A 126,128-nucleotide genomic window follows, 5' to 3' on the forward strand; every position below is an offset into this window, starting at 1 on the left:
TGCATAATTTCTGGGAAGAAAGAATTTGAAAATTTTGCTGAGCTTGAGCCCAGATTTAGAGTGATCAAATATATGAGGAGAATGAAAAAATCTTGAAGTAATTGTTACTGAAATTGGGAGAGTCAGCTGACTAGGAAACATAGTTTGTGGAGCAGTGTGGAGAATCAGATGAAGTTTGCTATCACGGATTGACAGTTGTTTTCTCTGGCACCGATTAGCCTCCTGAGGACAAACATCGAAGAAGGTGTGAGTGGAAAGGCTGCGAGTCTGGGAAGAAAGGGGGTGTGTCAGGAGGAAGCACAAAGGCAGAGGGGGCTTTAGGGTACTGGCAGGGACATTTTTATGGAAGGCCATAGAGGCAAAGTTAGGGAGACATGGAAATACAGTCAGAAGGAAGATGGGTGGGTGGTGGAAAAGCTGTCAGCCATGGGGAGTAATTCAGTGGACTAGCTGTGAGGATGCATAGGACATTGGACTGTGTGCGTACCCAGAGGGAAGACTCAGGATGGGTGGGTGCAGAGGAGGGAGAAAGAGTTTAATGGAGATAGAAAAGCCAAAGAGAAGTGAAGAGAGGATTCTGGACAAGCCACTCATGTGGATGCAGAGTCATGCAGGAAAATGGCAGGGCCCACACACACTATATGTATATGCACACACACACACATACTATATATATGTGTGTGTGTGTTTATATACACACATACAAACATGCACACTGTATGTATATACGCATACTATATAAACACACAGGCACACATTATATGTATATGTGTGCATATACACACACACTACATGTATATATATAAACATTATGGACATCCGTATATACACACACTATAAATATATATATGCATATACACACACATACTATATTCACACTATATTCACACACTATATATATATACACACATTATACACATTATGTATATACACACCCTCTCAAAGATACATAATATGGAGAGAATATATGTGTGTGTGTATGTGTGTTTATATATGTGTATATATATATGAAAGAGAATGAAAAAGGAAATGGATTTGCTTAATTATACAGGGCTGTCTCCCAGGATTATGGACGCTGAGAAGCCCAAGACAGCCAGTGCTGTAGTTCCAGGCTGAGCCCTGAGCCCTACCTACGTCCTGAGAACCACTAGAGCTGATGTTGTCAGTTCTAGTTGGAATCTCAGTCTGAAGGCCGGAGAAGCCCAAGGGCCCTGCTTACAGTTAAGCAAAGAGGAAGGGTTCTTTCTCACTCAGCCCCTTTTTTGTATTTAGGCCTCCAACAGGTTGGATGAGTGCTGTCGAGTGAGGAGGGAAGCCTGCTTAATTTGTCTGCTGACTCATCCAGGAACACCCTGATGGATACCCTAGAAGTAATGTTTAACCAAATGTCTGGGCACCACATGGCCTGGTGAAGAATTACACATAGGGTCTTGATGTGTTCCTATTTGATCTCAATTATAAAGTGAAAGGATGAACCAGCTTATTTCCAAAGGTTCTTCTAATTTTACCTTTTATGTTTTAAAGAAGGATTCCAGGTCCTTAAGGGGGGAAAGAAACATATTCAGATTCCTCTTAACTGAGTATAACTTAGAAATAGCCCCGATGGATCACAGATTATAGACTTAGAACCTAATGATTCTTCTTACAATCTTACACTTATACTTTTTATCTGCCTTCGTTTTTGGCTTCTCCCCCTGTAACCATAAGGAATCTGATGGAGCAACTTTGGCAGTGCAGCCACAGAACCTCTCAGTTGTAAAGGCACTGTTCCAACATGTTCCTGGACAGCAGGCCCTGGTTCTGGGGTTGTCAAAGCTCTACCTTCACTGACTATGGGCTGAATAACACCCTGACTCTGCACAGTCATCACTTAGTTCAGCAGTTCTCAACCTGTGGGTCATGATCCCTGTGGGGGTCAAACAACCCTTTCACAGGGGTCGCCTAAATACATCCTGCATATCTGGTATTTACATTACGATTCATAACAGTAGCAAAATTATAGTTATAAAGTAGCAATGAAAATAATTTTATGGTTGGGGGTCACCACAACATGAGGAACTGTATGAAAGGGTCGCAACATTAGGAAGGTTTTGTCAAGATGTATAGGAAGCCAGTTTCAGCTGGTGACAAGAGAAGAAGGGAGAGGAAAACTCCAGGCAAAGGGCTGCCGCAACAACGTTCTGTGTACTAGATGGATGACAAAGAGCAGAAACATATTCCTCAGAACCCTGAAGGCTGGGAAGTCCAAGGTCAAGGCAGATTCGGGGGGGGCCCATGTTTTGGCTCACAGATGGTGCTTGCTTGCTCTGGCAGACTTCCTCGTGCCTCTTTCATGAGGGTGTTTTTTGGAGTCCTGTTAGGAATACCAGCAGGGGACAGGCCTGCTGATTCATAGGTTAGATCCCGGTTCAGCTTTATGATTTTCCAAAGTGATTCTATCAATTTCAGGTTATATTTTTATTACTGATCATCCCAGAGACTTTGCCTCCCAAAGGCCCTACCTCTAGAAATCATTGTGTTAAGGGTAAGGATTTCAACAATGAGTTTCAGGGGGACACAAATATTGATGTCACAGTGGTAATCAAGGCTGACACTGGTACTTTAGCTGACTCCTGGTAGTGTGGAGTGAGGGGCCCCAGGCACACTTAGATTACATTCATTTTCTATTGTGAAACAGACCATACCTCCCAAGGGTGTACAAAATGTTTATGAGCAGCTTAAAAAGAATAAAGTATAATTTTGTTCATAAAACAAGCACTCCAGATCTTATCTCACCAGCAGGGTTGAAATGAGACCATTACCAGTTCTTTGAAGAGTCCTGGGGGAGCCTCCTCAAATGCACCCACCTCTCATTCCTCATGGGTAACTAACTACCTTGGCTTTCATTATAGGTCTACCTTGCATATAGCCATCCCCAAATAATACTTTGTATCGCACATTTTTAAAGTTTATGTAAACGGAACATATTCTTCTTTGAATTGTTTTTGTCCCCTTTGCCCTTGCACTCTTTGAGATGTATTCACGTTCTTGGGTATGCCGCAGTCCATGTTCACTGGTGTCTAGTGCTCAATGACGTGAGTACAGCACAATTTATGGATGCGTTCTGCCTTTGGTGGACATGTGGTTTGCATCCAGGTTTTTTCTCTTATGAACAGTGCTGCTGCAATATGTGTGTATCTCCTACATCAAGAGATTTCAGGTTATATACTTGGGGACAGGATTTCTGAGCCATAGTTTATATTCCTGTTCACCTTTGGCAGGGTATGCTTTATTGCTTTCCAAAGTGATGCTATCAATTTCGGGAGACATTTTCATTACTGATAATATCAGACAGTCTGCAAACCTGTGGGAAGAGGTATTACCCAGTAAGCCCCCTAGAGATAGCCACAATGCAGGAAATGCGTGGAGACTCCAGGCCAGTGAAATTTTGGTCAGATATTTTCCTCTTTGTTTCCTTTCTTCCTCCCTTAACTCCCATTCTCAGGTAGGAAATATCTCCTATCACGTGAATGTGTTCAGAAGGCTTCCAGAAAGCTGAAAATATCAGAAAACAGAAGATTCAAAATTAGAGGCAGAAAAGAAGGGGCATTCCCTAGGCTGTGTAGCTTTTGAGGGTCTGGAATGTGCATCAAGCAATGGATGGGAAGGGGTTGGCTTGCAAATATTTGCTCAGAATTACTGGTCCCAAAGTTGAAATGCTTTTTGTTGCTAGGAATTCTCTTGGTCACAGGAGAACTGATTGTAAGAACTGCATATTTCCTAATCTTTTGTCTGGAAGGGACATGGAAATTTGGATATATCTTTGCCTGAAATTCTTATGATTTGACACTCAGGCCATCCTTTTTGTAGTGTTTTCGGGAATAATTGCCTGGCATCTACCTGTCCCTGTCCTTTTTCATACTCAAGGGTCAGCCATGAGCCATTCCCACTAAAAAAAAGAACCTCTAAACCTCATAAAAAACCCTGAAAAGGAAATATTATTCCAATATTAGAGGTGAAAAAACTGAGGCTCAAACAAGTGCGTAACTTACCCCAAATGACATTGCTTCCAGGTGGCTGACTCCAGAGACAAAGCCCCACCTGTCTAGTTTTATCTATGCTTTTTCTCCCCGTATCTCTATCCTTCATATTGTCATTTACAATCTTGTGACCCTTAACAAGTGACTTACCCTGTCAGCTTTAGATTAAGATAGAACAGTCCATATCAGTTTAATAATCACTTATTTAAAAATGCAATTCGCTAGATGGACTGGTTTACATTCTAGTAGGAGCAACATTGTGGGCCTGTGAGGGTCTTTCCCCTTGCTGTTGTTATATTGTCGTTGTTATTATTTTTATATTTGTGCCCTAAATCTTAGCTCACGGCCTCTGGCTCAGCGTGTGAGTTTAGCTGGTTCTACAGTTAGTGCGTGCCTGCATTTAGGCAGGTCTTGGCTGTGAGCTTGCTTTGGTGCATGCATTATTGGTTATCTGTTCTTTTGCTTTCATCCTGATTTGCTGATGGAGAGTGGATTTCCTCTCATAATGGACAGACGGATTTTTGGTGGAGACTTTCCCAGGATTTGCCGTTACCGACCCACTACATACTCTGGCTCTGACACGCGTCTCAGAAAGCAGTGAGGCTTGGCGGCACAACAAGCATGCTGGGATTCTGCACCCAGGGGACGCTGCTATCACTGCCTCCCAGGCTCTTTACCTCTCCAGTCATACCTCAGCCTGCTAACAGGAGAGTCAGAATCAGACAGCAGGCATCGTTCCAATGCGGGAGACATAATAAAATCAGTTTCTAGTTTGGTGTAGCTTGGGAAGATCTGTTGCCCCCACCTAGAACACACCTGGACAATACATTATTCAGACCCTTCTCCTACACAACTATCTTGCTGTCTCCCAGGCCATTCCCACCTCGCCTGTTCCCTCCTACTCTGCTGGGCTGAGGAGAGAGGATAGTGCTAGATCTCCAGGGGGCCGCCGGTCCATGGGCGATGTACCATCTGTGATCTGAGGAGCTGATCTCTCTTGGATCAAAAATTCTTTACTCTCAAAACAGAAAACTGAAATAAAAGGAGAGTCTAAGCTCATCTAATGAAGGTCATGTCAGATAAAAATATTAGGGTCCTTAAGTTCCAGTTCCTTTTTGCAGCTGTTTGCCCTGTAACCCTGTATCCTCTGCTTTAGTAAACAGGGGGATGAATTTCAAAGAATAATGCAAATTATAGAGGATGATGATAAGAAGAGGCCAGAAGTTTTTCATAGTCTAAAATAGGGACCAGAAAACTTTTTTTGTGAAGCATTACACTGAATATTTTAGGCTTTGTGGATCCTTCTGTCTCTGGAATATTATTCTTTGTTTTGATTTACAATTCTTTAAAAATATAAAAACAGTTGTCAGCTTGGGATCCTTACCAAACTGGGTCATAGCTTGAATTTGGCCCGTAGTTTTCCAGCTCCACTTCTGCAAGCTTGTTCTTAATTTTAAAGTGACAAAATACCAATTAAAAAAAAAGAAAAATTTCAAGTGGTTTAATATGGTAAGAATTGGGAGGAAGCAATGAACAGAAATATAATATCAGGACCAAGGATGAGTAATTAGGAAAGAATTTCTGGAAAACAACATGAGCAAAGAAAAGGAAAGGAAAAGAAAGACCGAGATTGTTTTAGAAAATTATCAAAAAGAATTAAAGATGTGAGAAAGCAGTAGGGGTACGGGATGAGGACTGAATAGACTGTCCTAAACAATGTGGGGAACCCAGGAAAGCAGAGCAAATGAGATAGATCTTCTCCTGAGACTAGTTAGTGGCAAATACACACCACTCCTGGATTTGCATGGGGATTTGAGAAGAAATTTACTCCCATTTTGCGGCTTACAACTGTGGTTCCCTTTGAATCTATGAGGGCAATCACAGACTTCACTGCCACCTCCCAGTACTGTGGTTTAGTGCCTGTGTAACCAGATTTTATGTTTGAAACAAACAAAAAGCAAAGGAGGAAAAGTGAAATCTACTTTTTTGCAGATTAGCAAGGGTGGGCGGGAAGGTCAGACGTCACTAGTTGTGAGGAGCTTTCTGTGGACTGGGATGCAGATGTTATAATATCAGCTAGGTAAGTTTCATCCAAAGTAGAAATCTTTTTTTTTTTTTTCCTCAGATAACTGTTGGAAAATATTTGAAGTAGAAAAAGAAGAAACTCTGAGAGGTCATAGAGGAAAGACAGAAACGAATCTCAATTATAAGGCCAGAGCAGAAAAACAGGCTAGTTTTCGCTGAAAGATAGTTGGAAACAAACAGTGAGACTAAACACTCTTGAAATACTGGCTATCACAAGAAAGGGCTCATTTTCCCAGGATTATGAAAGAACGTGGAAACAAGGAGTCAGGATGCCTTGGCTCAGTCTTTAGCTCTCTTCTTATGAGCCTGGTGGTGTCAGGAACGTAACTTAGTTTATTCAATTCTCGTTTTCTTCAACAAAGAAATGCAGAGTGTATGTTTTCCTACTTCTTAATGGCAGTTTTATTTTATATTAAAGGTTTTCTAAGCTATAAATAACTATAATGACAGATGTTTTGCTACTTTAGTATTTTATGAAGGTGAATTGACATCACTTGTACGTAACAGGCAGCTACCTGTGTACTGTGATGTGAGGGGTTTCCAAAGGATTAATTGCCTGTCAAATTTCTCCTAAATTGGACATGATAAAATGATTAAATCATTTTCATGGGGTCCAAAGTTTCTATGGCCCTTGGGATAATTAATTTAAAAACATTAAGACGGAAATGTTATCAAAGACAGGGTTTAACTCAACTGTGGTCATTGTAGCTCTTGACTACTATGGTCCCCTGGCAATGTCTGGAGAGAATGGAGCAGAATTGCGACTACATCAAAGAGCCCAAACAGCTTGGGCTCAGCATAAAAGCACTAAATGCCTATCAAGAGAACCCTTGAAGGCAGCAAAGCATAACAGTGAGAGGACAGGCCTTCTGCAAATGACTTATGATGTTGACTTAGGCTGGTTTGTCCTGCCTAGATCTATGGTTTTTGAGAGATGGCAGCCCGTAATCTTTGTTCTTTCCAATTCCTTCTTAGTGCCATTTTTTTTTCCCCCTGAGCATGGCTCTCAGGACAGTGCTCTGACTAATCCTCTTAGAACTATTATGGCCCAAACAGCTGACATTACTCCAGCAAATCTTGATCCCCTTGCAGGGGCCACTTTTTCTGGAGCCCCTTGCATCTAGTTTGGGACTGGAAGCCTGTGGCCTGGGAGGGGATGTGTTGTGTGTTTCTCATAGGCTGAGGTGGTTAAAAGGCAAATGTGCTTTCTCTGCTCGCTCTCTTTTTTTTCCGTCAGCTGACTGATGTTGATGCCAGAGGCAATGTTGGCAACCAAGTCTTGAAGATAGACAGCCGCACATAAGGAAGGAGACTGTGCATCTGAGTCACTGCTTGGAAAGGAGCCACTGGACCAGGGACACTCACAGCCACCTGGAATGTGAGCTCAAATTTCATTGTTTATTTTAGTACAAGCCACTGGGATTTTTGGCTGATGTCGCAACTGGTGTCACTTGGATTGATGCAGCTACTGATACTAGTAAATTTTCTGAGATGATTCTGTTCTCTGCAGACTGTGGTTTGCTAGCCTTTTTCCCTGAGCTGGTGTCCTTACCCTTTACCTTCTCCTCACCCCACCCCCAGATTCTTTCTGCTTTCCCTGCAATCATGTCTTCAAGTGAATAATGAAATCAACAGAGAGCAAAGAGAACAGAGGAGCAATGATTGTTTCATTTATTAATTTTTTTTGTTGGTTGTTTGTTTGATTTGGCCACATGGTTGGCAGGCAGGAGCTGGGTGGAAGTCAAGGGCAGATGTGTATGGGCACTGGGCTTACTTTCCTGTGCTGGACTTGAAAAAGGCATGAACAGTGAAGGCCTTCAGTTGCAATGATGTGATTTTAAATTGAGAGCCAAGAGGAAGAGTGTTTTGTCACTACTTTGCATCCATGAAATTTGTTTCTTTTTCATATTTTACTTTCCAATTGGCAGAGCATCCTTGGAATATAGGATCTGTCAGTGGAGCACCTTGCAGTTATTATGTGGTCTGTAAAATTGGCACCAGAAAACGTACAGAGTTGTTTCTACCTCAAACCAAGATGTGTGCCGAGGTTTAGATGCTTGGATAGGAGAGAAAACTGAAATCCCAGGTGTTGAAGGAGGATAAAGTTACAAATTAAGTAAGCAAGCAACAAAAAATCTAGAAAATGTGCACAAGGGAAGGTGCTTACAAATGCATACTGAGCTGGTTTCTGAGATCTTACAGTTTTCTCATTTACATAAATTGTGTTTGCAGGCCCACTTGCAATATGATCAAGCAGAGTTTGCACTTATACCAGTAGTCGCAGTGTGTTACTTGAGTAGTATTGGATAAGACTACGGTTTCTAAACAAGAAAATTACTCCACTGTCACCTAGGGATTAAGTGGCTTACCTGGAACTGAAAATGTGGTTTGAGAGCTGTCTTAGTAGTCCCCATTGCCATTTTATACAGGCAGTAGAGAATCTCACTTGTTTGTTTGGAATAATTCTTTAACTCTCAGGGAAAGAGTTTGCTGTGGTGTGTTGGATTCTGGCCCAGAACTTCTGTATTTGAATCCTGACTCTGGCCTCTTACTATCTCTAAGATCTTGGGTAAGTTCCAAAATTTCTCTCTGCCTCAGTTTCTTCGTTGGTAAAATTATTCATAGGACTTACTGCACAGAGTCATCAGAGGGATTCAGTGAGCTAACAGAAATAAATGGTTAGAACACTAATTGCTACCTGAGAGTCAGTTGTTGCTAGTGTTGTTTGCCTGATGTGGGGTAAACGCATTTCCTACTCTTTGAGCTGATCGTGCCCTCAGATGTTTTACAGTTGGGATGCAGGTTCCCCCAGCCTTCTGTCCCCCTTCTGGACGTCCAAAACCAAACTGCCACTCTCCAAACAGTCACAGCAGGGCTCCTTTTCTCTTAAGCTGTAGCTCTTTCCCTTTACCTTTTCTCCATTGATTCTTTCCACCTTCCCTGCAGTCAAGTCTTTTCCAATGGCAATTTTATACATGTGAATCCAATCTTCTAGATATGGTTCAAGAGTTATAACAATGAAGGACTTTTTAAAATTGATGTAGGAATACTTAATGCTTAACATTTTTCATAGCCAGCTCTGTGGCAGGCGAAGACACTTTAGTTTAGGAGCAAAAGACAGAACAATAGCTGTGATAATGACAGAGGCAATCACAAAAGGGCGAGGAAGCAAGCTGTCCTTGGATCCTTGTGCAAGACAAATTGCACATGTCCTGTCTGCCCAACGGAAAGCTGTAAAAAATTAACTGAATGGCGTATCTCTTAGATAACGTAACTATACAGTAAAAAGCAATAATTTCAAGTGCCTTTTGCACAGAGGATTCCACCTGTACATCTTTTGGTGGCATATTTTCTAAGAACAAAAATAACTCCAAGAAAATCTTTAATTGAACTCAATAGTTTTTTTGTTGACATTGCAATTTTGAAAATATTTTATGTATGTTGTAGAATAAAGCAAATAAAGAAGTTAATAACATTAGAATCCGAGGTTTTCAATATTTGAGGAGAAACTAACGTAAAAATAAAGAAGTTAAAGAGGGCGAAGAGCCATATAATACCAAATCTGAATCTGATTTGAAAATATCAATATGAAGATATGATTATGTATAATAAATGTATACATAATCTATATAATATACATCACAGGTTATATAATATAATTTAGCTTTCATTTATATATAATCTATAAGTCTGTCTTTTATTCTGTGTGTGTTTGTGTTTATGCAGAGAAAGAGAGAGAGAGACAGAATAACAAGGGGAGAGAGAGAGAATGATTTGTCAATGAAACAGCTTAGAAACTATTTTGCTATTGATTAGTATGATGTAAACACTCCAATTTGTACAAATAATCAACACACTGAAATTGGCATAAATGTATTTATGACCTATGTGCAAAAGACTTAATAAAAAAAAACTAAAAAAAAAAAAATAGAAAACATTTTGCTGCAGTAGCATTGAACACACTCCACATTCGGGTATTGTTTTTAGAACACCGTTCTCACTAAAAGGAACTAGGGCTCCTTACAGAACTTGCTAATACTAGGTTTGAGACATGGAAAAATGCAGGCGAGCTTAAGATCACTTATTGTATCAAGAAATTGTATCGAGGAAATGTTGGAAGCTAGCTGGGGTCCTGTCAAAAAGATCCACTTTGAAGGAGCTCTCGCTGGCCCCATTTGAGACCAGAGCATACCAGAAAGAATAATGTTTGCGACTGGTCATATCAACAACAATGTCTGAAACCATAAAGACACTCAGAAGAAAAAGGAAAAGGAAGACAGAGAAAGAGGAAGTACAAACGTACCTGTCACAGTAAAGGTTGTTAGTACCCTACCTCCTTACTCTGAAAATTAGTAGTTGAAGGAACCCGTTAAGCATTACCCTGCTTATATTTGTCAAGACAAGTGGGTTGTGCCTGGGTAACAAATAACTCAGAATCTTAGTGGCTTAAAGCCTAAGAGTTTATTTTTCTTTTTCACCGCATGTCTCTCTGGACTGGCAGGGGTGTGGAGTCACATCAGCCTCCCTTAGGGATGGAAAGTGACTGAGACACAGTAAGTTTAAATGCTGCTGGTCACCATGACAATGGAAAGGAAGGTGCTGGAAAATATGCCACATGCCTGCTCATATTCCATTGTCCCAAGCAGGTTATTCAACCATGCCCAAATTTGGGAAATACTTCCCTCCTCTTCCCCATAGGCAAAGTATACTCTTCCACTGATTGTGTGACTTGCTTCGACCAATGCAGTGTAGGTGGCAGTGACAGCATGCAGACCCCAAGCAAAGACTTTAGGAAGCATCTCATGTTTTTACTCTTTCTTTTTCACTTCTAACATCCAGAAAAAAGGAGTCTTCGCTTCTTTATTCAGAGTTCCGGTGTGAGAGACATGTGATGTCTAACTAGGACTTGTCGGGGAGCGATAGCTGGGTCTTCCCAAATCACGGGCCGGCGAGCAAGAAATGAGTGTTGTTATCTGCCAGGATGATTTTGGATTGTTTGTTATTGAAGCAAAAGCTGCCTAACTTACTCATTATGTACTTAGAAGGGGGGAAAAAAACCCCCTTTCAGAAATTGGTGAATACCCCAAATGACTACTACATTGCTGTTTAAAGGAAGAACTGATATAAGCATTGCAGAAAATTTTCAGTTAATAAGTGTAGAAGGAATGACACCAGGAGAAATCCCCATTCCTCCATCCCGAAATGATAGATTCAGGCAAGATTTATCAAAGAATTTTTTGAACCATTAAGAGAAGATTGTTAGGCAACAGAATATTTGGATGAGGCCTAAGCACCACTGAATAGATTATTTGTTCTTTAAAAAGGGCTGAAAAAAAAATAAAAAAGGGCTGAGTGTTCTTTAAAACAAAATTATCATCCTCAAAGTATGCCTCACTGACAGTGGACAGCTGGACATTGTGTGTATCCTAATGTGATACGAAATGAAGTAACAGCCTTTGAAACACCCTGATCTGAAATGTTTCATCTGTGTTTAATCAAGACCTCAGTTCAGATTCCCAATGTATAAGGAATTCAGGAGACATAGGTTTGCGTTACACAATACAGGGAAAAACAACAAATTAAGAATGTGGTAATTTATAAGGCTAATGTTTGAGACTCTTTAAAATGTCCATTTTAAAATGCCATGGGGATTTAAAAAAAAATGTTGTGTTTTGTTCTATTCTGGTTTAAAATTAATAAAAGAGATACATTTAAACAACGAAATTCAGTACATAAACTTTGATTGGATTCTAGTTTGAAAGAGCTGACACAAAAGCTTTAGTTGTTCAGTTTGGAAAATTTTAGTGTGGCCTGGGTGTTGGATAATAGCAGCGTATTTTTGATGATATTTCTGGGTATGATAAAGGTATCAAGGCTATGTAAGAGATCTTTCTTAGTGTCGGATATGTAGGCTGATGTATTTAATGCCTAAAAATCATATCTAACCCAGTTTTAAATGGTTTAGTAATAGATTTATACACATACCCACAGATTATTTGCAGTTAAGGCCAAAAGTGAAGTTTCTTGAGTCTAAGCGAGGGGTATATAAACGTCTATTATCTTATTCTTTCAAATTTAATTTTGACTTTTTGGTAGTAAAAAGTTGGAAATAAAATGAAGCAGGGCTTTGCATGGGGCAGGGAGGAGGGTGTGTGTGTGAAGCTCAAACCTGTGCTGGAAATGCCAGCCTCACCCAGAAGTCTAACAAGATAAATAAGGCCTCGGTGGGTTTTCTTTTCCTGCTTTTGAGTCATTTTATTTCAAAAGTTCTGATCCTGAAAGGTTGCTCTTAACCTTCTTTGTCCTTCATGTTTTTCCCTCTTACTAACACCCATCTACTGACTTATGGAGGGTGATCAATAATCACACTTTATATGACTTAGGGGCCACCTGAAGGAGCCATATCTTACTGGATAGCCTGGTGCTTCTCAGGTTTATTAAAAACAGGTATATACAAAATGCATTTGTTAAACTTGATGTATTATTATCTTTCCTACCTTCTCAATTTTGCCCAGTAGGAGGAGACATGTCTCCCTCCTGAGGTCAAGTTCACCTTTGCTCCAGAGCCCATCCTTTTCTGATGCCTCCAGGATCCTGATCTGAGGCAGGTTCACCTTTGCTCCAGAGCCCATCCTTTTCTGATGCCTCCAGGATCCTGATCTGATCTTCTTTTTGCCTCACTTTTTGTGTAATTTCTGTTGAGTCTTGGCCTTCAGCCTCTCTCTCTCAGACACAGACACATCTATCACCTCCATTTTAAAAATAATTTCCTTTTTTTTTTTTTTTTTTTTTTTTGTAGAGACAGAGTCTCACTGTACCACCCTCAGGTAGAGTGCCATGATGTCACATGGCTCACAGCAACCTCTAACTCTTGGGCCTACGTGATTCTCTTGCCTCAGCCTCCCAAGCAGCTGGGACCACAGGCGCCTGCCATAATGCCCGGCCATGCCTGTGTTGCAGTTTGGCGAGGGCTGGGTTTGAACCCGCCACCCTCAGCATATGGGGCCGGCGCCCTACTCACTGAGCCACAGGCGTTTTCTGCTACCTACCCAGCCTTCCAAGAAACACTGGCCTATTTCATTCCTTCACTTGACAGCTACATTTCTGTTAGCTACAGTTTATACAAGCTACTGCCATTTTCTGGCCACTCATTCATTATTCTCATGAATTTCTGAAAAAAAAAAAAAACTCTTACTAAGGTGGCAAAAAGGGCGACTTGATAATCAAATCCAATTTTCTGTTTTCTGTACTTGTTTATCGTTTTTTGCAAACTTTTCTTTTTAAAACATTCAATACCTCTTCCTTCTTGAATATTCTCTCTCTAGTGTCCAGGGGACTTTCCTACAGCTTTGAAACACCTGCCAGTGACTTCAGGAGACTGGAGTTGCACAGGTCTTCCGAGCAGGACTGGTCACTTTGCTGGACCCTTTCCTGTCAAACCCAAGGTCACAGTGGTTCTGTCAACTCAGGTTGCTGCCTTCTTTCAGGCTCAATTTCCCTCCTTCATCTGAAACCCTTTGTGCTCATGTGTTTTGTTTTGTTTTTCCTTGTTTTTGTTTTGTTGCCTTATCATTGGACTCCTTCTCAGCAAGAGTGTCTTATCCTGATCATCTGTCTAGTGGGATATTTTCTTAGCTTTGACTTGAATTCCTTCCTTTTTACTGTCTCATGTCCACTACTCTAAGTTGTAAACTTCTTTGAAACACAGGAAACAAAATAAAGAAAGAACCCTTTGCTTTCATTTTCCTACATTCCAAACCTAACATTCCAAACCTATTTGACAGAAATCTCAAGTTAATAGGAGAAAAACTGTTAAAACTTGTCTGGAAGAGGAAACAGTAGGCATTTGATGGGAGGAGCCTTAAAGTCCTGTAATAATTGTGACCTCTCTTTCCCAGGGCATTAGCACCCAAGTGAACAACAAGAGCTAGTCAAGTTTCTGAGTGAAACTAGCCAGTAGCACTTTTTTCTTGTTGTCTTTGAAAACCTTTTATCATATCTCACCACTAATTAATGAAGACCTTTATCTGACATATGTCTCTACCCTATCAAGACAGAATAGTCACCCCTGAAGCTCTTGACATAAGGACTAGACCGCAGTGGAAAGATTCCATTAAGGTAAGTCCCGGAGGAAGTTTTCTAGAAAAAGTTCTGGGAACCAGTTGTAATCAGAAAATTGAAAGGAAATAGCAGCTATAGGTTTCTATGTTGGAAAGAGGCACAAGTAATGACTGTATTTGAGAAAAGGAAAAGCTGTAGGCAGTCTGATTTTAACCTTCAGTTAACTGAAGGAGTAGAAGTCATCTTTTATTCCACCACAGCTGACACTTTAACAAAAGAAAGTGGATTTATCTGCAGCAGGAATTAGGATGCATTGTTCAGGGCTTTGATCCAGACTAAATCTAACAGGAATTCTGATATTCTAGGTGGTTTGTCTGAAGGTGTCTTATTGACATAAATTTATATTTAGAAAAGGTCTTTTTTATTTCTGGCTGAAGGAGTGAGAAACTTCGGGGGTGGAGGCAGTTCCTAGATAAAAGACAAGAACAATGGTGTGACAAAATGCCTATCACATAATGTTGAGTTGAAAGTATCAGAGTACAAAGCTGTATTCTGTATACAGTATTATTTTTTATTGCAAAGTGTTATGGGGTACAGATATTTTTTGGTTACCTGGATCACTTTTATAATGCTTGAGTCATAGTTATAATTGTTTCTGTCACCCAGATAGTGTTCATTGTACCCTATACATGGGGTTTTCGCCCATTTCCTCTTCTTTCCTCCCTTGGGTAGATTTCCAATGAATTTTATTTAGCTCTATGCACATATATGCTCCTTGGTTAATTCCACTTTAATGGTGACTGTGTGCAGTGTTTTTTGTTTTTTTTTATTCTTTAGATACTTCACTTAGGATAATGTCTCCAGTTCCATGCAAATCATTGCAAAAAGCATTAATTATATAGTATTCTTGCTGTTAAAAAAATTCTAGCAGATGAACTCTCATTCCATTAACTCCATACTCAAGAAGTATGGCTTTAAAATTTTTCTATTACATTTTAATAGGTGCCTATTAGATGCCAGAAAATTTATTCCAGTTCATTTAAGATTGGACTTCACTTTTCTCATAGCCACGGCTAAATTCCTAATGTTTAAGGTACAAATAGATTTGTATGATAACTATTTTTTTGAAATTTGTTGAGACATCTTTTATAGACCTATTGAATATAGAATAAATATTTCTGAGTATTCCATTAGATCAAAGTTGTTAATTGTATTGTTAAACTCTACTACATTTTCCATAAAATTTTGCAGGTGCTTGAAGTATAATTTATTGAAAGAAGTGCACTATAATCTCTCACTCTCATGGTGGATTCGTCAATTTATTCCTGGAAGTCTATCAATTTTTTTCGTATCAGTTGAGTCTATTTACTGAGGTGTATACATGTTTGGAATTGTTATATTGCCTTGGTGACTTTAACATTTAATCATTGCATAGAAGCTCTCCTTAATGATGCTATTTGTCTTGAAGTCTTGTTTGATTAATATTAATTGAGCTGTCTTTTGGAGAGCATTTGGCTGATGCATCTCTTCCCATTCTTTCCTTTTCAACAATTCAGTATTTTCATGTTTTAGGTGTGTGTTTTGTAAATAGCATAGGAACTGGAGTGCATCTTAATCCAATCCGATATTCTTTTTTAACTGACAAGTTTAATTTATATGTATCAGGATAATTGATATATTTGGATTTGCTGTTACCGTCTCATTTATTTTCCTATTATACTTCTTTTACTATTTGCTTTCTTCTTTTACAAAAATCTTTTTAGGATCAATCTTTAAATATATTTCCCTTTGATCTTTGTTTCATGAATACTACATTATGAATTCTGTGGAGACAAGTCTTTTTCTTAAATTCCAGGTAATTGCTTCCAGATGTAGCTTTTTTGTATAAATATTTAAGAGCAAGTTTTCTTTCTCTTTTTTAATTATAGTGAAACCACATAAAATTAACCATTTTATAATGAGCAATTCTGTGGCGTTTATACATTCATGATGTGCAACCACCTCTACCTACTTTTAAAATATAACAAGGTCTTTTTAGCTTTATTCTGTAATGGATTTTATTAGGCCCCATGCCAGGATGTTTTAACCTTCTTGACAAAGAAGCATCCAGCATCTTCCAAAAGGTATGTAAACTGTCCTCGGCCCATCCAGTTTGCTAGTGGAATAATTATCAGTGTACCAATCCTCCCCAATCTTGCAATGGTGGTTGTTGTGAGTTGTCTCTAACTAGTGTGGCTTTGTGTAATTGGGACAAATCAACCTTGTCATACTGTTTATTGCAGTTGTAAAATACTACATTATAATAAAATCATCCCCAATAATGGTTGTTATTAAAGCGGTACCTACCTCTACCCCCATAGGTGTGTGTTATAGTGAGGATGTGTGAATGCCTAGCTGGTCAATGGGAAGGGATATGGCAGGATCCGACATCCCCAATCTCTACCCCGAACTCTTCCCTGATGTGTTCTAGACATTGTAGTTTTTGAATCTTTGTAGAAGGGAGGAAGATGTGAATAGATAACATTTGAACCACTGAGTGAAGGGTTTGATCTTGGTTGTCGGCTTGATGCAAACTCCATTTCTCTAATCTGGGGTGGGGGACAGGAAATGAGGGAAGGAGACAAGGTCTTTCTGACTTTATTATTTCAGGCAAATAAATTTTTGGTAGCAGAGTTTATTAAGCTTGCTAATGATTCTTTTTGAATCATTTTCATCAGCTTCTTACACTCTAGGAATAGGTTGACTGGTGAAATATATATATATTTTTTTGGCAAATCTTTACATTTATCTTACTGCTGGTCAGGATGCAGTAACTAGGCTACATTTTAAACTGAAAATCTGCATAATTTTTAAAATGGCATTTTGAGGTCTGTAGACCCTAATATACCAAGGACGTGGTAAGAGGGCTTAAAGAGACATCAAATTTAGACCTTTCATTCACAAATGGTGTTTCTAATATAAAATAATTTTTTTTAGCAAATCAGTCTATGGTAATTTACCTGCATTCCCAAAAGTTTAATGACAGCTCAGGTTCTTGTTCTCAGAATAAGACACTGTAGGATGCCTCCTGAGACAAGTTTTATGTGGAATTAGGACCACGGTCTTGGTCTCAGCCACCTTCCCAGAGATCGGGAAAGAGGCCAAAGGGAAGACTCCGAGCTTTGCTTTAGCCTCTGTCCTGCAAGCTGGCCCCTGATAGCCATCTTCCAGGGCTTAACAAAGTTACCTGTCCTCCTAGGAGAACAAGTGCCTTACAGCCCTCGAGCACTCTTTTTTTTCTTTCCTCCTTTTTTTTTTTTTCTTTTCAGGGGTGAAACAAAGTTTATTAACAATAAAAAAGGTAGGCTTACAGAGTAAAGAAGCCTACAAAGTAGGAAACACTCCTCATAGTTAGCAATGGGTTCCCATTGCCAGGGCAATTAGGCAAAGAGGCCAAGCACTCTTTTCTTCACAACCACTGCATAACAATTCCCTTCCTTTTTTTCTCCATTTAAAACAGCAGATCTCAGTGAATTGACTGAGTCTTTGGCAGTCTCTTAAAGGAAAATTGGTAAAGCACTGAGAAAAGCATCAGCTCAAATGACCCAAATTCAATTTCTAGTTCCATTATTTATAAGCTCAATTGTTTTATTTTACTTCATTCATTTTTTCATTGACCTTATTACCACTTGACACTTATTTTTATTTGTTTGTTCCTCTAGAATACAAGTTCCATTCAGGCATGGAGTTTGTTTGCTTTTTTTGAACTATATTTCCATTGTCTGGTACATAGCCTGATACACTGTCATAAATATTTATTACATTAGGATTATTTCCTCTCATATATTTTTCTTGGGTTATTATAAGTAATTCTTAAGCAAGCATCTTTTGGTTTTTAATGTATATAGCTAATGTGGACATCTCTTAAACTATTTCATAAAGGTCATCCCTTAAGGGTAATTATTAAGTTGAAGTTGAAACTACTTTTTATGACTCTTAATGTCTATTAAAAATTGCTTTCCAAGATATCCTGCAAATTATCAGAGTCACTAGCACATTTTTTTTTCTTTTTGAAACAAAGTGTCACTCTGTTGCCCAGGCTAGAGTGCTGTGGTGTCAGCCTAGTTCAAGCAACCTCAAACTCTCAGGCTCAAGCAATCCTCCTGCCCCAGCCTCCCAAGTAGCTGGGAATACAGGTACCTGCCACAACAACTGGCTAGTTTTTCTATTTTTAGTAGAGAGAGCTCAAGAGATCCTCCTGCTTCGTTCTCCCAGACAACTAAGATTACAGGTGTGAGCCACTGCGCTCGGCCCATATTGTGGTTTTTAAGTTTGGTAATTTAATAGGTGTACAATAGTAGCAATAATTGAATTAATTTCAATTTCTTTGCTAATGTTTTCCAATGGCATTTCTGTAATTCATCACAGAGAAGGAGGAATAGTTTCCAATCCTCTACACTTAATTACTTGAGGAACTTTAGATATTATGGATCTTTATGTCTGAAAGACGTGTGAGTATTAAGTAAAGCTGTTCACTGGCATCTGGTTGAAGAGAAAAAAATAAAACAGGACTTGCCCACACTGTTTTCTCACTTTTCTGTGTGGTCTTTTGTGGATCTCATCTTTCTTCTGAGCTTAGGTGAGTTTGTTGCTCAGGTCTGAGTATGGAGAACTTTTTTTGGTTTTTCTTTTCACCACACACACAAAGTTCCTAACCAGTTCTGGAGGAGAGAAAAGGACAAGGGTGTTTTCTGGAGACATGGGAGCACTCCCTGAGCAGGTAGGCCTGCTGCCATGTGTATCGGGTGAAGGAGGAGTGCAGGGGGAGCTGTGGTGTCATGATTGGTCTTCCATGGAAGTAACAGACTGGAGTGAACAGCAAGCAAACATTGGCTTTAACCAACATGTGGTCAGATGTTTTATTTTTCTTATGTCTGATAGTCAACCACCCAGGAAGGTAGAGCATCTTTGAAACGCTATGTGGGACTGAGGATGCTTCCGTCCTCTCCCTCATATGCGGGGTGTGCTTGACACCTGTGACCTCTGAATTCCAACAGAGCGTCCTCTTTGAGGCAGTCGGAGTAGAAAGGCAGGGTCTGTGCCTCCACTTCCTCCCTTCCAAGCTTACCTGTAAGGGATACCCCATGCCCTTGCCTTATGCTGTGCCACATGGCTGTCTTTCAGGAAGGCTGGGGAATGTCAGGGATGCTGTTTCATTTTTCTCTTTTCTTTGGTTGTAAAATTAAGACTGTGTAGGATGTTTTAGAAAGGAACAGGGAAGATGTAATATTGAGTTGTATTCAGTGGCACTGAGCTGACACAGAATGCATTCAGGACTGTGAATTTACCAGCCCATGGTCCTCATCACTATGGAGGTTTGAGGTGGAAAGCAGGGTCTAGAATAAACATTAAAATGCAACAGGTGTCAGAGATGATGAAAATGTTTGGGGTATAAGCAATAGTGATGGCTATACAGTACTGTGACTATATTTAATGTTCTTTAATTGTATACTTACCAATGACTAAACTAATAAATATTATGTTAAATATATTTTATGATAGTTAAAAAAAATAAGATTCCCTATGCCTGTCCTTGGTTACCCTTCCACTTCCTCTTCTGGAGAGCTGAAGAATATTCTCTTCTTTGATGTTAACTGTAGGCTACCAGCTCACCTTCCTGCTTGGAGAACAGTCACATTGACCGAATGTATCAAGCACAGTCTGCTCCACCCTCATCTCAAGAAAATGGGGCACCAACCTGTACGTGTACAAATTTAGGGAAATTGTACTGGTAGAAAGAATAGAGGCTTTTGGACTCCAGGTTGTCTGAAGCATCAAATTTTTTATGTTTTGCTTAAAAAAAAAAACAAACTAAACTCTACCCAGTTTCAACCTTAGAGGACGGTGCTTCCTTATATATATCCCTTTCTTGAGGATTTTTCTGCCTGGCCATTTAGTGTGATTTCTGAGTATAGGATGAAACTGCTCCAGGTGTGATTTCATGTTTGCTTCAAAGTAAAAGCCAGAGGCCAGACAGTATCTTATCAATAGGGTCACAAACCTCCTGGAGTCATATTACTCCAGTGTAATAATTAGTAATGCCTCTTTTACTCTTAAATGTGTTTCAGTTTGGACAACAAGTTACATGGCCTTTCTACCTTTAAGGTCCTCCATGATCTGCCCACGCCCCTCCCAACATACTTCTCTGACTTTGTTTCCTATTATTATCCATCTTCTTGATCTGCTGTGACCATAAGGGGCTCCCAAGGTTCCTTAAACAATTGGTGTGCTCCTGCCCCAGACTTGCCACATGTGTTGTTTTCTCTTTCTGGAAAGCTCTTCCCCAGATATCTGCATAATCAATTCCTTTGTGTCTTTACCTTCTCAAAGAGGCAAGTCTGACCACCCAGATAAAATTGTATCACCTGCTACCCTCACTGTCCTGATCCCTCCTGTAATCCTCTCCAGTGTTTTTTTTTTTAGTAGCATGCTATACCACACATACATATATGCACACACATGTGCATATACATACACACACCTATATTTGTTGAATGAATGAGTAGAGTAAAAGAATGAATAAAAACTTACCTGATTTATGTGGCCCATTTTCTCAAAGCCGTGTCAGGTGACTGCCAGCTAGAGAGATAAGGTCTTGCCTTATCTTGCCTGGATCATGATGATTTACTATTAGAAGTTATCTCTAAGCTGAATGTCTTTTGCATTTTCTTTCCCAAAGGAGTATTGGAATGTTTTACAGCACAGGATTTGAGTACTCTATCACAGACCAATGTAGGGGAAATTTATGATAGGTGTGTCTTTAGGGTCCCTAGAAATAATCCCATAGAAGCAACTCTATGTTTTATCTGGGAGGAAAGCTAACCTGGCAGTGGTGGTTCAGAAAGTACAAGGGATTCACGTTGACCCAGTACGACGTAGTTTACAGAGCTCTCCCTATTCTGCAAGCTAATTTAATCCTCACCAGAGCACTTTCTATCGTCCTTATTAAACTGATGAGGAAGCCCCCAAAGACACTAATGCCTTTCTGAAAGGTATGAGGCCGATTGTGGCAGAGCGCCTCTCACTTCAGCTTCGGTGCCACACTCTTACTAATACTCCTTTCTACCTTGTATCACAATGCTCCTTTTTGACATTTTGCGACCCCCTTCCACTTTCTTGCTGTTCCCACAACCATGACGACTACAAACATAAAAATAAACACATAATGAGCAGGCCATGTGTCATGAAACATTCATGCATTACATGCATTCTGTGTAATTCACTTATACCTCACACCAACTCCATGTAGCAGGAACTATTATAAACCCATTTTTAATAAAACGCAGCTTGAAAGTGATAAAAATGGAGTTGGAACACATGTAGTTCAAATTCCAGAAGACATTGTCCAATGGAAATATGTGAGCACATGTGTAACTTTAAATTTTCTGACAACTATATCAAAAAAGTAAAAAGATATAAATAAAGTCAATTTAATAATACTACATATGTCTGATTAAACCCAGTAATCAACTATCATCTCAGTATGTAATCACCATAAAAATTATTAATAAAATGTTTTATATTTTTTTACTACGTCTTTGAAGTCTGGTATGTATTACTGTGAAAGCATGCATCACTTAGGGTGATAAATTTTAATCAGAAATATTTAACTTGTATTTAGATTTTATAAAATATAGTTGAAAAAGTCAGTTTACACATTCAAGTTATTTTAATCAAATTTGTTTTTCTGTAACTTCATTCAATATGAGTTTTAAATTAAAATTAAAATCAAACACAGTGTCAACTTCGGTCACTCAGCTGCACATTTAGAATGCTTAGGGGCCATGTGTGGCTTATCGTGGCTGCTATGGGCACGGTGGCTCCAGACCTCATGTCAGAGACCTTAGCCCCAGGTGGCTTCAGTAGCTGGGAGGAAGCTTTCTTGTCATTGTGACTCTGCCCCCCATTGCATTTTTCCTGGAATAGTCTCTTTTCATCTTCCGTTCATGGTTTTTTTTTCAGATTTTCTGACATTCAGCCAAATACTATTGGCACTTCATCTTCAAATTCAGCATTAACGTTCAAATACCTCAGTTTACAAGGACCCTCCCCCAACTTGGGGAAAAGTGAAAAATCTTATAAAACAAAAAGAACATGTAAGTTTTCAGTGTTAAGCTCTGTTTGTTAGATAAGAAAATTCAGGATGAGTTAGTGCTACTAGTCCTATGGGAAAATAATAGCTAGACAGATTTATGCCAAACCCCATTGCTTAATGAGGTTCCAAAATAGCTCCTGCAATTATTTTTGAAATCCTCTCACATCCTCCTTTTGTTGGTATGGGCGAATTTGGGAGAGGGAAATAATTTGTCAGAAATTGAAAGGAGAAATCTATCCCTAGAATTTCCCTTTTTGCTTCAGACTTTTTCTTTGGGGGAGGCTACTGAAGAGAAAGCAAGAAGAAAGGAGAGATGTGTAAGAAAACTGAGAAAGGAACAATTCGGGAGTGAATTTTTCTACTTTTGCATTCTGGCCAGTGGTAAGCACCAACTTAAATATAGAGACAGTGATTCCTTCAGGCACCGTACTCACATGAGGCAGGTCCAGACCCAAAAGTCATGGATTGAGGACAACCAAAACCTTTCTCCATCTTCCTAGTTCTAATTCTGTCCTCAGAGAGGTGGGTAGAGATGGCTATTTCTCTAATTTGACAGGTTTCTCCAGAGCAGGTTTTGCTGTAGCGGCTGACCATCTCCCAGTGATTGTTGTGAACCGGTACCAACATAGTAGACCAGGAAGAGAAACCTGGAAATGGTGGGAAATCTCAGCGATATAATTCGATTTATCTCTGATGAACACAAGGCAAGCACATACTTCTTGCTCTGTGTGTAGGTGAGACAGCCCAGGACAGCTGAATACATTCCAGCCTGGGCAAGGGCAGATCTGAAAGTCGAGTGGAGACAGATCCAGCGACAGTGATCTCATCCCTGTGCAGTGCCTTTCAGATTTCACAAAGATGTTCACTTGTCATTCCACTTGAGCTTTCCCCAAAGGACATAGATGAGATGTAATAAACCTGCTGTTATGGATGAAGACACCAAGATTCCTGGGATTCTAGGCAGTGCCTTTGGGTCTCAGGGCCAACTAGTCACAGAGCCAAGAACCAGGGCTTTGACTGCAGTCCCCTCTCCACTAAGCCATGCTTTCCTCTGTAGGTAAAATGTATGACAAAGATCAGACGTATCCAGATTCATTGTTGTAGAGGAACATTCTAGACCCCTAGAAACATACAGGAGCTTAGGTTTGGAATGAATCTTCTAGTCACTTCTCTGCTTATTCCTGCTTCTACCTTTTGTAATAGGAACATCTAGACTTTCAAGTTCTGTCCACCTGGCTCATTGTCACTCTTCTTCCTGATTTCACATGTTTTTTTTTTCTGTTTTCCTCCCGCCTACCCTCTGTCCTGCCATTTCTTCTTTCCTCCCTCAAATATTCCTTAAATATATTTGATATATAAGCATGACAATGAGTATCAGGGAATTGAAGATTTAAAGAAAACATCGTAGTGTTTTTCAGGAAAAAAATGAGCCAAGTGAATTAAAATAAAGTTGCAGTAGAGAGAAACAGCAGTGTCACAAAGGAGAGTGTGTTTTATAGGGGAAGGTGGTGAATGTCTGGGAAAGTCTTCATTTATGTAGAGAGTCTAAAGAGCAGGGTCTGGAGGGCTGGGTGGGAGCATCCCAGGCATTGTAAGGGAGAGAGAAGGCAGCCCATGTTTCTGTGAAGAGATCACCTTGCATGACGATCTGACAAGGTTTTGTCTACCTGTTCACTTTCTACCTATTGTTGGCCTGCCTTCTGCATTCCTAATTTGATGGCCAACCATGGAGCCCTGTTTGAAGCACTGTGATTCCCATAGTAGAGGCTAAAATGAGAGAATGTGGCTGGCAGTAATAATGACAATTTGCTCTTATTTTTTAAGCCCAAAGGAGGCAGTTATGAAAGCCAATGTGCAAATGTGAACACTGGTGGGGGTATTGCTTGAGGCCAGGAGGTTTCCTTGCTGCGCCTGAAATCTGTCTCCCTTATCTCAGCCTCTCTCTTGTTTCTAGGGGCCTGGCAGGCCCAAAGGCTAAGATTAAGTGTTCCTCCGGCTTTTGCTGGGAATGTGGGAGGATCCCAGGGCTGCAGGGAGTCCTCTGCCAAGGAGAGTCAGTGTAACACATTCCAGCCAGAACATTTGAATACTTGGCTGCTAACCTGAGCTGGCACCAGCTCCCCAGATGTGTTTGCACATCTCAATGCATTCTCAATGCAAACAGGTGACTTGAAAAAAGAAAAGTTCTCTGAGACAGGCGCAGAGTGGTATGATAGCTCTAATGGTCTTTGAGAGCAAAAATCTTATAAAGCAGATCTATAATAACCTTCTGCAATGTGTCTGAGTTGTATACATCAAAGGGGCGCGTCAGAGTCTCACTTCCAGGTGTTCTCATCTGCATTGCCCATTACCTCTAGCCCACTTGTCCATCAGGTCCTAGGCCACTCCCAGGATCTTGTCTTTTTTGAACCATAAATGTTTCACATTTTACTCTGATTATGTCTTACCTCTCTGTGCCTCCAATGTCACTATTCGTTCCTGCCCTTTGTCTCCTCCTGCCCCATGCAGATCTGGTTTTACTGCTTTTTTTCTGTTAAATTAGGATTACATTATTCAGGACTGCAATCACCCTTCCCCGTATCATTAATTCTATGGCTTGACCATTTTTTCTGTCGGGAGACCCCCACTGTCTGCATTTTCGGAAACTCCTCCTGCTCCAGAGCATTGGTGGGAAAAAAATCACACAACCATGAAGTTTTTGTCACTATCTATTCAAGACTCTTAAATTCAATTCATCCTGAGTTTTCAGCAAACTGAAGTAGCCTCTTGGTGACATGCTATGTATGTCCTCCATAGCACTCCTCCCCATCAGAAATCATCCCAGGAGCTTGCTGATTTATAATCGCTCTCTGCGGGGGCCCTCTCAGAAACGGGCTTTGTTTCTATTACTTGCTCCTGTATCTCTGGCAGCTGGTACACCTGGGAGCTGCTGAGAAGATGTTTGTTAAACGAGAAAGTCTCAATTTGTTTAACTAGAGTTTTATTAACGCTATGAAGTTTTCTCTAATTCCTGTCTCCCATCCAGTCTGAGTTAGAGGTTTTCCCTTTAGCGTTCCATGTTTCTCCACCATAGCATTATTCACATTGTATTCTCCCTGCCTGTGTACTAAACAACCTTTATCTTTCTCTAGGTCAGCAAAACCCAATAGAACTTTTCACAGCTCTGAAAATATTCTATGTCAGTGTTTGTTCGATACAGTTGCCACTAGACACATGTGACTATCAAATGATTGAATGTGGCTGGTGTGAAATTTTAATTTTAATTGATTTTAAATTTAAATAGCCACACATGATAGTGGCAAATGTATTGGAGAACATGTGTGACTCTAGTTTTTCAGCTCTATGAACGACAGACTACGTCTGTTTGTTTTCCGTTGTATTTCTCAGGGCCAGCACAGCGCCTGGTGTATGATGGACACCCAATACAAACAAAATTGGGCATGCAATTCACAGATTGTGTGTCTCTTAGAGGCTGATCTTTATTGTGGTGATATGAGGATTGAATGTGAGAAAATTCTGTTTCTAAAGGATTTGGATATTTGCTCTTGATAAGTTTCAGAGATTTAAATTATTATTGGGTATATGAAAGGAATTCATATGTGAGCTAGCAATAGCTAATATGCTTACAGTATCTGAATTCGTGGTAGAAATCGCTTATTCTGCCTCTTCTCTGAACTATACCATGGACAGTTTTTAAAATGTATCTTTGTAAATTGAAGATCTAAAAAGCGAGAAAAATGAAAGAGATCCTTCCTGGGAATGTAACACACTCTCAGAGTGGAGTGGGTAGCTATTTCATCTTTGTGACTGAGTGGGTGTAGTGCCTGCAATTTAAAAACTTGATTGGTCAATTTGGTGATGTGGGCTAACACTTTACAATTTGTACTGTGTTAACAGTCACTAGCCTAAGTATCCGTGTCCACTAAGTATGTGGTCCTCACAATCACTTCATGAGTTAGGTACTGCTATATCTCCATTTGACGGACATGGAAATTTAAACATAGAAGGGCAGGTTACTCAGCTAACTCAGTCAACTGGAGAAATGGGGATTTGAACCCAGGCATTCTGGTTCCAAAGTCCCTTCTCATTTTATTTCTTGTCCGTCATATAATCACGTGTACTGTCTCTCTATACTTAGCATAACTCTACACTTATTTGCTGTGTCTGAGAAGTTGTGTGTGTCTGTGTATGATGGCAATTTCCTGAAGGTGGTGGTTCGGGGCTGCAGGCTGGGAGGTGAGGGGACAGGAAGGTTGAAAGAGTGGGATGAGGCAGCTGTATTCTAGGGAAAAAGAATTCATCTTGGAATTTGAAGCTTCTGCTTCCCCACTTGGGAAATTTGTGGAAATGTTACCTCATTTGGTTAATAAAATTTCATCAGATATACATGTGAAAGGGCTTTATAAAAGATAAAGGGCTTTATCCTAAGTAGGGGTTGTGTAGGAATCTTATATATTTGTACAGTGGCCATAAAGAAATATTAAGACTCAAAAACTGCAGTTACAGGACCTAGTGATATGCCTGAGACTGGGGGAGCGATCTCACTTTTCTGTCTCCTGCAGTTCAAAGATTCATCCTCCTGTGTGGTAAGAGAGGGGCCTGGGTGCTGCCCCTCCGCCTGCCATTATTCTGTCTTACAATCCCTGACTTTCTGTGCCTTGAAGTTAACTAAATCTCAGAGCAACCCAATGTCTAGGAAATCACCTAGATCAGTGTCCCCAGCCTTTTTGGCCCTAGGGAGTGGTTTCATGGAAGACGATTTTTCCACAGATGGGTGGATGGGGAACTCAGGCGATGGTGCGAGCAATGGGGAGCGACTGTAAATACAGAAGTATCACTAGCTTAGCTGCCACTCATCTCCGCTGTGCTCTCCAGTTCCTAACAGGCCATATGCTGGAAGCTGTTACGCACCAGGGACTGGTTCCATGGAAAACAATTTTTCCGAAAATGGGGCAGGGTGTGTGTGGATGGGGACAGGATGGGAGTCAGAGCTCAGGTGATGGTGTGCCCAGTTTACAGGTAGGGGATTGCCAGCAGCAGACCTAGATCACAACCAGGTGATAGACTTGAGGATAAGGGGATGACGAGAGTACTTTTTCTTTTTTCTTTTTTGGTCACTAAAGGCCAATTCAGTCCATTTATAACCCTCCACCACCAGGAAATGCACATCACCCCCAAGCCTGGAGCCAGCCCAGATTATACCTCTGCTCTCTGGGCTGCTGACACCGAGGAATAGTTACAAGTTATTCTCCTTGGTTGGTTCCAGCTCTGATTCTTTACTGAAAGGCCATCGTGTGTCTGCCAGGGAGTACTGCTTGCTCTTCTGGCTGTGATCATATCTCAGGGAAGAAGTAGCAGGCCACAGAAACTATGCAAAATTTAGGCAGTTTTAGTCTTAAAAAGAAATCATTTTAAAATGTCTTTTGAAGCTAGAAAAAGATACTGTGGCTATATAGCATCAACATCCATCAACATTTTAAAGTAAACATAGCTATTTATTTATTAAATCCTAGATTATTGGTCCCCTGGTGTACATGGTACAGCCATACTGGTTAAGCCCAGACTGTGAGCTGGCCATTGTGCTGAGTGATATTCACACATTATCCTAGTTTTCTTCACAACATTCCTGCCAGGTAGGCATTTGATCTTTATTTTACAAACAGGAGTCAGAGAAGCCAAATAACATGCCCAAGGTCGACTAGCTAGTGTATGGAAGAACTCAGATTTGTAGATGTTTACACCAAGTTGTGTCTTGAAGGACAAATGAGAAGGCTTGGGCTAATGATCAGGGGATGCTCTTTCACCGTGCAGTGACACTGTGGGTGAAAAGCCTCAGACTTACAAGGTATGTTCCAAAGAAAGTTTATGTCAAGTTAGGAGCCAGTATCCTTCTCTTTGACAGTGGGGCCTTTCTAGAGTCCAGAGCTTTTTTTCCAAGACAGCTTACAATCTGGCTTATGGTAACAGGGGGAGATTTTATAAAAATGGATATGAGATGTGATGTCTCAGATTTTATTGATGTTTCATGTCTGAGACCCTCATCCAATTCCACACTCTCTGCAATTTCTTCCCAATTTGCTCCCCTCCTTTCACCATAACGGCCCTGAAGTGAAAACAAATGTCTGGAGTCATCAATATAAAGTATTGAATCAAGATTTTAATGCTTTCCTTTTCAATGTTCTTATCTCCTTCTTAGGCAATCTAGATAGAACAAAATGTATAGCACTGTGCAATTAAACGATTCAAATTTTAGAAGTTTCTAACCATTTCAAATTTCTGGACCTCCATGATGATATCATTTAAGAGTAGGTTTTTTCCCTTCAAGGCAAGTGTAGTACCTTAAAGTTGATCTCAAGTTATGTGAATGTTCCATATCAGACTGTCAACAGCTACCTTTCAACAAAAGAGTACAGAGGATAGTGGAGAGTATTCTAGAATAGAGGTAACAGAGGGAGTTACTGTGCAAATTAGAAGCCCTGTAGGCTGGGAAGGCAGACGCAAGGCCTGAATGGTCTGCCTCTGCCTCCTTCCTGAGTCCTCTGCACAGGCTGAGAATTCACAGCTCAGGTGCATTTTCACAGTGTCACAAAACACCTCATGAAACCACTAGCAATTGATTAGAGCTGACATTTATAACAACAACTATTCTCCAGCCATGCCTTATTTTTTTTTTCCTGCCTTGGGGAAATGATTGAATTTTATAAATCCCATAGGATACAAATAAAAAGAGAGAAGAGGACATATTTAAAAGTTTTTTCCTCTTTGATTTAGACTGACTATAAGCCTAGCACATAGGACACGTATAAAGAGTATAACCACTCTTCCCATAATTACATTAACTTATGGACAGCAATGTAAATGATCTGGAAGGGTTTTCCCAGAGAGTTGGTCCTAGAGTGCTCTGGATGGTGGGAGTATGAGTATCGTTCTTCTCCTTCTACTTTTATTTGGCCACATTTTCTGATATTTTTCAGTAGTGATTTAAATTGCTTTTGTAACAACACCACAAACAAAAAGAAACCATCTTAATAAAAGAAATGATGATTTTTTTTTTTTATATTCAGTTGTTTTACCTTTTTTGCTAACATAAGCAGCCTAGAATAATAATAACTGGCTGAAAGTAGATTAGATACACAAAGCGAAAGGTAAAAGAATATCCTGAATTTGGAAAATTGATTTTAAAAATGTAAACCTGCATAAGTAGTTGCAAAAGAGCTTCCTGATGTGCCAAGTTACTGTGAGTAAGAAGCATTCACTGGGAACATTTGATTGCTTAAAATGGTTGACTAGTGTGTAGATACGCAGACTGTAGGTACACATCTAAGATGTGAATGTGTCAGAGTACAGAAAGTAGCTATGTAGCTCCTGTCCCATTTATGAAATATTCTCATTACTCTGAACGCCCATGTGTCTTCCAGCCCCATCTACTTTGCACTCCCCTGAATTCAGTAACTACTGAGTTTTGTATGTTATCCTTCTGCTTTTAAGTTTCATATCAATAAATAATATATTATTTAATTTTTACATACTTTTATACTTTAAATGCATTGGAATAACACTCATGTTATTGTTGTAATTGCAGTTTATTTTTACAGCTGTGTTAATATTCGCTGCTTGAATCAACATGAATTTGCCACAATTTATTTGCCCATTTTACAGTTTGGCCTTCCTCCTCCTCCTCCCTCCTCTTTTTTGGTTTTAATAAACAAGACTGTGCACCTTCAAAATTTAGAGATAATGCCATATTATGATCCAAACAAATTGTATCTCCCTGTACAACCAGCAGTAAATAAGATTTCCCATTGGTTGATCTGTAGCAAATGTTAAATCTAATTTTTCTCCCAGAACCCGGTGTGTTCTGGCTATTATCACTCCACTCACTCTCAGGAAATTGAAACACCTTTTAATATTATACAGCTGGGACAGGGAATTGAAGTAGCATGCTAGACCTGGCAGCGTTATACAAAGGGCGCCAAAACATGTATGCACAGTTTAAGAAAGGAAAAACTGTATTAAATTTATAATACTCAAGTCATATTTGACTTCTGCAATTATAAGAGGTTCTCAATGTGAATTGCGTTCATCTTTTATTATTGATATACAGTCAGTATTACGATTTTAATACAGATTTTTTCCTTTCTTAGTATGTGTACACATTTGGGGGACACACTCTGTATATTCAGTCACTAATAGTTTTTTCCATCAGTGTCATGAAGGTATGTGTATGCGTGTTAATGTTCTTTCAGTTTTATTTGTGCAGAAACAGATTGATATGTGCTAGGGTATCAGGCTCTGGAAGCGAATTACCAGGGATTGAATCCTGACTCCTGTACTTCTGTCTTTGTAACTTCAGGCAAGTAACCTATCCCATCTACACCTTGGTTTCTCTACCTAAACATAGCACAACGATTATTTTTATCCCAAGGGTTGTGATTGGGCCTGGAGAATACTGAGGATGCAGACTGTCTCCTCCTCAGCTGCTTGATGGGGGCTGTCTGGGTTCCTCGCCCCATCCCCTCCTTTGCATGTTCTCCCCCTTTCCTCAGAAGACCAGAACTTTAGCCTGCTTCACTCTGGGGGGCTGGGCAGTGAATAGGGCCAGTCTGTAGTCTGTGTAATGGTGGGGGTATGTCCTCTGGGTTTAACTTATGTCTACTTAGGGCTAAAATTATATGCTATCAGAACCTCCTGCTGCATGTATGTTCATGAAATTTAGGTCACATTCTGCATATGCATAGTGACACAACTATTTTCAGATTGCGCAAAATGGTGAACCTTTTCCTGAGTCATTTTGGTGATTATTTTCTTAGTTTTGCATGTTCAGATAATATTTTTGCATTTTACTATTAAAGCTGTGTTGGGATGCATAGTCTTTTATTTGAATCTGAATTCATTTCTTTTTCTTTGAATTTTGCATTAATATGAGGGTACATCCCGTTAGGTTACATTTGTAAGGTAAAGTCCGAGTTGCAGCTGTGACCTTCACCCAGGACATGTGCCATGTATCTGCACATTGTACGTGTTAGGTGGGGTCTTACCAACCCCCCTTCCCTTTCCTGAATTTAATCGAGTCTTTCTCTCATATTTTTATTTCCTAGAGTAAGCATCAGGAACTGGAATTGCTAGGATATAAGTCTTTGCTCTATCTTTAATTCACTACAAGATCACTGACCTAAGGATTTCAGTTTGGTTTAGTTTGAACACTAGACCTGATAATGGTGGTCACTGTCTGCGTGTCCTTTGACAGTCAGCCTCTCTGCTTCCTCCTGCCCTGCCGCACTGCATGACTCCAGAGGACACTGTCTACTTCCATTTTGTGCATCCCATGTGTCCTTAAAGCCCCCTTCATGCTGAAGTATTTTTATATAGGTGATGTCAGTTTAAATGTCTACATTCTAAAGAGGGCCTTTTTAAAAAAGAGGGACAAGGCCACCATGTTGCCTTGGCAATTGCTGGTGTTTTGCCACCCCACACCCTCACATCATTTGCTCACACTTAATTCACACTTCGGCCTCCTGAGTTACTTTCCAAGGGGCTCCAGAAAGGGCAACCTGAGAGGTAGATGTTGGTCTGGTTCCCCTGGTTCATCCTGTTCTACAGATTGCTCTCCATACAGAGACAATGAGGAGATATGTCATCACTGTGCTTTGTAAGTATATGACTTTATTCACTGTCATCAGCTGCATGCTGTCCAACCCCAAGCATATAGGATAGTCTTGTAACTTGTGACTCTTCAGCCATCATGGGCATTTCTTATCTTCCTTACTGATAGGAGTAGTTGAAAGGGTCTGGCCTCCTAATGAGCAGAAGGAAAGGCAGAGCCCACAGAGCACATCGGGACCAGAGTGTGGTTGTGGACAGACTCCACCCAGCTTTTCACGGTGGTCATAAAGCCACACATGGCATTGAAGGATTAATCTGATTGACGAAAAGCTTTTCTGTCCTCTGTGCTTGTGAGACCATGAATGCCCAAATGTAGAACATTTAATTTTAATCCCATCATTTTTTTCTAGCTAAATTATTTAAGTTATTTTATTAAGTCATTTTTAAAGTTTTTTTATTAATTACTTTTTCCATTCTCAGGACCATACAAGCCAAATTCTGTACGTTTAACATTAGGATTGAGAGTGTCATGGAGCGGTGACATCCCACTTATAGCTTTTATGCTTGTATTTCCATTTGAATAAGAGCCTAAAAGGGAAGAGAGGTCATAGGAAGTTACTGAGGAAGAAGTACACCAGGAGGGCGCTAAAAACTAGGGGCTATTTGGATTTGAGTCTTTGAGACTGAAATACTTCAAGGTAGTGTAGTTAATTCCAGGTTTGTTTTGTTTTTAGTGAAAGTTTTTAGCATCAACTTGAAAGGGAATTTTACCCCAAAGAGGAATTAAAAATTACCATCCCGATGGTGTCCTAGAGTCACATGCTTTCCACACATCTGATGCTGACATCGAGGTAAAGATCTGTGTTTTCAGTCACTGGGTCAGAAGACTAGATGAGCTACTTAAGGTAAAAACAAAATGAACCATCTCCCACACACAACCTTGTAGAAAAGGAAGCAAGAATTTTCACTACGAGAATTTAAGGTGAAATTTTGGATTTGGTCTGAAGTGGCCAAAAAAAGCATCTGATTTAACACCATTGTTTAATGATTTACAAAAAAAGCAAAAATTAAAGGGCAGGGAATTTACATGTCACATATGACAATTACAATGACAAAGTTATGAAATGTGAAGTGATCACACACTTCTACAAGAAGGACTGAGTCACTGACTCTTAATTCATGCATTTTTGTTTAACCTTCTGGTATATTTTGAATGCTTTTCTGATATGTATCTTTACGCTTCACTCTCAATTTATTTAAGGTGATAGTGTTTGTGAATGTGACTGGAGTTAAGAGTTGAGTATTGCTGTAGATTGGGTGCAAGATATAGACCCTGGGGTTTGCCTGCAGATTTATTGGAGGGTGGTCTAAAGGACAGAGAAGTGGGTTGAGCTAAGGGAGAAGTTGTAGTGGTGGCTGTAGCCAACTCCCCTGGAAACTCTAGCACTATGATGGCCTCCAGTTGTCCCTAAGTGAGATAAGAAAGCTGTGACCTTGAACTTCCCCCAGACTAATCCCTGGCTTCAGGTTTTCTGCAGGATGGTGGGAACCTTTAGCAAGGCTGCTCCTTCAGTGTAGGGAATTCCCAGAGACAAACTCAGCTCTCAGCAGCAACACTCTGGCAGCTGGGGAGTAGGGCAATGAGTGTGTCAGTTGCGGGTCTGAGGGATGTAGTGGTTACTGAAAGTGAACAGGTACTGAACTAAAAATATTAATATAATAGATAAAGAAGAGATGAAAGAACAGTGATTTAGGGCAAACCTAGAAGAATAAATGTATAGTCGGAAACTATTTGTATATTCTTGTCATCTTGTGATTCTTGGTTTCAGGGGAAAATGTCCTTGTGCAGCCACTTTTGTTTAGGCTGGTACATAATCGAAGGAATTAGGCAGAGTGATCCTGTGATTTGTTTTGTTTTGTTTTGCACTCAGCTATCCTGAGAATAAAAGAATGAAAGTAGGAAAAGAACGTTTTAAGGAAGAGTCAGATAGTGGGACTGAGCAGGTGGTGGGCTGAGCACACACGGATCTCTGTGAGTAAGACACCTGCTCTATATCCACCTCCTGTGCTTCTGTGTGCCGATCCACATTGGTTTCGTTTCCTGTTGGCTGTAGGTTGAACTTCCTCATGTAGTCACCAGGAGGTAGTGTTGTATATTTAATAGGGCATGGGACAGCTTCACCCAAAGTTCAAATTCTATTTTTATTGTTCATCAACTATATGATCTTGGGCCATTCACAGAACACTGGTAAGCCTCTATTGCTTCATCTATACAATGGGAGTAGTAATAGTAGTTACTTTGCAGGGTTTTTAGGAATATAAAAATGAAATATTAATAATACCTGTAAGCACCTAGCTCAGCGGCTCAGAGATAGTCACCATGCCAGAAATGGTGTGCCAAAAAGCGATTTCCATCTCATACAAATGGCCATCCTGAATCAAGTTCTTTTAAGAAGGATTCTGTTTTTCTTTGAATTAAGAATGAAGAAAGGAGGAGATAGGTTTGGAGATAGATGAAGCCAAAGTGTAAAACACAGACAATGTGTAAAACCAGCTGCTCTGAGCTGTTGTCTTAATCTACTTTCTGTTGCTTATAACAGAATCCCTGAAACTGGATAGTTTGTAAAGAAATAAAATTTCCTCCAGTTCTGGAGGCTTGATGTCCAAACTCAAGGGAACACATCCGGTGAGGCCTTCCTGCTGGTGGGGATTTGGCAGGGCCCCAAGACTGCACAGGATATCACATGATAGAGTCTTAGCAGTGTGTCACTCAAGTCTCTCTCTCTCTTCTTATAAAGCCGCCAGTCCCACTCCTGTGATAACCTATTAATCCATTAACTCACTAATCCATGAATAGATTGAGCCACTCAGGAAGGCCAAGGTCCAATAACCCAATCACCACTTAAAGGTCCCATCTCTCAGTACTGCCATATTGGGGATTTAATTTCAGCATAAGAGAGAATAAATATTAAAACCATAGAAGCTATAAATATGGAAGAAACAAGCTATAGTTGCTTTTTTAGACACCATAGTTTCATACACGTTGAAACTTTGAAGGAACATCATTTGCTTCCATGGAGGTACATGTTCTGCTATTTTAACTGGGAAAACCAGGCTGAAGGTCATGGCCTTAACATGGTGAACCCATAATCATGAGCCCAAACTGGCTCATGTGCTCATGAGGCTCCTAGTACCTAGCATATCTTTGTTTCATGTTCTAAGGCATGTTCCTTTCGTTTTTAATTTCCTATTTTTTTTTTTTTTTTTTTTTTTTGAGACAGAGTCTCACTCTCTTGCCCTAGCTAGAGGGCAGTGGTATGATCATAGCTGACTGTAGCCTCAAATTCCTGGGCTCAAGTGATCCTCCTGACTCAGCCTCTTGAGTTCCTGGAACTACAGATGTGCACCCCTATACCTAATTTTTTATCTTTCATATAGATAAAGCGTCACTGCATTGTTCAGGCTGGTCTTGAACTCCTTGCTTCAAGTGATTTTCCCTGTTTGGGCTCCCAAAGTTCAGGGATTATAGGCCTGAGCCACTTTACCTGGCTGTTCCATTACTGAAAAAACATCCTGGGCACATTTTCAGGAAGATGTAGGACTCAGGTGTCTGAAACACAACTTTTATTTCTCATGTACACCCACATCGAAGCCAGTCCTGTCACCCGTGGACCTCAGCTAAGGCTGATGACTTCAAAGTAATCCCATGCCTCATACGTGCCTTTTCTCCCTCTTTCTGCCCATCTGATGTCCCAGTTAGGGGGCCTGCCTTAACACAGGTGCATTCATTCTTCCTATTGTTGTGTAATTGCCCCTCATCTACTTTGGTAAATGAAAAATAGGAAAGAAGTAGGAGTAAACAGGAAATTTTCTAGTCGTGCAGAAAACTTAAGGGATGGACCACCTTGGCAACGCGGAATCTATGCACCTGTGCTACTTATCATTACTAAATTCAAAAATAGGCTTGCCAGAATGAAGGAACAGCCTGGAGATGCGTTTTACAATACCCAACTAGCATGATAGATGACTGTCGTTAAAATCTTAAATAAGCGATTCATATGAATTTTGGAATATCAATACCAAAAGTACCCTTCTGCTCCTCTTGTTCTTGCCTTTAGATTCACTTCTGCAGTTCACCATAAGGGTGAGAATTCTTTCAGCCAGACTTCCCATCAAAATTTAAAGGTTACATTAATCTCAGGCCTGGTGATCCTTTTATTTTTTATCACAGTTTCACCTGCATTCATCCCTCCCATCGCCCCTGACTCATCCTTGTCACTAATGTTGTTGATATGAATGACAAGGAGTAGACACAGGGTTCTAGAAGAGGAGATAATTGCAGACTGAGGTTTGGAGCCTGGGCCAGTGGGAGAGCTGTGGTTCTATGAACAGTAACAGAGAAGTCAGGATGAGAATGTTCTTGGAATCCTCTGGAACAGTAACTGGGAAGTCAAGATGAGAAGGTTCTTAGAATCCTCTGGCAATTTTGGATATGTTGAGGTTGAGTTTTCCATCATACTTCTAGATAGAAATTGAAGCATGATGCTTCAAATGCAGAGCTAGAGTTTTAGGGTGACACATTTGATTTGGGTTTGGAATTAGTCTATACATGCAGCACATGAGAATTGCATATTTAACATATATCCCAGTCCCTCTCGTAATTATTTTTTCTTTTGTCTTTAAACAAATAGATGTATTTTCTGCCCCTAAAGGAGTTTATATTTCCATGAAGAAGGCAAACAAGACATTTGGTCTCATGAAACAGCATATTGAAGCTATATTATTAATAATGGACAGTGTTTGTTGAGGATTTTCTTTCAGTTAGTTTGTTGAGTGTTTTTAAGTGAATAATCTCTTAATTTTCACAACACCTCTGTACCTTGGGTACTATCAGCCTTCAATACATAAAGAGACTTGCCCAAGGTCACACAAGTTGGTAGAGCAGGGACGTTAACTTCCTGTGAATGGTGACAGAGCCCCTGTACATCTTTGCACTCTGCTGCTGTGATGAGAAGTCCTGGGTGATGAATATTAGGAGTGCTTAACCCTGATTGGACCCGCAGGGATTTGAAAAGAACTTTGAAGAAAGTGAAATATCAAGAGAGATCCGTGGGTGCATGGGAATTAACCAAATGAGGGTGGAGAAGAACTAGGCATGTCAGGGTGGCCTGGAGCTCAGTGTTTGGGGGTGGGGAGATGGGGGAGGGCCTGACCCTGGCACACTCTGATGAGATGGCCAACAGGAGAACAGTGAGATGGTCACAACCACAAAGCACCCCTATTCACCAGGGGGAAAAGAAGGGTACACTGACAGTGTGCACAAAGGTGTGAGGGTCAGAAGCTGGAAAAGCTTTAGGATCTACTCCCAGGCTGTTATTTTTGCCTCACCCTTGCTGCCTTGTTACTTCCTCTTCATTTCACACAGTGAGAGAAAACCAAACCAGGTTAAAAATCTTAGAGTTATGGGCAAAATATGGAACTAACAAGAAACTGTCAGTTTGATGTTTCCTAGATCTGAACCAGAATTTGCGGTACTTGCCTGTCTTTCTCCCCGCCCCCCACCGGTTCTATTGAAGTATAATTGACAGACAAAAATTGCATATATTTATGGTGTACAATGTGATGCTCTGATATGTGTGTGTGCTGTAAAATGATTACCATACTAATGAACATATCCATTAACTCACAGAGTTGCGTGTGTGTGGTGAGGACATTTAAGACCTGTCTTAGCAGTGTTTGAGTACACACTACCTTACTGGGCCCCATCCTCCTCGAAACACTCTCTACCTTGCCTTCCAGGACCCCATCTGTTCTGGCTTTTTTCCTCTATATCCCTGACCTTTCTTGGTAGGTCTCCTTGCTGACTCTTCCTCTTTTGCCCAACCACTTGCCACCTGAGCTGTCATGTGGCTTCGAGGCCTGCCTTCTTCTCATGCAATCTGCCTTCTCCTGACAACAGTCTCACTGTGTCCTGCAGCATCAGTTGCCATCTATATTCTGATGCCATCCACATTATCGTCTGGAGTCCTGACCTTTTCTCTGGGCTCCAGGCTCATATATTCAATTATAATATCTTGCCCATTTGCATATCTCATGGGCACCTCAAACCCAGCACTTCCAGCACTAAACACATGCCATCCTCACCTCTTAGACCCCTCCTCCTCTGACGCTCCTTTGTCTCCGTAGTGGTGCCATCACTCACTATCCTAAGTCAGAAATCTGGGAGTGATTCTTGACTCTTTCCTCTCTTGAATGGGTTTTTGTGGACACATGTCACATTTGTGGCTTCCCGGCTTTTTTAAGTAATTCACATGTAACAATTCCCACAGCACCAGGTCAGAAAGCAGAAGTCAAATTCTCAGTTTCTCTTGCAGCCAAGAGGGACACGGGTGACCTAGAATTGCCCTTCTAGATGCTTCCGAGGGTGGCATGATTTGAGAGCTGTCCACATGAGAACCTGGCCCTACCTGGAGCCTCCATCTTGCTGATAGGGCTGGCTTCAGATGTGTCTGTGTTTGGGGCAATGGCAGCACTTGCAAAGTAGAATTTCTGACTAGTGGCATCTGTACCATGGATTTAGTGATTGCAAACTCATCAGGTCTTGAAATCCTGTGTTTGGTGGCAGAAGCAGAGAACTTAGAACAGTTTTGCTGCCTAGTTTGGGGGTGTGCATATTATGGGTGGCAAGGAGGGGATGTGGAAAACCTGGTGAGGTTTTTTTTGTGTGTGAGTTTAGAGTTGACTTTTTTCTTTCAGCCTTTCTACTGCTCTTCCAGGGACTAATATTTTTTAAATAAAGCTTCTTTCTTCTTCAACGAGCCACAGTAGATCCTGCTGTTTTCAGGAAGAATCTAGTGCAATTCAAGACTGTTGCTTCCTCTAGTGGAAAGTCTGGCTGTGCTTTGAGCCATGTCAGAAGCAGGGAAGGACATGGTAGCTGAGAGATGGGTAGGGGTTGGCAAGGACGGCCCTGCCTCTTCAGGGTTGATTTGTTCCATTTGTACTCCTAAAACAGGGTTACTGTATATTCAGTATGTGAATTGTATCCAAATATTCCAGAAAGGCAGGGCAGAGTGATGGAAAAAGAATGGGCATTTTAGCAGAAAATAATTGGGTTTAAGTTCTGACTCCAGCCCTCTTTAGCAAGGTATCCCTGGGCAAGTGACTCACCCTTTCTGAATCCCAATTCCAGTTTATGGGGTATAGTTATTACATTTGCCACACACCAGAGTTATCGTGCAATGGGCATGAGGTAACCTGTGAAAGGATCTCATGCATGGTGGCTGAGTGACGAAGACGAGCTCTCTGCCCCACAGCCAGCCAGGGCCTCTAGAAATGGATCAAGTCCTGACTAGGTGGAAATGACCCACATGGACTATTCTCCTCCATTGTCCTGGGATTCTACTTTTTTCATCATCACATATTAAAACTTGGATTCTTTGTAGGAGGATCAGCTCAAGTGTCATTTTCTTCTCCTAGTGGATCTTTCCCAAATTCACGTAGCTGGAAGTAATTAGATTTTTTTGGAATATTATTATATTTTCATGTAATTCATATTTGGATTAATGTTATAAAATATAGATCCTTAAGATGATAGAGGAGGAAAATATTCTAATGAGCAGCTAGTAGAGGTCTTTATGCTTTCAACTTAGTATTTGTTGTCATCAAATTAACATATTAATATAGATTAAATTTCAAACAGTATTACAAGGAAACAAGGATGATAGTAGAGACTAGTTGCCTGCCCCATCTTATCCCATTCCCAAACCCCACTCACCAGAGGCAAATAATTTTATCTTTTTCTAACAATATGTTATAGTCTCCAGTTCTTGTTTTAGTTGCCCCAGTATCTATAGATTTTCTTCAATAGATGAAAATTTAGTTTCTTACTTGTCACTTTTATTAACATTGTGAGTGCCCCACATCTCACAAATACATGTGATTTCCTCTTCACATTTTCCAAGCACAGATTTTTCGTAATTTTTGGCATTTTACATTACCATAACTATGCAAATAAAACTCACCATTAAGCCATGTCCTATGTTTACGTTTCCTTCCTTACACATCCTTAAACTTCTTCTGAAGTCAATGACACTTCTTTAATAGTTTGTTCAATGCTTATGTGCTTATCACTAATTCTTTCAAAACTACCAAAATAGTGAAATTTTTCTCAAAACAAATTCAGATAATTTCTCAGTAACCACCACCAACCCTGTAATTCTACCCCCCTCACCCCCATACACACACACACACACACACACGGTCTTTTTCCCCTAGAACTATTCTTTACTAAGTTTTCTGTTCTGCTTCAATTTGGACACGTTGCACCACTGTCATCCTGCAGTGTTGTGAATGGAATGATTTTGTCTCCCCAAAACTTACATGCTGAAATGCTAAGGCCTAATGTGATGATAGGAGGTGAGGCATCTGGAAAGTGATCAGATAATAAGGGTGTAGCTCTCATGAATGAAATTAGTACCCTTATGAAATGGACCCTGGTGAGTTCTCTCCTCCCTCCTGCTGTGTGAGGACATAGCAAAAGCACAGCTGTCTCTGTACTGGGAAGCAAGCCCTCAGCAGACACTGAGTCTGCTGGATCCTTGATCTATGAGAAATAAAATTGTTTATACATTTTTGTTTATAAGGCACCCAGTCTATGGTGTTTTTGTTACAGAAGCCCAAACTGACTAGGACATGGGGATTGCTGAGTAGTTTTATTCCTTCTTTACATTTACAAGTCATTAGTTATCATCTGGTGGAGAGCATTAGGCTGAACTTTGTTTTCCTTCAAATGCTAAGCAGATATTTTCCTCTCATTCTGTTTTCTAGGGCTGTTGTCAAGACTGCCAGTGCCATTCTATTCCTGAACCTTAGATGTGATCTGTTCAGGGAAATTTTAGGATCTTCTTTCTCTTCCTGTTTTGGTATTTTAAAATTATGTGCCTGGGTGGTCATGGTGGCACACACCTGTAATCCTAGCATTCTGAGAGGCCAAGGTGGGTGAATTACTTGAGCTCAGGAATTCAAGACCAGCCTGACCAAGAGTGAGATCCCCATCTCTATGAAAAATAGAAAAACAAGCCAGGCCTGGTGGCAGGTGCCTGTAGTTCCTGCTACTCAGGACTACAGTTACTTCGGGACAACAAAACAATTGTTCAAGCCCAAGAGTTTGAGGCTGCTGTGAGCTATGACACCATGGCATTCAACCAAGGGTGACACAGTGACACTCTGTCTCAAAAAAAAAAAAGATGTGCCTGAAAAAGAATAAATATCTAAAATTAATCATCTAAGCTTCTGTATAAGAAAACTAGAAAAAGAAGAGCAAATAAAATCCAAAGTAGGTAGAAGAAAATAATGAAAATTAGAGCAGAAATTAATAACATTGACAAAATTGAAAAATCAAACAATTCTGGCAAATTAAAAATTGACAAATTAACAAGTGGGGCCAAGGCCATTCTACTTCCTCCCCAGCTTCCTGGGAGCTGCATTTCATGTCCCCAGGGACTTTGCTGGGAAGGGATCTTAAGCATCTCGATCTCATGGCAAAGGCTGCAATAGTGTTAAAGAAGGTACAGCTCTGGAAGAATTAGTTACTTTTCAAATTACTATTCTAAAACTGTTTATCTCTTTTGGACGAAGTCTTATGCCAGAGACTTTAGCTGCACTCTGGATGTGTTACCAAGGTCAGGATTATCCGTGGATGCTCTTTCAGGAAAGAGGAGTGGTCTGACTCTGAAATCAATCCTCAAGAACCTGAGAAGGCTCTGGATTCTGATTTCTGCAACACCAATATTGTGAATCAAATTATTCTGCAGTCAGAGGGACTCTGTGAAGCATTCTCCAAGTCAACTATGACGAGTGAGATCCTACAGATTATCATGTCTCTTGACAAGCTTTGTTTCAGTATATCTACTGTTGGAAATGCAGGAAGCTCTTACCTTGACTGTTTCAAAAATTCTGATTTGATGGAAGTATTTCATTATAACCAGGCTCATGGCAACAGATACAAGATTTCCTTACTGAGACCCTTTATGAAGACATTATTCCTACCTTGTATGTTATCTATTTAGAGAGATAATTGAAGATTCCTCTTATTACAGGTTTTGATTGGAAATGAAAATAGATAAATATACTTTGTGGCATGAAGCTGCTTCCGTGATGAAGTCCCTAGATCTGAGCTGAGTGTGACAACTCACTGTGATATTCAGGTGTGCATTCATGATAGCTTAGGTTCTCATGAGGGCAGGACTCTTTGTACTCTTTTACTGGATTTTCAATAGAGACAAACCATGGAGAAGACAATAGCAAGGTCCCTGTCCTCCAATAGTTGCTATGTATTTTTTTAAGAAATGTTTTCATGTGGTAATAAATTATCTGACATTTGACTGTCCTGTGGTTTTGTCTATTGAATTCATGGTAATCATTGTGAGCCAAGATAAATACATTTTATGTACTCTTTTATTAAATAAAACATTTCAAAAGTCTAAAGATTTAAAGTTTGATGAAGACATATCTGAAATGTTCTTTTATGTATGTACTGTTAGAAAAAGCAAAGACATGAGCATTGCTTATTAGCCTTAATTCCAGAGACTAGATCTTAAAGTAGCAGTTAGAAAAGTGTGCTCAGACCAACAGCAGCAGAATCACCTGGGAACTCATCGGAAATTCTGGGAATAAGGCCAGCAATCTGTATTTTCACAAGCTTTCCTTAGAAAATTCTGATGTATACTAAAGTTGGGGAACCACTGTTTAAACGAATACTATTTTAAAAAGATACAGCATTTAATTGTATCAAGGTGATTACTTGGCAGAAGTTCTAGAATGAGACATCACCAAATGAGTCTGAACAATTCTTTTCATGATTTTTTTTAAGTATACGTTTTGAAGAAATATATAAATGGGGTATAAAACAGTCTCAGAGTTACAGATTTTCTCCTTGTCAAAACTGTTCAATGCAGTAATTACTGCAATAACTATTAGATGCTTTCCATTTGCCTATAAGAATTTCAAGGTATAGAACCCGGTTATTAAGTGTTTTTATACATCCCCAAGTAGTTGTCACTAAAATAATTTTTGTGGCATGTAAATATTTTTGTGTTCAGTAGAGAAAATCAGTGAAACCAAAAGCTGTTCTTTGAAAAGATCAATAAAATTGATAAGCCTCTAGCTAATAAAAAAGAAAGAGGACACAAATTATTAATGTCAGAAATGAGTCTAGGCCTGGTGGCTCATGCCTATAATCTCAGCAATTTGGGAGGCTGGAAGAGGTAGAAGAATACCTTGAGGCTAGGAGTTCCAGATAAGCCTGAGCAAAATAGGTTTACCCCATCTCTACAATAAATAAGAAAATTAGTTGAGCATACATCAGTAGTCCATCCACTTGGGAAGCGGAGGTAGAAAGATTGCTTGAGCCCAGGAGATCAAGGCTACCATGACCTATGATCACACTGCTGCACTCCATCCAGAGAAAAAGAACAAACTAGAACAAACCCTGTCTCAAAAAAGAAAAAAAAAAATAAGGGAAGAAAGAATGGAAGAGAAGATGCCACCAAGATCCCATGGACATTAAATGGATAATAAAAGAATATTATGTGGGGTCCTACTCAAAGGAGTAGGGTGCCAGCCCCATATACCGGAGGTGGTGGGTTCAAACCCAGCCATGGCCAAAAAAAAAAAAAAAAAACTGCAAAAAGAATATTATGAACAATTGTGTGCCCACAAATTTGATAACATTGATAAAATGTAAAAAAGACACTATCTGCTGAAACTCATACAAGAAGAAATAGACAATGTGAATAGACCTCTATCAACCAAAGATATTAGAGCAATAATTAATAATCTTCCCAAATAGAAAACTCTAGGCTCATACAGGTTCACTGGTGAATTCCATCAAACTTTTAAGGAATAAATTATACCAATTTTCTGTGATATCATTTAGGAGATAGAATAGATGAAATATTTCATAATTCATTTTATGAGGCCAGTATGATGCCATTACCCAAAGCAGACTAAGATATTATAGGAAAAGGACACTACATACCAATATCTGTCATAAATATAGATGCAACAATCCTCAACAAAGTATTACCAAATCAAAGCCAACAGTATATAAAAAGAATTGCACACCATTACTAGGTGGGGTTTATCCAGGTATTCAAGGGTGATTCAACCTCAGAACATCAGTTAATGTAACCTCTCACATCAACAGGCTAAAGAAGATCACATAAATACAGTTGATACAGAAAAGCCATTTGACAAAATCTAATAGTCATTCATAGTAACTCTCAGCAAACTAGGAATAGAGGAAAACTTTCTTGAAGCGGTAATGAATGTCTACAAAAAGCCTACAGCTGACATCATACTTAATGATGAAAAACTCAAACCTTGCTCACTAAGATCAGGTACAAGGCAAGGAAGTCTCATCTCTTCTTTTCAACATGGTACTGGAAGTCCTAGCTAATACAACAACATGAGAAAAGGTAATAAAATATACAGAGATTGAAAAGGAAGAAATAACACTGTCTTTCTGCACAGATAACATGATCATCTATGTAGAGTATATGAAAAAAATCAACAAAAAGCTCCTGGATCTAATAAGTGATTACAGCAAGGTTGAAAGATTCAAGATTAATATGCAAAAGTCAATTGCTTTCTTAAAACCGACAACAAACTAGTTAAACTTGAAATGAAAAACATAATATTATTTATATTAGCATCCCCCCAAATAAAGTACTCAGGTATAAATCTAACAAAATATGTCTAATATTTATATGAGAAAGAGAATAAAGCTATGATGAAAGAAGTTTAAAAACTAAGAGATATTCCATGTTTATGGATAGGAAGACTCAATATTATTAAGATGTCATTTCATTCCAACTATATGCATTCAGTGTAATCAAATTCCCAACAAGTTATTATGCAGATATTTACAAATTTGTTCTAAATTTTATATGACGAGGCCAAAGACCCAGAGTAGCCGATACAATTGAAGGAAAAGATTGACACTACCCAAATTCAGGACTTAGTATAAAGCAACACTAACCAAGACAGTGTGATATTGGCAGAAGACTATACAAGCAAATCAGTGGGACAGGATAGAGAGACCAGAAGTAGATCCACATAAACACAGTCAAATGATCTTCGACAAAGGAATAAAGGCAATACAGTGGAGAAAAGATACTTTTATCAACAAATAGTGATGGACAACTGGACGTCCACATACAAAAAAAGAATGAATTTAGACACAGACTTTCTATACTTTACACAAATTAAATCTTAATAGATCACAGATCTAGATGAAAAACTATAAAACTCTTTGAAAATATTAATAATGTAGGTGGGAACCTAGATGACCTTGGATATGGTGATGACTTTTTAGTTACAACACCAAAGATATGATCTATGAAATAAAGAATTGATAAACTATACTCATTCAAATGAAAAAAAAACAAACAAACTCTGCTTTATCAAAGATACTGTCAGGAAAATAGACAAGCCACAGATGAGAAGAAAATATTTGCAAAACAGATCTGATAAAATACTAGTATCTAAAATATACACAGAACTCTTAAAATTCAACAATAAGAAAACCAAGAACCTTATTAAAAATGGGCCAAATAGCTTTATAGATACCCCACCAAAAATATATATACAAATGACAAATAAATATATATAAGTAATGCTTCTTATCATATATAACCACAGAAATGATCTTTTTTTTAATGATTTTTTTTGTTATTGTTGGGGATTCATTGAGGGTACAATAAGCCAGGTTACACTGATTGCATTTGTTAGGTAAAGTCTCTCTTGCAATCATGTCTTGCCCCCAGAAGGTGTGGCACGCACCAAGGCCCCACCCCTCTCCCTCCTTCCCTCTCTGCTTTTCCTCCCCCCGCCATGACCTTAATTTTTTTAAATGAGATATCTCTTCACGTGTAGCTGGTCAGAATCCAGAACACTGACATCAACACATTCTGGCAAAGATGTGGAGCAGCCGGTGCTGTCGTTCATTGCTGGTGGGGATGCAAAATGTTACAGCCTTCAGGAGATTTTGGTGGTTTCTGAAAAAGCTATAAGTAAGCGTGCTTGCTGTACTATACAGCAATTGCAGCCTTGGTATCTACCTAAAGAATGTGAAAATGTAACATCCTCACAAAAACCTGCACATGGATGTTTACAGCAGCTTTATTTGTAATTGTCAAAACTTGGGAGTAATAAGAATGTTCTTCAGGGTGGCGCCTGTGGCTCAGCGGGTAGGGCGCCGGTCCCATATGCCGGAGGTGGCGGGTTCAAACCCAGCCCCGGCCAAATTAAAAAAAAAAAAAAAAAAAAAAAGAATGTTCTTCAGTAGGCGAATGGTTAAACTGTGGTAAATTCAGGCAGTGAATATTTATTCAGTACTAAAAAGAAATGAGCTATGACGCCATGAAAAATCATGGAAGACCATTAAATACACAGGGTGGCCATAAAGTTTGTGTGGAAATTGCATGGTTATCAAAACACACAAAGGAACATTATTTAGAGGTTTTTCTGTGTGTGCAAATTGCACACGAACTTTATAGCCATCCTGTGTGTCTACGTGCACACACACACACGTCAGTATACATTTGTACATACCCATAAAATGTACACCATGAACCCCGAACCCTAACGTAAGCTTTGAACTCTGGCTGAGAATGAGATGTTAGTGTAGGTTCATCAGTTGTAAAAAATGTTCCACTCTGGTGAGAATGTGAAGACAGAGAAGCACCGTACTTGAGCTCAGTTTTGCTCTGAACCTTAAATTGCTTTAAAAACTGAAGTTTACTAAAAGATAAAACTGAAGAAACCAGTTCAAGAAATGGTGTGCCTTGGTGCATGTTGCCCCCTCATTCATCAAGTACTATTTTTTGATAACTTTCCTTCCTTTCTTTTCTTACTTGGCTCTTGCTCGAACACTGATTAGCTGGTTATTATTCATCCTGGCATAAACCTTTATACTTCGTATCTTTTGCTCCTATTTTTCCATCTCATTGTTTGCTAGGCATTCTTTTTTTTTTTTTTTGTAGAGACAGAGTCTCACTTTATGGCCCTCGGTAGAGTGCCATGGCATCACACAGCTCACAGCAACCTCCAACTCCTGGGCTTAGGCGATTCTCTTGCCTCAGCCTCCCAAGTAGCTGGGACTACAGGCGCCCGCCACAACGCCCGGCTATTTTTTGGTTGCAGTTTGGCCGGGGCCAGGTTTGAACCCGCCACCCTCGGCATATGGGGCCAGCGCCCTGCTTTTTTTGAAAGAGCTCTTTGGCATTACCCTGTACCACTCTGTTAACTTAATTTTTTTCTGCTATCACATTGAGCAACTATATCTCTAAAATCCCTTCTGTTAATATGTTTGTTTTCACATTTATCAGCCCTGTTTTGTGTTTAATTGATGCATATCTCTCTTATGCCCATCAAGACATGTTTTCTTCTACCCTCTGCTTTATCTGTATTTCTTCTAAGTTCCTTTTTCTGTTTTGTTTTTCTGACTTTTAAGGTAGAAGCTTTTCTGAATGTGATTTGTACCTGACTACTCCTATTTAAGAAAGCAAAGAGCATACATGCACACAAGCTGATCTGAATTCATTGTGTGTGGATCTGGTGTTTTTATAGGTTAGTTACATTCAAGGATCAACAGGAAAGGACCTGAACCTTTTTGCCAGGGAAACCAAAATGTCAGTAGCTATCAGATTTCTTCCCCTCTTGACCACTTGACATGGTAAATGCTCTAGTTTTCTGCTGTTAACATAAACCTGGCTGCCAGTACTCTCATGATTCAGGGGAAAAGGGCTTTGGGATGTCACTTTTCTCCACACAGACAGTGAGTTAAAGCATCTTTTCCAGCATGTTGTCTGTCTTTTATACTTTTGCGCCCCATTTTCCCCCTGTCGGGTAACTCTCTGATTAAATCATGTGGGAACATAAAGCAGGTAAGTGAGTACTCATCTTGCTGCCTGGGGCCCAGGAGTGGATGTGTCCCCCATTCAGGGAATGTGATCCTGCCCAGCTTTGCCACTGGCGCTCCTTTCATGCAAATCACTGAGCCCCTCTGGGCCTGTGTAGTGGGAACATAATTAGTTCTTGTTGAGGCCTCCTCAAGAGGGGGCTTTCTCTCATGCATAAGTCGGTTACCCTGCTTGTATCCACTTTCCATTTTTCAATATGTGCTAATTCTTTTTTTTTTTTTTTTTGTAGAGACAGAGTCTCACTTTATCACCCTCGGTAGAGTGCTGTGGCATCACACAGCTCACAGCAACCTCCAACTCCTGGGCTGAAGCGCCTCAGCCTCCCGAGTAGCTGGGACTATGGCGCCCACCACAACGCCCAGCTAATATATGTGTTAATTCTTATATTTTGTTGTTGCCTCCTCGGTGCTCTTTAGCCTGTGTATTTCACTCATTCATTTCACAGATATTTTCTGAGCACCTTCCAGGTGCCCAGTGCTGATGAGGTGAAGTGGATACAGGGAGAAGATGGAAATTCCTGCTCTCGTGGGGTTTACACTTTAGGAGCAGGAGTCGAAGAAAAACAAAAAAGTAAACTGTGCACTGTGTCAGCTGGTGGTCTCAAGACTCTGTAGGACAGATAGAGAATGTGCTGGTCAGAGAAGCCTCTCTGAGTAGGAGCTGTCTGCACTGACACAGGCAGAAGTGGAGAGCGCGCCTCGGAGCAGGTGAAGGAGGGCCCACAGCCCATGGCTGAGTTCCTGAGTGTGTTCTGAGCTCCTCTGCTCCCAGGGCATCTGGAGCTCATTTTAATTGTGACACTTCCCATCATGTGGTGCTGTAACTATTAAATTACATGTTTACTTCCACATCTTGGCAGAGCCACTCGACATCTGGAGCTTTGTCTTATTGACTTGCATATTGCCAGAATCTAATACATCACATTAGGTGTTCAGCTCGTAATTGTTGATTCAAAGAATGACAGATGAGATGCTCAAGTAAGGCTGGAAGGAGCCCCCCAAGCTCTGAAGTTGGGGTCGGGGACTGTCTGTGTATCTGCTTTTGGATCCCCTCTGAGATGGGTGTGCCTGTTAACACCAGAAGAAGGTCATCCTCCAGATCCTTCAGGCACAAAGCATATCAGTAAGTCATCTGCTGTCATGTTGTACACTGACTCACTTCCGTCTTTAACTCAGTGTGACTATGTAGAGTGAATCACCAGAACAAGGTCATCCCCCAGGCCCCTTAGTCACAAAGTATCTCAATAAATCATCTGCTGTCATTTTCTTGTTTACAGCTTCCTGGTCACTTCCTTCTTTAAATCAATGTGACTGTGTGGCATGAATCACATACAAGTTTCTACATGACTTTTCTCCCATGGGAGAAACAAAACTGTGAGAGGGAAGCAATGCAAGCTCCGGTTGTTATTTCTACTGGCCTCGGGGCCTGAGGCCAAAGGGAGTTGTTTCTTGGAAGTCTCTGTGAGGCTTTCCAGATGTGCCAGAGCCTATGTAGCTTTCCATGTCAGTCGGGTTATTTGGACATGCCCCACCCTGCCTCACTCCACCTCAAGCATCCCTGCTGTTTAAGGTCCCTGGGGAGAAGGCGGCAGGCACATGTTTGCTGATCACTCCGTGATGGATCTGAGCCCCATGGAGGGGCTGGGTTAGAGAGGAGAGAAGGAACATGGTTTCTCCACAGAAAAACAAGACAGATGAAAGACATGGTGTGCTCTTCACTCCTCTGAGGACTTACAGCTGAGCAAATGCACATCAGCTCTGCAAAGATGGGTTTACGTCTCTTCTACTCACTTTGGCCATGTCCCCTGGGTCTCTGATCTGGTGTTGTTCCTCTAAAGCGTCATCGCCATGGGGATTTCCCTACCAGCCTATTTTTAAGACTGACCTTTGTGCCACATTTCCGAGGCAGGGTCCCCCCAGTTACCTTCCAAGACCGTGACCCAGTTTAGTTAATGTAAGCCCCACACAGCATTTGGGAATATAGTAACAGAGAATGCTTCTCCTCACACAGTAAAGGGCCTCATTTCCTGGCCCCAGGCCCACCCATGATGCCCTGGTCTAGCCCCCAGGGGTCCTCTGGTGTAATTTCAAGATCACATCGTTTCTCCATCTTACCTTGTCCTCATCCTCATCATGGTGGTCTCATCCCTCTGGGAAAGTCACGCCCTCAAACCTGGCATGTCCACCTTCCTTGTAAGGTTCGTAATTTATCTTTGATAAAACATTTTTTAAAAGATATACGCTGACTTTCTCATCTCAATCTGAAATCTGGGTCACCTCTTCCCAACCCAAGTAAAACTGTCACTTGTCACAAAACATCGCTGCTAGATATTTGCTTCTATCACTCTGTATACTGACACCTAACTTGGACTGAATAATAACACTTCACAGTTACTCTAAGTTCTAGACTCGCATGGGATCATCTCATTCTAACAGGAACCCTTTAATGTGGATGGTAACATTTTCCCCATTTTCAGTTGAGGATATGGGCGCTTTCAAAGGTTGTAATTTACCGGATGTCAGACAGCTAGTAAATAGCAGAGTCAGGATTTGAGTCTGTGTCTGTCTGGCAGTAGAGCTGTCAGCCTTAGGCAGCAAGTTAACACAATTTGAATTCCTTGAGGAATTCAGAAATTCCGGAGTGAGGAAGGCCACCACCATTCCTACATAGCGGATGCCACACAGGAGAGAGGTTAGCTGTGCTTCCTTAATTTCACAGGGCATGTCCCACGGAGAAATTAAGGCTTCACTTGCTGAGGCAATTTTCCTTTTGTTCTTCCATGTCACTGATTTTTCCCTCTCCTGGATAATTCTCATTTACATAAAACGTCTGTAATCTCTCCTATGTTAGAAAAGCAAGCAAACAAAAAGACCTTCTCTCAGCCCCATATCCGCTTTCAGCTCCCATCACATTTCTTGGGCCTTACACAGCAAAAAGGTTGGTCTTACTTGATCCTCCCTTTTCTGTCCACACACTCCAGTTAAACTTTCTTCTGCACTGTCCTTCACCAAAACTGCTATCGTCACTGTCACCAGCAACTCCACAAGGCTCATCCTATGCCATTTCTGCAGTTCTCAGCCTACCTAGTATATTAAAAACATGGCACAGTTGATACATTTATCTCCTTAAGAATTATCTTCTCCCAGCTTCTAGAACTCTGCTCTTCCTGGTTTTCTTCCTAACTGACCAGAGCTCCCTTTTCCGCTTCTCCACCATTACCTCTGCTATTTCCATCCTCTGTTGGTTCATTTCATCTAAGATTGACCCTTCTTGTGGGTGCCTTCATTGAGGAGCTTTGCTAGATCAATCATTCCTTTATTCTGTTTTACTTCAGGACTTCCTCTTTTTGCTCCAAGGATTTCTCCTGACATTGTTTTACTCTAAAAATGGAGATGGGAATCATTATTTCTGCAACTTGCTGACCCCTCCCCACCATGCTAAACGTCTAATTTGAGGAATCCTTACCTCACATTTCTGAAATCTATAATGTACATGGGTTTACTCAGTCTAAGGGTGAAATGAATTAGGACTTAAGGAGAGGAAATAATTCACAGGTGATGGTGAAGTGAGGCATGAGGTGAGCAAGTCCTTTCTTTTTAAGTATCAGATTTGGAGTTTGAGAAGCTTTGTCTAAGAGAAGAAACTCCTGTGCACCCAAATAAATGTTCCTATATTCAAGAAATGTTTAAGGTATCTTCTTATGAATTTCAGGGGGGAAAATATAAAGAATTGCTAATATTCAAGAAAGTTAATGTAGGAAATAAATGCTTACTGTCTTGGCCTCTCCCTTTCTCTGCTAATGACAAATGATTGGCTGTTCTGAAGGGTTATAATGTCAAAAATTAGTGAAATAAGTTCACCTTGGAATTCTTGTTTGGTGATCACCAGCTGACAAACCAAAGATGTGATTTCTTTGGGAACAGATATCTATGTCCTGCAGAAGGCTTAGAATATGGCAAGTTAGTGCTTCTTAGCTTTATGCTGGTAATTTAAGTGTTGTGTGATTGTGTAATTGCAAAATATGAGGGCTGTCCAGAAAGTGTCCAGACATTGCTAATATAATTTTTTCTAGTACATGGGTGGATGCTTTTCCAGACAGCCCTCACATATTGAGATAGCTAAAATAAAAATACTTTAAAATTAAAGATGGTAAAAAATAATAACTTATAGCACAACTCCTTGAGATAAACTCCACGAGTGATCTGGTGTCAGCTTACTTCAGAAGTTCACAAAAAGTCACTTACTTTGAGTTTCCCTGCAGCACACCATGTTTTGCTTCTTCCTAGAACCTAGGTTAGTTGATGCAATGGAAGAAAAGGATGTTGGATCACTTCCTCCGGAGATAGACGTTTCTATGTTCCTTACCTTGAATACCTTGACATAAAGCCCTTGAATTTTAACATGTCTTCTCAACCTGTCTCTTTTTTGAAATGATTTTTAAGTAGAGGTGTGAGTTGTGCATAATGATTTGTTCTTGATTTTGTCTCTGGTCTTCAGGCTTAGAAATCCCTGTTGGACAATAACATACAGTGAGGAGATTTATTTTTTCCAGGTTAAGCAACTCTGGCCCTTAATTAATCAAAGGAAATGGATTCGATAGAGCTGAGAAAGTTGAAATGCCTAGGGCTAGCAGCCTAGAGAGTTGATTCAATGAATATTTATTGAACAAATGTTTATTGAATACCTGTTGTGTTCCAGATACTATTCTAGGAGGTAGAAGTACAGCAATGAACAACCACGTCCTTGCCCACAGGCATTTCCATTCCAGTTAAGACTACTAAAAAATAAATAAGCAGCAATAGTGTATATACTGTAATGCTATGTAGATAAATGCCAGGAAGAAAAGAAGACCGTGTACGGTAATAAAGAGGAATAAATTACCTGCTATTTTACAAAATGCGCCCAGCGAAGGTTGAGCTGAAAAGGGGACAACTGAGCAGAAGTCAATAGGTTGGGGCCCAAGCTGTACAGAAATTCAGGGTGAAGAGAGAGAAACGACTTAAGAAAAGCAAATAATAGGCGTTATATTGGAATTTTAAGAGTTTTAGATACTTGGGGAGTAGGTACCTTCCCAATCATAGTCAAAATATCAGTCTGTAAAACAAACAAAAACCCAACAGACAATTATCCCACTCTGAAGAAAGAACAGAGGGCCTGGATTCAGAACACCTGCCTTCAGGCCTCTGCATTGCCTTTCACTAGCTCTGTGGCCTCAGGTAAGTTATCCACATCTAATACCTCATTTAACCTGTAATCACTGGGAGATTATAATAAATAGTCTGGTGTGGAAACTGGTGTGTCAGGCACACCATGCTCAGTCTTTACACCTGGAGGCAGGTCTAATCGTGAATAATGATCAGTAGTGAATAACGATCTTCACTATTCAGAGGTAATTATGTGCTCCTGATCAATTAATTTCCCTTCCACCTTCAAGGCACCCTGTACAAGCACTTTGTAAAGTCTAAGATGTTACCTGGTACTCAGCTATGACACAGGGTACTGTTGCTGAACTATGGAGTTCATCTGCCTGTCACGCAAGCCCATCAACAGAGAAGGGGATGAGAGATCAACAACTTCACTTTATTTACAGAATGCCAGTAATTCCAGAGAACAGTGAGGATATATCCTCAAAGAGCTGCTCCACTCTCCTGTTTCCCTTTGCCAGCTGTATACTTTCACAAAAGGGGCTAACACTGGCAATGTTATCAATCACCACAACATACATTAGACAGATCCCCTTCCCCCATAGGTTTCAAGCTTATGAAACATCTTTCTGTTTTCAAAAGTGGCTATATCCTCAAATCATTTCTACTCTGGACTAAATTCATAGAGTCAACACTTTACACTCTCCCTGGTGCCCATAGTTCCTGGGTCCTTGCCTAGCACCTTGGGCCCTGGTGCTTCTGGTCTTCTAACTTTATCTAAGGTCTTGTAAGAGAATAAACAAGTCCAGGTGGCAGCACATGGGCCCACCCAGCCCTGCCAAGGCCTGTCCAGCAGTGCCCTGTATTTAATGGCTAGTTTGAGTAACAGTGGCCGCCATCACCCCAGCACAGCACTTACCCAGTGTGTGTCACTTATGGTCATGAAACCACCAAACAGACCTCAATACATTTTCTCTGGGTATAAGCTATCCTTTAACAAGTAAACAGATTTTATGGTGTAAGATACAAATTTTACATTTATAAGATCAAAACAAAATTTTAGAGAAATAGCTCAGTCTTAATTTTTTATATGTAAAATGTGATTGAAATGTGACTGTTATTATATTAAAGGGGTTATAGGAAGATTAGTTTCTTATATCGACAAATAGAAAGCATGCCAACTGGACTGTTAATCACTAAGTGACATAGCAAATGTCACTTTCCTTCCTTAGTAGGACTAGGACAATTGGGTGGCTTTGTTATTCTAAGTATTTCAAATGAATTCAATATTTTGAAAATGGCATTGATAATAGTTCCAGTTTTCACTTTATTAACTCTACATGTGTAAATATAGTTGCTCCAGTCCTTATTTGCCTATACAAATTATAAAGCCATATTAATAGCAAAAATTTAGAATTTATTCACATTGACTTTACTGATGGGGTATTCAAACTCCCCTGAAATTCACGGTTATTTTCAGATCATAAACATTCTCCTTTTGTTCTTAGGCTTACTTCTCCCACCTTCTATGTCACTATTCCAGAAGTCATGAATTACTCGTAACATCAAACTAGTAATTAACTTCTTTTATGTTTATTGGATATTTGAATAAATTGCTCTTTCATAACTTCTTCCTATTTTTCAGAAAGATGGTTGTTTTCTTCCTATTGATTCACATTTTTCTATCTAGTATGAAAGGACAACCAGTTGTAAACATTGCAGATAGCGTCTCAGTTTTTGCTTCTTATTTTCACTGTTTCACTCTATGTGTTTGTGTACGTGTCCTGTAAGAAAATCTTAGAATGTGCATCCAATCAGATTTAACACAATTTTTCTCTCTGGATTTTCCTTTTTATGTCTTTTTAAGAAACCGTACTTAAAAAAGAAAAGCATATAATAGGCATTAATAGTGCCTATTAGTTCAGGTAATTAGTTCTCCTGCATTTTTTTTAACATCTTTATGATTACTATTTAGATATTTAACACAGCTAGATAGACATTTTGTATATGATGACAGATAAAGATCCAATATTATTTTTTATAAATGTTTTCACTTGTCTGTTTTCATAGCTGGCCATCCTTTCCTTGTAGTTTATATTGCCTCTTTAATTTATATGTAGTTCTGTTTCCACACTCTGTTGATTTCTCTCTATGCCACTATCATATTGTTATAATTATACATTTATTATATATTAATATTAAACATTAATACATAATAGGGATTGTGATTTCTAACAACCATTTTCAACTTGTTTTGTTTCTGTCTTTACTTTTTTTTACTTAGGTTATAGGATCACCCTGATAAATTCTTTTTTTTTTTTTTTTTTTTTATTGTTGGGGATTCATTGAGGGTACAATAAGCCAGTTACACTGATTGCAATTGTTAGGTAAAGTCCCTCTTGCAATCATGTTTTGCCCCCATAAAGTGTGACACACACTAAGGCCCCACCCCCCTCCCTCCATCCCTCTTTCTGCTTCCCCCCCCCATAACCTTAATTGTCCTCATATCAAGATTGAGTACATAGGATTCATGCTTCTCCATTCTTGTGATGCTTTACTAAGAATAATGTCTTCCACTTCCATCCAGGTTAATACGAAGGATGTAAAGTCTCCATTTTTTTAAATGGCTGAATAGTATTCCATGGTATACATACACCACAGCTTGTTAATCCATTCCTGGGTTGGTGGGCATTTAGGCTCTTTCCACATTTTGGCGATTGTAAATTGAGCTGCAATAAACAGTCTAGTACAAGTGTCCTTATGATAAAAGGATTTTTTCCCTTCTGGGTAGATGCCCAGTAATGGGATTGCAGGATCGAATGGGAGGTCTAGGTTGAGTGCTTTGAGGTTTCTCCATACTTCCTTCCAGAAAGGTTGTACTAGTTTGCAGTCCCACCAGCAGTGTAAAAGTGTTCCCTTCTCTCCACATCCATGCCAGCACCTGCAGTTTTGAGATTTTGTGATGTGGGCCATTCTCACTGGGGTTAGATGATATCTCAGGGATGTTTTGATTTGCATTTCTCTAATATATAGAGATGATGAACATTTTTTCATGTGTTTGTTAGCCATTTGTCTGTCGTCTTTAGAGAAAGTTCTATTCATGTCTCTTGCCCATTGATATACAGGATTGTTGGCTTTTTTCATGTGGATTAATTTGAGTTCTCTATAGATCCTGGTTATCAAGCTTTTGTCTGATTGAAAATATGCAAATATCCTTTCCCATTGTGTGGGTTGTCTCTTTGCTTTGGTTATTGTCTCCTTAGCTGTACAGAAGCTTTTCAGTTTAATGAAGTCCCATTTGTTTACTTTTGCTGTTGTTGCAATTGCCGTGGCAGTCTTCTTCATGAAGTCTTCCCCCAGGCCAATATCTTCCAGTGTTGTTCCTATGCTTTCTTTGAGTATTTTTATTGTTTCATGCCTTAAATTTAAGTCCTTTATCCATCTTGAGTCAATTTTTGTGAGTGGGGAAAGGTGTGGGTCCAGTTTCAGTCTTTTACATGTAGACATCCAGTTCTCCCAACACCATTTATTGAATAGGGAGTCTTTCCCCCAAGGTAAGTTCTTGTTTGGTTTATCGAAGATTAGGTGGTTGTAAGATGTTAGTTTCATTTCTTGGTTTTCAATTCAATTCCAAGTGTCTATGTCTCTGTTTTTGTGCCAGTACCATGCTGTCTTGAGCACTATGGCTTTGTAGTACAGACTAAAATCTGGTATGCTGATGCCCCCAGCTTTATTTTTGTTACTAAGAACTGCCTTAGCTATACGGGGTTTTTTCCGGTTCCATACAAAACGCAGAATCATTTTTTCCAAATCTTGAAAGTATGATGTAGGTACTTTGATAGGAATGGCATTGAATAGGTAGATTGCTTTGGGAAGTATAGACATCTTAACAATGTTGATTCTTCCAATCCATGAGCATGGTATGTTCTTCCATTTGTTAATATCCTCTGCTATTTCCTTTCTGAGGAGTTCATAGTTTTCTTTATAGAGGTCCTTCACCTCCTTCGTTAGGTATATTCCTAGGTATTTCATTTTCTTTGAAACTATGGTGAAGGGAGTTGTGTCCTTAATTAGCTTCTCATCTTGACTGTTATTGGTGTATACAAAGGCTACTGACTTGTGGACATTGATTTTATATCCTGAAACATTACTGTATTTTTTGATGACTTCTAGGAGTCTTGTGGTTGAGTCTTTGGGGTTCTCTAAGTATAAGATCATGTCGTCAGCAAAGAGGGAGAGTTTGACCTCCTCTGCTCCCATTTGGATTCCTTTGATTTCCTTGTTTTGCCTAATTGTATTGGCTAGAACTTCCAGCACTATGTTGAATAGTAAAGGTGACAGAGGACAACCTTGTCTGGTTCCAGTTCTAAGAGGAAAAGCTTTCAGTTTTACTCCATTCAGTAAAATCTTGGCTGTGGGTTTGTCATAGATAGCTTCAATCAGTTTTAGAAATGTGCCACCTATGCCTATACTCTTCAGTGTTCTAATTAGAAAAGGATGCTGGATTTTATCAAATGCTTTTTCTGCATCTATTGAGAGGATCATGTGATCTTTATTTTTGCCTCTGTTAATATGGTGGATAACGTTTATGGACTTGCGTATGTTAAACCAGCCTTGCATCTCTGGGATGAAGCCTACTTGATCACGATGAATGACTTTTTTGATGATAAGCTGTAATCTATTGGCTAGGATTTTGTTGAGAATTTTTCCGTCTATATTCATGAGTGAGATTGGTCTGAAATTCTCCTTTTTGTTTGGGTCTTTTCCTGGTTTTGGTATCAGGGTGATGTTTGCTTCATAGAATGTGTTGGGGAAGATTCCTTCTTCCTCAGTTTTTTGGAATAATTTCTGCAGTACAGGAATAAGCTCTTCCTTGAAGGTTTGATAGAATTCTGGAGTGAAGCCATCTGGACCAGGGCATTTTTTAGTTGGAAGCTTTTTTATTGTTTCTTTGATCTCAGTGCTTGAAATTGGTCTGTTCAGGAGGTCTATTTCTTCCTGGCTAAGTCTAGGGAGAGGGTGTGATTCCAAATATTGATCCATTTCCTTCACATTGTCAAATTTCTGGGCATAGAGTTTCTGGTAGTATTCAGAGATGATCTCTTGTATCTCTGTGGGATCAGTTGTTATTTCCCCTTTATCGTTTCTGATTGAGGTTACTAGAGATTTTACTTTTTTATTTCTAGTTAGTCTGGCCAATGGTTTATCTATTTTATTTATTTTTTCAAAAAACCAACTCCTTCTTTCATTAATTTTCTGAATGATTCTTTTGTTTTCAATTTCATTGATCTCTGATTTTATTTTGGAGATTTCTTTTCTTCTACTGAGTTTAGGCTTAGATTGTTCTTCTTTTTCCAATTCCATAAGATCTCTTGTGAGATTGTTGATGTGCTCTCTTTCTGTTTTTCGAATATAGGCATCTAAAGCGATGAATTTTCCTCTCAAAACTGCTTTTGCAGTATCCCACAGGTTTTGGTAGCTTGTGTCTTCATTGTTGTTATGCTCAAGGAAGTTAATGATTTCCTGTTTTATTTCTTCCTGCACCCATCTGTTATTCAACAGAAGATTGTTTAATTTCCATGCCTTTGGGTGGGGTCGAGCATTTTTGTTAGAGTTGAGTTCCACCTTTAGTGCCTTATGGTCTGAAAAGATACAAGGTAAAATTTCAATTCTTTTGATTCTGTTGATATTTGTTTTGTGTCCCAGGATATGATCAATTTTGGAGAATGTTCCATGGGGTGATGAGAAGAATGTATATTCTTTGTCTTTGGGGTGGAGTGTTCTATATGCGTCTATCAAGCATAGTTGGTCTAAGGTCTCATTTAAATCTCTTATATCTTTGTTTAATTTCTGTTTAGAGGATCTGTCCAGCTCTGTAAGAGGTGTGTTAAAGTCCCCTGTTATGATGGTATTATCAGATATCATATTGCTCAGACTGAGTAAGGTCTGCTTCAAGAATCTGGGAGCATTTAAATTGGGTGCATAAATATTTAGAATTGAAATGTCTTCTTGTTGTAGTTTTCCCTTGACCAATATAAAGTGACCATCTTTGTCTTTTTTGACTTTAGTTGCTTTAAATCCACACGTATCGGAAAATAAGATTGCAACTCCTCTTTTCTTCTGAATTCCATTTGCCTGAAAAATTGTCTTCCAACCCTTGACTCGGAGCTTTAATTTGTCTTTTGAAGCCAGGTGTGTTTCTTGCAGACAGCAAATTGATGGCTTGTGTTTTTTTAATCCAGTCAGCCAATCTATGTCTCTTCAGTGGGGAATTCAAGCCATTAACATTTATGGAGATAATTGATAAGTGTGGTAGTATTCTATTCATCTTATTTGGTGAGAGTCCATTGCTTAGTTTTATCTTTTGCATCAGTGTGGAGGTTAGGTTCTGTCCTTTGATTTCTGAGTTCTTACTTTGCTGCTGATCCATTGTGGTGGTCAGTGTGCAGAACAGGTTGAAGTATTTCCTGTAGAGCTGGTCTTGTTGTGGCGAATTTCCTCAATGTTTGTATATCCGTAAATGATTTGATTTCTCCGTCAATTTTGAAGCTTAGCTTAGCAGGGTACAGAATTCTGGGCTGAAAATTGTTCTGTTTAAGTAGATTAAAGGTAGATGACCATTGTCTTCTTGCTTGGAAAGTTTCATTAGAGAAGTCTGCGGTCACTCTGATGGATTTGCCCCTGTAGGTCAACTGGCGCTTACTCCTGGCAGCTTGCAGAATCTTTTCTTTTGTCTTGACTTTGGACAGGTTCATCACAATGTGTCTTGGAGAAGCTCGGTTAGAGTTGAGGCGACCTGGGGTCCGATATCCCTCTGAAAGCAGTGTGTCAGAATCTTTGGTGATGTTTGGGAAATTTTCTTTTATAATATTCTCTAGTATGGCTTCCATTCCTCTGGGGCATTCTTCTTCCCCTTCTGGAATTCCTATAACTCGTATGTTGGAACGCTTCATAAAGTCCCATAATTCTGACAGTGAACGTTCTGCTTTCTCTCTCTTCTTTTCTGCCTCTTTTACTACCTGAGTTATCTCAAAAACTTTGTCTTCTACCTCTGAAATTCTTTCTTCTGCATGGTCTAACCTGTTGCTGATACTTTCCATTGCATCTTTAAGTTCCCTGATTGACTGTTTCATTTCCTTCAGCTCTGCTATATCCTTTTTATATTCTTCATATCGTTCATCTCTGATTTGATTCTGTTTTTGGATTTCCTTTTGGTTATTTTCCACTTTATTAGCAGTTTCCTTCATTGTTTCCATCATTTCTTTCATTGTTTTCAACATGTGTATTCTAAATTCCCTTTCTGTCATTCCTAACATTTCTTTATAGGTGGAATCCTCTGCAGTAGCTACCTCATGGTCCCTTGGAGGGGTTGTTCTGGACTGGTTCTTCATGTTGCCTGGAGTTTTCTGCTGATTCTTCCGCATGAGTGATTTCTTTGATCTGTTTCCTTGCCCTAATTTTCCTTTCACTTCCTCTTGCTCTTTAAGTTTTTGTGCCTGTGGACTAAGGGTTACAGGACGAGAAGGGTGAGAAGGTTGAGGAGCAAAAAAGGGATGAAAGAAAGGAGGACCGAGTGATAAGAAAAAAAAGAAAGATAGAGAAAGGAGAGGGGGTGGGGATAAGGAATATTGACAAAAAGAAGAGAGGCACAGAAAGAGGGAGACAGGGCAATATCGGTGTACAGTAGGGTACTTTGACACAACCTTAAAAAACCCCACCTTCTGGGACTGCCCAGTTGGGTGGTTCACTTGAGGTCAGCAGCTCTTTGCTAACCTGATCAGACACAGTACCCCACCTCCACCAAGTAGAGAGGAAAGACAAAAATGCTATAAATCAAACCAAAACAAGCAAACAGAAAACTTTACGGGGATACAATTGGGTGAAAAACCAAATGATAGTGGTAGAAACACTAGCAAAAATGAAGTTGTAGTTATTAAAAAAGGCAGCAATGGGAAATTATAATTAAACTAGAAAAGTTGAGAAAGAAAAAGGGATCTGTATGGAAAAGATTGAAATTAAAAAACAGAAGAACATCAACAACGTCAAAATAAACAAACAAAAAAAAAACAACCAAACGAAAAAAAAGAAAAAATACACAACCAAAAACAAAGCAGTTTGTATATGTTATTGAATATAGTCTGGGCAACACGTGGTCTTCTGGGGTATGAGATGTTAGTCACAGTTCTGATACGACTGGAGCCTGCTGATTTCTCAACCCCCAGCAGGTAGACACCCTAAATCTCTCTTCAGCCCACTTAAAAGGCACTTTGAACTTGTAAACTTGCTGAGCAGAAGCTTTCCCAGCTTTCTCGCTGGAATCACTGCTGAAGTGGCTATCCACTTACCCAGTGTGCCAACACTGGTCTCACTCTGCCCCTGAGGGTTAGGGCTGCAAGGCGGCTCAGACCCCACCCTTAGGCTACTTGGTTGCTGGGTTACAACCTCCCACCCGTTTCTAGCTCTGCGACCCTGAGGGCGGAGCTTGCCGGGGCAGATCACTGACAATGGTTCCGTATGACCCACCGCCAAACACTATTAGCTCCGTCTGGCTCAGCGGCACAGACTGGGGCCCTAAACAAGGGCCAAAGTTCTCCGCACTCCCGCTCAGGCCTTCCCCAGGGCAGTTCAACTCAGTGCCAAGCCCAAGGACATCAAAACAGTTCACAGGTAAGGCGTTTCTGGTTTGCAGTCTTGCTGCTACTGAACTTACAGTTGTGGGCGGGTTTAGATGGATTGAACACAGGTGACCACTTGCCGGTTTTCCACTGTTTTAGTCCTCCTCTTGGGGTCCAGAAGTCTCTCGCTGACTCCCTGTATCCTCATAGGAGTGATGATAGGCAGTTCCCACCAGCCAGAGATGCCTGGAATCCTATCTCCCCAGACTCACGGTGCCCAGATGCAAGGAAGCTGTTACTCGGCTGCCATCTTGCTCCGCCCCCCCCACCCTGATAAATTCTATAGAAAGCCCTTTGAGATTTTGCCTGGAGTTTATGGATTAATATATCAAAGTTGTCACTTTCATTTTATTGAATCTTTTAATTTAAAAATCACATATATACTTAATTAGGGCTTTTATGTATTCCAATAAAGTTTTAAAATGTTCTATTTAAAGTCCTTAAATTATCTTTTATTAGATGTTCTTAAATACTTTGTAGTTTCATTGTTATTGGAAAGTGTATTTTTTATTCAATACTCTCTTCTCTTGGAGTGTTACTGAAATAAAGAAATGGCTTTTATATACAGTCTTATGTTTAGAAACATTATTGAATTATTTTTAATATTTGCCATATTGGTTTGGATATTATACATAGATGTATTGGCAACAAGATGGAGAAATAGATTAATGGGCAGAATAAAAACTCGAGAATAGGCCCACTAAGATTGGAAAACGAATTTTCAACAAAGGCACAAAAGCAAGTCTTTGAAAAACAATAGTCTTTTTAATGTACGATTCTGGGAAAAGGCACATGTTTGTGGAAAAAAAGAAGTGCATTATACATCCCACCACACACAAAATAATGTAAAATAAATCATAGAACTTAAAATGTACAAAAATGAAACTATAAAATTTCTAGAGGATAACATAGGAGAAAATCTTGAGATTGGAAAAGATTTCTTAAATATGACATCAAAAGCATGTCCATGAAGGAACAAACTGATTAATTATACTTCATTAGGTGTTGTATATGCCAAAAAATGATCCAATTATATGCTTCAAGTGTATGCACTGTGTTGTATTTGTGTCCCAATCACTCTGTCTAAAGATAACAAGAGAATCTGTCCTGTTCTCTGAGAATTCCAGAGGCATTGCATACCCTATGAAGACACGCTTACCAAGAGCAGTGACCATCTTCATAAAAGGGTCTTGCTTCTATTTCATTGAAATCTCTTCCATTGTACTGAAAACATTTTGTTTACCTTCCCTTTAAATTAACAACTCATTTTGTTTTATTTGGTTTTTAATCTTGTATGTTTTGATTTCTTGTAGGCTGATCCCAAAGTTGTGAGATGGAGAATCAATATAAGGCGATCCTGTTGCTGAAAGGCTTGGATCTCATTACCCATGAGGAACTGGATAGGTTTAAGTTCTTTGTTCCAGATGAGTTCAGTATGCCTGGGGGCAAACTAGAAACTTCAAGCAGGACAGAGGTAGCTAACTGGATGATTCAAAATGCTGGTGTGGTGCCCACGGTGATGAAGACCATTTGTATTTTGCAGAAGTTGAATTACATGAATGGGGCAAAATGTCTTCAGGAAGAGAAGGAGAAAGGTAATGTGAGAAGACGGAACCTGCCCAGTGCTTGTCTCTGCCCAGCCTGGGCCTTTCCCTTCCTGACATCAGTGGGATAAGGCCCCCAGTGCTTCTTGTTGGAATTTGTTTGCTAACTTAGTGCACCTGCCTCTCTGTTCTCTTCTTTGGAGAATCACTTCTAGAAAGTCTGTTAGAAATTCCTCAGATCCATTCCGGTGTTGGTTTTCCATCTCTCGTTCCAGGCCTTGGGGCTACCACTTACGATATCCTCTTTCCACTTTGCCCATTTTTGCCTCCAGTCTACTTGCAGTAAACATGGACAGAGATTTTCAATGTTAATTTCTCAAAACCCCATTTACACAGTAGGTATTTCTCTCACATTTTATCGAAGCCTTGAAAATGACATAATCATAGCACTGGACAATCGAAATTGGGATGTCAGGGACCTTTGCTATTTCACTCAGTCTATCCATTCCTCTTCTTTCTCCAGGAGACAGTCCTCTCTAATTAAGGTATTCTCTCTCCTGCTCTCTCTCCAACACAAGTGGCAATATAAATTACCCATCACACACAGACTATTTTTTACATTATTCAGTAAATCACTGATCATCTCTCTCTAAAGTATCTACATTGGATTTTAATTCCTGAGTTTGTTTCCTGAGAGCATTAGATATCTTTAAATGACTAAAAAATAGCAAGGGAGCATTTCACTCAATGACTCTCCCAAATGCAACAGTTTTACGACTTAAGTACAACTCCATCTGACCACAAAAGTTACAACAGCTTTTTTTAATTTGAGAGACAAGCTATCACTCCTCTGTCATGTCTGGGCTAGAGTACAGTGGCATCATCATAGCTCACTGTAACCTCAAACTCCTGGGTTGGGCTCAAGTGAGCCTCCTGCCTCAGGCTCCTCAGCAGCTGGGACTACAGGCATGCACTAGCATGCAAGGTTGATTTTTCTATGCTTTGTAGAGACTGGATCTCGCTCTTGCTCAGTCTGGTCTCAAGTCTTGGCCTCTCAAAGTGCTGGAATTACAGGTGTGAGCCTTATACCTGGAGCAAAAACAACTTTTTAAGTAGTGTTTGTGTGTGTGCGCGTGAGGACTCAATGCATGCAACACCAATGACATGGTTTCTTATGCATTATTTCTTTGAAGGCTAAATGAGACCATGTAAGGATGATATAAACAGCATAATTCTATACAGACATAAGCAGCTGGATAGTATCGAAGGCACTGTAGAGAAAAGACTGGTTGTACCATGCATTTTATTTTACCAGAGTATCTGATTAGAAGGTGTAGTAGTTCACAGCTATGGCCATCAGGTGGCAGCAACTACACATAATTGGGTCCCAGTAACCAACTGCCCTGTTTTTCTGATCTGGGACAAGAGACAGGAATCCAGAAGTTGTTGGCAAACATAGATGGAAGATATTTACCTCTTATTTTCTCCTCAGAGAATTTATTCTTCTTTTGACCGGGATAACACCAAATTTCTCCTATTGTAATCTTTCCCCTATTTGCCGTTCGAATAATCCTGGGAGTTTATTACCTGATCAGCTGAAAATGATCCAATTTGAAACCAGGTTGGAAACTCAAGAATGACCAGCAGCTGTGTGCAGTGTACAAAAGTCATTCAAGTTCCTTGATAGCCTCAGAAGTTCATCCAAGGCCATACTTAGCCCTCATTTAAATGCAGAAAATTGATTTGTCCCCCATTCTAAGTACTAGATCAGAAGCCAGGTTTGGGTTTGTTTCATCTTTCAGCCTCTATTGACTGCTCCTTCTTTATAGCCGTGCAGAGTGCCACATGCTGCTCACCCCAGGGAAGGTGGAGGAGATTTGGAGAAAACTTTAAGGAAGACAGAGGCAATAATCAGTAGATGAGAGAGGGTTTTGTAGGAAGAGAGATAAAAAAATATGAAGACACTTAAGCCTGGAAAAAGGAAGCTGAGAAAAAATGTGATCGAAGTCTACACAATTCTTGTAAGATTAAAATAGGTTGAAGATGGTAAATGACATAAGTGAAAAAAATCTGTCCTTGATTAGTCTGGAGACTGAGATTTCTATGGTGGGTAGGTATGCTCTTCCACAAATTTGTCACTAGTCTACTATGTGTGAGATGGAGAACAGCTGCTGTGATGTGATGGAGTGCTCTTTGAAGGATCATACAGAGAACCTGCTACCTCAGAGACAGCCAAATCCACTCTCAGCTCTAGGTAAATCATTCTACTTTCTGATAAAACCAAGGCGATTTGCTTTGTTACTTCAAAGCAGAACTGATGAAGTTCTACCAGAAATTATATCCTAATAATTTCTCATGCCCTCTTCTGCCTGAGAGTGACTTAAATAATTGAACATGACCATCTTGTTGCATGGTCTTTCTAAAAGAAAACTTGAGCAGTGTCCTGGCTTTGTAACAACCCACTCTTGTGGGAACTAATTCATTCCCACAAGAACTAATCCAGTCTTGTGAGAGAGACAGCAGCACCCATTCTTGAGGGATCCACCACATAACCCAAATTCCTCCCACTAGGTCTCACCTCCCAAAATGTTACATTGGGGACCAAACTTCCACATGAGTTTTAGTGGGGACAGACAACCCATATCCAAGCCATAACACCTTTCTGGTGTGGCTTTTCTCAGTTCTGTGGTGTTAGAGGGTGTCTAACCCTAACATTCAAGTTCCAAGGTATTCACAAATGTGTTGTGGTTGTGGATGGCTGCCAGCTGATTTTCAGAAAGGGAGACTGGAGCCAGGGGCCCTCTATTCTGCCCTCCTGCTGATATCACTCCTCTTATTTGCTTCTCGAAAGATAATGATATTTCAGTTTCTTCGCCACTTTTGTTCATCTCTTGAGGGTTTATGTGTCTTTGTTTCTAATCAGTTACCAAGCAGTACAAATCAACCAAAAAACCAAAGACTACTCAAACTGGAACTGGTCCTGTTGCCTCTGCAGATGTCAGAAATGAGGCCTTGGCACAATGCGCTGCACCAGATGTCTCTCCTCTCAAGGTAGGATGGGGCAAGTGGAATGACGTTGGTCCTTATAAGAGCAGCGTCTGGTCAGTATCTCCTTCATTTTCCACATTGGGGCCTGTGTTCTTTATCTCATGTGTGTAAGTAAGGAAAACAAGGCAACAATGTGAAGAGTGTGTCTGGGTAACAAAAAGAGAAATCACCTCAGACTCAGCAGATCAAACACCTGTTGAACTTTCAAGCTCTTGCTAGGCCCTGGATGCTTTGACGCTTGGTTACATGCTGGATTCAATTAGGAGAAAATGCTGAAAGAGATGGTTATTTTCAGAAAGTATGTTTTAGAGCCCTTCTGGTAGGAATATCTCTGAGGAAATGAAAGGAATAGGAGAAGAAGAATGTCAAGTCCAGTTTAGTTGCAGCAGAGACCCCGCCAGTTGCTCAGTAGCTGACAAGGTCTTTCAGGATTGCCGTGAGTTGGATGGAGGGGGAAGCCGTTTATAGACCTGTGTTGACCAAGTTGAGTCAGCCCTGTTTACCTGAGAAGGAAATGCTTAGTCCCGGGGGAGCAGAGGGTGACACCTAACAGTCCCACCACAGAATCCACTGAACACATGCAATTCCATTTTCTATGAAGCAGGTGTTGGGTCATTTTATAAGTGTGTCAGCTATAGGAAATGATTATATATACTCCATTCTCTTTGTCTAGAACAGCTCCTTTCTCTGGGCTTGGCTGAGAAATGTCTAGATTTCTTTGTGAAACAAAATCCAGGTAGAAGTGATGCATTTCAGCCATCAGTTAAGGAAATATGCTTTATACAGTCTGAAAGCCCAACCAAAGATACATGGGTATCTTTGAGAAGCAAATTTGTAGTGGCCTTCAGGGGTGCTGATGTTTTTCTGCACTGCTTCAACCTGAGTCTGCTGTATGTCCATCAGGGTCTTCTCACAGACCGACGTTCCAGGTCCCATCAGAGTTTCACTCCTACACTTGGCCTTGCATGCCTCTGTTTTTTTTCCTCTGTGTTTCTTTTTGTCTTTGGACAGCAAGTTGCCTTTTAAAAGCAATATTTTCTCTCAAAACAAACCAAAAGAGACAATTTCGTGTCTGTTAATTCAGAAAAAAGAGAGAATAAAATTTACATATAATCCTATTGTCTAGAGAAAACCATATTTTACATTGATAAGTATCTATCTAGGGAATTTGCATGTGATTTAATGGTTTATTTATGTAAAAAGTAACATATTATATGTCCTGTTCAGGATCTTCCCTTTATTTAATCAATTATAACAGTTTATTATATTATTCCTCTAAAGCATTTTAAAAATTTGCATAGCAATCTATTAGGTGACTATACCAGATTTTATTTAACCAAATCCCTTTTGGGGTATTTAAATTATTTCAAACTTTATAATTATAGGTAACAGGATATAATTCTTCTATGTAAACCTTAACACATAACTCATTATCCATATCTAAGGGTAAATTCGTAAAAGTAGAATTAATTTTCCTTTTTACTTTTCCCTTTAACTCACTTGTAGGATCTCTGACCTGGGTTTTCCCCTTTACTCAGATTTAACATAATTCATACTTTTATTATACACAGGGTCTCACAGGAATTTGGGAGATTCTATGCAGATCACTTGGTTCTCTTACTTTTACAAAATAAAATGAAGGTTCAAAATAGCATTGGATGGAGGAACAAGGGCATATTATGCCCTAGAGGAATGAATAGAAGATAGGACCAGATTTATCCCTTTGCCTTAGCAGTGTTTCAGAGATCTAATGAACATCTTGCATATAGTAGATGCCAAAACGAACACTCAGGTTTGGAGAGCCTGCCTGGAAAGCTCTCCTCATAGTACAGGAGTTGAAATCTTCCTTCTGCATTCTCTTTTCTATCTCGATAATTGTAGGTCTCAAATCTCCTCCTCTTTACACCTCCTTGTCTCCTACTTGATTCCACCTGTCTCCTCCTCTTGGCTGGCTTTCTGAAGTTTAACATCACAGGTGAAGTAAGGCTCTCTGAATAACACGTTCTTTACTCGCAGCTGATAGCTTTCTTCTGTTGTCTTCAGCCTGTACAGAAGCAGACGGTGGCCCACCAGGAATCTGTCCAAGAAGGAGAGTTGCAGAAAGGCCCTTTGACAGTCTTGGTTCTGAAAGCAATGGAGCCCTTTGAGTGTGAGACCCAAGAAGGCAACCGAGAGATGATGTTTCATGCTACAGTGGCTACGGAGACAGAATTCTTTTTTGTAAAAGTGTTCAAAACACAGCTAAAAGATATATTCACCCCAAAGAGAATAATTGTGATGTCAAAATATTATTGGCACAGTGGTTTCCCGGAGGGGACTAGTACCTTGCTTATGTCTGATGCTAAATCTAACCAAACGATCTGTGTCCAGAAGAACATTAGGAGAAAAGCTGGTGAAACCCCAAAGATCAAAAGCTTCAAAGTCAGCCCATTGGAACAATGGTGAATGGGCTGTTTGTAGTCCAGAAAGTAAGTTCCTATCAATAATTTTATATGGGGTAGTAAGAATACAATATTTTCACTCTTAGGTAAAAGGGACTTTAGAAATTACTTATTTTCATGCATTTTATGTAGATAAAAACTAAAACAAATAAACACAATAATACTAAATGCTTAAGGAGTTAGTAACATGCCAAAGCTTTCACAAAAACTCAAAAAGTGTTTTTATTATCAAGAAGCTGGTGTAATCCTGTCTCACTTTCTATTTATCCTTGTAGCCTCTGAAAAGTGATTACCGGGCGGCACCTGTGGCTCAGTGAGTAGGGCGCCGGCCCCATATGCCGAGGGTGGCAGGTTCAAACCCAGCCCCGGCCAAACTGCAACAAAAAATTAGCCGGGCGTTGTGGCGGGCGCCTGTAGTCCCAGCTGCTCGGGAGGCTGAGGCAAGAGAATCGCGCAAGCCCAAGAGTTAGAGGTTGCTGTGAGCCGCATGATGCCAGGGCACTCTACCCGAGGGCGGTACAGTGAGACTCTGTCTCTACAAAAAAAAAAAAAAATGATTACCATACTCAAATAATTTTTCCATTTCTGTTATTTTTGTACTTTATATAACACATATTATCTATATTCCAACCAACTATTAGTGGGAATGCCAAATAACTGCAGTTGGGTAATCAACCAGATTAATTGACCTGGAAAACCAATAAGCAGGGCAGGATTTTTTTAAAAATGAAAAAAAAATTAAAATAAAGAGTTTGTTTAAAGAAACTTATTAGAATTGAGAATTAATAAATTATTATGACTCTGGGGCTTCAGGGAGTTAGCCTTGCATAGTGACTTCTTCTGGTCTAGAACAGGACTAAAGAACCACAGAAGGTTCTTCTGCTGACACTGCCTCCAGATGCCTTTGAATAACCTTTGCTGTCTTGAGTTAGTTGCAAAAAGCATATGATAGGCAAAATCTGTCTTCCTAGAAAATTCAAACATAAAATGCCCTTGGATAGGAAAACCACATTCTTGATCCTAGTTTTAAGCCCTTGATCTGGCTAGCCATCTGCTAAGATGCATATATATTTATTTATCTCATAAATCAAAGCTAAAAAAAATCAACATCCTACATAACTGAGCAGCACTCTGTTTCCTTTTGGTCTGGACTTGACCATGAATTATTTCTCATCCTTGACATTTTACTCATATTTAGAATGTTTATGAGGTCTTACATCATTGCCTCGTGTCTCTTCTGGACTTGTTGCTTGAAATAGCTCTCCTCCAAACCCAACCCCAGGGTTGTCCTTTCCCCTCACTGTTCTGGCTTGTCACCCTGGAAAAGCCCCATCTTCTCCCTGCACCAGTGTTTGCTTCTCTGGGCCATCCTAGTCTCCTGAAGGAAGAGAGCTTAGGACTGGAAAGATAGACACAGGACACAGTTTTTTACAATTTTCTAGCACCTATTAGATATATAACTGCTGGTTTCAAAGCTGTTTTTTTTTCTTGTGCAATTGACCTTTGAACGATATGAGGGTTAGGGCCACCAATTGCCACAGAGTTAAAAATTTGTGTGTAACTTTTGACTCCCTTAAAACTTAACTACTGATAGCCTACTGTTGAGTGGAAGATTGACTGATAACATAAACAGTCAGTCAACACATAAAGTAAGGTAGATAAAAGAAAATGTTATTAAGAAAATTATAAGAAAGAGAAAATACAGTTACTATTCATTAAGTGGCAATGGATCATCATAAAGGTCTTAATCGTCATCATCTTCAGGTTGACCAAGCTCAGGAGGAGAAGGAAAAGGAGAGATGGGTCTGGCTGTCTTAGGGGTGATAGAGGTGGAAGAAAATTTCTGACTAAGTGAACTTACTCAGTTCAAACCAATGTCGTTCAAGAGTCAACTGTAGGTGCATCTTACAAGGGTACGTGTCAAATTTACTATGTGTAGAATATTAATGTTGTAACACAATAATTAAGAAAGTGCAATGAAGGCTGTGTTAACCAGTTTGATGTAAGTATTTCAAATTGTATATAAAACCAGCACATTGCACCCCATGAATGCATTAATGTACGCAGCTGTGATTTAATAAAAAAAAAAAAAGAGTCAACTGTATTTCTTTCTGGAGGCTTCATCTGAAATGTCTGATATCTTATTGCTGACATTTCCTAACCAAATTATCTGAAATTAGGTGTTGCTTTTCTTTTGCAGAAAACAGAAAAGGAGAATGGTATATTATTTAACATAAATGACAACACAGGGAGCATGAAAGTATTGGTGCTTGGAAAACAGGACACAAACTTTGAGGAAGGGGATAAACTTCAGCTTACATTCTTTGAGCTGTTAAAAAGTAGAGGAAAACTACAGCTGAAATCTGGAATTCATAGCCACATAAAGGTGAGAACTGCATGGACACCTCTCCAGGGTGCTGGTATTTTGTGTTTCCAGTGAGAAGGCTGGACTGGTGCTATTGAACAGGATATGGGATGGAAGAGCCTGTCATGCAGTGCACTATTCTCACTGAGGGATCTCCCTCCGGGAAATACACAGTGAAGGGAACACTGACTTCACAGGGAGAGGCACACATTGTAGTGTCCACAGCATGACACAGTCCCTTGGTAACACTGCAGGGCTAATGCAGACAGCTTGCCCAGGGTTGGGCAGGTCATTCTGACTAATGTATATAAAGCAGACACAGACCACGAACACTCTGAAGACACGTTTTTTTGAGTCAATCTGAGCATCCCTGCAGCAACCCTCATGCAGAGCAACTAAGTCAGTGTAACCCTCTCCTCCTGTCCCTCTGCCACACCATCATTCCCATCCTTGGGTCACACGGCATGCTTGGCAGTGCCTGCCATCTCCCTTTATAGGCGTGGAGGCAAAGACCTGAGAGTCTGCCTGCGTGCCCTTGTGAAGTAGAAGAGTGTATTTCTACTTACAGGCAAGGTACTAACTTCAGGACAGTGATCTAAGAGGGAACAATATGTGGGGAGGTTGGGAAGGAGATAATTTCATGAGAAGACGAAAAGATACATTTCTGAAGAACAAAAATCACTATAAGAAAAAGATAAGTCTCTGACTTTTTGTTTTTTCTCTTTCTAGGTTATTAAAACCAAAAAGAAATGAGAAGGACCAATTCAAGAAAACGTGATCCAGCTTCTTCCACCAGCTCGTGAGGGAGCTGAGAGCAGCAGTTCACAGGCTCTTCCCCCACAAAAATAGGATTACAAGGGGATGATTCCTGGATAAACAACTCCAAAATTATCAACATATTATCACAATAAAAGTTAATTTCTCATTCATCACAGCCTTATGGTCTGGTTTAGTTTGCCAATCTCCGGTCTCAAGCTGAGAGACTAGCAATGTATTGGGTGTTGATAGCATATTTGAAAGTAAATATATCTGAGAGTTGGGGAAGATGGCAGATTAGAAGCAGCCCATGCATGTACCACTCTTAAGGAGAGGATCAGAAGTTTTAGGCAGATTCCTACCTACCGATGGCTCTTCTTGGAAAGAACATTGTAAAACCTGCAGAACCTGCAGAGTAGTGAAGAAGTGACACAGAACCTGCAGAGTAAAGGAGACGGTAATGGGGTGATTCATTCAGTAAGGTTGAAGTTATCTGTGAGGAAGCATCCACCACGGGAAGGGTCAGAAGATAGAGCCCTGGGGCTCCAGGCTCACCTCCTCACCTCTCAGGCATGGCGGCCCCAGCTCTGAGGGGGTCCCTCCACCACCACAGACCTCTGGGCTGATCAGGGAGCTTCTCAGGGTCTGTGCAGAAACATACCAGAAAGGAAGCACAGCAGGGAGGGATCTGGTGGCTGCTGATGCCGGATTCTGCAGGTGACATGATCCTGAGCTTTTGATATTCTACAAAAGTACAAGTATAATTCAAGAGAGAAAGGATAATTGTTCAAAACTTAATATGAGAACAAAATTAATACAGCTGCTCTATGCCTCATTTTTTATACAAAAATTAATTCAAAATTGATCATCAGCTTAAATGTAAAAACATACAACTATAAAGCTTCTAAAAGAAAAAAAACAGGCAAAAATCTTTGTGACTGTGTTCAGGAAAAAAAATTTTAGGTATGACACCAAAAGCACAAACTATGCAAGATAAATTTTTGAGAATTTGAACTACATCAAAATGAATAACTTCTACTTTTTAAGAGGTACTGTTCAGAGCATTGAAAGTCAAGCCCTAGATTTGGGCTTAATATTTTCTAGTGACATAGCTGTGGCTTTGTATCCATAATTTATAAAGAACTGTCAAAATAGAATGATAAGACAACCGACTAAATTTTTTAAATGGCTAAAAAATGATACATGGGTGGCAAATAAACACATAAAAATATACTACTCAATGTAGTTCATCTTTAGAAAAATAAAAATGAAACCTACAATGAGATATCACTATACACTTATTACAATGGCTAAAAGCAAATCTGACCATACAAAGTGCTGACAAAGATGTAGAAAACTGGAACTATCATACAATGCTGGTGGGAATATAAAATGGTAAAACCACTTTGCAAAAGAGTGTGGCAAATTTTAAAAGGCTAATATACACCTATACTGCTAAATTCTGAGGATGACGCAGAGCAACTGGAATTCTCATTATTGGTGGGAATGGAGTATCTTACAGTAGTCACTTCAGAAGGGAGTTTGGCAGTTCTTACACGTTTAAACGTACACTTACCATACGACCCAGCAATCTTGCCTCGATTTTTTTTTTTTTTTTTTACCTGCTTGGAGTGGTAATGTTTGTTCATATAAAAATCTGTATGTGAATACTTGTGAAAGTTCATTTATGTAATGTAATTATATGTAATTAAACAACCCAATGTCCCTCACCTGAAGAATTAATAAACAAATTTTGACAGATCCACACAATTAACCTATACTCAGCAATAAAAAAGAATAAACTGCTGATACATAGAACTACATAGATGAATCTTAAATGTAGGTAGGAAGTAAGGGAAACCAGACTCAAGATTCTATGTACAGTTTAATTTCTTTTTTTTTTTTCTTATCGTTGGGGATTCATTGAGGGTACAAGAAACCAGGTTACACTGATTGCATTTGTTAGGTAAAGTCCCTCTTACAATTGTGAGGGTTTTTTTTGTTTTGTTTTGTTTTTGAGACCGAGCCTCAAGATGTCACCCTGGGTAGAGTGCCGTAGCATCACAGCTCACAGCAACCTCCAGCTCCTGGGCTTAAGCGATTCTCTTGCCTTGGCCTCCCAAGTAGCTGGGATTACAGGTGCCTGCCACAACGCCTGGCTATTTTTTGGTTGTAGTTGTCGTTGTTTGGCAGGCCAGGGCTGGATGGACCCCACCAGCTCTGTGTATGTGGCTGGCACCTTAGCCGCTTAAGCTACGATATTCTGGAAAAGGCAAACGCATAGACCAAGAGTAGGTCAGCATCGGCCAGGAGCTTGGAGTTGGAGGAAAAGCCAACAACGAAGTAGAATAGAGCAGGAAATTTTTTTGTGTGATGAAACTATTCTATATCTTGATTTTGGTAGCAATTACATGATTATATGCATTTGTAAACACTCACAGAAATTTCCATTAATAAACATATATTTTACCATATATATGTGTGTGTGTGTATGTTTTTTTAAAGTCTCACACTGTCACCCAGGCTAGGCTACCATGCTATCAGCCTAGCTCACAGCAATCTCACACTTCTGGGTTCAAGGAATTTTCCTGCCTCAGCCTCCCAAGTAGCTGGTACTGTAGGAGCCTGCCACCACACCTGGGTAATTTTTCTAAAACTTTTAGTAGAGATGGGGCCTCATTTTCATTCAGGCTGGTCTTGAAATACTAAGCATAACTCCCAACTAAGCCTCCCAGAGAGCTTAAATTATAGATGTGAGCCATGGTGCATGGTACTATATGGATATTTTACCATAACATGAAAAATAAACATCCAGTTGAAAGATGGAGGTATGGGTGTTTTTAATATGCTGTTATTTTATTTCTCTGTAATAAGTACCTATAGCTTTTATAATAAATAACAAAGATGAAACTCTTTAAATAGCCCCCCACCTAAAAAAGATCAGGGATTTTCAAATAATGGATATTTCTCTACTTTGAGGTCTTTATGCCTTTTTGTCTTAGCTGAGAATTAAAAGCCTTGGACTTTCACAATTGTGACTTCCCCATTCCGTCCCTCACAGCTTCCTCTTTACTCAACCCCCTCCCCTGACATATGCACCCATTCCTAAACCAGTGTCTGTGTCATTAGGAAAGTGATTGTTCCCTTCAGTTCCTTGTTTTTCACTTCTTATAGGTAGAGGAAGAAGTAAAACTATTAACTTTCTAAAACTAATATGAAGACTAAGCAACACAAATGTTATTGTGTACAGAATACTAGAGCAATAAATGTGACTACATTTCAGTTTCAGATATCTACTGAATGGCAGACTATTCCACTCTAAAAAATTAATAGTCTTCAGTGTTTGCCTAATGCAGGTCTGCCTTGGAGCAGAACCAGGAAATGTGGCTGGAGAGCTAATGAAGAGCTGTTGGCATTTCTGGAAATGAATGAAATCAGTTATTTGACATCAGGCAGGCCTAAAAATTGTAATATATTCTTGCAAGCCACCAGAAGGCATCTTATTTAGCAAATAAATTCCCGATTTTGTCCCATCCAGGAGACCATTCTGAAAAGATGTCCACTGCTCTGGGCTAGAGCAATCCCTTCCTAAGACACAGGACTTGGCAGTTAAAGCCCAGGCTGAACATTATCCCTCCCTGCCCTTTCTGTGAACACAGCTGGTTCATTATTGACCAGGGCCTAATGCTGTAAGATCATATCCAAAGTTTAAGCCCAAACACTGTTTGAGGCCCCCATGACCCATCTTGATTCACAAGGCACAAAACTCTTTGCTTTTAAGTAACTCACAGAGACTTCTTTTGAAATATTTCATTAGAAAATGTGAAGATGTTTATTTCTTTCTTCAAATTATAAGGCTTATAGTTGCAAAATAGACTTTTAAAAAATAATAAAACTTATAAAAGCACCCCTAACACTCATACCCAAGAATATATGTATGTATACACACATATGTATATATATAAAATGGCATATACAGTGTTGTATTTCACCCAGGTACATTTATCTTTTCTTGCACTTAGAAATTATCTCCATAAACATCATTATCCACAGCATCCAGGTTTTAGAAGAAGCTGTCTAGTGAAGTTTCCAAGTCTGAATCAGGACCATGTATTTCTTTATTGATTTTCCTGGTCTTGATGACCTTGAAGAAGAAAGAGAGAAAGATAACCAGTTGAAAAGCAGATGGTCATTCAGTGATTCCTTCGCTCACACTGTTTCCTCCCCTTAGCCACAGCTCTTCTTCTATGCCCCTCTAATGACTCTCTTCTCATTCTCACCCACCTCCTTTAATGCGTTCTTGTCGTTTGAGTCATGCCTCCCCTCCTCTTGGCTGGGACCGTGAAATGAGGTGTCTATGACAACCCAGCATGAGCCCAGGGGGAAGAGCAGGAGATGGCAGGGAATAACAGGAAAGAAGGAAGAGCCCATGTAACCAATGCAAGAGTTTAGGGGAAGGTTCTCAGTGGCAGGAAGGCAAGAGGAGGCTAAGAAGATATTCCTGGAGCAACTGCCATAGAGGAAGATTTGAACGTTTGACGGATGGTCCCCTGAACTAAAGGAATCTGAGAGAATTGCATGTCTGTGTGCTTGAATGTATCGGCTCTTGTTTTGAGCTGTTGGCATTCCAGCAGTAGCCTTTGTTAATGTTCCAAGAATCCCACATGAATGCATGTGCCAGCGTGACAAAGAACGTTTTTGTTGTGTACATCCAACCACCTCTGTCTGTTGTAGACCAGTGTATGACTATCAAAAAAGGCAGGTACATGGTGTTCCGCGTTGCTCAGGGACATCTTCAGTGGCTAACGTCTGTTATGAGCTGTCTTGATAACCCACTGTGGTAGAGAATTTTCTCCCATTTTATAGATGATGAACTTAAAAGTTCCCAGTGTTAAGCTTTTAGTCAACTAGAAAATTGCAGAGAGCCAGGAGTTGAAACAAATGTGCCTGAATCCAACCCAAATCTTAACTAAATTATCTTCCTGTTTTAACAAAGTCAATCTGTTCTTCATTGTTTAGCTTAGGTATCATATTTTTGAGCATCTATCTACATTTTCTTTTTTTTACTATGTTTAAAACTATCCTTCTTTCAAAAACATGATGGAAAGAACGAAAGCTTTTACACACTATAGTACAAGGCTTAGTTCTTCTTCCATCTGCTGGACCTTCTATATAATAGTCACAGCCAAGGATGTCCCACCTTTAGGCTTCTCTGTGGTATAATGGAAGGGCCACGATGTGTCTTGGGCCACATGTTAAATACACAAACACTAATGAAAGCTGATAAGCAAACAAAAAAGTCCGTGCATAATTTTCGTAATATCCACCACCATAGATAAGCAAAAACGTCATTACATAATCCACATGTGAACTGTAGGCCACAGGTTGGACACCCCTGGCTCTGCAAACAAAATCATTTGATGCTTTGGAAGAATGGTGTTTCTATACTCTCACCTTCATGTAACTGTGAATTACAGATCTTAACTGACGCTTATCCATACATCCAGATGCCAATTCAAAACAGATGAGCTTCAGTTTATCACCTTCCTCACAGTTGATACTGGTCAGTCGTCCATATACCACTACTTCCATCTGCCCTGTGTTATCTTTTATTTCATAATAAGTGAATTTATCCATCACACATTTCTGCAAAAGAGAACATCAGCTTCTGAAAACTAGATCAAGAAATTTTCACATATATAAGAAATACAGAGTGTCAATCAGAACTTTTGCCTTTGACAGAGAAAGTTGAGCTTTAGGTCAAGAATTCCAAGTATGAAATTGTTTAAGGTACTTGGTCAGTGAATTATGCCTTTTAAACACTCTCTTGAGCCTTCTTTGTTTAAGGTCTTTATCAACTGAATTTTTTAGAAAAAACTTTATTTTTTGTTGCTTCCACATTGGTATAGTTGAGTTTTTTAAGGAGTCTGGATATAGTGGAATCTGATTATCTTAGTAAGTTTCTTTGATACCTATCCAAGAACAGAGAAGAGAGGCCATTTATGGTTCATTGTGAGTCTGGGAAACATTACTGCAAAGTCCTCATTAATTAGATTGTTACCTAAATATGTAATGCTTTATTCAATCTTCTTTATTTAGTCATTCTTGAGCAATCTGCCCAAATCTTAAATCTAGATAATCTAGTCTCATTGTTCTCACCTACTTTATTCATTAATTCTAGAACCACATATATATGTACAGTCATTTAAACAGAATGTATAGAAAACATCATGGGCGAAAGCGAGACTTCTAGAAGACATGTGATGGAGTATGGAACAATACTATAATTAAGAAGTTAGGTTAGCATTTATTTGATGAAAGACATACTGTAAATCTAAGAATTCACCAAACTTCTTTGCATTGTATTGTCCCTATTTATAAATTAAGGGATTAAACTACAGGATTTCTCTAGTCTTTTTACTTTAATGTTTTTCCCAGTATTTAAAGCAGAAGAAAACTGTTCAACAATCTTCTAATGAATGAATGAATGGGAAGAGGTGAGGGCACTCTGGAGTCCAGAGGGCCAGAATCCTAGCTGCAGTCTAGAGCAGAGCAGTCTCTTTGATTTCTTACTCTGGCTGACATAGCCAAGATATAGGCTTGTTAGGGCAACTGTTTATTCATATTTAAACTAAGTTGTCATTGACACATATGGGGAAGAACTCAGAGAAACTAAACCTGAAGGACATGTGCATTGATATGAACTCTGCTCTGTCCTGGATCAGAGTAGCGGTGAATGTGTCATCATAGCTGATAAAATGCCATGGTTTCTGGTGAATCTCTTAAGGAAGAATTTGCATGGAGATACCTTGAGTAAAGGAAGGTTAAGAGATTATGCGTCCCATATCCTGAACAGGAAAGACTCCACCCAGCCATGTGTGGTCAGGCAGGTGCCTTGACTTCCTGTGTTCAGTAAGTTGACTAACCTCCAATTGAGAAATTAAGATCTTTTTAAAATTTGGGTTGCAAAATAAATTTCATAAAAAAAATTCTGTGGGCTTACCCTATGTACGAGGAACACCCCATTCACAAACTTCCCTTCAGTTTGTGAGTGAAGGTGACTGATTTTGGGAGTTCTACCAGCTTGGTTAATCAGGCTTCTTGGGATCTCCATCTTTTTATCAGCATCCATCTTCAACACGGAGGTATTGAAAGTGTATACCTCCAGAAACCCATTTCGGCCAATATAATTTGATATGGCAATGATATTCTTTGGAGTGAACATCTCCTTTAAGTTGATGTTAAAAACCTTTACTTGGAAAACTTTCCTCTCAGTAGCCACCGTGGCATGAAACATCTTTCTCTCCTCCTTGACTTCATATACAAACGGTTCTGTCGCTTTCAGCACCATCACTTCTATGGGTCCACTGTGGTGACCTTCTGTGACAGCTTCTTCAGACACAGCCCTTGGGCTTGACATCTACCAAAACACACACACAATTAAGACAGGGAATAGGGGGTCACTTCTTGTGAAAGCCATTCCTTTATCATATCTACATTTTTACGTATTCTTCAATTAAGATTGGAGAATGTTTCTAACATCATATACCTTCACTACCTTTAATGATGTCAATGAAAGCTCATAAAATATTGATCACATTTGGCCAATGAGGCATGGTTTCTTACCAGTTTTGGCATTCCTTAATCTAACTCTTTAAGTGTTGATCTTTTTTTTTATTGTTGTTGTTCTTGTTTTTGGCTGGGGCTGGGTTTGAACCCACCACCTCCGGTATATGGGGCTGGCGCCCTACTCCTTTGAGCCACGGGTGCCGCCCAAGTGTTGATTGTTGATAGAGAGGTATATGAGAGAACTGCTTGAAACACCCCACCTGGAGTATGGCTTCTGATTAGAACTGTCTTTGACTATGCTCAAACACCTGGGCTATGGAAACGATGCCCAAAACATAGCACTCTGGATATTCAAAATTGCCTAAAAATGAATGACAGTTATTTTAACTTTTGTACACTTTAATGTACATACAATCTATGCCCACTAAATGTTGAGGTTTTGAAGTTCAATAAAGCCAAATTTGAATCCTGACTTTAATAGTACCTGTGTGACCCTGGGGAAGACTTTGCTCTCTATGAACCTATTTTCTCATATATGAAAGGAGATAAACAATGGCATCTTCACATGGTGTTATAAAGAATAAATGACATCATGTACATGAAGGACATAGGTTTTAGAGTCTAGAACTCAGTAACACTCAATATCTTACTTGCCATTATTTTTCCACAGTCTATTTGGGGTTTGTATATCTGCTCCAATGAACAGACATTTCATGTTTAATGATGACTGTGTTGATGAAAACCTTGTATGGAAGCAAAATACAAAGTATAGTGTAAGAGAAGCCCTTTGCTTCTGGACTGCCACAGGGGGTATTGAAATTTCATTGACAAGACTGTGTCGAGCTATTGTCTTTTAAAAATAATTTAAGTCTTAAACTGTCATCGCAATAGCAGGGTTCGAATGCTGAAATTATAATCTTTGTTTGTATAATATTTTATAAACGTAGGTAATATTTTCCTTCAGAGTAAATTCCTCACTACCTTAGCCTGTTTGTGCATGAATCATATCATTCCATGTTGTTTGTTTCAGGGACAATTAATAGCATAAACTAAAGATAATACTCTGTTTCTGGCTTAGAATTGAAAAATCAAAAATAATGCTAGTATAGAGAAAATATTTCAGAAAAACTGTGATGAATAAGAGTAAGGATTTCCTGCTTATGTGGTGAATCACAGACAAAATGGTCAGACACCATTTTTGCAGGTGCCTGTGAAGACAGTTGGACCCTCCAGAGAAGAAAATGATTGACATGTGTGTTTGGACGGATAAGCCTGCCTTGGACCCTGTGCTCTGGGGAGATTTCAGAGCAGCTGAATGATTCCTATGGAAGCAGAATTGATTGTGTTGGCTATTTAGGCAGGTAAGGTCTTGGTAAGGAAGTGTCACTTCCAAACCAATATGCATGGAACAATTAAAATGGAATTGAAATGTCCATTCATGTAATTGTATCAGCAGACAGATGGAGGGACTGATGTTTCAAAGACCACATGAGGGCTCTACTTGTAGACAACAGTCCCAAGATGGCAACAGGTACCGGCAACTAGCTCTGCCCCCAAATAACCAGGAGAGATTATAGGGGGCAATACAGATTTTTTGAACTAAAAAAACAAAACCTATATAAAAAACTGACAAAATCTATTATGTAGGAAGCCTGTTCTCAACTGGTGTGTGGGGGGTGGTGCTGGGGCCTGCAGCCTGGGTCTGTGTGCAGCGTGGGCCTTTGTGAGAATCTAGATAACAGTGGGGACAAAATGCTCCCCTTGCCTTTCTCTGTAGATCCCTCCTCACTCACTGTAGACAACAGTCTTCTGGGCCACGGTGGAAGTGACAATCCTGATTACATCACAGCAGAACAAAGGCAGTGTTCAGAAACATTAGCATGATGTGCTCTATTGCAGGAAGTTTTTTCAGTGAGGTCTTTTTCTGAAGAAGAGATTTTACTTGGGCCACAAATACATCAGGGCCAATGAAGAGATGAGAGTAAGGGATTCTGAACAAAGGAAGTACCATATGTCAAAGCACCTGATGTGGGAAAGAGAAGGACTTTTGGACAACTACCCTAACGGAGAGTCACTATCATAGTGGAAAGTTATGAAAGAAAACTGTAATGTAAGTAATGAACAAATGTTATATTCGTCCGCCCTTCTACTCTCTTGATGTTTGGGCCAACAACAGACAACAATGTTTTTGAAGACTGAAATGACACCATGAATGCATATTTTTTGAATAATGAAGAATGTGGAATCCAGTGACATGACCAATTACATATGGATAAATGATGAAAGTTACACAGTAAGATAATGAAACCATATTTAGTCAGAGAATAAAGGAGAATCTCTTTTTTTTTTTTATATTTCAAAACTCTGATCAACCCTTATGCTTGAGGGAGGCAAAAGCAGAGGAAACAGGAATGTGGTACCTGGCAAAGGCTAGACGGGGTGTGTTGATATGTCCCATAAATGTGAGGATTGCCCACAGGTAGTGCACCAGCTCTGGAGACTGCAGAGGATATCTCTGTTCCTGAGGCAGCTTCTTCCCCCTGGAGTAACAAATGTGGGAGATTTAATATTTTCTTTTATGATCGAAACTATTTTTTCTGCATGTTTCTCCATCTCGAGTTGAATGTGATATATGAGTTTTTTCTTTTAAAAAATGTTTTTTTAACAGGATCTTCCCTCTGCTAATTTCCCTGGATACTGGCATTAATTTAGCTTTCTTCATCCACGTTTCAGCAGACACAGGAACTAGCATTACAGTCTTTGGTCTGGAAAGGTTGAAATGCAGATGATTGAAATTTCATTTATCTTAGGTTCCTGGCTCAGCCTGTGTTAGTAACTGATGTGACCCAGCATGGTCAAGCACTTCTCTTGGGCTTATTTCTGGATAGATAAGCCTACTTTGTGATAAGGGTAGCAAGTGTCAGCATAAAGACAGGTGAGCTGCTGTGTATATGAGGCAACCACATTCTTTAGGAGTCATAGTCATGATGACAGGTGTTCTAGGCCCTACCCAGGGAATTATCAGTACCTGGCATTTCATGCCTTGTGAAAAGGACAGAAAGTGTCTGTAAAATTATATATTTTGACAACCATGAATCGCAACAGTGAAAGCTCACATCTTACAATTTACATTTGATGTCAATTTGTCACAGTTTTTCTCACTTCTGAGTTTGAGTAACATAACTGTTTTGTATCACCTGCTGAAAAGTGGTGGTGAGTGGTGGGTGAGCCTGCGGCTACCCCGCAGATCCCTGTTTGGTGCCGTCTCTGACCTTTCTCCTGCCTCTCCTATTAAAAATGTTTTTCCATTTAAGTATTTCCAATTATTATGTTTTGAATGTTCATTTTGGTTTTCTATTGTGTAGAAATGCCTGTTTATATTATTCTCATTTCTAGGTGGTATCTAGAAATTCTTAATATGTTACCTTTTTATTTATTTTTTTACCTTTTTTTTTTGAGATAAACGTCTCACTCTGTCACCCTGGGTAGAGTGCAGTGGCATCATAGCTCACAGAAACCTCAAACTCTTTGGCTCATGTGATCCTCTTGCCTCTGCCTCCCAAGTTGCTGCGCCTACAGGCACCCACCATAATGCCCAGCCAGTATTTCTTTCTTTTTTTTTTTTTTACTAAATCATAGCTATGTACATTAATACAATCATGGGGTACAATGTGCTGTTTTATATACAATTTGAAATATTTTCATCAAACTGTTTAACATAGCCTTCACCTCACTTTCTTAGTTATTGTGTTAAAAGACATTTATATGCTACACTTAGTAAATTTAACATGTACCCTTGTAAGGGCAGGTGTGGTCCCACCAATTACCCTCCCTCCACCCATCTTTCCCTTCCCCTTCCCTCCCTCTCCCCTTTTGTGTGTCACTTTGCTCAGGCTGGTTTCAAACTCTTGAACTCAAGCAATCTACCCACCTCAGCCTCCCAGGATGCTAAAATTATAGGTGTGAGACACTGCGTCAGCCTATTTTTATTTTTTTCAGTATTTTCAACATCAATTAAAATATACACTTCCAAGACCGCAGGTGAATTTACATGTCAAAAATATTATCTTGGATTAGATAACTTTTTTTGTTGGAGCTGGGACGCTAGGTCACTGGCCATGGCCCATGAAACTGCCAGGCCACGGACCACAGTACAAGCTCACTAGGGGTATAGTTCCCCATAGATGCCGGAAAGCCTGTTGTCTCAATCAGGTAAGGCTCCCCATCAGGAGGAGCCAGTTGTCTCAGTCAGGTCAGAGGTGCTGGAGACCCTCAAAGTGGCAGCAGTCAGTCTTAGTAGGAGCCTAGTAGGAGCCTCGACTAACTTCCTCCATGACTACCCTGTTTCTCCGAAAATAAGACAGTGTCTTATTTTAAGGTGTGCTCCCAAAGATGCGCTAGGTCTTATTTTCATGGGACGACTTATCTTTCCTGTAAGTAGGTCTTATTTTCGGAGGATGTCTTATTTTCGGGAAAACAAGGTATTTATAGAAGTGATCCCATGGCTATTTACACCACAGGTGTGGAGAGTGCCAATCAATGATGTATGTGCTTGTGCTCTCATGTTTTTTAATGAGAGACCAATCCCTTCCCCATTCCCTTATTACCAAGGTGTTTATTTTCAGGTGTCTCCTACATTTTTTTCTTCAATTTTTTTTTTTTTTTAATCTCATTAGACTTAGGAATAGAAATGGTTCTTTGGTACATAAGTGGTAAAGTCAAGGCTTTTACTGTACACATCTCCAGGATAGGATAACTTTTCGAAATCATTACTTGTGTTTTTCTCTTTATAAGAATGCGTCTCCTCACATTACCCCTGTTCATCACACATGATGATCTATTTGCTGTTCTTGTTAAGACAGGCAAGGCAGGAGACATCACAGGTAATAGTAGTATGCTTCTGGTTCTGAATCCAAAGGATTAAAGTATCCATATCACCGACAAAATCTTAGAGAAAACCTATGATGAGTAAGGGCAAGGTCTTTGTGAGAAGACAGAAATCATCATGAGACTGTCACTCCATTTCACGGACAACTTATGGAAGTACCTGGGCAATAAAGGACAAGTGGCTGAGCTGTGGGCTTATGCCAAAGTGCATAAGTCACAGGGACAATCCTCCCCCCCAGGATTTTCATGCTTACCAGGGGGGTTAAGTGCAGCTAAATAATCCCTGTTACTACAGAAATATCTGTGTCCCAAGCTTAGATAGGTGTTTACTGAGCAAGCATCACACCTGAACTTCCACTTCAGTCCTGTGAGAATGCACAGAGTGTCCACTTATGTCTTTGAAGTAGCAGAGAAAAAATGGACCTTAGCTGCAAATGATTTGGCACAGACTCTATCCATGGTTACCTGTGCCAAGATGACAAACTCGTACTGCCTGCCGGCTGATCCAGTCCATAAAATCTGCACAAACTATGGTAGGAAATATGTAACAATTGTAACGATTAACAAGAAAAACAAAAACTGCCACAAAAATCCAAGCACATACTGAGAGCCTGTGTAAAGTATAAGCCTGTTTCGAGCTGGCTGGTGGAGGGGAGGTGTCCAGGCTGAAGGCTGGTCCAGCTTGGAGCTTAAGTGAGAACCTACGCAAGAGAACAGTGACTTAAGGCTCCTCTTGCCTTTCTCTAAATTGACTTCCTGCTCACCAGAGACACAGAGCTTCTGCTCCCAGAGGCACATGACGGCACAGGCCGTGTGTGGGAATGTGAAATACACTCTGGGATACGATGTGACACACAGATGTGAACTTATTCAGACAACACTGTCTTCTGCTCCAAGGACAAGATATCCGCAATCTCAACTGACTTGTAGGATTGGAAATATACTATAATTACTTAGAGTTATGATAAATATTATAAAGGAAATAAAGGGGCATGAGAAGGACAGAGGCAAGTGTCAGAGCTTCTTTCTTGAAAATAGGTTTCAGTAGGCCAGGAAATATGGAAGGACCAGGGGAGGGACAGATAAAGGGACTCCAGACAAAGGAAGTACCAGGTATGCAACACCCTATGTGGGGAAAGTAAGAATTTTTTTTCTTTGTCTTTTAAATTTTAGCTATGTGAAATTTTTTTTTTTATTGTTAAACCATAGCTGTCTACATTAGTGCAATCAAGGAGTACAATGTGCTGGTTTCATATACAGTCTGAAATACATTCATCAAACTGTTCAACGTAGCCTTCATAGCATTTTCTTAGTTATTGTATGTAGACATTTGTAATTCTGCATTTAGTAAGTTTCACCTGTACCCATTCTAAGATGCACCATAGGTGTGGCCCCACCCATTACCCTCCCTCCACCCTAACTTCCCCCCTCCCTTGGCCCTTTCCTCATATTCCTATGCTATAGTTGGGTTATAGCCTTCATGTGAAAGCAATAAATTAGCTTCATAGTAGGGCTGAGTACATTGGATACTTTTTCTTCCATTCCCAACATGTTCCAGCTCCATCCAGTAAACATGAAAGAGGTAAAGTATCCATCTTTCTTTAAGGCTGCATAATATTCCGTGGTATACATGTACCATAATTTGCTAGTCCATTCGTGGGTCGATGGGTACTTGGGCTTCTTCCATGACTTAGCAATTATGAATTGGGCTGCAATGAACATTCTGGTACAGATTTCTTTGTTATATTGTGATTTTTGGTCTTCTGGGTATATACCTAGTAAAGGAATTATAGAATCGAATGGCAGGTCTATTTTTAGATCTCTAAGTATTCTCCAAACATCCTTCCAAAAGGAATGTATTAGTGTGCATTCCCAAGCAGCAGTGTAGAAATGTGCCCTTTTCACCACATCCACGCCAACATCTCTGGTTTTGGGATTTTGTTGTGTGGGCTACTCTTACTGGGGTTAGGTGATATCTCAAAGTAGTTTTGATTTGCATTTCTCTGATGATTAAGGATGATGAGCTTTTTTTCATGTGTTTATAGATCGTGTGTCTAGTCTCCTTTAGAGAAGTTTCTCATCAAGTCCTTTGCCCACCCTGAGATGGGATCACTTGTTCTTTTCTTGCTAATACGTTTGAGTTCTCTGTGGATTCTGGTTATTAAACCTTTATCGGAGGTACAACCTGCAAATATTTTCTCCCATTCTGAGGGCAATCTGCTTGCTTTACTTACTATGTTCTTGGCTGTGCAGAAGCTTTTTAGTTTGATCAGGTCCCAGTAGCATATTTTTGATACTGCTTCAATTGCCTGGGGAGTCCTCCTCATAAAATATAAACCCAGGCCGATTCCTTCAAGAGTTTTCCCTGCACTTTCTTCTAGTATTTGTATAGTTTCATGTCTTAAGTTTAAATCTTGTATCCAGTGAGAGTCTATCTTAGTTAATGGTGAAAGGTATGGGTCTAGTTTCTGTCTTTCACAGATCACCAGCCAGTTCACCCAGCACCATTTGTTAAGTAGGGAATCTTTTCCCCACTGAATGTTTTTAATTGGCTTGTCAAAGATCAAATAATGGTAAGTAGCTGGATTCATCTCTTGGTTCTTTATTCTGTTCCAGAAATCTACTTCTCTGTTTTTGTGCCAGAACCATGCTGTTTTGTTTGCTATCGATGTATAGTAAAGTCTGAGGTCTGGTAGTGTGATTCCTCCTGCTTTGTTTTTATTTCTGAGTAATGTTTTGGCTATTCGAGGTTTTTTTTGATTCCATATAAAACAAAGTATTATTTTTTCAAGATCTTTAAAATACGACAATGGAGCTTTAATAGGAATTGCATTAAAATTATATACTGCTTTGGGTAGTATACACATTTAAAACAGCGTTGATTTTTCCCAGGCATGAGCATGGTATGTTTTTCCATTTGGTAACATCTTCAGCTATTTCTTTTCTTAAAGTTTCATAGTTCTCTTTATAGAGATCTTTCATGTCCTTTGTTAGGTATACTCCCAAATATTTCATCTTCTTTGGCACTACTGTGAAAGGAATAGAATCCTTGACTGTTTTTTCAGCTTGGCTATTGTTGGTATATATAAAAGCTACCGATTTATGGGTGTTGATTTTGTAGCCCGAGACATTGCTGTATTCCTTGATCACTTCTAAAAGTTTTGTAGTAGAATCCCTAGTGTTTTCCAGATATACGATCATGTCATCTGCGAAGAGTGAAAGTTTGATCTCTTCTAACCCTATGTGGATACCCTTGATCGCCTTTTCTTCCCTAATTTCAATGGCTAAAGCTTCCATTACAATGTTAAAGAGCAATGGAGACAATGAGCAACCTTGACTGGTTCCTGATCTAAGTGGAAATGATTTAAATTTAACTCCATTCAATACAATATTGGCTGTGGGTTTGCAGTAGATGGCCTTTATTAGTTTAAGAAATGTCCCTTCTATACCAATTTTCTTAAGTGTTCTGATCATGAAGGGATGCTGGATATCATCAAAGGGTTTTTCTGCATCAATTGAGAGATGGTCTTTATTTTTTAGTTTGCTTATGTGCTGAATTACATTTATAGACTTACGTATATTGAACCAGCCTTAAGAACCTGGGATAAATCCCACTTGGTCATGGTGTATATATTTTTTTTTTGATGTGTTGTTGGATTCTGTTTGTTAGAATCTTATTGAGTATTTTTGCATCAATATTCATTAGTGATATTGGTCTATAATTTTCTTTTCTTGTTGGGTCTTTCCCTGGTTTAGGGATCAAGGTGATGTTTTCTTTGTAGAATGTGTTGGGTAGTATTCCTTCTTTTTCTATATTCTGCAAGAGGTTTAGTAATATAGGTACTAGTTCTTTAAAGGTTTGGTAGAATTCTGATGCAAAGCCCATCTGGTCCTGGGCTTTTCTTTATAGGGAGATTTTGTATAGTTGGTGCTGTTTCAGAACTTGATATAGGCCTGTTCAACATTTCCACTTGATTCTGGCTAAGTCTTAGTAGGTGGCATATTTCCAAGTAATGGTCGATTTCTTTCAGATTTTCATATTTCTGAGAGTAAAGTTTCTTGTAATATTCATTAAGGATTTTTTTGAATTTCTGAGGGGGGTCTATTGTCAATTTATCTTTACCATTTCTGATTGATGAAATTAGAGATTTTACTCTTTTTTTCTTGGTTAGGTTGGCCAAAGGTTTATCTATTTTATTGATCTTTTCAAAAAACCAACTTTTGGATTTATTGATCTATTGTACAATTCTTTTGTTTTCAATTTCATTTAATTCTGCTCTCATTTTGGTTATTTCTTTACTTCTGCTGGGTTTGGGGTTGGAGTGTTCTTCCTTCTCCAGTTGCTTGAGATGTCCTATTAAGTTATTAACTTCCTCTCTTTCTGTTTTCTTGAGGAAGACTTGCAGTGCTATAAATTTCCCTCTTAGGACTGCCTTTGCAGTATCCCAGAGGTTCTGATAATTCGTGTCTTCATTGTTGTTTTGTTTCAAAAATTTGGTGATTTCCTTCTTAATCTTGTCTATAACACATCTATCCTTCAGCATAAGATTATTTAGTTTCCATGTTTTTGTATGAGTATGCAGATTCCTGTTATTATTGAGTTCAACTTTTATTCTATGATGGTCTGAGAAGATGCAAGGAATAATTTCTATTTTTTAAAATTTGCTGAGGTTAGATTTGTGGCCTAGGATGTGGTCGATTTTGGAGTATGTTCCATGAGCTGATGAGAAGAATGTGTATTCAGTTTTTTGGGATGAAATGTTCTGTAGATGTATGTTAAGTCCAGATGTTGAATGGTTTAGTTTAAATCTAAAATTTCTTTGCTTAGCTTCTTTTTAGAGGATCTATCCAGCACTGCTAAAGGGGAGTTAAAATCTCTAACTACTATGGAACTGGAGGAAATCACATTGCTCATGTCTGTTAGAGTTTCCCTTGTAAAATGAAGGGCATTCTGGTTGGGTGCATAAATATTAATAATTGAAGTCTCTTCATATTGAGTATTACCTTTAACAAATATGAAGTGTCCATCCTTATCCTTCCTTATTTTGGTTGATTTAAAGCCTATTGCATCTGCGAATAGGATTGCAATTCCTGCTTTTTTCTGCTTTCCATTTGCCTGGAGTATAGATGACCATTCCTTCACCTTGAGTCTATATTTGTCTTTTAATGTAAGATGAGATTCTTGTATGCTGCAGATATCTGGCTTGAGTTTTTGTATCCAGTCAGCAAACCTGTTCCTCTTTAGAGGACAACTGAACCATTCACATTAATTGAGAATATCGATAAGTCTTTTGAGAGTCTGGTGGACATTTTTAATCCTTTTGCGACTGTGGAAGTTGGAATTTGATCAAAATATTCTGGGTGGGTTTACTTTTGTGGTGGAAGATTACGCTGGTCTTTATGGAGGATAGGTCTGAGAATATGCTGGAGAGCTGGTTTCGTTATGGCAAATTTCTTCAACATGTGAATGTCATTAAAGTATTTAAATTCTCCGTCATAAATGAAATTAGCTGGGTATAGGATCCTGGGTTGAAAGTTATTTTGTTTTAGGAGATTAAAAGTTGATGACTATCCTCTTTTAGCTTTAAAGGTTTCAGCAGAGAGATCTGCAATTATCCTAATATTCTTCCCCTTATAGGTAATGGTTTTCTTTCGTCTGGCTGCTTTCAAAATTTTCTCCTTCATATTAACTTTAGTGAGATTGATTATGATGTGTCTGGGGGATGTCTTATTTGGGTTGAGTCGTGCTGGAGTTCTGAAACTGTCTGCTATCTGAATTTCAGAATCTCTGAGCATGTCTGGAAAGCTCTGTTTCATAATCTCATGGAGGAGAGACTCTGTGCCTTGTGAAGCCACTTAGTAGCTTTCGGGGATCCCTTTAAGACGAATATTGGTTTTCTTCGAATTATCTCAGAGCTCTCTGAGAGAGTGATCTGTTTTTGCCCTCCATTTCTCTTCCTCTTCGAGAGTTTGGGAGCGTTCTAAAGCTTTGTCTTCAATGTCAAAAATCCTTTCTTCTGCTTGCTTCATTCTGTTACTGAGGGATTCTACTGTGTTTCTCAGATCTTTGAGGGCTGCAACTTTTTGTCTCAATGTGTCAAAATCTTTGTTCATTTGGTCTTTGAATTCGTTGACTTCTTGAGACATTTTTTGGGTTACTGCTTGTAATTCCTTTTTTTTTTATTGTTGGGGATTTATTGAGGGTACAATAAGCCAGGTTACACTGATTGCATTTGTTAGGTAATGTCCCTCTTGCAATCATGTCTTGCCCCCATTAAGTGTGACACACACCAAGGCCCCACCCCCCTCCCTTCGTCCCTCTTTCTGCTTCCCCCCCATAACCTTAATTGTCATTAATTGTCCTGATATCAAAATTGAGTACATAGGATTCATGCTTCTCCATTCTTGTGATGCTTTACTAAGAATAATGTCTTCCACTTCCATCCAGGTTAATACGAAGGATGTAAAGTCTCCATTTTTTTTAATGGCTGAATAGTATTCCATGGTATACATATACCACAGCTTGTTAATCCATTCCTGGGTTGGTGGGCATTTAGGCTATTTCCACATTTTGGCGATTGTAAATTGAGCTGCAATAAACAGTGTAGTACAAGTGTCCTTATGATAAAAGGATTTTTTTCCCTTCTGGGTAGATGCCCAGTAGTGAGATTGCAGGATCAAATGGGAGATCTAGCTTGAGTGCTTTGAGGTTTCTCCATACTTCCTTCCAGAAAGGTTGTACTAGTTGGCAGTCCAACCAGCAATGTAAAAGTGTTCCCTTCTCCCAGCATCTGCAGTTTTGAGATTTTGTGTAAAAATCCTCAAAGAAAGCATAGGAAAAACACTGGATATTGGCCTGGGGAAAGACTTCATGAAGAAGACTGCCATGGCAATTGCAACAACAACAAAAATAAACAAATGGGACTTCATTAAACTGAAAAGCTTCTGTACAGCTAAGGAGACAACAACCAAAGCAAAGAGACAACCTACACAATGGGAAAGGATATTTGCATATTTTCAATCAGACAAAAGCTTGATAACTAGGATCTATAGAGAACTCAAATTAATCCACATGAAAAAAGCCAACAATCCCATATATCAATGGGCAAGAGACATGAATAGAACCTTCTCCAAAGATGACAGATGAATGGCTAACAAACACATGAAAAAATGTTCATCATCTCTATATATTAGAGAAATGCAAATCAAAACAACCCTGAGATATCATCTAACCCCAGTGAGAATGGCCCACTGCTTGTAATTCTAATTCAATCTTCTTTGCTATCCAGATTCTGAATTCGATTTCTGACTTCTCAGCTATTTGTTTGTGCATGGGATCTTTTGCTGCGTCTGCCCCATTGTTTCTTGGGGGAGTTAATCTACTCTGGTTATTCATATTGCCAGAGTTTTTCTGTTGATTTCACCTCATGATTGTTTTTCATCATTGCCTCTGGCCGTCCTCAGAGTTGTGGAGGTGTCTCTACAAAATTAGACCCCAGGGGGATCACGCTATTATTGCTGGATCTTTGTGGGGTGTGACCCTGTGTAGCTCCTCTGGGGCTGCCCCAGCCAGGGAGTTCTGGTTGTGGGAGCAGGTCTGGAGTGTGACATACCCAGATCCAGCAACAAGGTGGGGGGTGGTGCACATGGTTCTGGGAGTGCCTGGCACCCAGGGATTCTGGCACAGAGAGCCCAAGGCTCCAGCAGTCTCTGGCCAGGAGAAGGGCTCCACACAGAGGCAGGAAGGGCTCCGGATAGCACACAGCTACCAGAGTCCCTGGCCAGATGAGTGGGCCAGTGTTGAGGCAGCAAGGGTACAGGAGGGAGGACATGGGGTTGCGCGGCTCCTGGGTTTCTGAGTCAGGGCATGCCGGAGGCCCGGAGGGCATGGGTCTTGGTTTGTGGGTCAGCAGTCTGCTCATACGGAAGTCCGGGCAGGCGCAGGCCGTGGGTCATTGCACAGCTCTTACAGAGGTCCGGGAGGGCGCCAGTTACAGGTCGCAGCACAGGTCTTACAGAGGTCCAGGTGGGTGGTGTGAAATTTTTAATGACAAAAAATCCCTATTTATCATGGTCTCTGGTCCTCAGAGTGGGATTTTGTTAGCTCTGCTGTTCTGCAGTTGGCTGTATCTGCGTTATCCATGGAGGTGTATTGGCTGACTTTCTCCTCTCCAGAAAAATCCTCAGACTCATCATCATCAGGAAACTCTTCACTGCGATTGATAAGGGCACAGATCTTCAATCCTGGATGAGTCCCAAAAATAAGTTACTGGAATTTCTTCTTCAGTAGGTCTTTGGTCTCTGAGATTCAAAGAATGAACCCATGGACCACAGATCAGTGGTAAGATAAGATTTTATTGGAGAGGCGGAGCAAGATGGCAGCCGAGTAACAGCTTCCTTGCATCTGGGCACCATGAGTCTGGGGAGATAGGACTCCAGGCATCTCTGGCTGGTGGGATCTGCCTATCATCACCCCTGAGAGGATACAGGGAGTCAGCGAGAGACTTCTGGACCCCAAGAGGAGGACTAAAACAGTGGAAAACCGGCAAGTGGTCGCGTGTGTTCAATCTGTCTAAACCCACCCGCAACCGTAAGTTCAGTAGCAGCGAGACTGCAAACCAGGAAGGTCTTACCTGTGAACTGTTTTGGTGTCTTTGGACTTGGCACTCAGTTGAACTGCCTTGGGGAGAGCCTGAGCGGGAGTGCGGAGAACTTTGGCCTTTGTCTAGGGCCCCAGTCTGAGCCGCTGAGCCAGATGGAGCTAATAGTCTTTGGCTGTGGGTCACAGGGAGCCATTGTGAACCATCGGCCCTGGCAAGCTCCGCCCTCAGGGTCGCAGAGCTAGAATTGGGTGGAGCTGGTAACCCAGCGACCAAGTAGCCTAAGGGCGGGGTCTGAGCCGCCTTGCAGCCCTAGCCCTCGGGGGCAGTGGGAGACCAGTTTTGGCACACTGGGTAAGTGGATAGCCACTTCAGCAGTGATTCCAGTGACGAGCACTTGCCTGGGAAAGCTTCTCCTCAGCAAGTGAAGAAGTTCAAAGTGCCTTTTAAGTGGGCTGAAGAGAAATTTAGGGTGTCTACCTGCTGGGGTTTGAGAAATCAGCAGCCTCCAGTCGTATCAGAACTGTGATTAACATCTCATACCCCAGAAGACCACGTGTTGCCCAGACAATATTCAATAACATATACATACTGCATTGTTTTTGGTTCTGTTTTTTTTGGTTTGGTTGTTTTTTTTGTTTATTTTGATGTTGTTGATGTTGTTTTGTTTATTAAGTTCAACCTTTTCCATACAGATCCTTTTTCTTTCTCAATTTTTCTAGTTTAATTATAATTTCCCATTGCTGCCTATTTCAATAATTAGAACTTTATTTTTGTTAGTGTTTCTACTGCTATTATTTGGTTTTCCACCCAATTTTATCCCGTAAAGTTTTCTGTTTGCTTGTTTTGGTTTGATTTATAGCATTTTTGTCTTTCCTCTCTACTTGCTGGAGGTGGGGTACTGTGTCTGATCAGGTTAGCAAAGAGCTGCTGACCTCAAGGGAACCACCCAACTGGGCACCCCCAGAAGGTGGATTTTTTTTTTAAGGTTGTATCAAAATACCCTACTGTACACCTATATTGCTCTGTCTCCCTCTTTCTGTGCCTCTCTTCTTTTTGTCAATATTCCTTTTACCCACCCCCTCTCCTTTCTCTATTTTTCTTTTTTTTTCTTATCACTCGGTCCTCCTTTCTTTCATCCCTTTTTTGCTCTTCAACCTTCTCACCCTTCTGGTCCTGTAACAGTTAGTCCACAGGCACGAGGACTTAAATAGCAAGAGGAGGTGAAAGGAAAATTAGGGCAAGGAAACAGATAAAAGAAATCACTCATGAGGAAGAATCAGCAGAAAACTCCAGGCAACATGAAGAACCAGTCCAGAACAACCCCGCCAAGGGAACATGAGGTAGCTACTGCAGAGGATTCCACCCATAAAGAAACGTTAGGAATGATAGAAAGGGAATTTAGAATACACATGTTGAAAACAATGAAAGAAATCATGGAAACAATGAAAGAAACTGCTAATAAAGTGGAAAATAACCAAAAGGAAATCCAAAAACAGAATCAAATCAGAGATGAATGATATGAAGAATATAAAAAGGATATAGCAGAGCTGAAGGAAATAAAACAGTCAATTACGGAACTTAAAGATGCAATGGAAAGTATCAGCAACAGGTTAGACCACGCAGAAGAAAGAATTTCAGAGATAGAAGACAAAGTTCTTGAGATAACTCAGATAGTAAAAGAGCCAGAAAAGAAGAGAGAGAAAGCAGAACGTTCACTGTCAGAATTATGGGACTTTAGGAAGCGTTCCAACATACGAGTTATAGGAATTCCAGAAGGGGAAGAAGAATGCCCCAGAGGAATGGAAGCCATACTAGAGAATATTATAAAAGAAAATTTCCCAAATATCACCAAAGATTCTGACACACTGCTTTCAGAGGGATATCGGACCCCAGGTCGCCTCAACTCTAACAGAGCTTCTCCAAGACACATTGTGATGAACCTGTCCAAAGTCAAGACAAAAGAAAGATTCTGCAAGCTGCCAGGAGTAAGTGCCAGTTGACCTACAGGGGCAAATCCATCAGAGTGACCGCAGACTTCTTAATGAAACTTTCCAAGTAAGAAGACAATGGTCATCTACCTTTAATCTACTTAAACAGAACAATTTCCAGCCCAAAAGTCTGTACCCTACTAAGCTAACCTTCAAAATTGATGGAGAAATCAAGTCATTTACAGATATACAAACTTTGAGGAAATTCGCCATAACAAGACCAGCTCTACAGGAAATACTTCAACCTGTTCTGCACACTGACCACCACAATGGATCAACAGCAAAGTAAGAACTCAGAAATTAAAGGACAGAACCTAACCTCCACACTGATGCAAAAGATAAAACTAAGCAATGGACTCTCACAAAATAAGACGAATAGAATACTACCACACTTATCAATTATCTCAATAAATGTTAATGGTTTGAATTCCCCACTGAAGTGACATAGATTGGTTGACTGGATTAAAAAACACAAGCCATCCATTTGCTATCTGCAAGAAACACACCTGGCTTCAAAAGACAAATTAAAGCTCCAAGTCAAGGGTTGGAAGACAATTTTTCAGGCAAATGGAATTCAGAAGAAAAGAGGAGTTGCAATCTTATTTTCAGATTCATGTGGATTTAAAGCAACTATAGTCAAAAAGGACAAAGATGGTCACTTTATATTGGTCAAGTGAAAAATACAAGAAGACATTTCAATTCTAAATATTTATGCACCCAATTTAAATGCTCCCAGATTCTTGAAACAGACCTTACTCAGTTTGAGCAATATGATATCTGATAATACCATAATAACAGGGGACCTTAACACTCCTCTTACAGAGCTGGACAGATCCTCTAAACAGAAATTAAACAAAGATATAAGAGATTTAAATGAGACCCTAGAACAGTTGTGCTTGATAGACGCATATAGAACACTCCATCCCAAAGATAAAGAATATACATTCTTCTCATCACCCCATGGAACATTCTCCAAAATTGATCATATCCTGAGACACAAAACAAATATCAACAGAATCAAAAGAATTGAAATTTTACCTTGTATCTTCTCAGACCATAAGGCACTAAAGGTGGAACTCAACTCTAACAAAAATGCTCGACCACACCCAAAGGCATGGAAATTAAACAATCTTCTGTTGAATAACAGATGGGTGCAGGAAGAAATAAAACAGGAAATCATTAACTTCCTTGAGCATAACAACAATGAAGACACAAGCTACCAAAACCTGTGGGATACTGTAAAAGCAGTTTTGAGAGGAAAATTCATGGCTTTAGATGCCTACATTCGAAAAACAGAAAGAGAGCGCATCAACAGTCTCACAAGAGATATTATGGAATTGGAAAAAGAAGAACAATCTAAGCCTAAACTCAGCAGAAGAAAAGAAATATCCAAAATCAAATCAGAGATCAATGAAATTGAAACCAAAGAATCATTCAGAAAATTAATGAAACAAGGAGTTGGTTTTTTGAAAAAATAAATAAAATAGATAAACCATTGGCCAGACTAATGAGGAATAGAAAAGTAAAATCTCTAGTAACCTCAATCAGAAATGATAAAGGGGAAATAACAACTGATCCCACAGAGATACAAGAGATCATCTCTGAATACTACCAGAAACTCTATGCCCAGTAATTCGACAACGTGAAAGAAATGGATCAATATTTGGAATCACACCCTCTCCCTAGACTCAGCCAGGAAGAAATAGACCTACTGAACAGACCAATTTCAAGCACTGAGATCAAAGAAACAATAAAAAATCTTCCAACCAAAAAATGCCCTGGTCCAGATGGTTTCACTCCAGAATTCTATCAAACCTTCAAGGAAGAGCTTATTCCTGTACTGCAGAAATTATTCCAAAAAATTGAGGAAGAAGGATTCTTACCCAACACATTCTATGAAGCAAACAACACCCTAATACCAAAACCAGGAAAAGACCCAAACAAAAAAGGAGAATTTCAGACCAATGTCACTCATGAATATAGATGCAAAAATTCTCAACAAAATCCTAGCCAATAGATTACAGCTTATCATCAAAAAAGTCATTCATCATGATCAAGTAGGCTTCATCTCAGGGATGCAAGGCTGGTTTAACATACGCAGGTCCATAAACGTTATCCACCATATTAACAGAGGCAAAAATAAAGACCACATGATCCTCTCAATAGATGCGGAAAAAGCATTTGATAAAATCCAGCATCCTTTTCTAATTAGAACACTGAAGAGTATAGGCATAGGTGGCACATTTCTAAAATTGATTGAAGCTATCTATGACAAACCCACAGCCAATATTTTACTGAATGGAGTAACACTGAAAGCTTTTCCTCTTAGAACTGGAACCAGACAAGGTTGTCCTCTGTCACCTTTACTATTCAACGTAGTGCTGGAAGTTCTAGCCAATACAATTAGGCAAGACAAGGAAATAAAGGGAATCCAAATGGGATCAGAGGAGGTCACACTCTCCCTCTTTGCTGACGACATGATCTTATACTTAGAGAACCCCAAAGACTCAACCACAAGACTCCTAGAAGTCATCAAAAAATACAGTAATGTTTCAGGATATAAAATCAATGTCCACAAGTCAGTAGCCTTTGTATACACCAATAACAGTCAAGATGAGAAGCTAATTAAGGACACAACTCCCTTCACCATAGTTTCAAAGAAAATGAAATACCTAGGAATATACCTAACGAAGGAGGTGAAGGACCTCTATAAAGAAAACTATGAAATCCTCAGAAAGGAAATAGCAGAGGATATTAACAAATGGAAGAACATACCGTGCTCATGGATGGGAAGAATCAACATTGTTAAAATGTCTATACTTACCAAAGCAATCTACCTATTCAATGCCATTCCTATCAAAATACCAACATTGTACTTTCAAGATTTGGAAAAAATGATTCTGCATTTTGTATGGAACCGGAAAAAAACCCGTATAGCTAAGGCAGTTCTTAGTAACAAAAATAAAGCTGGGGGCATCAGCATACCAGATTTTAGTCTGTACTACAAAGCCATAGTGATCAAGACAACATGGTACTGGCACAAAAACAGAGACATAGACACTTGGAATCGAATTGAAAACCAAGAAATGAAACTAACATTTACAACCACCTAATCTTTGATAAACCAATCAAGAACATACCTTGGGGGAAAGACTCCCTATTCAATAAATGGTGTTGGGAAAACTGGATGTCTACATGTAAAAGACTGAAACTGGACCCACACCTTTCCCCACTCACAAAAATTGATTCAAGATGGATAAAGGACTTAAATTTAAGGCATGAAACAATAAAAATCCTCAAAGAAAGCATAGGAACAACACTGGAAGATATTGGCCTGGGGAAAGACTTCATGAAGAAGACTGCCATGGCAATTGCAACAACAACAAAAGTAAACAAATGGGACTTCATTAAACTGAAAACCTTCTGTACAGCTAAGGAGACAATAACCAAAGCAAAGAGACAACCTACACAATGGGAAAGGATATTTGCATATTTTGAATCCGACAAAAGCTTGATAACTAGGATCTATAGAGAACTCAAATTAATCCACATGAAAAAAGCCAACAATCCCATATATCAATGGGCAAGAGACATGAATAGAACTTTCTCTAAAGATGACATACGAATGGCTAACACACACATGAAAAAATGTTCGTCATCTCTATATATTAGAGAAATGCAAATCAAAACATCCCTGAGATATCATCTAACCCCAGTGAGAACGGCCCACATCACAAAATCTCAAAACTGCAGATGCTGGAGTGGATGTGCAGAGAAGGGAACACTTTTACACTGCTGGTGGGACTGCAAACTAGTACAACCTTTCTGGAAGGAAGTATGGAGAAACCTCAAAGCACTCAAACTAGACCTCCCATTTGATCCTGCAATCCCATTACTGGGCATCTACCCAGAAGGGAAAAAATCCTTTTATCATAAGGACACTTGTACTAGACTGTTTATTGCAGCTCAATTTACAATCGCCAAAATGTGGAAACAGCCTAAATGCCCACCAACCCAGGAATGGATTAACAAGCTGTGGTATATGTATAACATGGAATACTATTCAGCCATTAAAAAAAATGGAGACTTTACGTCCTTCGTATTAATCTGGATGGACGTGGAAGACATTATTCTTAGTAAAGCATCACAAGAATGGAGAAGCATGAATCCTATGTACTCAATTTTGATATGAGGACAATTAATGACAATTATTGTTATGGGGGGAAGAAGAAAGAGGGATGTAGGGAGGGGGGTGGGGCCTTGGTGTGTGTCACACTTTATGGGGGCAAGACATGATTGCAAGAGGGACTTTACCTAACAATTGCAATCAGTGTAACTGGCTTATTGTACCCTCAATGAATCCCCAACAATAAAAAAAAAAAGATAGGATTTTATTAACAGAAAGGAATACAGAAGGAGTATAAAGTACCAGAGCTTCTGGCAATGGAAGATCCAAGTTGGAAATCTCCAAAAAGCAAGAATTTTGAAAATGAGACTTGAAGCAATGGTGAAAGCTGTGAACAAACACTTCAATGTGAGAAAAGAACACACTCTTGTACCTCTCTCTCAATCTTCGCCTAGTTTCCAAGTTTTTCTTGACAAGTGGACCACAAATCAAAAGGACCTCTTTACGTGAAGAATTATTTCAACAGCATATTCCTTCTCAATTGTAAAAACCATACAACCTACTAGCATTTCTACAGTAAAATGAAAGAACACAAACACAGTCAGAGATTATTTGAGAAACTGTCAAGATTCTGATTATCCCTTTATTTATGATAAAAGAAGATGCAAAAAATTGCTACAGGTAGGTAGTACCTTAGTTAACAAACCTCCACTATATGGATGGTTATGGGAAGAGGAAAGACTAAGTCTATTTTTGGAGAGTAGCTTCTTTATAAGAACAACCTCTGATCACCCCTGGGCACCTTTTTTTCTTTCAAGAAGGCTTTCAGAACCTGGGAAATGCAAACAAACCCCAAATGGGGGACTTTCTATTCTGAAATGTCTATAAATAAATTACTGCCATTGGTATGTCTAAACTCTTAATCTAAAGCCACATAACAATCATTGATTTTATAAGCTTTAGATTTCAGTGAGGCTGGATATGAATCCTGACTATAACACGAATGTTGAGAAGTTGGAAAGATTTTAAACCTCCGTGTATGTCAAAATTATTTTATATGAATTGAAACAGAAAAATAGCATCTTCTTGACTATTATCAAGAACGAATAAGAAAATGTATATAAGGAACACATATTTTAGAACAAATACCTAATAGGTGCCTGATACGTAGAAATATATTCTCACCAAAGTATATTATTGAAAAAAAAGCAGAACTATAATTACTGTCATTGTTGTTCACTGTTCTATGTGGAGACTTGCAGATTAGCTCCTGTCCACAAACAGAATCCTGTGCTGTGCTGACTGTTAAGGGAGACTCCTGATCAAAGTGGTTTGGGAGACACCTTTTAAAAAAAGCCTCTCTATTTACGTGTGTGAAATTAGTGGTTTAATCTCACTGACCAGAGGAACTTTGAAAGGAAAAATGATTGGAGAACTCATCATTTCCTGTGAACGTTTGCCAGGGGAAAAATTCTAGTTGGGTACCTGCAATGTAAGGAGATTTTTTGCCAATGATGATATCAGGGGCATGGATTTCCAAGAGGGAAATAATGCACATAAAGATATGGAATGTGGGAAGGAATTTGGAAGGTCAAAAATAAATCCAGAAGTATTACCTGTAAACAATGGGGAAGGGATGAACGAAACTGGAATGAAGAGTCTGAACCACTCTCACCTTCATCTACACTTGTCGAGCCCTTTCCCTCCCCTTCTGTACTGTTGCACCTACATGAAACAGTAATCTCCTGAGGTCAGCAAGCATTTATTTATCTCATAAATGCACACCTTTTAAATAGCAAAGGATTATGAGCTGATAAGATTCCAATGTATGTATTCAATGAATACATTAGTGAATTAATTTCATAAAGAGATTGTACACAGCAAGGGATGAGAGAAGACCTCGCCCAACATTCTGATGATCCTGATTTATGACTGGAAGACATAAAGGAATGGGACTGAGGAGATTGTACCTTAATGAACAAACTGCTGGTTGAGGCTGGAGGCATCAGAGAAGTCATGAGATGTCTCTGAATTGGGGTTGTGCAGCCCTCAGGATGCTTTAGAATCTCACTACACTCCTCAGGTCCACTCACGGTAGTGGCAACATTGTTCCTCTGGTTTGGTTTTTTCTTTACCTGCAAGTATTCATTGTTCTGTTTAGTGGATTTTGATATTAGAAGAAGCACAATATACTTTTTTTCATTTCTTAAAATATCCCTTATTAGGTTCTAATAGACTTTAATTACCCGTAAACATAGCATGTCTCTAATGTATTCCTGGCGGTTACTGCCAAAATACTTTTTGCTAACATGTAAAATGAATAGGTATTCTTCTGCATACAATCATTCAATTATTTACCTATGGATTTCCCTTTTTACAATGAAAAATCCATTTCTGTCTTAATGACAAAAGGCATCTCAGTAAAGATTCGTTTTTTTTTCAAGTTTTGATCCTCACATATTTTATTCTTTTTTATTATTATTATTAAATCATAGCTGTGTACATTAATGCAATCATGGGGCACCATACACTGGTTTTATATACAATTTGATATATTTTCATCGAACTGGTTAACATAGCCTTCATGGCATTTTCTTAGTTATTGTGTTCAGACATTTATATTCTTCATTTAGTAAGTTTCACCTGTACCCTTGTAAGATGCACCGTAGGTGTGGTCCCACCAATTACCCTCCCTCCACCCATCCTCTCCCCTCCCCAGCCCTCCCTTTCCCCTTTCCCCATATTCTTGTGCTGTAATAGGGTTATAGCTTTCATATGAAAGTTATAAATTAGTTTCATAGTAGGGCTGAGTACATTGGATACTTTTTCTTCCATTGTTGAGATACTTTGCTAAGAAGAATATTTTCCAGTTCCATCCATGTAAACATGAAGGAGGTAAAGTCTCCATCTTTCTTTAAGGCTGCATAATATTCCACGGTGTACATATACCACAATTTATTGATCCATTCATGGGTCAATGGGCACTTGGGCTTCTTCCATGACTTAGCAATTATGAATTGGGCTGCAATAAACATTCTGGTATAAATATCTTTGTTATAATGTGAGTTTTGGTCTTCTGGATATATGCCTAGTAGAGGAATTATGGGATCGAATGGCAGGTCTATTTTTAGATCTCTAAGTAAAGATTCATTTTAGTCACTCTACTACCACTTTCTCATACCTTTCAACATATACAGGGTATCACAGTGGTATAAAATTCATATACTGTTGTACAATTTTGAAAGACTTCTGGTCCAAAGTCTTTCTAATATTTTTCTTTACCTTGCTAAGAAAAATAGTACCTACTACATACTGATTTCTCATAATGTACAAGGAACTAAGATAAGAAATACACATCCATAATCTCATGAATTTTCTGATAAATTTGATGAGATATATTTAAGCTAATTTTCCAAGATCATGCAATAAATGAGCCAGATAAAGACTAACTCTCCTATACTTCAAATCCCTTGCTTTTGACCAGTACATAAAATTAATGCTATGCCCTCCTAATTTTTTAAATACTTTAGCATTTAGCAAACAATTGAAATCCTGTTGAACCCTATAATAAATGTCATTTTCTTAATATACTGGAATAAGTTTCCATATTTAACAGGACTGCGAGGTTCTTTCATTCTTTCTGTTTGGCTGTATGGATATAAAGAAGGCATCTGATTTTTGATAAACATAAATCATTTTGTTCTTTGGAAAAAGTAATATTTCTCTATTGAGTTCTCACCTGAATGAAACTATGCATTTCAGAAATCAGTTTTGATGTCTCATTCTTTTTTCTCAGTTGAAAGCAAAAGAGCTGAAGTTTATCTCCTTCTTCACAGGGGATATTGTGACATTTTCCTTTCCCCACTACTTTCATACTTCCTGTGTCATCCTTAATCTCATAGATTGTGTTGTCCTTATTTAATGTTTTCTGCAACAGAAAATAAACATGCAATTCCTGAAGATACATTTAATAGCCACCACACAGATGAAACATTCCCTTGTGACGAGTCTCAGGACAGCAAGTGCTAGAACTATACAGACATGTATGGGCCTTAGGCCAGGTTTTCTCAGCGAGCTCTTCCTTATTATATTTTTTAAGTCTTTCATGTTCCAGGTATTTCTCTGACAGTTATAGAACAATGCGTTGTCTTCCCATGTTTACTATTTTCCTCTCCAGGATAGCTGTGTTTCCCCAGCACCTCTGTACAGAGGAATCTGCAATCCTTGGCAGGCTTCTTTGCCCTTTGCCTCTATGAGAAAGGATGGCCACCTGCTACCACTATTTATTCAATATGATTTCAGAGATCTATAATGAAAAGAAGGCTTCTAATAACTCCCAAATTACTTTTTCTACCATTTCCAGTTGTCGAGTCTTTCCAATAAATATCTGCTCCTGAGCTTAGGTACTTGAGCTCAAACTCTACCATTTCTTGCCCACCAAGGATATTACTCATCAATTCTAGAATTGTGTTCCTAACAACAATGACTTTAAGAGCACGTACTGAAAATAATGTAGGTAAGATAAGGGTTCGTTCTACAAAACAAATATAGTGTGCTGTGAGATGTTGACCATATGAGAAATTACATGAATCAATAAGGCAGAGATGGTTTATAGGGGCTTGAATGGCTCATGGTAATTAGTTTCATGAAATTGTCTAACATAGGAGGAAAACAACTCTGTGCTCTTTTTTTTTAAACTGACATATCTAAATGAAGCATTTAGATTACCTGACCTTCGACGTATCATCAAATTTATATTTCTCAGTTCAATTTATTTTATAGATGGATGAGTTTCATTTGTTTAGAACATTGTCCTAACTCTTGATTGCCTTTGTTTCCCAGACTTGATTAGTTAATTCATTTCTTGCTCTGACTTAAACGCCAGAACTCCAACCTCAAAGGATAATACTTCAATCGAAATGAAAATAGAGATTATTGTTACAGTTGAAGTAACAATCAAAAAATATAAGTTTAGTGTCTGCGTGTGACTCTAGACCCAACAACGTCCGTAATTATTGTGGTTTAGAATACATTGTAGAGCTGATGAAGTGCAGGGTAAGACTTTGAGAAGGAAAACCTGGAAGGGAGTATACTGACAGTTTCTGTAATTCCCAATCTTTAATGAGAGAAGACTTTATCCACTTGTTAATGGTCTTGAAAGAGACCTGGGTTCTTATGTTCAGTAAAAAAGCAAAACTTCATTTAGCACCACAAAATGCTTTCAATTTCAGGTGTTGGTGGAGAATCAAAACAAAACAATTTTGAGCACTTACCTTACATAGCATAAATAATCCATATACGATAGTTCCCGCAGCTTGTGTTTGAAGAACATCAATCTTCAGGGTTTCTTTTGCTCTGCTTATAATGTTTTTTGGAACCTCAATCTTTTGGTCAGGACCAGCTTCAGATACAGAAGAGGCTTCATTTACCTCTAGGAGACGTTTATATTCCAAATAATCTGATATAGTAAGGATTTTATTTCTGGTGAAGTTTTTCTTTAACTTGATGTTTAAAACCTTCATATGAAAGAACTTGTTTTCTGTAGCCACTATAGCATGAAACATTTTTTTTTTCTCCTTTTCTGAGGACTCATATTCAAATGGATCTGCTGCACTCAGTACCATCACTGTCATTGGGCCTTTCTGGAGATAATTTGGTTTGGCGGCTGCTGGATCTTTGGCCTGTGGTTTTGGCCTCTATGTATGATAGCACAGGAGAAAAAAAGGAAATTTTTGAATGGGAAATACTGAACCACTATTCAGTAACCTCAGCACGACATTTACAGATGTAAAGAGCTGTGGCCAGAATGGAGGGTCACTGAGCAGGGTAGGATAGCAAGTCCTGAACTGGGGTCACAGTCAGGGCAAGTGACAGAGGACCCTTTGTGAAAAGCAGGAGAACATTTTGTGAAAACAATCCTTAAGAAGTAAAATATAAGACTAGCAGAAGAGCAGTGAATTTGGAGAACATTGCCATGAAGAATTTTAAAGAAGTTTTAGAAAAAAAATAATAGATTGTCATCTAACTCTTAACAGGTTAAAGTGTAAGAACATCAAAGTAGACTAATAAAATCAAAAGTCACTGAAAATGAAAAATGGTGCCTACCCCAAAGCACAAATGTGAAGATTTATCACCAGTTAAACAGGGAATTTTGAAAGCATAACTCATAGTTCCTCCATTAAAAAGCATTTGGTATTGTTGCAACAGGTGGGAACACATGTCACCTAAAGCTTTTATAATACTCTAACATTAGCAGTTACAGAGTAGAGACACTCTGGGGACTGCCATTTCCACCATCACAGTATTTCCCAATGTCAGGGCTCTAGCTCGCTGTCAGAAACCTGAGATCAGGAGAATTCATCTTTAATATCCTTTCTCTATAACATTCTGGTCTTCTTAAATTGCAGAAGGACACTTTATATAAAGGGGAAGTTGTTTATCAATAAGAAAAAGAAAAATTGTTAAGAAAAATCCCTAAGAAAAATTGTGAGAGGCCTGGGTGGGGGTCATCCAAAATCCAGCAGGCTGTGGTGTGCTCTGGTTTGGGATACCACAAACAGTGATCACCTGTGGGTGACTGGACTTTATTGGCTATGACTTCTCATTAATGTGCCCAGGTCAGTCTAACTTTGTAAAGTCCTTCCCCCGGTGCAAGTTAACCAGTTAACAGTAGACTCATAAATGAGAGTATTAGTAGTAACAGAAATTTGCAACCTTAGAAGGAGTCACATGAATACAGAGCACACAGGAAGGGAATTGGACAGTTACTTAAAGAGAAATAATAAGACAATATATTATATAATACCATTTTCAGAAAAGTTGTGTATATAGTTGCACAGAAGGAGATCTGAGAGGGTATTGAAAAGATGTAGTATAATATTGTGCTGTAATAATGTTATGCTAATACTAGCATTCACTTGATGATATGATCTTGTAACTAGAGGGACTCAATACTTGCAAAAATATTATTGCATAAATTATGGTGATTTAAATTTGAATAGTTTTTATTGATTGCCTGGTTGCGAGACTTTAGTACTTTTTTTCTGAAATAATCTTGTATTAAGAAAAAACTATTATAAGAAGGAAAGGACAACAAAAAGCTGGTACCCATATTACTGAAATTATTCCATAATATCAAGAAGGAGGGAATTCTCCCCGACATAATCTTTGAAACCAGTATCACACTAATATCATATCCAGGAAAGAACACAGTAAACACAGAAAACTACAGACCAATATTCCTTATGAAAATAGATGCAAAATTCCTCAACAATATGCTAGTAAACCAAGTTTTACAGCATACTGAAAAAATATTCCACCCAGACCAAGTGGACTTCTCCCACGATACCAGGATGGTTCAACGTATTTAAATCAATAAATGTGATTTGCCATGTAAACAAAAATGAAAATAAAGACTGTATGGTTATCTCAATGGATGTAGAAGCATTCAACAAAATCCAGCACTATTTCAAGATAAAAATGCTCAACAAACTACCCATAGAAGAACATATATCAAGATTGTAAAAGCCATATATAAGAATACCACAATCAACATCATACTGAATGGGGAAAAAGTTGAAAGTGTTTTCCCTAAGAACTAGAACAAGAGAAGGACACCCATTGTCACCACTAATATTCAAGTTAGTACTGGAAGTCTTAGAGCGCTCAGGTAAGAAAAAGAAAAAGGGTATCTCAATTGGGAAGTGGAGTTCAAACAATCACTTTTCACTTGATGATATGATCTTGTAACTATAGGGACTCAATACTTGCAAAAAGAAAATCCTGGAATTGATAAACAAATTCAGCAAAGTCTTAGGATACAGAAATCAACGTACATAACCAGTAGCATTTTTATATAACAATTACAATTGTATAGAAGCTGAGAGTCAAATCAAAGATTCAATACCATTCACAACAGCGACAAAGAAAATGAAATACTTGGAATATACTTAACCAAGGAGGTGAAAGATCTCTACAAGAACAACAAACCCCTGAGGAATGAAATTTCAGGCAACACAAACCAATGGAAAAGCAAATTAAGCTCATGGATTGATAGAATCAACATTGTTAGCATGTCCATATCACCCAAAATGACTTTCAGAGTCAAAGCAATCCCCAACAAGATACTATTATGTAGTATCATATTCAGAGATCTAGAAAAAAACACCTCTTTGCTTTATTTGAAACCAGAAAAGAGCCCCAAGGGTCAAAGAAATCTAAAGCAAAAAGCATAAATCTAGAGGCATCACAGAACATTACCAGAGTTCAAACTATACACAGAGATAATAGTAACCAAACAGTGTGGTCTTGGTCAAAAAAGAGACATAGACCAATGAAAGAGAAAAGAGAACGCAGACAATAATGCACATTGAGGAAGAAAAGCCCTAGTCAATAAATGGTGCTGGGGAAATTAGATAGGCACATGCAGAAAAACAAAACAGGACCACCATCCCTCACCACTCACAAAAATTAATTCTAGATAGATAAAAGACTTAAATGTAAAGCCTGAAACCACGAAAATTCTAGGAGAAAATATATGAAAATCTTTTATAGGTATTGCTTTGCACAAAGAATTCATGATGAAGAATCCAACAGCACTATAGCAACAACAATAATAAATAACTGAGATTTGATTAAACTGAAAAGCTACTACACAATTAAGGAAATAATCAGTACAGCAAACAGACAACCCATAGAATGGGAGAGAATATTGGCACGCTATTCTCTGATAAAGGGCTAATATCCAGAATCTACAAAGAACTCAAACAAATCGGCAATAAAAAATTAACGATCCCATTAATAAGCAGAAAAAAGTCATGAACAGACACTTTTAAAAAGAAGATAGACAAATGGCCAATTAACCTATGAAAAAGTCTCATCAGGGAATAAAAAAAATTAGATAGCCCTTACTCAAGTTAGAGCGGCTGCTATTAAAAAGTCTGATTAAATACACCTTACCCCAGTTAAAATGGCTTCTATTAAGAAGTCCAAAAATGACAAATGCTGTTGTGGATACAGAGAAAAAGAAATGCTTATGCACTGTACAGTGGGACTAAAAATTAGTAAAACCTTCATAGAAAACAGTGTGGAAATTCCTCCAAGAAATAAAAGTAGACCTACTAATTGTTTCAGCAATCTGACAACTGGATATCTACTCAAAGGAATAGAAGTTATTTTATCAAAAATGTGGAATCAACCCAAGTGCCCATCAATTCATGAATGGATTAACAAAATGTGATATATATATGGAATACTACTTAGCCATAAAAAGGGAAATCAATGCATTTTGCAACAATTTGTATAGAACTGGAGACCATTATCCTAAGTTAAGAATGGGAAAACAAATATCACATATACTGTCTAATAAATTGGAATTAACTGATGGGCACGGAAGTACACGAAGGAAAAGTAAAACTCAGTAGAAATCAACCAGGGAGGAGGCAGGAGGAGGAGAAGGGCAAAAACCCATCTATCAGGTATAGAGATCTCCACTGAGGTGATGGTCACATTTATAGCACCAACTCAAGCCATTTAACAGAAACATCTGTACACCCTTAACACTTTGGGGACAAAAAAACCTCATTAGTAATCAAGCAGTGGTGAGTGGGGCAGAATGAAATCCCATCTAGTGGGTACAATGAACACTATTCGGGTGATGGCAACACCTGCAGTCATAAATCGAGCATTACAAAAGTGGTCCACATAATAGAAACACCTGTACCCCTTTAACTCTGTGAAACTTAACAGTGCTATCAGAGAACACCATGAAGGTATTGCCCAGGTTGATTGTAGTCTTCGAGGATTTTCTAAGAACAAAATTACAATGTTGGGATCTATATAGTGAGTAGCAATCGCCAAGTAAGTGGTCTCCAGGTGCAAGTAACAGAAAGGAGTAAGGTGTTGGTCAAAGAAACTTGAACAGACTAGGAGCAAAGGGAAGAGGTGTGAAAGAGAAGGGAGCAGTGGACAGTGAACCAACCCCTGAATCCCCTGTACAGTCATGGACCCTAGAGCTCTCTCTTCCTATCCTAAACAACTCATCACAGAAAACATTCTGCATTCAGCGATAATGTCAGGTGTAATATTCATATCCCTGGGAAAGCAAAATATTGCAAGGTAGTGAAACCTCAGTATATATGTTTGATTAATTTGCTAATTATTGATGTTATTTTTAAGTAGAAGATAATATCAAATTAGTGTATTTTTAACAAAAGAAATTGAAGCAAAGGGGGCAGGAAGAGAATACCTTAGTTGAGGACATTTTGGATGGATCTGCTGAGGTCGGGGGAGGTGAGAGATGGCCAATGGCTGTGGGCATACTGGCTCCTGGAAGACAGGATGGCTGAGGCTGCTCTTCTGACACCTTACTCTTTTTGGTCTTATCCTTTCCTTTGCCTGTAGTTTTTCTTTTCTGAAAGTAATTTGATTTTCCCTTTATTACCTTCCAGCGTCAAATGAAGCAGAGCACATTTACATTACTGGGAAGTAGGTTTATTATGTTTATCAAAAGGCTTTTGCTTATCAAAAATTGAGTGGCTTTGGTCCATCCCTGGCCAGTTGTAAGAGGTTAACATATATCATTTGTTTAAACAAAGTAAGAGGAAAAATTACACAAATCATTTCAATTCTCTTTTTACCTCTGTTGAGAGATTATAAAACTAGGATTTTATAAAAACGGGCAAAACATTTTCCTATCTGATTCTTAAATTACCACTTCTCTCCAGTGGGGTTGAAGATGTACCTAGGTCATACATACTTTCATTGGTTTACTAAAGTTTTTATTTCATTACCTTCCACAAAGAAGATGATCGATTATCAGATAACAATCAACTATTAGGTAATTTACTAAATCTTAAACTTGATGGGAAACCAATGAAGACATCACTGCCTGATGGAGAGATTGAATGAAAGTTACCTTCAGTATATGTGATATTTGTTTTCCCATTCTTAACTTAGGATAATGGTCTCCAGTTCTATACAAATTGTTGCCTCTATGTAACCTGACACCTGTTGCTCTTCCTCAGTCTCACCTGAGGTCCAGGAATCACCTCTGCTCCCTCAGACTTGACAGTGTTGCTTGTGCTGGGTGCAGGTACAGCAGGACTGTCTTCGTCCTGCTTGTTCTTTTTGGAGGGGGGTTTTCCTTTTGCTGGTGTGGATCTCCTTTTCATAACTAATGCAGAAAACAAGAGGACATGTATAAGCCCAGCGCTGCTGGTCTCACAGAGCCCCACTAATTCCTCTCAGCTCCTGCTGAGGGCTCAGGGGTGCTTCAGGTGCCTCCACTGCACCAGCCCAGCCTGGACTCAAGGTGAACCGAGGCCACAGTCACAGCACAGGCACAGACACCTTCTCGTGGTGCTCGGTGCTTCCTGTACCCCTCCCCTGTGCCCTGAGCACCTCCTTCCTGTCCTCTGAACTGCAAGACATCAGGCAACCCCTCCCCAGTCCTGTCTCCATCATTTCCTTTTGAAAATCAAAGACTGTCCTGGTGCTGCTTAGTGCTGTTCTCCAGATAACCTGTTCACATGGCAGAACAGTGAGTGCAGATGCGAGACAGATTTTCAAGGTGAGATAGGGCAGTTTGGGACTCCTGACTTAAAGAATATATATACACAGTAATACCTCTATAAGTTATCATCGAATTGACTATAACAAGTTGGTCAGCATAGGAACTGTAGTGATGAGTACATGTACTTTCCTTTCTGAGTATGAAAAGTAGGTGAAGTTAAGGAGGTGGTCAATGGTAGGGAGGTGGTCAACGACTGAGGCTCTGTTGTGTGTACACACACACGCATTCTATACACATATACTAACTCAATGATTTTTATGACAGGGAAGAGCATGCTTCTTAGCAGTAGGCTCAAATTTTACTGCCTCTTTTATCATGAGGGTTAATGATGCATTAAATAGTCTCAATGGGACAAATACATTAATTGGTTAAAAGTTTACTTTCAAATATAAACAACAAATTTTAAATTTTTATTTTGTCATGGTCTCATCTTTGTAAGGTATGGGAAATCTCAGTCTCTCTTCAACTCCCTCTCACTGCATTCCAAACACACCCTCCAAAACACAGCAAACTGCTTTAGAATTAGAAATCTCTATGTTGTGAATCTATTGCAATCAGAAAGCAACAACACTATCAAGGCCACTGAGACATAAATTATGACAGGGATGTGCCACCTATGTGCAAGGAGGGGCTCTACTCGAGGTTGAGAAGGGCTGGGGACAGTGGCAGGGAGGGAGTGTTCTCTGTTACCTTTTGCTTTTTCTCTTTTAAGAATGTCAACAAAGGCTTGAAGTGATGCTATTTCTTTGCAGAGTTTTATCAGTTTGTCTACACCAGCATCTTCCGGGAACTTCTTTACCATCAGGTTAGCAAACTGAACTTTGCCATATTCATCTTGCATTTTTGAAGTCAGTTTTAATGGATCTGTCAGTAAGAACTTGACCATTTTAAACTGGTCATCATTGATTTCTTCTAGTCCTTTAATCAGAATAATCTTCCAGCATTCATTGGCCATCTCTGAAGACACAGGTGAGCATACAAGAGAAAAATGGCATACAATATTATACACGTACACAATTTAAATGACTGTTTGTGCCGACCTGAGGAGCCAAGGTTTTCTCCATGGATGGGTGTGACAAAAGGGGACTTAATTATCTGATAGGTCACTGTGGAGATAGGGTTGAGAGCTGCTGTATTAGAAACATCTATGGAATTCATCCTGTTTTATGAGGATAGCTGAGTTGTGTGTGGTGGAAGGAGGTATGGAAATGGGCAATCATTATGGAGTTCTGAGCATGGGCTATACAGCACAAGAGTTTCTGTTCCTTGTCTCATCCAGTATTGGGGCTGGAGCCATCATCCAATGCCTGCCTATTGGTTCCTATTTCTTCCCATTCCCACTGTCATTAAACTGGTTTAAGGGTAAATGGTCTGCAGCCTCCTACCTTAAACAAATACCATTCTGAGTTCTGAGCTGGAGTCCCAACCCAATTCCCTTATCTCTTTCCTAGGTGGCTCTCATTCACGTAATGCCTGCTGTGGTGCTGACCATGTCCTCTGTGTCCTTAATACCACCACTTTGATGAACATCTCTGCAATCTATGGTGCAGGGTTACAGAACTTATTAGCTGAAATGATCTCATTAGCTGCTTGATTTTTTTGGATTTATGTAAGTTTTCTTTCATTAAGCCACATTTTTATTTCACTGACATTCTTTGTGATTCCCTGTTTTCATTTTAAAAAATTTCTTACTCCTAAAATGACTCAGAGGACCTTGAATATCCACATTTTCTTTACTTCTTATACTTTTGTATTCATTATAACTGATGCTGTGGAAATAGCAGACCTTGTATTTGTGTGCTTCATGACCTTGCTAATTCCTTTCTCACTGCCTGGAAAGTTGTCAAGTTCCCGATCAAGAACCCTTAGGATATCTATGTCTTGAAATTACTGAGCAATCCAGACAGCCTGACCTCTTTGGGCCTTGTATGTGGATGGAAGTAGTTATGCTGAAAATGGAACCCAGAGGGCAGGACGTGCAGTGGTCACTATGGAAGGGCTCTCCCTCCTGGAACCTCAGCACAAATGGCTGGGTTGATTGCGCTCACCAGAACCTTGGAACTTTCAGATGGTAAGGTTGGTAATACTTAAACAGACCGAAGGTTTTCCTGTTTACTTTTACATGCACCTGGGGCCATCTGGTGGGAATGAGGTCAGCTGACAATAGGAAGGAAAGAAATGAAGCAGGATCAAGAGGCCCTCCGCCTTTTAGAAGCAGTCTTGTTCCCTTGTAAGGTGGAAGTTATGCACTGCCAGGGACATTGAAAGGGCATGGACCTGACTGCCAGAGGGAATTGACCAGCAGATGCTGAAGCATGACGAGCCACAAGGTTACAACTGACAAAAGCCACCAGTGGACTTGCCAGACTTTCAACCAGCATATGACAAGGCAGAAATGGAGTGGGCTAAGAAGGAAAAGTTACAAAAGGAAGGTGCTGGTTGGCTATTAGATAACTAAGGAAGATGCTACTGCCTGAGGCTTTGGCCTCCCAACTCATCAGGCAATGACATGAAATGACTTATTATGGAAAAGAGGCTTTAACTCAGTTTGTCTGATCCTGGCTACAAGGAAGGAACCTGACCCAAATAATTAAAGAAGTGACTTCTCAACATTTAATCTGCCTACAGAACAACCCAGGCCTGAAAACAAGAATAAGGAACTCCTGTGACAACATTGAGAAATGGGACCATTTGAGGACTGGCAAGTGGATGTTACCCAGATGGCCTTGACCCATGGGCTGTATTTACTTCTCATACTTGTGGACACTTTCAGGGTGGGTAGAGGCTTTCCACATCCAAACTGAAAAGGCCCCAGACATAGTAAAAATTCTGCTAAAAGAAATGATCCACCCCTTCCCCATTATGGGCTTCCAAAGAGCCTACAGAGTAATAATGGTCTGTCATTTGTGGCTGAAGTAACACAAAGAGTAAGCAAATTGGGGGGAACCCGGTGGAAATTGCACATAGCCTGGAGACCTCAATTGTCAGGTAAATTTGAAAAGATGAGCCAAACTTTAAAGAAACATGTTGCCAAACTATGCCAGGAGACCCATCTACACTGGGACCAGGTTTTGCAGATCGGTAGCCCCCAGAAGCAGGCCTAAGTTAAGTTCCTATGAAACAGGCTATGGAAGACCCTTCCATACTGCCTCAGTCCAGGTAGCCCCGCAAGTTGAACATGATTTCAAGGTTCAAAAATGTGTACAGCATATCCAACAAGTTTTGCCTGCAATTTATCGGTTTTTCCTCCCCAGATCCTCACCTTCTCCCTTAGGCAATATATACCCTGACCAGCCTGGAGATAAGGTCCTCCTGAAAACCAGGAGGGACGGACCTGAGGAACAACTGGAAGAAAAGCAGGCCCAGAGACATTCTGCTCACCACTCCCACTGCAGGACAAGTGGCTGGACTGAAGGCATGGACTCAGCACACCAGGACCACAGTTTACCCTTCGGAGAGACCAGACACCTGGCCAGACTCAGGTGACGGAGAAACTAAGATCAGAGATAAGAAGATGTTTGGCAGTGACTTCTTCTTTTTACTTTGTTTAAATTTTGGACTGTCCCAAGATATCATTCCTTTTCAGAGAAATGAAAACATGTGGACTTAATCTTGTTCAAAATGTAATGTGTCTGACTTCTGCCTTGCCGAGGAACTTATGTTCAACAGGAGTTTACCTCATGTTCAACGGGAGTCTGTATCTCTACAGAATTGACTAGAAATTTCATTCTTTTGCCAACACCCAAAAGACCATGGGCTATTGGATATCCATCTACTGGTTAGGGACCCATCAGCAGAGAGAGAAAGAGAGGGACATATTTTTCATTTAGATCAAAACAGTCACCCCAGTGAAGAGTGTGTTAAGTTTTCAGGATGCCTGTCTTCTTGTTTGAACCTTACCAACTTCCTCTTTTTTTTTTTTTTTTTTTTTTGTTGAGACAGAGTTTCACACTGTTGCCCTGAGTAGAGTGGTATAGTATCATTATAGCTCACAAGCCACCTCTAACTCTTGGGTTCAAGAGATCCTCTGGCTTCAGCCTCCCCAGTAGCTGAGACTACTGCATCTGCCACAAAGTCTGGCTGCTCTTCTATTTTTAGTAGAGACAGGGTCTTGCTCTTGCTCAGGATGACTCACTTTTCTTAATTGCAGTAAAAGCACAACAGTCTCCATGCAAATGGGCACATCAAGCTGCCCAGAGGATGGTTTTGTTATGTGGGAGATAGGCCTTCTCTTATGTGCCAGAAAATGCCAAAAGAGGACCCTATGCTCTGGGAAGATTAACTGTATTTTTGCCTCCTATGTAGGACTTCCTGCCTAACCTCACTCAAGTTGCCAGAGAACTCAGTTGTCAGGTGACTGCAGCAGGGACCTGCAACTCCTCAGTCCTGCTGAATACACTGTCCCATCTGAGTTTGTCATGCTGGCCAGGGTCGTTGGCCTCAACAGTGTGATCGGTCATTTGGCTTGCTCTAAGGTGAAGGCATTAAATGCCACCCCTCAGGCCCTAGGTTCCCTGGGTATGGAGCTGGGGCAAATCAGGGAGGGGGCCTAGAAGACTGGGCTGTAATAGATTATTTATTCCTCAGACACAACCATACCTGTGACGATTTCAAAGGAATGTGCTGCTTTAGCCTATCTAATAACTCCCAGTTAATTGAAAATAAGTTAAAAGAGGTTTTTAAAAGAGGGATTTGTGGTATCAAACAGAGAGAAGGATTCTTCACAGCAGATCTTGAACTGTTTTCTTGGCTTCCCAATACAGGGTGGCTTTGAGCCTTAATCGCTGCGGCCAGTTCCCTTATTCTTCTGGATTGTTTGCTGCTGCATTCAAGGTGTCCCAGATTGGATCACTAATTGTGCTGCTTGCTTTAGTTTTAGGAGATTTAATCCTAAAGTTAATGCAATGAATAATAGCCATAATTTCCATTTAAAGTCCATTTCATAAATATGAAATTAGCAGTAAAAGTGGGGAATGTTGGTGAAGAGAAATAGGAATATGGGGTTCGTTTTGTTAGGTAATTGCCCCAGAAAAGCCTCTCCTACCTTCTACAGACCAAGATTAACTATGGCCTGCCCTAACGCCACTCTCGGCCAGGGCAGTAAGTCCTTATTGGCTATTCTGCCCTCCCATCACCATTCTAAGACTTCCCCTAACTGAACCTATATAACTCTCTCTCTCTCCCATGCGTGCTCTCTCTCTCTCTCCCCTCCTCTCTCTTTGTCTCTCTCAGTCTCCGTCTCTCCCCCCCTCCCGTCCTCTCTCTCTCTTTTCTCTCCTCTCTCTCTCTTCTCTCCTCCTTGGTGCTGCTCTGCAGCATCCCTTCCTCGCCAATAAAAACCTTTCGTACAAACCTTGGTGGTCTGTGAGATCTTTGCCAGTGGAGTGTGTCCCCTCCCTTTCATCTGGTGTCAGAAGTGGGATGTAATTAGGGAACACTCCCAAGGGTAACTTCACCTCTTCCATGGGGTTTTAGCTCCTGGAAGCAGCCTATCTTCCTTTCGCACTCCCCGTTTGCGTGCAATTGCCAAAGTGCTCTAACCAGAACCCACCACTGGCCCCATCCAGACTTGGTGATTACCCCTATGGGAGTAAATTTTTCCTAATCGTGGGCTGGGTTGCTTACATTCCTGGCAATTCACCCATTTCTCGAGGCTTGAGTTCCCTATTCCCCTTGACCTTGCATGGTTTAGCGCAGAGGTTCTACACCTTCGCACGAAAATTTCTGGCACCGGGTCGCAAGCTCTCCACAGCCTCCAGGGCCTGACACTGCTTTAGTGTACAGTGACAACCAGCCTAGACTGTGTTCTCATTTTCTTGGCCAGCAACAAAGTAACAAAGACGTTTGTTCTTTGTCCTGGTTCTGGCGTGATTCTACTCATGCTTTATTTCTGCGAGGAATCGCCATGAGTGCAAGCCATTCTAGCCCACTAACTCCCCCTGGGATGCTCCTTACACCACCTGGAAGAATTAAGAAACTCTCTACCCAGGTTTAACCACTTTATTTAATTTTTCTTTAATTCAAAACTTATATAACTATTGTAAGTGCCTTGGCAAATAGAGCGAGGTCCCCTATGTTCAAGACTTCTCATTTCTTAAAACCAAGCCTAATTTATGTACAGATAATTCCAAAATTCTAGTAACGGGCTCTCCTACGCTCTATCTTCCTAAACCAAACCTATTTGACGCAGCAAATAAACCTCCACCATGCAAACGAGTGGCTGCCGGTTCCTAAACGGGAGTAATTTTTGCTCTGGCCCACCATATTCGTCTCCTCCCTCAACCACACAGTTACCTCCACCCTCTGTCCCTCCTACTTTCCCGTCAACCAATCTGAGCTCATCTCCTAACTCCTCCCCTCCAACTAGCACTCAGTTCTTCCGTATGGTCTCTCAGTCCACTTCCGACTACTCCAAGAAACTCTTCCAGGACTTCTTTACTCCTTTCTCCCTCCAGCTCCTCCATATAATAATCCTACAGTACCACCATATAACAGTGTATTACTATATCCTATCAACTTACCTAGCATAATGTTTTTTTAACCACTACTGTAACCTCTAACAGTGCAAACGAGTGTGGGAGAGGGCGAAAGAGGCAGCAAATCAATTTCATATATCATAAGCATCCTACAGGTGACACTACAGTCCCTAACGCCCAGCCAAATTGGAATAATAATAATAATACTAAGGAAAAAATAGAGACACTTTTATTACCTACATTCTTTGTGGACTTAGAGCTTCCGCCAAAAGACTATCAATTATAATAAATTACAGGAAATCATACAAGATAAGTCTAAAATCCTTCAACTTTCCTCCAATGCCTTACCGAGGCTTTTATTAAATATACTAACTTAAATCCTAAAACAGTAGATGGGAAAAACGTTCTCATAACTTATTTCTTTAACCAAAGTTACCCCGACATCAAACTTAAGCTAAAGCAGTTGGAGCAAGGACCCCTGGCACCCCAGGGTGTAATTTTAAACATGGCCTTTAAAGTTTACACGGGACAGGATGATATTTTCCAAAGGAAAAATAAAAAATCTCAAACCCAAAATTATCAAATGCTAGCTCAAAACATTACAGTATCTCTAAGGCCATCATTCCTAACCTACCTAAGTAATCAGGGACAAAAGACAGCTTCATGACTCAACCACCTGAATCATACTACAAACGTGATGGAGAAGGCCACTGGGTGATACGTTGCCCCAGCCCCAAACCTCCACCACGGCCATTTCCTCTCTGCAAAAAAAAAGGGTCACTGGAAGGCTGACTGACCCTTGGCTCAGAGAGGACATGGAGACAGCCAACCTACTGCACCTACAAGCAGATATACTGGGAGTTACCTCTTCTGAAGACTAACGGGACCCTGGCTTCTCTCACCCAACGAAGATTACCTCTACGGAGTCAAGAGTAACCCTGATGGTGGCAGGTACGATGATTGCCTTTCTATTAAACACAGAAACTAGCATCTCAGTTCTTAAAGAGTTCACAGGTCCTACCTCCCTGTTGCCCACCTCTATTGTTGGCAGTAAAGGTTTTTTCGCACCATGTACATCAAACTCCTTTTTTACACTGCATAATTGGCAATTTCTCATTTATCCATTCCTTTTTAATGTTGCCTTCGTATCCAGTTCCCCTTCTGGAACGTGACATACTTTCCAAATTAAGTACCACCCTAACTTTTAATCTTAAATTGATAAATGCTGACCCATCTCCCTCTGCCTCACTCTGCCTCGTCCTTTTCCCAGCTATAAAAAACTCGTTGCCCTATCCCATTCCACCAGAGCAAGTAAATCCTAAAATATAGGATACTAAAACCCCTTCAATTGCCTCCTGCTCTCCAATTCTTATTAAACTAAAAAACAAAAACAAAAAAAACCCTCTATTTTTCCTTCTCAACATCAATATCTACTTCCCAATCTAATCTCCTGAAATTCCAACCTATTATACAAGATCCCCTAAAAAAAGGGGGGTTTTACAACCTGCCCACTCACCATATAATACTCCCATACTAGTAATTAAAAAACCCAATGACACCTATCACTTAATACAAAATCTAAAACTCATGAACTCTACGCTCATTCTCTTACACCCTAATTGCCAGAACCTACTTGCCTTCACATAGACTGACCCTACTTCTCAGACTCCCTCCCAACTTACTTAAACTATACTCCCCCAGGGATTTCATGACAGCCCCCATTTATTTGCTCAAACATTAGCACAAGACCTCCAATCCTATAATTCCTCTCCCTCAACCTTAATTCAGTATGTTGATAACCTCCTATTCTATAATCCCACCTTACGTGACTCTAAGCAAAACATCTATTCCCTTCTTAATTTCCTTGCAAATAGGAAAAATGAACCCCCAAGTTGCCATAACTTCCCTTACTAACAACAGTGAAAATCACAGCTAACATAGACACAGAAACAGCTAACATTTCCTAGTCAATAACTCATTTTATTCAAACTCAACTCTCAACGTTATCTCAACAGGTACTCAGATGATACTCCAAACCTACAACAAGAGAAACTGTTCTTCGTGAATGAACTAAGTTACTCCGAACCACAAGACTTTCCTAAACACCACTTCTAAACAACCACTGCTAAAAGAACAGTCTGAAAAGAAAAACTTACATCCTCCCAACAGAAAAATTCATAATTGGCCAATTGAAACTATGAGCTCCTCTCAGCAGGAAGAAAGTACAGAAGAGAGAACTCTATGTCCCCTATCCTAAGGCCAACCCTCTATTTTTTAATAAATCAAGAAGGGAGGAATGTTAGGTAATTGCCCCAGAAAAGCCCCTCCTACTTTCTACAGACCAAGATTAACTATGGCCTGCCCCTAAGCCTCTTCCGGCCAGGGTAGTTACTCCTTATTGGCTATTCTGCCCTCCCATTGCCATTCTAAGACTTCCCCTAACAGAACCTATATAACTCTCTCTCTCTCTCTCCTCTCCTCTCTCTCTGTCTTTCTCAGTCTCCTTCTCTCCCCCCCCTTCCTCTCTCTCTCTTCTTTTCTCTCCTCCTTGGTGCTGCTCTGCAGCATCCCTCCCTCATCAATGAAAACCTTTCTACAAGCCTTGGTGGTCTGTGAGATCTTTGCCGGTGGATTGCCCCCCCTTTCAGGTTTGAGGCTAAAGTTTTTGTTAGCCTCCCGGCAAGGAGTATTTATTTGTCATTTTTCATATTTTGATCATAGTGAACATAAAATCATTGTAACCATAAAATCATGGTAAAAAATATATTAAGTTTCTCTTTAGATACTTGAGGATAAAGAAAGTAAACATACTGATTTCCTAAACCAAAGAGAAACGTCTCAGGAAATGAAAGTCATTCTCCAAAGTACACACTCTTACTGTTTTTTATTTTTATCCTTATTTCTGGATTGTTTACAAAGTAGGAGTATTTAAAATTAGAAGACTACTTGTGACCCCCACCCTCACCTTGCTTAAGCAACATTCCTTTTCCATGCTCCCGCCAAATACCAGACCCAGACCATAAAGATGTGTATGTTAAGGAATTGAGAAAACAGTCCTAGGGAGTATCAACACCGGGACGGAAAAGATAGTGTTCCTTGTTAGAGTAAATGTTACTCTGATGTTGCTGTAGAAAAAGTTTTGGATTAAGTTATAATTCTCTAGATGCCTTTTTCATTGTAACTTTCCGTAAAAAACTGCTGTGTTTGTAACCAAAGCAGAGTAGATTTGAGAGATTTACTCTCCCTGTTCTCCAAATTTGCTGTCTTTTTGGCCATTAAAGCTTGCGGGGATCCTTTCCTTTCTCTGTGTTTCAAATGCATTTCCACTTTTTCAAATCTCAGTTGTGATAAAATTAAAAAAAAATGTTTATTATCCTTCTGAGGTATTAAAGGAGCAGAATCAAGAAATGGCAGGTTTCACTTTCCAGAGTACAGCTCCTGTCAGCCCTACTCCTCTTGCTCCCCTCCCCCCACCAGGAAGCACCAATACTGATTCCTTTCTAGTTACCTAAATGAAACCACCGCACTCACCTCCCTGAAAATTTCTCCGATGTAGTCCAGATCTTGAGATCTTGAAATGCAGGAAGCAATATGTGTTTTGAGTAGAAAGAGAAATCAGGCTAGCTCTCAGAAGCTGAGCTGCAGGATGTTATAATCTTCTAAAGTGCTTCCAAAAAGAAGTTTTTCCAAACATAACAAGGAGAAAAGACCCTGGATAAAGTCCCTTAATAACGGAGGAGTGCTGGCTGTCTCACAGCGCGCTATCGCCCCTGGGAGAGAGCACTTGTAAAACAGTGCAGAGACTCCTCCCATCAACTGGCTTAGGTTTCGTTTCTGCTCAGTGAGTCAGAGAAAAGGAGCAGCTTCCTTCCAGTAAGGATCTTTATCAGAATAACGGGGAGGGGTAGAGTGAGCAGTGGAGGATGAGAATTACTCGCTGGGTAAAATATATATTATTTGAGTGACAGATATAATAAAAGCCCTGACTTTGCTGCTATGCAACATGTCCACGTAACAAAGCTATCATTGCATCCCATAAATTCGTACACATAAATAAATAACGGTTTTTTCTTACAATTTCAATAGCTGAAGGGAATTCCAATATTAGAAACTTTTCATCTAGCAGTCTCACAAGTGGTGACGCGGGAAGACGAGACCCAATGGGGAGAAAGGGAACCCAAACACCACGTTTGAAAGAGGAAGGGCTGGTTTTATTTCAGCCGGCCCAGGACCAGCAGACACAGAGTCTCAAAATGGCCATGTTCCCGGACTGCTTCAGTCTTCTCCTTTTTATCTCTGGTCAAAAAGTTCCAGCCGGGCGGCGCCTGTGGCTCACTGAGTAGGGCGCCGGCCCCATGTGCCGAGGGTTGTGTGTTCAAACCCAGCCCCGGCCAAACTGCAACCAAAAAATAGCCGGGCGTTGTGGCGGGCGCCTGTAGTCCCAGCTGCTCGGGAGGTTGAGGCAAGAGAATTGCGTAGGCCCAGGAGTTAGAGGTTGCTGTGAGCCGTGTGACGCCAGGGCACTCTACCCGAGGGCGGAGCAGTGAGACTCTGTCTCTACAAAAAAAAAAAAAAAAAAAGTTCCAGCCCATGGGGACCTTTCTCATTGGTCAGTTTGAATCAAGCTGCAGAAGCAGGCTCCAGCTTTTACAGAACCGCAGGCTTTTACAAAAGGGGAAGCAATAACTCAGACTGGGTAGAACAGGATAACAGCAGCCCCTTCCTGGCTTCTTCAAAAGGTTTTTATTAGTTTTTAAGAAAGGTGCCTTTGCAAAAGAGAGGGTTGAAAGAATCCCAAATTCCTGGGATGACTGGACAGAGACAAAGCCAGGGTGAGGGGCAGGAGGTTGGTAAACAACCTGGAATGTATGTAAATAGACGGGGAGGGAGAAGCCAGTTCTGTTCAGGTAGGGGAAGTAAACCAGGTTTTCTATTTTAACTACATATTAGAAGAGTTTAATCTCCCCTGTTGACTCTCAAATGCTTGGGCTTAGTTGGTCCTGACCAGGGGTGGGGCACCTCTGGATTCTTTTCCTCTCTTGTGATTCTGAAGAACCCCCAGGAACTGCCATCTGCAGGCATTTTCCTTGGTTATCCCATGGTTGAGGTGGGGCACACTGCTGAGAAGTCAACCTATCTACCTCCCACAATAGAGGAGGAAACTGGATTTGTAGCTTTTAAACTTCTTTCATTGACAACAAACAGAAAAAGTCTACAAGATCTCAGCCCTGCTATATATATCTACCATGGCTTCTCATAAAAAACACATCAGAGGGCAGCGCCTGTGCCTCAACAGAGTAGGGCGCCAGCCCCAAATGCCAGAGGTGGCGGGTTGAAACCCAGCCTTGGCCAAAACACACACACACACACACAAAAAAAAACCCTATCAGAAAAGAGCAGTGTAGGGGAAACAACTACTTTTATTCTTTGTATAGTTGGCCCCAAACAGTAACAGTAGAACTCAAATGCCTTTTTTCCTTAGAATAATTGGTGATAAATAGCTTCAGGCCACTATAGAATCTGGGTTTATAAGGTTGTGACTTGGCATATTATTTCACTTTATTATTATGGGAGTGAGAGTGAGGGTCTTTTCAGCTTTCTCCATCTGGGGTAGAATCATGTCTTATTCATTGTTTCATTTTCATCTCATCCCTGGTCTGGAAAATTAGGACATCTACTCCAAACCAGAATAACAGGCTTAGATTCCAATTTGAGACTATAATTTGCCTAGACCTAAGTGTCACTAGGAGAGTGAATTTATCTTTCTGTTCACTTTTTTATACCTTCAATAAGGCAAATAAAAAGGAGAAAATGACCAACTCTCTGATGCTATTTCAAAGATTAAATAACATACAATAACTGCAAAATACCAAGTACCAAATATGTGATCAGTAAATACGTTGTGAGCTTCAGTTTTGATATCTTCTTTTTTCCACTCTAAAGAAATTAATTAATTATTGTCTAAGTCTTTCCTTACATGTGGAATGTGAGAACCAGGAAATAAGATTTGAGACCTGTTGAGATGCTTTGGTATGGAAGAAATGAATGAAGCCAGGTTATTTCACATCAGACAGGGTGAGAAATTCTTCTAAAATACAAGTACCTTCATGTGAATCACAGAATGTGTCCTACTCAGCAGAGGAAATCCTGGTTGTGCCCTTTGTAGGAAACCAATTCTGAAAAGATATCCCCAGCTTTGGGCTAGAGCAATGTCTCTGCAGAACACAGAGCTTGACATTGAAGTACAGGCTATAGTTCACTCGGGCTGCCAAGCCTGGCTTCTGTGTGCAGGACGCAGTTTATTCATGCCTGACCTGGGCCTCATCTGGTGAAATCACACCCAAAGAATGAAGTCCAGAGATGAGGCCCTTCTGCTCCACTTTGATTTGCAAGCCAGACACAATTTGCTTTTGAGCAACTCAGCAAATGGGTTGAAGTGACTGCTGGGGAAGCACTCTTTTAGAAAAAGTAGTTTGTTTGTTTTTTTTCATCAAATTTATAAAAATTAATGTAAATTAATTAATTTATTTTTTGCATTATATATTATATTTTTAATTTTTATTAGATCAGAATTGTGTACATTACTGCATTTATGGAGAACAATATGCTGATTTTTTTTTTTATTGTCTTTTTTTTATTAAATCATAGCTGTGTACATTAGTGCAATCAAGGGGTACAATGTGCTGGTTTCATATACAATCTGAAATATTTACATCAAACTGTTTAATGTAGCCTTCATGGCATTTTCTTAGTTATTGTATAAAGACATTTGTATTCTGCATTTAGTAAGTTTCACCTGTACCCATTCTAAGATGCACAGTAGCTGATTTTATACACAATTTGGAATGTTTATACCAAACTGGTTAACATATCATTCACCTCACTGATTTAATTGTTGTGTTTAGACACATACACTCTAGTATTCATATATTTGACATGTACGTCATGCACAGTAGATAAGGTCCCACCAATTACCCTCCTTCTGATTACCCTTCCTCTGCCTGTCCACCTCCCCCCACCCCGCTCCGCCCTCCTCTTCTCTCCTTCTTTCTGGGCTATATTGTGTCTTATCTTTCGTATGAAAGTGTGGGTGATTATGTATTGATCTCAAAATACTATTGAGTACATTGGGCATTTTTTTCCTTTTTTTTCCTTTTCTTTTTGTAGTTTTTGTCTGGGGCTGGGTTTGAACCCACCACCTCCAGCATATGGGGCCAACGTCCTACCCATTTAAGCCACAGGTGCCACCCAGGCATTTTTTTCCCCATTCTTGAGATACTTTACTTAAAAGAATATGATCAAGCTCCATCCATATAAACATAAAAGAGGTAAAGTTTTCATCTTTTTTATGGCTGCATAATATTCCATGGTATCAAAAACATGAAATAGGGGAAAGGTCCTCTATTTAACAAATGTTGCTGGGTGAATTGGCTAGCAGTTTGTAGAAGAATGCAACTGAACCCACACATTTCACCATTAACAAAAATTCACTGTGACTGGATAAAAGATTTAAACTTAAGACATGGGACTATAAAGATTCTTGGAGAGAGTGTAGGGGAAACACTTGAAGAAATTGGCCTGGGAGAATACTGTAAGAGGAGAACCCCCCAGGCAATCAAAGCAATACCAAAATTACATTACTGAATTACGTCACGTTACTGGGATCTGATCAAACTAAAAAGTTTCTGCACAGCCAAGAACACAGTAAGTAAAGCAAGCAGACAGCACTCAGAATGGGAGAAAATATTTGCCGGTTATGTTTCTGACACAGGTTTGATAACCAGAATTCATAGAGAACTCAAACTTATTAATAAAAAAAGAACAAGTGATCCCATTTCATTGTGGGCAAGAGACTTGAACACAAGCTTCTCTGCAGAAGACAGGCACATGGCCAGCAGACACATGAAAAAATGCTCATAATCTTTAATCATCAGAGAAATGCAAATCAAAACCACTTTGAGATATCATCTAACTCCAGTAAGATTAGCCCACATAACAAAATCCCCAAACTTCAGATGTTGGCATGGATGTGGTGAGAAGGGAACACTTCTGCAGTGTTGGTAAGAATGCAAACTAATACGTCCCTTCGGGAAAGAAGTTTGGAGAACACTTAAGGAACTAAAAGTAGACTTGCCATTGGATTCTGTAATTTCTCTACTAGGTATATGTACAGATGACCAAAATCACTTTACAACAAAGACATTTACACAAGAATGTTTTTTGCAACCCAATTCATAATTGCCAAGTCATGGAAGCAGCCCAAGTGCCCATCGAATGGATTAACAAATATAATTTATAAATTAATGCTAATAAATTTTTTAAAAAGGTTCTAGAAGGAAGGCTCTAATGAAGTTTCCATATCTCCATCTGGATTGAGTGTTTCTTTCTTTCTTTTCTTGTCCTAGATGTGCTTCAAGAAGTAAAAGATAAAGGATAAATCAGTTAAAAGGCAGATGGTCATTCATTTTCTCCCTTCACTCACACTGTCTCCTCCCAATCAGCCAGAGCTCCTCCTCGATTCCTCTCTAAAGGACTCTCTTCTCACTCCCACCTACCTCTTTGGATGAGTTCCTGCCCTTTGAGCCATGTCTCCCCTCCCCTTGGTTGGGACCATGAAATGGGGTTTGCAGTACTACACGGATGAGGACAGGGGAAAAGTAAGAGAAGCTGGAGAAACATAGCAAAGAGGAAGGAGCTGGGGTACCCAATGCAAGGAGTTGAGGGGAAGGTTCTCTTTGTGTAAAAAGTTGAGAGGAGAGTACAAAAGGTATTTCTGATCCAGAAATATTTGTGATGTTTGACTTGTGGCCTCTGCGCTGAAGCCATCTGAGAGCCCACGTATGACTGTGCGCTAGGATGTGTCAGCCTTGGCTCTGAGCTGTTTGTATTCCAGTAGAAGGCTTTGTTAGTGTTCCTGTAATCCTGTAATCCCTGTCTTTGTGACAGCGTGGCCTCTGTCATGGAGCCCCAACCACTCCTATCTGCTACAGTGTATGTCTCTCACTAAGGCAGGTTCTGACTCACTCAGGGGCATCCTTGATTACTT

General features: G+C 39.8%; 2 protein-coding genes across 2 annotated transcripts; one reads left to right on the forward strand and one right to left on the reverse strand.

Annotated features, from left to right (window-relative positions):
• The first annotated feature begins 62,206 nt into the window (after positions 1 to 62,206).
• On the forward strand, positions 62,207 to 72,489 carry AIM2 (absent in melanoma 2). Its single transcript, XM_053605970.1, is given in 6 exon segments — positions 62,207 to 63,302; positions 66,175 to 66,302; positions 68,343 to 68,709; positions 68,712 to 68,767; positions 70,941 to 71,126; positions 71,835 to 72,489. Coding segments are annotated over 6 exon segments (1,023 nt in total). The 5' UTR covers positions 62,207 to 63,040; the 3' UTR covers positions 71,859 to 72,489.
• A 2,519-nt stretch (positions 72,490 to 75,008) lies between these two features.
• Positions 75,009 to 121,121, reverse strand: LOC128596037 (gamma-interferon-inducible protein 16-like). Its single transcript, XM_053605379.1, has 12 exons — positions 120,614 to 121,121; positions 111,297 to 111,563; positions 110,065 to 110,207; positions 109,281 to 109,445; positions 104,308 to 104,730; positions 102,774 to 102,962; positions 101,005 to 101,169; positions 84,783 to 84,845; positions 81,851 to 81,970; positions 78,865 to 79,281; positions 77,316 to 77,507; positions 75,009 to 76,005 (listed from the first exon to the last, which is right to left on the reverse strand). The coding sequence occupies exons 2-12, from the start codon at positions 111,559 to 111,561 to the stop codon at positions 75,925 to 75,927; spliced, it is 2,223 nt and encodes a 740-aa protein (XP_053461354.1). The 5' UTR covers positions 111,562 to 111,563; positions 120,614 to 121,121; the 3' UTR covers positions 75,009 to 75,924.
• Positions 121,122 to 126,128: the final 5,007 nt, after the last annotated feature.

Source organism: Nycticebus coucang, chromosome 10, assembly GCF_027406575.1.
Source record: "Nycticebus coucang isolate mNycCou1 chromosome 10, mNycCou1.pri, whole genome shotgun sequence".
Taxonomy (NCBI): domain Eukaryota; kingdom Metazoa; phylum Chordata; class Mammalia; order Primates; family Lorisidae; genus Nycticebus; species Nycticebus coucang.

What these genes read in the sequence shown, in the direction of transcription:
- LOC128596037 (XM_053605379.1), bottom strand. Translation starts at nt 111,561, where the DNA reads ATGGCCAATGAATGCTGGAAGATTATTCTGATTAAAGGACTAGAAGAA. An exon ending in CCAAAATGTCCTCAACTAAG is followed by an intron (nt 104,731 to 109,280) that starts GTATTCTCTTCC and finishes TATCATACATAG; the next exon opens with AGGCCAAAACCACAGGCCAA. An exon ending in GATTATTTATGCTATGTAAG is followed by an intron (nt 102,963 to 104,307) that starts GTAAGTGCTCAA and finishes TTTCTGTTGCAG; the next exon opens with AAAACATTAAATAAGGACAA.